Genomic DNA, 123,229 nt, shown 5'->3' with positions numbered 1-123,229 from the left:
TCGATCGATCGATCGATCGATCTATCTATCTATCTATCTATCTATCTATCTATCTATCTATCTATCTATCTATCTATCTATCTATCTATCTATCTATCTATCTATCTATCTATCTATCTACCTACCTACCTACCTACCTACCTACCTACCTACCTATCTATCTATCTATCTATCTATCTATCTATCTATCTATCTATCTATCTATCTATCTATCTATCATTAATTTTAAAATAATTGTGCTGCCAAGTCAATTCTGACTTACGGTGACCTTTCTTACTCCCACATTATAAAGCTGGTCTCACTGGAAAGTATCTTGTTGTCGAAATGTGGAGAGGAAGGGCAAGCACATAAACATTTTTCCCAGCCTCTTTCACGACCGATCTTGCGACCAGCACCAAAATGGACTTGATACAGGAAGGCTGTCAGAGCCAGGTGGAGATGCGTACCTTGTTTCATTTCTGCTCCAGCTTTCAGCAACAGCATATTGGCCACTGTCTCTTGCAGCTAAATGTAAGATCAAATCAGAACTGGATGAACTCTTTAAATATTTCTCCTGTACATAACAGATACTGCTCACTGCTGGGCCAATGTTTTGAGGGGGGGGGAGAAGAGAGAACCTCATGAATAATGCAGCATCTGGAGCTTTTTATTGGCCGTGTAGCAACCACAGATCATTACCCTACCTCCCTCTGCTTTGTGGGGGTGGGCCATTAGAGCCCGAGGCAGCTATTGCTCTCGTCTTCTCTGTTTATTAACCCTGAGCCTGAGTGGGCTTCAATTCCCTTAAGCGCACGGCATGTTGTATTTTACTGGAAAGAAAAAGGCGTTTAATGGGTAGTGATAGTTAAACTCTGCCATTAGCTTGGAGCTGAAAGTGCTATAAAATAATGACTGGCCTAATCAATGGGGTTTAGGTTAAAAGTTGCCTTTACTTTTGAAGGAATGGTCATTAAAAGAAATCTACTCATGAGCAACTGCCAGTACCTTGTACAATATGGTTAATTTGGAGAATGGGAAGCTGTATCTCTGTCACAAAATGGCTATCTTCCTATGTTTATGTAGTTTGTTGAACTGTGTGTGTACCACAAGAAAGCAAAGTAGTGTGGCACAGGAATCAAATTACCAGTGGAGTCAAATTTTCACTCAGAAGACCTTTGTGTCTTCTGTGGAGATGTACTACTTACCTCTTATCTGCTGAGGGCAAGTCCTTTTGAGGTGATTGGCTCACTCTCAGGGAAGGCTGATGAAGCACAGTGACGCAATGCTTGAGTCATGGCTCTGTATGGGCTGCCCCTTCTCCACGTCAACACACATTTCAACAGCTGCTTCTGCAATTTTATCTGTAATAGCCCACATTTCACCCAGAGTATATGGATCATAAACCAGGTGTGAACAGGAGTAGATTAGCATGGAAGTTCCTAAAGTTAAAACAATAAAAAAAAAATCAACAACACAGAAATAGCAAAAATATTAGTAATGCTTTCCCCTTTCCATTAAAACTGTACAGTTGAGTATAGGCAGGCCCCATGGGACTTTTTGTTTTTTTACCATTTAAATTGGTATCACTTAAACTCAGTGTCTTGATGAATTCTAGTACTGTATTCATTCTTTTAAAAATCCCCAAAATTTAGAAAATTGTCTGGGAGAAGGAAAAGCTGACGTTCAAGTAACAGGTCTCTTCAGCATGCAGATGGCATTGTGAGGTTATTTAGATACTGCTGCAAAAAAGCTTCTTTAATGTTTCTGTTATTTGAGGCCAAAGTCAGTGAAGCCATAAGGTAGCCCACCATATAAGGACACCATAGGCCAGGAGTCTCAAACTCAATTTACCTGGGGCCCACTGGAGGCAGAGGCTGGGTGAGGCTGGGCCGCATCAGATTTTCCACAAGAAAAGTTTTGTTTAAAACATTCCAATCTTCTCAAATCTCTTAATTTTTTTAACACAAAATAAGATGAAAAAATAAATAAACAAATTAAGAATTAATAAGAAAATAAATCAATAAATTGGTTAATAATAATAATAATAATAATAATAATAATAATAATAATAATAATAATAATAATAATAATAATAATAATAATAATAATAATAATAATAATAATAATAATAATAATAATAATAATAATAATTTTCTAGTGAGTGACTATATGTGGTTTCTTCAGTCTTCTATATCTGCTGTATTCAGATTCATATGTCTGCATTAACAGTTCTTTAACCTTTAATATTCTAAATAAGAATTTTCCTGAGCATGAATGGAACACTGAAGAACATGAACTGTTCTTCTGAACATGGCTTCTCTTGCCTACTCCTCGCTGTTAGAGACCTGGCAGCGCTTCCTCTTGCACAGCCGAGCCACATTAGGCTTGAGAGAGGAAGCAGTTGAGACCCTCAGTTTGGCGCCACCGGGGCTTCTGCTTTTAGGCCTCTCTCCCCCTCCCTGCTCTTCATGGGTCACCTGGCGAGGCTGCTGTTGCTGTCGCCTCATCCTCTCTGCACTTCTCTTTCCCCCAACCTGCCGCTCCTCCACTCCCTGTGCACACACACACACCTAGCAGCTGCATGCTCCCCTTCTGCAATGCTGACCCCGTCAGCAGAGTAATCTCTTCCCCCCCTACCCAAGGGCTAATGGGGCTTCTTGATTCTCACTCTGGCAAGATGCCGTGGTCCTGCCCAGTGTGGCTCAAGGAGACGGGGAGAAGGGGAGCGCTCATGAGAAGGCTGTTCTCTTGGCAGCACCCCCTCCCGTGGTGCATCTGTGCAGGGAGTGGAGCAGTGCCAGGCGGGAGGAAGGAGAAGCGCAGAGAGGAGGAGGCGACAGCAGCAGCAGCCTCGCCAGGTGATCCACGAGGAGCGGGGGGGGGAGAGAGAGAGAGACCTAAAAGCAGAAGCCCCGGTGGCGCCAAACCCCTGAGGGGGAAGACTGCCAAGCAGAGAGAGGGCTCCCCTTCTGGACGTGTAGGTGCTTCGGGGGGTAGGCGGGACCCAGGCCCTATGAGACTGTGAGGAAGCCGCACGGTCACCAAGTAGGTGCTGCCACCACTGCTAATGCTCCTTAAACTTCCACATTAAGGCGGGGCCACAAACTATCACCCCACAGGCCGCAATTGGCCCCCGGGCCGCATGTTTGAGACCCCTGCCGTAGGCAGTTTCAAGCATTGCAGCATTTGTTCAAAAATAATTATGAAATAACACACTTTCTCAGCAGAAGTCGATCTCACTCTCTGGTTCTTGCTCTGGGAATATGATGAACTTTCTACTCTCCCATATAAGATAGGGAAAGCAAACACGCAGATTACTCAGATGCCAAGCATCATCATAGAGGTACATATCCTATAATACACCTGCAATATGAGAAACATGTGGCTGTCCGGATCTTGGTGAATAGCAAGATGCCCCTAGCATGACCAGTGGCATGGGATCACGAGAGGTACACTACATTGTCTCAAGGGTCACATGTTCCCCATCTCAGAGCTAATACAAGTCCTCTACCATATGCAGAAATTAAATTTTCATCCTTATGTAAGTATTAGAGCCAGTATTCTGATTTCACCTGTTCAGGCACTCCTACAAGCCATTTCTTGAGTCCCTGCCCAAACCACTGCACAGGACTCATTAAGATTTCATTAGCATTTCTTGTGCTGGTGATGCTAGATCTTCCACTAGTGTTCATACAACTGCTAGTACATTAATGCCATGTCTTGGATTTCTTTGTACAAGATGAACACAGGACACACAACCTACAAATATTGTTCACAGTGAAAATAAAATAAAATAGAAAAAAAGTGATGCACAGAATTCCCAGTTGTGAAATGTTCTAATTTCAAATCAGGACAAACCAATACATAAAAGGCATGTTCCAGCACAGGTACAATCACAGGACTTTGAGATAGACTTTGACAATAAATAGATAAATTGGCAACATTGGAAATTCAAGACATAGTGGAACAAAGACCATGTTCTGTTGAACAACAGTGTGTGATATAAAAAGCTCTTCTCTCTGAAAACCAAACAGGCCTCTGGTTATAGGCATAACCCAGTGGCTTGCATTTTGATGTCTATAGTACTATCAAGAGAAATGTAACTATACGTTTGTGCCCAGATTAAGAGAATAGTAAACTAGTTGTGAAACATTATAGTAAGAACTTTCAACATATCTACACTTGTAAAGACATGTGGACAAGAAAGTAAAAAAAAATCCTGATTAGCTGATGGTAAGTAACAATATTTGCTATATAGGACGTATCCCGCCACCCATTCTTTAATCTGTTTTTCTTCCATTTTATTTCACCTTTCTTCATAGTGTAATGTATTCTCCAACTAAAAGTTAGCTACAAGTTGGCAGCCCTTGAAAATCAGAGTAACCAATACATCTGGTAGAAAAAAGCAATAAAACATCATGTCATATCGGTTCAGGTTTTCTGTAATAAGTTAGGGGTTAGGCATCCTTCAGTCTCGAAAGACTATGGTGTCGTGCTCTGTATGGAGGACTTGGAACAGCGTCTAGTGTGGCTGAAGAGGCCAATTCGAGAGTGGCAATCTCTTCCACACTGAAGACAAATCCAATCTGTCCCCTGTCCAGCTCCCTGGTTTTGCTGCTTTTGTGACTTCCTCTTTGCCTCGGCCTGCTGGACAAGGGTCTCTTCAAATTGGGAGAGGCTGTGAAGCACTGCCTGCCTCCAGGCTGAACGGTCAGATGTCAGGGTTTCCCATCTGTTGAGGTCTATTCCTAAGGCCTTCAGATCCCGCTTGCAGATATCCTTGTATCGCAGCTGTGGTCTCCCTCTGGGGCGATTTCCCTGCACTAATTCTCCATACAGGAGATCCTTTGGAATCCGACCATCAGCCATTCTCACGACGTGCCCAAGCCAACGTAGACGTCGCTGTTTCAGTAATGTACAGATGCTGAATATTCCAGCTCGTTCTAGGACTACTCTGTTTGGAACTTTGTCCTGCCAGGTGATGCAAAAATCCGTCGGATTTTTGTAATAAGTAACTGTCATTTAATAAGTAACTGTCATTTATATGTAAAGTTTCACATGGAAGACATCCGACAGCGTTTTCAATTTTCTTCAGAGTGAAATTTGTTTCAGGAACAGAAGCATGTTTGATAACTTCTGCCTTTGTACTGTATCTATGTTGTTCAAATTTCCTACTTCTTTTTAATTCATAGCAAAAAAGGGAGAGAATAAAAGCATGAATTGGCTGCTTTTAAATAATACATGCCATCTGGCCTCTGCCATTGGCCTAACTCTTTCCATTTATAGATTTTTAACAGTTTATGAAAGCAGAGTGCATGGTCAAGTCTTCCCCAGGTCTTACGCACAACCCTTCAGAGGTTTCCTGCCCTTCCCACTAGATCCTTCCACTAAACCCTAAATCTCCAGCCAGATTCATAGAAATCTTTGTTGTGTTTCTGTCATGTTTTGGGGGGTGCGGTGAAGAAAAGAGCAGTAGGATGTGACTGTGTGTTCAGGTATACATGCATGTTCCTCAATATCCAAGCTTTTTAACGCTGGAAATGTTGTGCACTTCGTTATTACATTATTTGTGAATCTGCTTGAGTCTGTTTGCTCCAAAGAGCTCTAAGCAATATTGGGAACTATTCTCTCTCCCACTAAAGACTGCTGCTTGTCCTAACTTACAGTTCTCAAGAATTGTTGGCAGTTTTAAATTTTTGGATAAATTCCTCTAGCTGTGCAGCAGATATACAGGAATTCACAGAGCAGAATGGCTTCAGGTTACCCAGAGGAACCCCCTCCCTTCTCATCAACTGGCACTTACAGCCTCAGTAACTCACTTTGAAATGTTAGTAGGAGGAAGAATAAAAATGTTTCACTTACAATTGAACATTTCAAACAGCAAACTGACAAACATGTCTGCTTTCAGCAAAAGATTTCAACAGACTACTGCTTCCAACAGTCTCTAAAGAGAGAGAGAAATCATCAGAGAAGTGGGGTTCTCTGTGAATCCAGGGGCAGGAGGGAAAAATTGGTTAGTGCTGGATAAGTTGACAGTACCTCCCACCCAAGCCCACTAAAGGCAGCTTGTGCAACTGCAAAAAAAAAAACTCCAACAGGAATCACTGAAGCACCACAAGCAAATGGGCTTGCAAGCATGGGTGTCCAAGGATTGCTCAAAGACAGTCAAAATATATACCCAACAAAGGGCAACTCATGACCCCCTCTCCAAAATGTGAGGCAAGATCTTGCCAATGACATACTGTGCCTGGGCCTGAGCACTCATTCTGACCTTTGGCTAGAGCTGGGAAATAACACATCAGGTTTAACCTTTTGGTGCTAGAATGGCTATCTTAGTGGAGAATACATTACACTATGAAGAAAGGTGAAATAAAACTGAAATGAAACAGATGAAAGAATAGGTGGCGGGGGTGTGTCCTATATGGTTAATAGAAAACAAGAGGAAGGCATCTAACTTTAACAGAACAATGTGGTTGAGAAATGCTATTTAGGAGCATTATTCTCTAAAATATGTTATTTAGAAACATGTTATTTAGAAGCATTATTCTGTAGATGTATCTGTTGGCTCATCCCTGTGTAATGCAAAAATAGCAATTTTAATGTCAATATGTTAAACAGGCATGATATTTCCAAACTCTACTTCTGGTGCCAAAGGAATGCTATTTCTTCCAGTTCACTCATGAGACTTGTTCATCCCGAATTGGTCCAGAAAGAAATAATACAACGTGACAAGGAAACTGCGAGTGACAGGTACTAGGTAATTAGAAACTGAATCATGTTAGTGTTCTAGAGGTGTGATCACTGTGGATCTTTGTGACTGAGCCCTTTTACACACTTTCAAAAGGGAGACAAGCAAGTGTGACTGGGAGATGAAGCTATGCCCTTCTGTTTACTATTCAGGCACTTTGTCCATGTTTTCCTCATAAAATTCCACAGGTTGGTGGGTGGAATGGTTCAGCTGATGGTTATATCTTCCCTTCCAATATGGATATATGTTTATTTTATTTTAATAAACAAGTGTTCTGGAGGTTTTTCATACTCTAAAGAGGCATTGATTCATAGGCACTAGTGGGGATTGAACCCACAACCTCCTGTTGTTTTTTTAAGTACATTTGCCTACTCAGCATCTGGAGGTTGGATCTTTGATAATGGGAAGGCCTGTCTCAATCAATGAAAAATTTTGTTGTTGTTGTTTAGTCGTTAAGTCGTGTCCGACTCTTCGTGACCCCATGGACCAGAGCACGCCAGGCCTTCCTGTCTTCCGCTGCCTCCCAGAGTTTGGTCCAATTCATGTTGGTAGCTTCGGTGACACTGTCCAGCCATCTCATCCTCTGTCGTCCCCTTCTCCTCTTGCCCTCACACTTTCCTAACATCAGGGTCTTTTCCAGGGAGTCTTCTCTTCTCATGAGATGGCCTATGAAAAGCTACTGCTTCCTTTTTCCCAATCTAAAAAGAGGAACTGGCAAAAGTTCATGAATCAGATTGGCCTTAAATCTAAATCATGAGATTAGAAACCTCACACAAGGCCTCTACACCACTGATGAAAAGGAGGAAACTGCTTCTGGGAAGATCTGGTTCCCTTCTCTACACATAGTTGTTCAGGAACGCAGTTTACTGGGAAAAGCTTGCCATGACACTGTTTTCAATTCCTTTTATTTGGTTTCTTTGGAACTATTGCTTTATTTAAAATACTTTCATATTTTATCAGTTTTTAAAATAATTAAAAAGGAAGGGTGAGAAAGAGAACATAATCTTATTCTACTGTCCCCATTTTCTTCAAATATATATATATAACCCTGAGGTTTAAACTATTTTGAAATGACAAACAAAGGGCAACATATGATATGATTGATATGATATATTCTATTCTAAGTCCAGTTGCCATGATTCAACTTCCAGATAACCACACCTGGATGACTGAGAATCTTCACAGAGATTCACAGGGTGAGAAAGAGAACATAATCTCATTCTACTATAACCATATTCTTATATATATATATCATATCATATCATATCTTGTCCTTTGTCATTTCAAAATAGTTTAAACCTCAGGGTTCAACCAGGCATTTATAAAAATGACAAAATATAAGTCCCCAAAAGTCTGAACTCAGAGTTCTGGACGCAAAGCACAGCTGTTATAAGGTCTTTCTGCAGTATACAACTCAAGCAACAAACCATGAAGCTTAGCAGCTTTCTTGTCAGCTCTCCTTTTGCCTAGGAAGGGAGACGAGCCTTGTGTCCAGCCAAGCTTTTTGGTCAAAAACTCTTCACATAAGATGAGAGAGGTCCTAAGATTGAATCCCAGGCGAACCTGCTTTGCTGGATTGTTGAGGAAAGTGAGTTCAGACCTTAACATGGCACACAGCAGGCACCACTGAGAGTGTTGGTGTGCTGGATACTTACACAGGGCAGCCTGGCTACAGTACTGCCATCATCTCCTGTCTTCTTTTGCATAAGCAAGAGGATGAACTGCCACCAGAAAAGCCAACAGCCAGAATCCTATTGTAATTTTATTCTGGAGTAAGTGAAATAATGTCGGTTTCACATTGGTGAATTGCAGTAAATTAACAAGGTGTTGATCATGCATTACTTCCAAAATTTGATTGACTCTGAGGTTTAATCTCAAAAGGATTCTGGCCACTGCCTTCCTTTTCCCAACCTAAAAAAAAAGAGGGGGGAGGGATGCATTTTGTACCAGCTGAAACTTCAGCTCATATAACTTGGAATCTCACATCTATGCCACTAATGCAATAGAAACACCCTGTTGGGCATTGTTGCCTTCTGCTGCTACACTATGAGAGCTACTGTATCTCAGAGCTATTTCAACAATATGCAGTCAAAACAGGAAACCATTACCTCAGCAAATGTTCCTTCACGTTTGGCCCAAAAAGAGGGGAGAGGCATTCTTTTCAGTCAAGTTGGTTTATTTAGGGGTCAAACTGTTTGTTACAGATGGCATGTCATTGGAAGAGTGAACTCCTGAAATGCGGGAAAATACTGTATCTGACTGCCCCAGTAGGAGCTTGTCATAGCTCCCATGGCTTGCAATTGGTATGCTTTGTTTTGTGATGGGCCAGTGGCTTTGTTTACATAACAATCTTCCAGAACCATCTCTCTGGAATATGAGATTTCAGCTTGTAATGACGCACCATCTACAGTGTTTGGTTCAATAATTGGGATCTTGGATCTGAGAAAAACTGGTTTCAAATCTCAAACAACTTCTGCTATGTATTCTCAAAGGCTTTCACAGCCGTGATCCGATGGTTGCCTGAAAAACCTACAACAACCAGCTTCTGCTTCCTCAGCTTTTTGGGAAGTCAAGTCTATCTCAAAGCACTTCTTTTCCGCTGATGGTACCACAGAAGACCTGGTGATTGCAGATTCCTGAACCCTTATCTTGAGATAGGTGGGCAGCTTCCAAAAATCCAGGGTGTCCTATGCCCCCAGGGAATGGAAGAAGAATCAATAAGTTCTGCCCCAGCCAGGAATTGAATTCTGCTCAAGACTGGAAATCTTGCATAATGTCACATCACCACTTAGTGCACCAACATATCCCCATGCAGGAAGCTCTGGACCAAAGCAACATGCACTTCAAAACAAGGATTTGCTTTGCTGGGAAAAAAGGGATCCGCAGATCTGCCACAGAAAGAAAGGTCCTACTGAGATTTGAACTCGGATCGCTGGATTCAAGAGTCCAGAGTGCTGGCCATTACACCACGGGATCGGCTGCAAAACTTTTTCTGTATTATGCATTCAGTGTCAGAAACTATGGATTTGGCACATACTGTATTCCACAAACTTATTGTTTGTCCAGGAAAAGAAATGCCCTTTTTTGGGATCCATTTGCTGTTTCCATGAGAAAGAAAAGCCTTAGAAACTCACGGCAGTGCTGCTACCATCACTGCTGCCATCACCGCCATCGGGTGCTGTCAAAGGTGCTGCAGACTGAGGGCTGAAAGGGGCCGGTAGGTTTGAGCACTTCCAAAAAGGGGTATGAGCAGGCAGCACCAGAGTTGACCCAGATTTTGGAGTGAAATTACCTTTGGGGTCTGTAACTCTCTAATAGCCAGTATGGACTAGCACACTGGTTCTTAACTCAGACCTGGATTCAAATCCCTATTCAGCGATGGAATCTAACTGGAGGTAGAACCACTCTCTAAGTATCTCACATACTTTGAAAACCCCATTAGGTCTCCAATATTCCATTTCTGGGCAAGGCATTGGAGTGTGTGTGGATGAAATTGATTCTCTAGATCTAAATTAAATGTGGCTTCAGGCCTAATCATTGGATGGAGACAGCTTTGGCTACCTTTGTGGATAACCCACACCAGGAACTGGAGAGAAGAAGCATGTCTATGTTAGTTTTTCTGGATCTCTCAGTGGCTTTCAATTTCATTGACCATGGCATCCCTTTGGGCCTCTGAAATGGATCTTGGAGGTCATGTTTGTTGAGTAGTTCTAATTGACCATGAGCTGCTTTGAGTTCCATAAAAAACAAGTAAATAAAAAGGAAAGAAGTAGCTGGCAATAGTACTGGTGTTGGGGTTTGTGTGGAGCCAGCACTGCTTCTCTTCCTTGGATTTTCACAGTGCACAGCGTCTACTCACTTGAGGAGGAGAAACATACAAAGCAAGAGCTAATTCCACTCGGTAAGGCCCTATAATTTAGAAGTGATTGGCAAACTCACCCTTTGCTCCTAGTGGTAGGGTACGGACAGGGTCTTTGAACCCAAGAAATTATGGTATCTAGTCCCAGCAGAGTTTTCTACTCTGGGTTTGTGTACCCTGCACTACTAGAGTCTTCTGCCTAGAAAAAAGAGCCACCTTCACATGAGGGTCAACTTCACATATATTTGCATCCAAATGGAGTTCTGTTGGGAGGGACCTGCTGTTTAATTATCTGAACTCAAAGTTAATGATCAAATACAAAAAGGACACCCATGCTTATTCTACTAGAGAGGTGTTTCAAATCAGGAGACTACTTCTAGTTTTTAACAGAGAAATTTTATTTTATTTTTTTCTTAATGTCACATAACCATGTCCATTACATATTTAAAAAGAACAACAGGAGTATTACGGCATAGCACACAGTCCAGTGTCAGCAAAGCTTTCTGTCTTTTCCTTCATTCATACTGGCCATACACCTGAGAAGAGTATTATAGCAAGTTCTCAGAGTGTCAAACACCTTGCATTTTGGGGATAGTGATATACACATTATTACACACAGAGACTAGAAAAGTTGTTTAAGAGATACATATAACTAACATTTCCCTTTTCTATAGCGAACACCTTGGGGATTTACTGTGGTAAGTGGAACCTGAGCCTAAAATCAAGTCAAACGATGCAGGAAGTGCAGCAGAATTCCTGAGTGAATCAGAACATGTTGCATGAAAATACAAGTGAGGTGCTGTGTAAACTCTCCCATTATGTTCATTTCAAATGTGCATCCTACAACTTGCTAGCATCCAGATGCACTGAACTTCAATACCCATCATCCTCACCCAGCAGCCATGTTGTCCAATACATCTGGACCCATGGGGAAAGCTTTCTAAGGTCAAGCTTTTGGTGGGGTGGGAGCTGTGTAAACCCGAAGCAGACACACAGTGCTGACAGATTGGCACTTGCGGTGTTATCACAAACATGTCCCCATTTGTACCATTTATTCCACTGAAAGAAAATAAATAGGAAATAAGACTGCAGAAAATGTGTACAACAAATACAGAGTATGATTTCCAAAGGAGGTGGCTGTCTGTTTGTTGCAACAGAAAAAGAAATGGTATTCTGTGGCATCTTATAGGCCTACAATAAAAATTCATAACATATAGTCTACTTATATGTTACAGTCCACATCATCAGGTGCAGCATGGTGTGTTATCCAACATTTTAGGGCTGTTATGCTATCCTTGCAAGTGGGAACAGAAGCAAAATATTTTTTACTAAAGTCTAAACTTTTTTTCAATAGAAAAAGGGAAAGTGGCATAAATCATTTGGGGCATTAACTACCCAGAGAACCATTTGCAACAGGATAGTAAAAATTCCACAAGTCAAAACAAGGGAATGTCAGAAGTCATTTCCCCTCCATTTCCATATGTTTGTTTTATTTGAAAAACACCAGAGTCCACTGGGGAAAAAAACCTAATCCATTAACATTGACTGGGACATAAACAGCACTCCAGTGGGGTGGGGGGAAGAACCCAATAGCTTTCCTGAGGTATTTTTTGCCTAGCAACTTTTTGGTTTTCAGATGGAAAGCTTGGTATGATTTTTCAAGCCAGTTTCCCTGGATCAGTTCACTTTGAAACAAGGCTGCCCTGACACATTGCAATTGACTTCAAGAAGTTCCATAGGCTGTGGCATAAAACAATACATACAATCAAGTTTTCAGTTGTTTGTTGACAGGAGTCTTTTTAAAAAAACACACCCAGGTACCACTTCTGTATGGGGGGGGGAGACCTTGCACATCCAAAGTACCTTTAAGAGCTGTTCAGCAACGGCAGGGACTGCCTTGGAAAATGATAGACTCTCCTGCGTTGGAGGGGTGGGGTTTTTTTGTCTTTGTTTTTTGGCTCTCTGTCAGCGTGTGTTAGTTGCAAGTATCCTACACTGCCAGTAGACTGGATGAGATAATGTTTAGGAACTGCCGAATAGCTCAGTGGTTCAGGTCTCTGGCTGTGGAGCAAGAGGTTGGGAGTTCAATTCTCTACTGTGCCTCTCATCGGGACTGGACTCCACAAGGACCTTTCCAGCTCTGCAGTTCTAAGATTACTATTATTAGGAATGTCTTCAAAAGTTATGATTCTAGTATTACTATATTCAGACACTAATCAATATTGCAACCAGGGCTGAGCAGTTTGGGGCTCTGCATGACCTCAACTGACCCCCATCAGCAAGCAAGACTTGTGAGAATTCCTGGCCAACCTAGGAATGTCCGGACAGCTTATGGCGGCTTTTTCGGCAACCTTTCATCTTACATTTTTGTTTTTCAAAATAAGGGGACTGGCCAGGCACTCACACAGTTGCAGATACTTGTTTTAAAGTAAATATGCAGAGATAGGCAGAAGGTAACTCTGTTTTATTTCTTTCATGAAAGTTCTATGGTTTAGGTGAGCAGACAGCAGGGCAGCACATATAACCTCTCAAAATCTGGGCTGGCTGAGGAATGGTGGTCCAAAGAGGCAAGATTTCAGAGCCATGCTCCAAACCCAGCCTTGCACATGCTGTGTTAGAAGCAATGGCTGATGGGGTGGGTGGGACAAGGCAGGGCAGGGCAGCAAGAGCTTACTTTGGGATGAACTTTGCCCTTCCACACCATGAGCATCTTAGTGGCATGTTAGACTACAGGGTGAGGGAACCTCTGTCTATCATAGGAGAGAGACGACTGACCTTTCCAGCATTTTTATGCTTGTGGATAATGTATAACCGAACCCCAGAATATTCCAGGTGACACCAAGACTATTTCCTCCTCCTCCTCCACAGCAATCAGAAGAGAGAGAGGGAGTAAATCTTTTGTAACTCCCACCTCTTGAGGAGGGGAATGCAATTTCTCTTTTGAGAGGCTTCTCGCATGGTAATGTGAGTTGTGTTCTTGGGAGCAGGCTGATGTATTGGTCAAACAGCCAGTGTGACAGTTCAAAGCTACCTCCACACTTGACTGCAGCAATAATAACCTAAATTTCAAACCTGACTTATTTGCCCCTAGCTTTGATCTTATCAGGGAGCTTTGAAACCAGCCAAGGTTTCCAATAACTTTTAGGTGTATGCCACCCTGAAGCGGTCCCTAATTACAGGAGTTCTTGAAGCACAAGTAAAAGTTATTCCTTTCTGCAATAAATCCCATGTTTTCAAAAGGAAACTACACAAAGTCATCTAAAGTACTTCCATCCAAGAACTAATTAAAATCAGTGGGCACGGGCAGATTGGTAGCTAAATAATTACATCTTCCTGTGTGAGGAAATGTGTCTGACACTAATTTTAAGGACATTATTATAAAAATAAGAACCACTGATCTAATTGGGTTCAAAGATTTGGGCTGTTTTGCTCTCCAAAAAATAAATGTGCACAGACATGTATGTACTATATTTTTGGTCAAGGTAAAAAATAGTATTAAAAATAAATACAGTAAATAAAGGAAACTGCTTGCAAAATGCATGTCTTAGGCAAAATTGCATACAAAACCGCAGAGAGGCAAAAGCAAATGGATGGAAATTTCATGCAGACTTTTTGGGTGGGGGAGGGGGAGAATAAGAATTGCAAAATAATATAGGGAAAAGGACAGAACAAACAGAATACTGGCAGAATGAGAAACTGACAGAAACCAAGTTCCTCCCTCTGCAAGAGACATAGCTGACAACTGACAAACCTGAGAATAATGTTGTAATGTTCTGTCCCGTGGAGTACAAACAGATTGATTGTAAACTTTTCCATAGAAAAATGTCTAAGTCTGGAGGAGTTCACCTGAGATTTCACCCTTGTATTATATAGTTTATGAAGGAAAGAACAGAATTTTAGACAAAAACAAAAGAGGTACACTATCTTTAATAACTAGGCAAGATAAACTAATACTAACTAAAGTTTTTTAAAGCTCAACGTGATTGGAAAGCTGCAATTTGCAGTGCTAATTTTCTGTTGCTTAATAAAATACTGAGATTCTTGGGGGGGGGGCAGTGGCTACAAAAGGTGTATGCTTTACCCACCCCTGCTGCATAGCATTTTCTCACAATTAAATTTAGGTCTCAAGACCAAAAAACCCAGCACTTTTTCTATACAGTGCAGAAAAAATGAAGAATGTATGTTTAGTAAAAGGATATTTAATTATGATTCCTGAATGTAGACATTGTATTTTCCCCCAAAAGACAAGTTAGAAGCAAGGCTGATTTGATTGTGTGCAATACATGCAAACAAAACAAAAAAAAAGAAACAAACAAAGAAAAAAACCCTCCAAGAAATGATGTGGTTGATCACAAAGAAACTCACACGCTAGTTGTAGTGCATGCTCCCCATCTTGTGGTGATTCTAGGAAGCACAAAGCAATCACACTTCTACTGGCTGTAGCTTCTTCTGCCCTTTCTGATAAGCCTTTTAGATGACAATGAGACCCTTTAATTCAGCACATCTATAGGGTTCCTGGCAAGAGCTTATACCTTTAAACAAAAGTCAGAGCCTTGCTTAAAGTACACAGTAATGCAAATGTCTCAGATCAAATAAGCTCTCAGCAAGGCAAACAAATACAAGACCACATGAAGCTTTGATTTCCCTATTTCAAAATAGTTTGTAGAAAGCATGCCCAAATTAACTTTTCTGATACGCAAACAAAGAACCTAAATTGAATCTAAACAGCCTGGTGGCACCTGAAAGACTAACAAGTTATGGCATAAGTTTTCATGGGCTTATCAGGTGTGTTAGAGAGGCCATGGTTCATGAAACATTATGCAAAAGCAAGCCAGTTCACCTTAAATTCACAATAAAATCCTGTATTGTGCTTGCTGCAACAAACAGAACTGCATCTGTGGAACTTACAACAAACAAACAGTAACTCTCAGAAGCCTACTCAAAGAAAAAGAACATTAAAACATTTCCCCAATGAATCATGACAGAAGGAACATTATAGGATTATCATTTAGGAAGAATGATGGAATATTTGATACATTCAATTGTGGGTGGACCCACAGATAGCTTCAGAGTCTCTCTAGTATTAAGACACTTTATGGGTTGTATGAGTGACATTCTTATAAACAGTCAAATGAACCTATGCAATATCTATTAAAGGCAATAGATGCTAAAGGCACATATTCATTGGGTTCCAAAAATAAAGCGCACTGGGTTTTTCTTTTAGTCATGTTGGTAACACTGCTGCAGACACTGTGAAGAACAGAAATGAACACTTTTGAAAGATGCAATCCACTCTCCACTAATTTAGTCATGAACATATGAAGAAGTCAGAGATTTGGACTCCGATAAATTCCTTTTTATACATCAAAATGGTGACCATGGAACCAGGACTAGGAGATGGTATGAAATCTTGCACAGTTGGACTAGCAAACACATAGAGAGCCATTTCCTTTAATCTGAGATATTCATGTCACTCTGAGCTTGCAGAGTATATGCCGAGAAAGAGAAAGAACACACAGTTCTGACACTTGAAGGTAAAGCCACACACTCTGTGCCTTAACAAGGCTTTGGGTCCATTTGTTTCACGTGGTGCCCAAAAGATTGCCAAAACCTGGGTGTGTGACCCATTTGCACCAAGGGACCTGCCTCTCATGGCAAATGGAGGAACTGATGCACAAGGCACAGGATCCGCAGCATGCAAGTGCCCCACCAGTAACACACAAGCTATATTTAAGAGTTCTGAAAACAGGCTGACTATACATGCTGGGGAGTTGAGGAGTGTGCTAGGCCCCTCACGTCTACCTTCTCTTTACTAGTGCTGTTTGTCTTCTCTTTCCAAGCAATTTGGAAGATCTGACTTTCCAGTATTCCAAACTGTGAGAAAAGCCTCCAAAGACAGTCAAGTCTTTTTCTCTTCCTTGCAGAGGGCAGTGCTTTTGAAGAAGAGCACAGAGCTAGCCAGCTGCTCGCACCCACCATTGTAGTTTATTCATTGTGCTTCCATGGCACCTAAACAGAGCTACAGGATTGTTGTTGTTGTTTAGTCGTTTAGTTGTGCCCGACTCTTCATGACCCCGTGGACCAGAGCACGCCAGGCCCTCCTGTCTTCCACTGCCTCCCGGAGTTGGGTCAAATTCATCTTGGTTGCTTCAATGACACTGTCCAACCATCTCATCCTTTGCCGTCCCCTTCTCCTCTTGCCTTCACACTTTCTCAACATCAGGGTCTTTTCCAAGGAGTCTTCTCTTCTCATGAGATGGCCAAAGTACTGGAGCCTCAGCTTCAGGATCTGTCCTTCCAGTGAGCACTCAGGGTTGATTTCCTTCAGAATGGATAGGTTTGTTCTCCTTGCAGTCCAGGGGACTCTCAAGAGCCTCCTCCAGCACCACAATTCAAAAGCATCAATTTAAGAGCTACAGGATACACTTGTATTAAGTGGAGTCCTGTTTGTTCTCCACAAAGGAGGGAAATTCAGAAGCACTCACAGGTTGTTTGGATAAAAACAGCTGCATCCAGTTCCTTGGAGAGAGGCATCAGGGACCCAAACATAGACACAAATCTGAGTGACCACACAGTCCATTCAGGACCAGAAACCACTCTTGTATGTCCCTCCGCACCTAAATCAAGTACTAATACATCTGATCAGATGGTTAAGACTTTGCAACATGGCATGTTAAAATGCTTGCATTAAAAAGTATATGCTATTCAAGTGATAAATAGTTTAAAATAAGTTTGTATAAAAATAAACGGATCCACTCTCTCAAGTTAAAGGCACATACAGTTGGCCTTTTGAAAGCCCTTTAAAGCAGAAAAGATACACTGCTAAAGCCACTTACAGCACAGTCCTACACTACTTACAGCATGACTGCTACTCAGACTTAAACCCAATGGGACTTACAGCCAGGTAAGCATGTGTGACTTGGGCAGAATGATTTCTTTGGTTTAAGAGAACAGCACATTGGTTTGCAATGCAGCCCTTCCATGGCATGGACCTTCAATGCCCAACCATGAGCCCCCCCCCAATTCTTATGATTTCCTTGTTGAGTCTTCCATGTATAACATACAAATGTTTCTAACGTGTCTTCCTATGATGATCGGGGAAAAGCCCAGCACCTTTTTGGCGCCTCCCAGAACTTTTGAATCTGGAACAAAACAAAAATGAGGGACGGGATAGAAGAAGAAAAAGTTAGAGCAAAACACTTATGCAACCATAATTGGTTCTGTTTCAACACATAATATTCCACACACAAAATCTTGCCAAATTTGCCCAAGAATTACTCTGTTCCCGTCTTCCCCAACCTTAGGTTCTCCAGATGTGCTGAACTATAATTCCCATAACCTTTACCCAGTACATTGGATGCAGATTACGAGATTTGTTGAACATCTCTTTAGGGCACCAGGTTGGGGAAGGCTGCTGTAGACATCAGCTTGTAAATTTAAGTAACAAAGAGGGGTAACCATTCATAGAGATGATTTTTTTACTCACCAATTGTGCCATGGATTATTTTTTGCACAAACTGAATATTCGTGTGAAAAGTCACATCTACTATTTAACACTCAGTGAAACAGAAATGAACTCTAGATTACCAAATCAGTTGTGGTTACTAAATTCTCAAACACAAATTTTCATGGCTTTTAGTATCTTTCCCACTGATCTTACTTTTTACTTTAAACATTTCAAATTTTTCTTTCTTTCTTTCTTTTTTTCTTTTTCTTTTTCCTATCATGAACTACATTGCTATTTGGTTTTTTTTTTTACTTTATTTTTTTTTTTTTACTCAATTTTTTATTGTTAGCCACCCAGAGTAGACTTCGGTCTAGATGGGAGGGGTATAAATTAAATAAATAAATAAATAAAAACTGACTCATTTTTAATATTTGTTGCTGTTGTTTATTTGTTAAGTCGTGTCCGACTCTTTGTGACCCCATGGACCAGAGTACATCAGGCCCTCCTGTCTTCTGTCTTCCACTGCCTCCTGGATTTTTAATATTACCAAACACATGAGGAAAAACAATTCCTAAAATTGCTGAAGTATGAAACACTAGCAGTAATTACAAAGTACACAGGAAGAGTATGTCAGTAACTCTAAACTCTCCCGAGAGGCGATCAACCTACAATAATGTCATCTGATTAAGACATGATTTGGCTTGATACCTGTCAGGGGGAATTATTCGGCATCAAGAAAAGCCACTTTGGAATAAGAAGCCTTCTCAAGAATAGGTGGTCTTCTTGAAGGAGAGCTAATCCTACAAGGGTGAGCAGTGGGCCAAATCCTACAGCTGAGTTCCTTTTCGAGCTGGCCAAAGGCTTGCATTGAGCTCTAGCTGTGGTTCCAGTTAACTCAGCTAGTTAAACCTTATTCTGGGGCTAAAACTTTTGCTGAAAACAATCCTTTCAAACAATTCTTTCTCCAGACCTTGTATGTCATGAGCCTTGACTGTCTGCTGATTTTGGGCTGCTTGACTACACATGTCGGTCTCTTTCCATTTCGTTTCTGGTACAGTTGGACCAGCTTGATTCTGGATTGTTTTTGCACTGTGCCTTCCTATAGGATTCCATTTGCTAGATCTCTGTGCTACATTTACCCCAATTCTGGACTCCCCTGGGTGGGCTTATTTTATGCTTTAGCTTGCCAAGACTTGGAGGGGAGTGTCTCTTGCTGAGAGCAACATTTTTTTTCTATGATCATTCATGTGTCTGAGCAGTAGAATTCTTCCTCACCCAGTTTATATTTCCAACCTCCAGATGGCCTACAAAGAACTTGTTAGCCTTACCAAAATGTGTAACCGCGGGTTATGTGACTGGTTTAGTATAGATCCTTGTCCCCTGAGACATCCCTTCTTGATCCCTGTACTAGAACGCTTCCAAAACATGTCAATTAAACATGGCTACCTGCTTTAAAGAAACATTTAGAAAGAAAGATTGCAGAGTAATACCTGGGTTCCAGTACATGAACAATGCAAGTCCAGCAGCAACACTGAAGCAAGCAAGAAAGAATGTTGGATCTAAAGAAGAAAAGACAAATTAGCTACTTATTAAAAACAGCTGAGAAAAAAAAAGGTTACATGTTCAAATTAATGAATCAGTGGCTGTTATTCTTATTCCCATGCATGACTATGCTAATTTGAAATTAAATAGAATAACTATACTTGCTCTGTGCTTCATGTACTGTAATAAAGGACCACAATTTCTCAGAGCAAATATTTTGAATTAGTTATCATCATTACAATTGTGGATGTCTTTATTCCTCACAGCTTGCTAATCTTGTGCTTCGACCTTCCTATAAGCTTGCAAGAGAAAATGGAAACTGTCCTGCAGTTTTTGATCCTTCATCCCTGTCAAACAGATCTGGATTGTCGCTGCTTGTTTGAAGGTCATATTACACAGACAATCAGATAAATATTGCTAGAAATGCCATTTATACAAACACATACACACACACACACGCACGCACGCACGCACGCACGCACGCACGCGCGCGCGCACACACACACACACACACGTATAGACAGAGAATCCAAAGCCTTGTTCATGCGTTATTTGTGGACTAATGGCCAGGGTCCACTTGCCAGTCCTAAAACCTACTCTCCACATATTCAAATGAATCCCCAGAATGGTGTCTTGGTGTGCGCATCTCCCTGCATGCAGGCTCTTGCACATATAATCCAGCACCTCTTTTTCTAGAGTTCTGTGTAATGTGTACAAGAACTTCTGTCTGAGTGTACACGTGCAGGTTCCATGAAAACAGTAACCTTGAACCCATTATGGCCAGGGCTGGTCCCCACATGGGCATGTCTTAACACAAAGCTCGTGGCTCTTAGAACCAAAAGGGAAGCAGCAGTGTGGCTTTCAGGTGATGATTGCTCCTTTAATAATGTGCTGTATAACACAGCATTGACGGGGACAGGCTGCCTGGATTCCTTTCTTGCTTTGTGGCATTAAATGTGCCAAGAGGAGAGCACCTGAGCGTGTGAGGGAGGGCAAAGCTCAGCTGAGTGGATTAGGCACCTTAAATATCATTTGCAGAGTTGCTTGAAACATATCCTACACACGTATTTGAAATGCCATATGCTCTGCAAACAAACCTCAGCAGCTGCACAGAGAATAACCATGGATTTAAAAAAAAAAAACAACCAGAAAATTGCTCCTTAAAAGTGAGAAAGCTATTTAAAAACTATGCCAAATGTTCACATAGCCCAGTATATGTATAGTTTATTATCCCAAATGTTGTTTGAGACTTGATCATGCCAGGTCCCTTGATATACTATCCTGGGCATATTAGTACTGGCACACTCTTACACAGAACTTATTAATTGGCTGATCTCTCTTCAACCGCTATAGAAAATTGGATTTTATCACATCTTAGAATCTGTTTGAACAACTTAGAAATTACTACTGGGGAAGAAATAAAATCTTGCTTATAAGTCTAGTCCATAGCAAATCAATTTAAAATTAACGTCATATAAATAAATTGCAGTAACATACATTTTTCTTCCTTGTTAACCTTACTTAGCTGATATTGATTTAGCCGACAACATTTTATGCATGTTATTTACCCCTGTCATTTAGCATATATTTCTCCTTCTCAGGGTTTATCCCTGTGGGATCTGAGGTTTCTAGAAACAAAAGCAACACACCAAGAGTTAGTGTTGTATTCAGTCCAAGACAATTCTGAAGCAAATCATGCAAAGCTGAGGGAAATTACCAATTGTCAAAGTGTAATAATAAACCGAAAGAGTCCACAAATCCTCCTTTTCCATGCCAGTGCTCAAAGCAGGAAAGAAAGTTGGACTTCTGATTCCTTCCGCTCAATTATTAACCAATCATTCTCTCCCTCCAGGAACCTTCTAAAAATGGTAGCTAAGAAAGCTATCACAAATCATAGGTATCCTTGTTGCTTCCACCACGTAGCTATGGCCTATTCACAGCTTTATTAATAAGGAAATGGGAAACAAAATGCAAAATATAGCTGAACCTTCTAAATCCAGCTGAATTGCAAGATAAACTGTATATATAACACCAGAACATGCCTAATCATGTCAATATGAGAAAGAGGCAATACAGTAAACGAAAGCATATAATCTAGTGGTTATAAAACATTCTGTATTCTGGGAGGTCATTGCATGTTGGCCTGTCTGCCAAAGAGCTCCTGTACATCTCCTGTGGAACCAAGCCAGTACATGGCTACGGACAGTAAGGGCAGAGTAATGCTGGAAGGCCACCCTTGTCATATATGGATTCTGTGGGGCCTGTTAGGATTTGTGCGAGTCAGAACATCATCAGCATACTCCTGTGCCTGGGCATTGTTAAGGAGAGTCCAGTAATGGTGAAGAATGTTGTCTTTCAAGAAAGATTGTCCACTGATTTTCTCATCAGGCAACCCCTAGTCAGCTTGTGAGGAATCACAAGGCTCCATGAACTCAGTCAACACACCACTGACATAATTAGTTCCGCTGACAGGTGAGAAAAAACAATGGGAACAGTGATGGGTTTAAAGAAATGTGCAGGCCACAGACCTATGAGGCCAAATTACAGAATAAGTCAATGCTAAACAAATAGTGGTTGCCTTCCACAGCTAGTCCCCTCCCCTCCTTTTTGACCTCTACCCAGTTCACCACTTAGGTCATTTTCCAACATACACTCTCATCGTGGAGTCTACCTGCAGAACCCTCTAAATCAGTGGTCCCCAACCTTGGGCCTCCAGATGTTCTTGCACTTCAACTCCCAGAAATCCTGGCCAGCAGAGGTGGTGGTGAAGGCTTCTGGGAGCTGTAGTCTAAGAACATCTGGAGGCACAAGGTTGGGGACCACTGCTCTAAATCCATCTCTCAGCAGAACCACTGGAGTGCTGCCCCCCTGCCTAGTTACATGGGAAAAGGGGATCTCCCTTTCTGAAAATGCTGCGGGAAGGACTCTTTCCCTTTGAACAGGGAGCAGTCGTGGGGGGTGCACGTTCATTTCCAGGACAAATATTAATTCACTTGCCAGAGGGTAGAAGCCTATTTTCTTTCTACTTTCAGCAAACTCATGCACAATGTCAGACCCTGCATATATACAATCTGAGGCAATGCAAATCAGTTGTTGAAAATATATGACAGGAAACATGTCTGGGGTGGGATGAACCTGTATATACTTCATGTTCTCTTAACAGTAACAATTTTCATGGCACCATATCATAATATTTTGGTTTGAACAAGGCTGGAATGGGCTGTTCGTGCATTTCTTGAGCTTGTATTCAAAGGCTAGCTCATTCCCACTTCTTCCTCCCACAACCGCACTGCTAATTTTACCATGCAGGGTTTCAAATCCATGTTCAACAAGGTCAGTATGGGTTTTAAACACTACTAAGGATAAAAACAGGCAGGAGAGGAAGAGGGAGGGCATTAAAGGGGATGTAACTAATAAGGGAAAGATTCAGCTTATCCTTTACTACTGCTTCTTCTTGGGTCCAGATTCACTCTCCCTCTCATCTGTAAGGCACTCTGGAACCAAAAGGGAGTCCTTGGAATTTCAATCCGTGCTGCTGCTCTGGAACAAGCAGCTCATCTCAACATGCAAAGATACTGTTGTTCAACACAAATGGCAAAAAGCCAACTGCTTATATTTAGAACAAAGTTCCTTCAGCTTTAAAATCCAAAGTTATATATGGTTGACTGATCCTTTTGCCTTCTCATTTAATCATTCTGAGCCAAAGCTACAGATGGAATTTGTTAACTTTTGTGTTCTTACAAAGGCTAAAGAAAAGACACTTTCCTGTAATACATAGTTATAAAACACTGAAAAAAAGAGTTCTGGGAAGTATGTAGCCAGGATTTTGAAATCTCTCACATACACTCCAGCTCTTTCAGCAACACGGAATTTGAACAATGGCTATCATGGAAGGAGGACATTCATTAGCCACTGTTTATGGCCTTCCATATATTGATTTAAAGATTCATATTGGCGGATATCATCCAGACTATTAAATATTTTAATAGGCCTCCCATGCTAAACATGTTCCCAGTTTTTCAATTAATCTTTTCTGTGACACAGCAAAATATAATAAATGAAAGCAAGCAAGTATTTTACTGTCACCGGCATCAAAACCAGGTGATCCATTTGTCCAAGTACAACTTTATTCATTACACAAATTCCACATATGACTACCCAGTACATTCCACAGAGTTGATGGGATTTATCCCTGGGCAAGTAAGGAGTTTATGCATGCCAATGGTGAGTACCTCCCACAGCGTTCAATGGGGCTTGCTCCCAAGTAAATATTAACAGGACTGGAGCACCACAACACCACCCATATTCCATTAATTAAAAAAGGCCAGCATCAATAACAACTAACAAGGGCAACTCAATCTCCAGCATTCCGTGCACTCGCTAGTAATACTTGTCTGACAACCTATGGCCTCCAGATACTTTTTTTTTTTGCCAATACCCCCCCCCCTCCGGGCTTTGAAATTACTGTTTGAAAGTAATTTGTTCCATTACTTGTTTTCCTGGGGAAAGCATGACTCATTCTGTTACATATCCTCCACAGAACCTGTGTGGCCATTCTGGCTGAGGGATTCTGAGAGCGGCAGTACCGAAAGGTGATTTCCCCCCCCCCCAAGCTCTGCAGAATAACCCCAGAATGTTATCATTCCCTAGGTAGCTATACAAACCCCATATGTTCCTTGTCTCTACCACTGTGGTGGTTATTTCCATGAAATATATCACAAAGTGCACAAATAAGAAGCAGGGACTTTTCTATTGTCCTGCTAGCAGTTCAAAACAAACAACTTGACATGACTTTGTGTTGTTTCAGTTAAGAGGAATGAAAGAAGTCTGTGTGTGATTCAGTTGAAAGAGAAGATTGTGTCCCCCAAACCAACAGAACTGAGATGACACCTACAGTGAGACAAATATGCTGCCAGGACCAAACCTTCTCAAATTATATGAACAGCCCACCCATAAATCATCTCTGCTACCTGTAGTGTGTTTATTGGAACAATATTACCTTGAAACCAGAGTGTATTTTCCTCTCAGTATCCACAAATAGCACATTGTGAAAAGAGAACCGTGACTAATACTGATGTTCCTTCCTTGGGCCGCAACTCTAAAGGACCCTGGCTGAGAAGCTTATCTCTGACTTCATCTTAAGTACTGTCAGGTTTATCCAGGGAGGCCCCGTTGCAATCAGGATTTGAAACTGGCTTGCAAACCCTGGTCAGGAAGAAACCTTCCATCTAAGAGAAGGAAAACTCTGATTTCAAACCCCCACTGAGGCACCACCATCACTGTCCATGCCAGGAGGGAATAGGCCAGGTAGGTGGAACTCATTCAGTCCTGGAAGGCAGCCCGTCTAGGTGAAGGAAAACTCTGACTTCAAACCTCCACTGCCTTGTGGCTATATCCACTCATGGAAAAAGCTTCAGGAGTTAACCTCAAGGCAAAATCCGGAGCCGGAGTCCCAGAGGCAGTTCCTGTCATTCTGTCAACTCCTGCGACGTCGCTGAAACCAGTTGCGTTGGCTCTTGCCTTTCCATTGGACTATTCCAGTGACGTGGAGAGGGGGGCTTTGTTTGTTGGGTAACAGCCTATCCTACACATTATTTTACCCAGGCCCTGGAGAGGACACTCCAGCTTCACGTACAGCGTCAAAACACTAGATGCTGTTCCAAGTTCTCCATACAGAGCACGTTACCATAGTCTCTCAAGACTGAAGGATGCCTATGAGGGGTAGAAATTTGCATTTAATAGCAGAGTGGCTATAGAAAAAGTGTATGTGATGCTACAGCCCACCTCCAGTTTTTCATTCGCACTAAGAGACTGGGGTATTTGTGTTCAACTATTTTGCTCAAAACTTAAACATTGCTGTCATTTCAAAAATATTGAAGTCCATCTCACCACCAGCTAGCACATCTGTCCTACTTGTTGCTATGATGTACTAGTTTGTAACTGCACAAGCATAAACTGAATAGTACACACTGGCTCTATTCGGATCTAATGCTCAGTGCTTAAAACCTAAAATCTACCAGCTTAGATTACATATCTATGTATGAAGGGGTCCTCTCTTTGAGCCAACCCTAATACAGTACTAGATTAAGTACATCATAGTTAAAATCCTCTTGTGCAGGTATGCAAAAGTTGTAACTTTTAGTGGCAAATTACCATAAATTATGAAATCTCTGTAGGCACTATCTGTTGTATTTCTAGTATCCATGTTTTACTGAATAACTCAGCTAGTAATTAAGCCTCAGCATGTGTATATGAGAGAAATTTGTTATTTCCTTCTTCTTCCATCAGGTCCGAATCTCCTTCTCTTCCTGTGTTGTTCACTCTTTAATCAGCAACAATTTTCTCCTGTGAGTTACCCCATTCCCCTTCCACAAGCGATCGAAGGGGAATAGGTGAATAGAGGATTAGTTGAATAAGCAAATGTTATTTCCCCCTAAAAGAAATATTAGCAGAGGCAGAACTATGACTCTCAGAAATAGCAGAACGTTTTTTTATGGAAGAAAAGTTTGCTATTAAATTTTAATATATCATCTACTCAGAACCAAATGTGGACTCAAAACAGCCACATTCCGATCCTTTGTTATACAGCGAATGATCTGGGAAGTCAACAAGAAACACTAGATATCTTTCTCTGGTTAAGCCTGCCTGGCTTTTAAAGCTCCTAAATAAAACACCATAAACATCTGCAAAGTGCCAAAAGCTGTCAGATTATTCGTTATCAAATTGGTACAGGATGCAATGGCAACAAATGCAAATAATCATTTGGCTGCCCATTCACTAAAATGCCTTTTGGTGTTTCTATGAAACAACTCCTAAGAAGTTTGATTTTATTTTGCAGAGTGGTGAATCCACTCTGGGTTTTACTCAGAACTTTACAAGAGTACTTAAAGGTGCTCATACTCCTAGCCCCCAAATAGGCTCAGCCTCCTTGATAGGACCTGTAAAGTCCTGACTACAACCTGAAGCAGATCCACTGATGTCATGGAATCAGAATCAACAGCCTCCCTAGAGTCAGAAGATATGAAGAGGCAGAGCTGACAGGAGACTGACGGGAAAAAAGCTACTAGCACTTCAACTTACTTAGGACTCTCCTGCTTGGCAAGTTGTTATACAGCTGTTCAGCATTGATCTGCAAAGCACGGTAAAACTCTTGACACGGTTTGTCGCCTTTCTTCTGCAAGTGGGCTATGAGATTTGACAACCGGCTATGAAGAGAAGCTTTGGGATTTCGAAACTGCAGGACAAAAGCACTGGTTAGAGAGAAGCCAAAAACTGGATTTCAGCACTGCAAATATAATGTCAAAGCCATCTTTTCCTACTTTTATGCCACATGAAAGACCACAAAGCTAGCTTTATAGTTTATTTAAGCATGCTTGATTCTGTATGAAGTTGCTTTTCATTTTTTAACTGACATGTTAGTAATCTGTTGTCTGGCTGGGATCAGCATATGCAGTACAGAAAATTCAAGGACCAGTGGTCCTCATCAGTAAACAGCCACATACATAGCAACACTGCGGGGGGGGGGGGGGGAGAGAGAGAGAGACAAATAGAGACGGGGAGGGGGGGACAGAGTTGTCCCACTGATGCTCTACATTAGGGACAAACTATAATAAATGCAGGTACCCAAAGCAGCTTAAGAAACGGTATACATTTAAAATCTGCTTTTCCTCACTGATCAGCCACCTCCAGAGTTCCAAAGAGCTGGTCCTTTTTAATTATTACACTTCTGTTCATTTATTACATTTTAATCCCACCTTTACACCAAAAAAGCAGTCACAGCAGCTACCAAGCATAACTAAAAACAAAAATTAATTAAATAATAAAGCCATTCAAATTATTGCAGCCATCGCATTTACTGTGCATGCCCTCCATATTTGAATTCACTACCAGAGATGGAATATGTTTATCAACAACGGTGTTTATTAAACAGGAGTTTACTTGTAAAGCAGGAACATTGCTAAGTGGTACATAAAACCTTTCTTCTGAACTTGAACCAAACACAGTTTTTTTTATTGATCCCCTTACTTTCACCCCCTATTTTTGTTGAACCATCCCTTGTTCCTCCATTACCTGGAAGGCCCACTTGAGAGACAGGGGTATCGCAATAGCGATGGGCTTATGCTTGGCTGCTTAAAAGGGGGAGCTATCCCTCCTTCTCGCTCCTCATAGAGGCTTGGGGGGCGGGGTTGACAGGCTGTCTCCTGAGAACTGGGCCAGGCTGAAGGATTTTGTGTTGAAGGTATTCTCACAGCGCCTTCCTCTTCTCTCACCTCTCTTTCTCATCCCAGAAGGAGGGCTTATGACCAACACAGTCTTTCTGCCTCAGCCTTGGGAACTCTTAACATGACCAGCTCCCCAGTCCAAGAAGTCATTCCATTCCACACACTCCCAGTTCTCTCAAAGATCTGTTACCTTCAATACTTTAACTTCAGCCTGACAAGCTTCAACTTCCATTTTTTTTAGCATTCCTCTTCTGTCTCTCCTCTCCTCTCATCCCTCCTTCTCTGGATCCTCCTTTCCTTTTATCTTCTTATCCTGTCCCCTTCCTTAAGGAATTCTTCTTCTCCCTCTACCTCTTTCCCTGAATTTTATATTTTTCTATGTTGATGTACAGGTTCATGCACATAATATTGAGGTTATAGTTAGTTAGTTAGTTAGTTAGTTAGTTAGTTAGTTAGTTAGTTAGTTAGTTAGTTAGTTAGTTAGTTAGTTAGTTAGTTAGTTAGTTAGTTTATTTATTTATTTATTTATTTATTTAATTTTTACCCCGCCCCTCTAGACCATGTCTACTCGGGGTGGCTTACAAAATAAAACAGAACAGTATAAAAATATATAAAATCATAAAATTACAATTACAATTTCAATTTAAAACAATTAATTTAAAGAGAGGATTACCAAGATGGAATAGCAAAGAAAAGAAAAAAGGAGAAAGACTTAATTGACTAGAGGGAAGGCCTGCTTGAATAACCAAGTTTTAAACTGGCTTTTAAAAATACCCAGTGAGGGTGCCAGCTGAATTTCTGTTGGAAGTTAAATGTTGTGTTGCATGTTTGTATATTATTGATTTTATTGAAAATTATTGTTGTTGTTGTTATCATCACCATCACCCTGTGCTTTGTTCAACACAGCTCCTCCTATATCTACTGGGGAGCTAGAGGTGGGAAAATATTCCATGGCCATTGGGAGGTGAGATGGTCCACTGGCAGGAGCCAGAATGCCCTTGCTCTCACCCTCACAGTCTTTAAAAGCCTTTAGAGATACATTTCAAATAGTGTGCATAGGTCCCGATTCCCAAGGTATTTATGTTTGCATAAAGATTATTAAAATTTCCTATGATTAAGTATACACACAGTTAGGATACCCTCATGATTCATATAACACTTCTAATGGACCCATATATTATGCTGTTTCCCTACTATCAGCTTTTGATTCTCACAGGATCCCAAGTTCATAACTCCAGTTTGCCAGCTGGCAGAAGAAGAGGGAATTATGTGGAAAGAGAGTGCGGTGAAAAGGTTAAAGGAAAAGTTAAAGATTCCCCTTGACATTTAGTCCTGTCGTGTCTGACTCTAGGGCACGGTGCTCATCCCCATTTCCAAGCTGTAGAGCCAGCGTTTGTCCAAAGATAGTTTTCATGGTCATGTGGCCAGCGCGACTAGACATGGAACACCGTTACCTTCCCACCGAGGTGGTACCTATTTATCTACTCACATGTTTGCATGCTTTCAAACTGCTAGGTTGGCAGGAGCTGGGACAAGCAACAGGAGCTCACTCCGTTGCATGGATTTGATCTTATGACTGCTGGTCTTCTGACCTTGCAGCACAGAGGCTTCTGCGGTTTAACCCGCAGCACCACCACCACGTCCTGAGTTAATGGTTAAAGTGTTGGATAAAAACTGTCATTTCTCAGCCATGAAGCTCACTGGCAGACTTTGGTTCTCACAAAGCATTGAACAGGATAAAATAGTAGGGAGAGTCAAATACCTTTCAAATACATGAGAGGGGAGAAGTTAATAAGGTTAAACTCTGTGTCCATTGTTCCAATAAGATGGGGGGGCAGGGGAAAAAGCTGTTAATCAACCATAATCCTGTTATCACTGTCCTAACTGTTCATTTATTTATTTATTTTTCATTAACACAATCCTTCATGCCAAAGAAAAAAATAGTATGTGTCTGGAAATGCAAGATTCTTTCAACTACCTTTTCAGCTTCTTTATTGCTGAGAATTTGGGGGTAAACTCTGTTTAGCTGAAGAATAATTTTGTCAACCACCTGCTCACTTAGTCTGTTGTTGCTTGTTAAAAAAGCTGTGTCCTGCCGTAAACGATCACAGTATGTCAGATCTACAAAACAGAAGCAACACATTAAAAACAGATTATCACAAAGCAAGATTTTGAGATATGTACTGAATAATTCACTTTCAGTACAGAATATTTTACACTAGGATGTGGCATCAGACACTTTATAAGAACACCTTAAAGCAAGCCTCCTTAGAGTAGCAGACATTCATGAAATAATAATAGTATCAATGCTAACAAATGCTAAGAATCTGTACAATGTATTTCATGGATTCAAAGCACTTTACACACACACACACACACACACACACACACACACACACACACACACACACACACACACACACACACACACACGTTCTTAATTAAAAGGACAAGAAACAAGGAGTCTAAGGTGACCTGTTGCAGTTTTCTTAGAAAGCAAAGATATATCTGCTAGTCAGCCCTCATCCAAATGAGAAAAAAATACACCTGGGCAAAAGTGGCAAGCATAAAAAAAATCACACCGCACAACTTCAAACAATGTCGGTAACTTCATTTTTCATCAAGTGTCCATACTATTTTCAATCTTTAAAATAATAATTTAAATTGATTTTTTTGCAATACTTTTTTGCAATCTGCTGTTCTACAGATTCAAATTTATTTCCAGCAGGCAGTTTCCATTTGTCCCATAAAATGCTGCAAACCCCCACACACACACTTTTTGCAGCACAACTGTACTCTGTGATGCTGGTGTAACATTTGACATTTTGGAGTACAAATAAAAATCTGTTGATATTTCAGTAGTAAGGTCTAGAACCCCAAAGGGAATAACTGGGATTGACCCTCAAGCCTAGATCTCTCTTCTTCGGATGCTTATGAAATCCTGGCTACTTTGGGAAATGAAAAACTGAATGCAAAGCAGGGCCTGAGAGACAGAGGGTGGTGTACACAAGGAGAAGTCTGTTGATTTTCTATGTATATTTAACAGAAGGTTCAAACTGCTTCCACCTCCAGCTTTGGACAAAATCCTCTTTTCTAGAATTGGAACACTTTTACATTTTCTACACTACCTTTGAATTCTGTCCCTTAAAAGGGAAACTGTGCTCCAATCTAACCTCAGACCAATTTCATATCCTACTTTTATTGCTGCATTGGCAGCCATGGGACTATTTTCTCCACAGTGCCTCAAAATATAAATGCCTGCAATAAAGGAATGGCCATTTTGCTGTTAAGCTTTCATTGCCTTCACATCCCACATCCCTTTCTTTTTAATAATGTGATCTTCAACAGAACTGAAAAAAGTATTCATAAAAGCCTCCTAGTGCAATAAGTAATAGCTCTTTAGGAGCCTGATTCATTCCCATTAAAAAAATAAATGCTGGCGCCTGAAACTGCTCAAATTTTTGCAGTTCTACAGATTCAAGTGGATTTCCAGCAGGCAGTTTCCATTTGCCCCATAAATTGAGTGGTTCTATAACTCCATGTTGTCTCAACCCATCTTGATAAAATTAATATACATATACTGTATGCTCTAATTCTTTGCTGGCTGGGACACAAGATAGTCTCCCCCACCACCCACCACCCACCACCCCAAAAAACAGGGTAAAAAGGAAGAATGAAGAAGGTAGGAGCCAGGGCAAACTTTAGGTTTTGAACAAACCACTAAGAATTGACAATCCTGGATGAGAAGAAACAGAATACAAGACGTAGTGATGCATTTAGCCTGTGGATGCAAGAGGATTGCAGCTATTTCACTGCAGGATAATTCCTACAAATAAATCTAGTCTCCAGAGGAGTAAATGTAGTTGCTTCAAGTTCTGGTGTATCCGTCTTCTGCTAGTTCATTTTACTGTCAAAACCTCAAATATAAGCTCTTCAGAGCAGAAATCTGCTTTTCCCCCTTTCCTAACATCAGTGGAAAGCGCCATAAATGAACTTAACCACATCGGACCACACCCCACTACTATATCCTTCTGGAAATTCCCAATGTTACTTTTATGCATTTGAGAGCAACGCCCGTGTTTGAGGAAGGCTCTTTCCTTCTGCTCTGAATTCCTCACACGTATTTGTTGCATGTGGCAAACTACGTATCAATTCTGTAATTTCTTCCATGGCTGTGATTAGGCAAGTCCCATGGGGATTTTTTTTTAAAGATTTTTTTCCTAGGGACAGTGAAACCCTACCATCCCTTTTGAAAGTAAACCCCTCCCCTTTCCAGAAAGACCTGCTGTTTAAGAAACCTGAGGCCACTCTTAAATGTGTTGAAGTTCACGGAGGATTATGTACTGTGAAGTGAGATACCCCCACCCACCCACCCTGACTTAATAGACCCTGCTATGACTTCAGTCTGATCAAACCCTGATAAGCATAATAGGAAGGTGCAAATAATATTAGTGTTTGACTACTGCCCATGGGTGTGGTCTTGTCCATGCTTAAAAGGGGCTTATCTTAAGTGTGGTTTATTTGAGCAATCCTTTTGTCCACACAGAAGATCATGCTATAGGTCCTCTCCTCCCATGTTGCAGGTTCATACAGAGCAAGGTTTAGCTGGTTTACTCATGAGTAAGGAGGCAGCAGTAAGAACATCCAAGGACAGCTGCAGTGTGACGGGAAATTGTTGGAGTGAAGGTAGCTTTTTTTTAAAAAAAAATGTGTCACAATATTTGTCTCCACAGTTAATGCTGCACACAGGTCCATTTTGGTGTGGGCACAAGGTATACAATTTTACCAAAAAGAATACACATCCCGCTGCTGTGCCAGAAAAGTGTGTGACAAAAGGGCAGGATGGATCGATCTAAGTGGAAATATGTCTGGACGGCATCATTGGGTTCAAACCAAACCATACCAGCAGTGATTCAGATATAATCCAGCGTGAACAACCTCTGAGACAGCTCTTGGATGTTCTAGTCCTAGATGTAAGCGGTCTCCTCAGAAGACACGCAGTTAAACTGTGGAAATTTCAGCCACAAGATGCAGGGATGGCTACTAACCAGCCAAATGAATGGAAATTCAGTGATTCCTGATCGTGGAATACATAGACCTCCTCACATTTCAGCCACAGTCTGCCTTTGCATACCAGTTTCTAGTGGCAATGAGCGGCAGGACACTTTTGCACTTATGTCTTGCTTGTGAGTTTTCCACCATCAACGGACTAGCCATGGTGCAAAACGAATAGGTGACTAGAGCAGCCGTTGCTCTGATCCAGGAGGGCTTTTAAAAATCCTCAACTTATTTATCCCTGCCAAAGCTCTGAAGCTAAGCGTATACCCCAGAGAGCACAGTGGGACCTCTTCCTGAAAGATGGTGCTGCAAAGGGGCCAGCAAACGAAGGAAGTTCAGGCGGTCTTTCATTCCGTTTGCTGTCTCAGCATCTCCTGCTCCAAAGTCATAGATGCTGCCTACAATAGCATACTGGCAATGAAGAGACAGGGTGCATCAATTCACACTCTCCAAATTAGCATCTCAGGAAGCCGGCGCTGTGCCTACGAGGGCAGGCTTTCTAAATTGTGCCTCCCAACAACTTCTATCATTATCTAAAGCTTTGTGCTGACCCATTTTAAAATCCCGTGCTTTGTGCAGCAAAGATAATTATGCAATGTAAGCATCTCTGGGATTTAAGATAAGATTCCTTTTTTTATTTTCTTCAGTAAATAGCAAATGTGAAGCAACATTATGCACAGGATGGGAAAGCCCCCCCCCCCCGGCAGTACATATACTGCTGTACATTCAGGCAAATCAAAACCCTGACAAGCATAATTAAAAAGCATTCATTTTATCCCAACAAAAAGCTGGAACTGGCATGGCTGCTTGTGGAAAACATATAATGAAAATCATGCATTACAATAAAGAATATTAGGATCTGATCCAATTAATGTTTATAGAAGCAATGGGATGCCTATAACTCCCATCAGTCCTAGCCAGCACAGTAAATGGTGAGGACTGATGGGATTTGTAGTTGAACATCTGGAGGGAATGTTGCCCAGCTCTTATATATAGAATGATCTCTTTTTTTTTTTTGAGGGGTCCATTCATTTTGGATGCTTCAGCTGATACTTGATGACATCAGCATCTGCTCCTTCACATTTCATACACTAGTGCTAACATTTATCTTTGTCTCCCAAAAATGTTTTCCTGAATATCCTGCCAACACGTCAATTTGAATATGGTCCAGATAAAGCTTCTATATTGTTATAGTTTATACCATCCCTCCTCTGAAGCAATCTACTATCTGTGGGTTTTATTCTCCTCAAACATGATGTAGCAGGTTAGGCTTGGAGAGGGTAGGCGGCCCAAATGGAGCAAAAGGACATAACACAAACTGGAATGACTCTCCCCAATCCTGATCTGTTGCTCTGATCTGGACATAACCTTGACCATCAAGATGTTCTGCACCTTCTGAGGAAATTAGCAAGGAATCATTCCCTCAAGTCTGTGAAGAGCTAAAAGGAGTTGGATGGGAGAAAGAATGCACCTTCTAATTAACGAGCCAGGATTCTACGGTGTGAAGTTGTTATCTGTAGCCTTGGAAATGTGGGGGTGAGGTGTTGTGAAAGGCAAAGCCTCCTTGAATTCACATGGTATGCAAATTGGTCACAGCTGTGTTATCTGACCACTATTCATGCAGAAATTGCCAGTTAGTTAGGAAAGAGACAGTATCAGACTGGCTGAAAGGGTTGAGCCATTGAGAGAGGGGGTGATGGGATATATGGTGAGTCAGAAGAATGTTTAAATTAAGCAGTTCTTGAGTTCATGTTAACTTGAATATGTAATCCCAAACTGTTACTCTGCTGAAACCATGGTACATTGAAAGTCTAGAACTAGATAGCTAGCTTTCTTATTTTTTGAGGGGCTGAATCCTAACTGCCTAAGTCTCTGAGCGAGTTTTGTTTTGCCTTCACCATGGAATTACCCAATTTCATCATTCTTTTAGAATCTTTGAGTTTTTAAATCTATACATGCTTTTGAAATTATTTCAGTAAAATAAAAACATTTTACGGTTGCATTCTCACTCAGGCAGAAGGTGCCTTATATTCAGAACTTTTGTTAGTAACTTGTGGGTTCCTAGTATTTTCTACTATGCAAGGTTAGTTTGTAGCCACAAGCAACAACCTGAAAGTTTTTGTCTCTCCCTAGAGCCCATTGGCTCCAGGGTGTTGGAGAAAAAAGGGGTCTCAAAGGAAACTTTCCCAATCACTAGTGCAGTGAACCCACCTGGCAAGCACCCACACCCAGTAAAGTGTGGTTGAGTGGTCAGTGGGTCCTCTTTGTGGTGGCCCTGATCTTCAGACTTCATTCCCCAGAAGCTACAGCCAGCATGGTTAACGATAAGGGACTGAGGATGTTGTAATTAATAGGAACTGTAATGTGAAGAATCTGGAGATAAAAATGCTCCCTGTTTAATGGCAGCAGAAAAGAAACTACAAAGGATAAGAGGCTGTTCCCATAAGCTAAACCTTTGCACAATATGTATCATTTTCAGATTTTCAGAAAATACAATACTTTCTTAAATGAATCCCTTCTGAACATGCAGTGCACTACACACTCAGAACACAGCTTGAAAATTACCATCTTAATATTTTTCACCAGAGTCACCCCATTCCCATGCAAATGTGTCTCTCCCAACTCCACAGAAAGAGGTCTGAGGATACAGATTACTTCTGCCCAAAGTGGGGTTTGCTACTGCCATTGTGACAATCAAGATAATTAGCAATTAACGCTGCACGTCCAAATGGAATATTTCTAAACCATGTTCTACTATTTGTATTGTTATCATCTGAATGGGACAGATCTGTGTAACAGCCCATGTTAGTCGCGAGACATAAATATTTCATCAGCTTCACTAATGGTCATCCGCTTTCTAAAAAAACTTTGACCACTGTTCTGCCTATGTCAATATTAACAAAATAATTTTTAAAAGCCTATTACCTATTAAGTCATTCCTTTATGAAGCAGTGACTATAGTAGATAATAGACTCTGAAATCACTAGTTGCTAAAATGAATGAAGCCTTATATTGGACTGCACAGTCGAAATAGATATGTAAAGCAGGCTAGAGCTGTTGCAGTGAAAAAGAGAGAAAGGATTTATCAATGCATTGCCATTTTATTACATTCAGAGGGCACATTTCCTTTCAAAAGAAATACTGTGGGAAGAAATCTATGCAGATCTTACTGTTTAGTGGAACAGAGATGCATCACTATTTAGTTTCATGTACAGTCCCAGGAAAGTTTATAGAGCAAATGGTTTACTTAGAGAGTGTGGTATCTACAAGTACTATGCTTTTAATGTTGGTTTGGAAGTTCAAGATTATGCAGGATGCAACAACAAAACTACTCAGTGGACCTTCCTACCACAAACATATGATTCCTACACTGCAAGATCTGCCCTATTTGCCAATTAGTTATCAAGTCAAGTTCAAGGTGTTACTGTATTATACAAGACCAATGAGAGCCTAGCACCAGGTTATCTAAGGGACCATCTTCTTCTGTGTGGGTTGCTCCAATCTTTCACCTCTGAGGATCCTGCGAATACTGTAGCAAACAGATGTCCATCTGGCTGCAATGCAAAAGAGGGCCTTCTTTGTTGTGGCATCTGCCATATGGAATTATCTCCTCGGTGAGGCCAAGCATTTTACTAGTGCACAGTGTGTCCACAAATAAGCAAAGACATGCCTTCCCTTGACTGTTTTTCCAGCTGGTTTTGCTGATTATAATCAGAACCATTTTACCATTCCTTTATTGATTGGAAATGTTTGTAAGTCGGAGCACCATTATATATGGAACATTTGCATAGTTAACAATCCTCTGCAAAGTGCACCAAAATGCACATACAGATATGTTGCTCATAGAATCATAGAATCATGAAGTTGGAAGGGGTCTATAAGGTTATGAGACCAACCTCTTGCTCAGTGCCAGAATACAAATCAAAGGATATCTAAAGGATGTCTAAATTTCAATCTAAAGGATGTCTAAATTTTTCTTGAATGCTTCCAATGATGGAGCACTGTTTAAACATACATATACAAATGTGTTATGTAAGCATATACGTTCACATGTACATTTTTATGTTTGGTATCCATGCTGCCAGAAGTAACAAACTTAAGAAACTGGCTGGGTCAGACTGTCATGCACACCCACAAACAATAAGAACAACAGCTTTGTCCCTGGGCTACTCCATAGCAGGATATGCTAGTCCCATATGGTACAAATCAGTACATTCCAAACTGGATGTAGCTCTTAATGAATCATACAAGCTTATTACTGGCTGCCTGAAACCTACCACATCAAATAAAGTCAATTATTTGGCTGGCATTGGTTCTCCAGAAGTATGTTGAGAAGTGCTAGCAAATAATGAATGAAATAATTTATTGTATTCTCGAAGGCTTTCACGGCTTGGATCCGATGGTTGTAGGTTTCTCGGATTGTTTGGCCATGTCCTGTAGGTTTTTCTTCCTAACGTTTCACCAGTCTCTGTGGCCAGCATCTTCAGATGGCAGGAGTTAGAACTCTGTCTGTGTTCTGCTGTTGTGTGTGGGATAGTTGACTATTTGTAGCTGTGGGATCAGCTTTTCGCCCTTTTCAGGAGATTGGGTGATTATGGTCTTCAGGAGTGTATACCAGATACCTTGCAGTTGTGGCCAGGTATAGATTGGGACCACAAAATGCAGCATCCACCCAGAATCAAAGAACATGAAAGACACTGCAGACTAAAATAACCAGAAAAATCAGCAGTAGCTGAACACTCCCTGAAACAAGCTGGACATCAAATCCTATTTCAAAACACAGAAGTACTGGACAACAGCAGCAATCATTATGATTGCACAGGGAAGCCACTGAAATCCACAAACATCAGCACAGCTTCAACAAAAAAGAAGAAAGTCTAAAACTCAACAAAGCCTGGCTCCTAGCACTGAAAAATTCAGCCTGCAAAAAGGTCAACAAAGTCTTATCCAGCCACAAGGACCAGTGAGCACTACACACAAAAGACTAGCTAACGACATCCATCAATCACAGTGACAGATCATCTCTTCCCCTTATCACAATAGACCCATAACAAAAAACACCCTGATCATCATAATCACCAAATCTCTGAAAAGGACAAAAAACCTGATCCCACAGCTACAAATAGTTAACTATCCCACACACTACAACAGAACACAGACAGAGTTCTGACTCCTGTCCTCTGAAGATGCTAGCCACAGAGACTGGTGAAACATTAGGAAGAAAAACCTCCAGAACATGGCCAAACAGCCCGAAAAACCTACAACAACCCAATAATTTATTATTTAATTTATTTAAAATACTTCTACCCTGCCTTTTTCCTGAAGAAGGTGGCTTAAAAAATACGGTCATGCAGCACCAAGCGTATCCACTTCATGAGCACTACCCCCCTAGATGACAGCTAAAATCGAGGAAAGGTTTTCTGCACACATCTCAAGCTCTAAATATGAAACCAGAAGAGGCTAGGCTAAGCCTATGGAGAGGAAAAACAACACACTTTGCCAAATGGACGAATGCTGAAGAGTGCCTCCCACCTGGAAAAGATTCTAGCTGGACCATTTGGAAGTTTAGACTTTGAAGTGAAGCAGGCTGGACAAAGAACACTCAAGTAAAATAGGGCTACTTGGATACAGGACAAATTTTCTGTGACTGTGGAGAAATTCAACCAATGCAGCACTTATGTGTATGCAACTTATGCCCCATCATGTGTACAAAAGAAGATTTAGCAAAGAGCTGAGATATCACTATTGAAGTAGCCCACTTCTGATCAAAAACAGTCTAATTATCATTTTCATTTGTTTTTAATTTTACCCGTATTTCATATACATCCATACTTTTACACTGTGCAATGCTCTTATACAAATAAAGGAAGAAGAATGGTTAATGGAACACTTATCCAAAAAGGAATTGCATCCCCACAGATTAGGCTGCCAAGCAATTGGGCAGTATGGAAAACTATAAAGCAAGTATTTTAGTGTTCTGCACAACAAGTAAAGCTAACAAAGCAAAAGGTTCATCACTTCGGCCTTCCGGCAATTCACAAAATGACAGAACATTATTCTCCCCACTAAGCAGGCAATTATAATACTAACAATTCTTGCTGAATGACCGGGTCATTATGATAACTGCAGATGGTTTAAGTGCTCCTTCCCCACCCACTTCACTCATTCAATTCTTAGAAAGGATCAAACAAATCCATAGTTTGTTGTAGACTCTGCAGGCATAATTATGAATTTGATTGCTGCTGGCAGAAAAGCATAAGCTTGTATCATTATACCAGCATCATTACATAAAAGAAATAAGTTAGAAAGCCATTCAGATCAGGGTTTTCTGCAGATATTGATTTGAGAGGAAAGGGTCTTTTCCCCCCCTTTTCTTTGTTTTGCATCATTTCTGACCCTTGATGGCACACACAATTGTGCAAGAGGCATATATACATATTTCCTCAGTCTTTATGATCACTAAACAGTAGACACTGGGGACAAGGCTGGTAGACTTCTCTGAGCATCCAACCGACCACCACTGGAGAAAGAGTGCTGCCTGGCTTAAACTGACATGTGGTCTGATCCAGCATACGCAGCCCTTATTTTCATGAAATAAGACACAGAGGCCCCCAAGCCAAGAAGAAATGTGAAGCTACTTCGCCTTAGAAACTAGAATGGAATGATCTGACAATCTTACTCTTTGGATTAGCCATTAACATTGGGCTTCTAATGTGTTTCAAATTCCAGCTGCTGGGGTTGACCGACAAAGTTCTGAGACCACTGGGGGCCAACATTATTTGTAACCCTGCCATCCCTTGAACAGGCTTGGTCAGAATCTGAGATCTTCAACAGAGTCCTCATACCCAGAAGGGCTGTTGAACAAAAGTAGCACAATTGTACCTACATAACCAGTAGGGGAAGGAGAGAAAGGGGGGAGAGAGAGAGAGAGTCAGGTGAGATTGGGCATCTTGACCTCTCTTCTGCTTTCTTTAAGTAACCACGCTTAGATTGCCCCCTTTTGCTTGTGATAGATAGCACGTCATGAGACTCCACCTCTATGATAACCATCAGCACACCTTTACATCTGCAAGCTATCTCTAAGGACTTCTCTACTCAAGTCTAGATCTGCTTTGTTACATCCTTTGGTTCTCCTGTTTAGATTTCCTAGAGCATTAAGTACCAGCAACAAATTCCTTATCATTTAGACAAGTTATTGTGGTCATAACGACCAGATAGGCGGGATATAAACAGAATGAATGAATGAATGAATGAATGAATGAATGAATGAATGAATGAATGAATGAATGAATGAATGAATGAAATAAGTTACTTTTCCTTGCCTGTTGCATTCTGCTAACCTAAATAATTCATTTTCTCTTAACGAATATACAAGCTAGGGCTTTTGCTGCAGCAGCAACTCAGTTGTGGCAGTTGTGTGGAACAGGTCTTGAAATAATGTGTTTAGTATATTTTATGGTGCACCACTTGAGGGCAGCCTGCTGGGCTGAAAAGCAATTACTGTAACAGATATGTGCAATACCCAGGTAGTGCCTGGGCAAAGGAAGAGAGCCAGAACAGAAACAATTCTAGCTTCTGATACCTATATGCAAGAAGCTGGCCCTTCCTGACCTAGCATCCTCCAGACTCCAATCCCCATCATTCGCAACCCATGTGAGGTTGGGGAGGGCTGCTGTAACCCCACCAACCCCCTTGAAGCCATTACATGAAGTTATCATAGCTTGCAGAACGAGTCACCGTGGCATGCAGTTTGAAGTCAGGGGTCCTTTCACTGCATCACCAGTAACTTCCTTCAGGTATTAGGGAGGAAATAACTATTCCCATCTGACACTCTGCTATCCAACAAGCAAACTAAGCATGCAGCGTATACACCCCAGGGAACAATTTCTGGCCAACCTACATTGACTCCTTTGGCCTTCCTAATCAGAGGCCTTTGCCCTGCTTTAATGACAGACATCTCTCCTCAGAGATACAGTGCAAGACCGGAGGATTGCTGCACGTCAAGAAACAGCTGGCAAATGCTGATAAGTTTTCGTCTCTAAAGATTTGGAATTGAAGTGATGGCCTCTAAGTGAAAGGCTGCAGGTCAGGAAACCAGCCACATGAATCACCTAGGATTTCACTCAAGAAAGAGCAGCTCCGAAAACCAGCGGTTAAAAATAAAGGCTATAAATGAGTAGCGGCATCCATTTCCACACAGGAAAGAACCTGTTCTTTAGCTAGGCCTGAGAATGCTCATTTTCAGCACATACTTTGAATCCTCTCACCAGCATGGCTTGGTAGCCATGCTGGTGAGTTGTAATCCAAAAAAGTAACTTTTCCAAACTCTGTCTTCCGGAGAACATTTAAAAGCACCTGATGCTGATACTATAATTTGTTGCCTTGTGCTTCCTTAACTTTTGTTATAATCTTCACTGGAGTGTTAAAATAAATGTTCCTATTTGAAGCATCTGCCTGTCCTTGCATCAGCAACTCAAATACCTCCGCTATTTTTGGAAAAGTAATTCAGATATAGGCCATTAAATTAACTAGGTTGCTCTATCAGTATTGCTTAGGACAGATATTGAAGATTAGGCAAACATCATTTAGAATTTCATGCATGCACCATCCAGCGATCTTTCAGGGCTATCTCTCAAGATTGCTAGATGGTTCTTCAGGCTAACTCTGAAGAACAAGATTCTCCCCATCCCACAATTACTGAATTGCTTGTCTCCATCAACCACGAATCCAAGGATGACTCACAACCTAAAAATAAGCTGCTTGCCCATAAGGATCTAAATAACAGGTCTGGTTAAGACTTAGTTTTAGTCTTCAGATTCCAAAATGACTCAAACATTCCACTTCTAGGCTTCAAAATCAGTAGACTTTAAGAAGTTTGAAACCAGACTTTCAAATGGACCTTAAAGCAGAGGGTGGACAACCTGTGGCTCAGATATTCTTGCACTGCCACATGCCTCATTCAGAGCCAAGGAAGTCAGTGATGAGGAATGCTGGGAGATGCAGTCCTCTCAGTAACATGTAGTTAGTTGCCCCCTCCTAGAGTAAACAAAGAAGTCACCATCAATTTTCTTCTAGTCGGGACATCATTGATCTTGTTCTGGAGGAAGAGCAATGCTGGCATAATCAGGAGCTGCAATGCAGTCTCCTTGCACATATTCCAGTAGCACTAGAAGGATCTACGTTGGCTTGAGCATGTCAAGAGAATGGCTGACGGTTGGATTCCAAAATATCTCCTGTATGGAGAATTAGTGCAGGGAAATCACCCCAGAGGGAGACCACAGCTTCGATACAAGGACATCTGCAAGCGGGATCTGAAGGCCTTAGGAATGGACCTCAACAGATGGGAAACCTTGACATCTGAGTGTTCAGCCTGGAGGCAGGTGGTGCAGCATGGCCTCTCCCAATTTGAAGAGACACTTGTCCAGCAGGCCAAGGCAAAGAGGCAGTCCCGAAAGCAGCGAAATCAGGGAACTGGACAGGGGACAGATTGTATTTGTCTTCAGTGTGGAAGGGATTGTCAGTCTCATATTTGCCTTCTCAGCCACACCAGAAACTGCTCCAAGACCCCTATTCAGAGCATGTTACCATAGTCTCTCAAGAGTGAAGGATGCCTACACGAAGAAGGATCTATGTTGCAGTAGCTCTCATAACATCAGTGTAGAATAGTCAGGGCACAAAGTCTACCAGATGAAGGGCTGAAGAAAAGTAAATACCTGCCTCTCAACATCTCTGCTTGCCTTGCTCTGCCTAGATTTGCAGGCAGCTGGATAGATGATGTTGTCACTAACCTCTCCAGCCTGTTGCTATCAAACTAGCTACAGCCCACCCATCATTAGAAGCTGAGATCACTTAGCATTTCAGAGATGGGACTGAGTTTTGTGATTGAGCAAGTCCTTGAATGCCCTTCATAACAAGACAATCTTCAACATGCTCTTAAAGGATGGGAGGGAGGACGCCTGATGTGCTTCTACTAGGAGTCCATTCCTTAAGGATGGGCCACAGGTGAGAAGGCACGATTTCTAGTGACAAGTGTAACAGAGAGTAAAAGGAACTAATGAGAGATGATGGCAGAGTTAATATTCTGGCTGGACAACACATCACCATCACCTCAGTGTGGTATAGTGGACAGAGTGACAGACTAGGACTCAGGAGACCCGGGTCTGAGTTGCCACGTGGATAAAGAAAGTCATGGTATGGCACTGTTAAACCCCTTCTTAAATATCTCACTTACATTGAAAGTTCTATTAGGTCGCTATAAGTTAGATGACGTCACATACGTCTCCCAGTACTTTTTGTTCCAACACCACTACACTATGGATGCAGATACTAAGAGAAGGGAAATATGTGTTTACTAGAGATGAGGGACCTAAGTGTGCAAAAAGATGGGGATTTGTTCTGCTTTGGGAATGGGCTAGCTCACTACTTTTCCCAGTGACCACATGATGTATGCGTAATTGCGAACCAGCCAGTCCTTCATTTTTAACCCTGGAGAAGGGCTACTGTTTCCTTTGGTAAAAGGGTAGGACGACTCTGTTCTGGTTCAGTTCTGGCATGTGTAACTGCAGATGGGAGGGCCATCACTTTCAGCTTAGCCACAGAAGGATCTAAGCAGATGCAGTACTGTATTAGCAAATCGAAGGCTTCCTTCAGTTCCCCTCACAGAACGCGGGGGGGGGGGGAATCAGAAGAGGATGCAACTTCTTTTCTGAAGTTGCTGTAAAGTTTAGTTTATTCAAATTTTGTTTTAGTTTATTCAAAATAAAATTTGAATAAACTAAACTTTAGAGCAACTTCAGTTATGCACAACTATTAGTCAGATATAAAGACAAACATATGCTGACGTTGATCCTTAGGAAGGGCGCTAATACAAATCGAGTAAAGGTCGAGAGCGAAAGACCTCCTTTAGAGCTTCTTAGGGCAAGATCATTTTGTGGCGATGCCGAAGCAATTAGTATTTACATATACAAAGTCCCTCCCAGCAGTATCTACCAAAAATATTACACTGCACGTCGTAGACTCGATTTCCAGTGCTGATGACTCACACACGCGGACTGGCTGACTCAGTGCCGAACAAACATACCGAGGACAAGGCTGCTCAGTCCAAAACACAGAAGGGGGGGCACTTGGGGAGGAGCGCTCACTGAAAGCAGCGGGGCATGCCCAGGATTCCTGCCTTGCACACCTGCAAACGTTCGCACTTCCCGAGGGGATAAGTCCCTCCTCAACTTGCTTCCACGAAAACACGTGCAAGGACAAAAAGGATGCCCAATGCACCTTTGCTGCCCTACGCACCCTATAGGACTAAGCCCCATTAAACTGAGCGAGAGCGAAAGGGCAGAATCGGACCGCACTCCAAGCAACGCCAAACCCACCCCACTGCAAGTACTGTACACAAAAAGCCCCGGAATCGGCAAGCAAACAGCCCGTCTCGGCTCCAACGTAAGGACTTTGGAGCGTCCCAACTGCCCGGCGGGGCCCTGCTCTCGGCGCCCCCTGCAGCCAAGACTTGGTGCGGCCCGCCATCCCTTTCCCTCCTTCAGTCCCGCTGGGAGAGGAGCGTACTAACCTGGCATAATGGCGGCAGGCGGGGAGGAGGAAAGCGGGCGGGGGATCCTTGGGGGAATTTCCTTCCGCGGCCGCGACTGCTGGGCCCGCCCCTGCCAGCTCAGAGGGCGGCACGTCTTGCTCTCCGGCTGGCGGAGCAAGTGGAAAGCGCGGGCCCGGCCAGGAGCGGCAAGTCCGAGAGGAAACGGGGCCGGAGCAAGCGCTCCGCGGAGAGGCTTTTCTCGTTCAGCTGGCCCCAAAGGCTCGCACAGGCCGCCTTCGTACGTTGTCCGGGGAGGCGATTAAGCAGCCTCGGCACTCGCAAGCTTATTAGGGTGATTGATAGACTGCTTTTTCTCCGGGGAGCCCAAGGCAGCGTGGAGGGCTCGCCTTCCTACTTTTTTTTTAAAGTTACAATGTTTTTTACCCCACGTTTCTCCTTAAGAAAGGAAAGCTTACATCATTCGAGGACAGTATTTAAAGCTAGATACAGTAAGTATACAAATATTTAAAAAGGCTCAAACCAATGCGGCACTAAAAGACGGTAAAAAAATGCAACACCCAAAACACGTTCAAAGCAGGAAAGCACAACTGTCCATTTAAACCCCCACTCAGGCAGCCAGTCACTCACTCACTCACTCACTCAGGGAAAGCTTGCCTGAAGAGACAGGTTTTTTCTCTTGTCTGCAGAAGAACAGCAAAGATGGAGCCAGTTGGGCCTCCTGTGGTAGGGAGTTCCAGGGTCTGGGTCAGAGAAGGCCCTCTCTTGTGCCCCCCACCATGTGCACAATAGCCCTGTGAGGGTGGTCAAGCTGAAAAATTGTGATTGCTGGGCTAGGGTCACCAGTAAATTTCATGGCCAAGTGGGGTTTTGAACCCAAGTCTCCTCCAAGACATTGTAAGCACTGTTTTGAATTCACAAAAAAAGCATGTTTTTCCTAGTACAAATCTCTACATGCCAAAGCAACCTCTAGGGGCTAAGCCAAGCTTCCCCTCCTTAGAGGAGCAGCGACATCTGTATGTAGGTAACACACTCAGCAGTTCTGAAGCACTTTTTACATAATACCGTGATTGTGAGGGAGAACGAGGAAGACCTGTACATGCAGTGTCACTCCACATGTGCAGTCTTAGGATGTGAATCACTCTTCGTTCCTCTATCCATGTGTGAGGTGCAATGGAATCATTCTGTTCTTTCCCAAATGGTTGTTGAGCACAAATGATCCCTCACGTCGCATAGTTTTTGTGTGTGAATTTATCTTCCATCTTCTGATCCCCAGTACCATACTATCTCAAGCTACCTTGGGGTAGCCATATTTTTGAAGCCATGTAGCAACAGAAGATGACCTTGCCTCGTGAGAACATTGCTTAGGAGATCTGTGTACACTGACTCAAATGTTTCCTGTTGAGATGTAAGCCATTGTGAGCCTGTGTGGCATAATAGTTGTCACTGTTGGACTGGGACTTTGGAGATCCAGGTTCAAATCCTTACTAAGCTCTCAAGCTCACTTGGGTATCCTTAGGCCAGTTGCTTGTTCTCTTATCCCTACCTACCCCCATCAGCTTGTTGTAGGAAGATAAAGTAGGAAGGAGGAGAGTTATGATGTCTTGAGTTCATTGGAATAAAGATAGGAAAAGCAATAAATAATAGGGACTTCATACAGACTCAGAGTGCCCACAATTACATCCGGATCTGATGAAAAAGACCTGGATAGGGTATCACATGTACTCAAAATTGATAGGCAGTTCTCTTTTTTAGCTCCGTATGAATGTGACACAGAGGCTATACATTTCCTAGTAGTTTTAAGGTTCTGTTGGAAGTATTTGTGATTATCAAAGTTTTGAAATAATTAGTAACTAGTTGCTATTTATCTGTAATTCCTTTTTCCATCACCAATACATGGATAGCACTCAGCTCTATCTCTCCTTCCATCCTTCTGTTGTGGATGCTGTTCCATCCCTTGAGCGCTGCCTAGATGCGGTGCTGGGATGGATGAGGGACAACAGATTGAGGCTGAACCCGGACAAGATGGAAATCCTGAGGGTGGGGCCCTAGTGTCTGTGGTCTGGGTGCCTTCCTATCTTTTTTGGGGGGGTTACTCTTTCCATTAAGGATGAGGTTCGTAGCTTGGGCATGCTTTTGGACCTATCTCTATCAATGATATTTCAGATAGCATCTGTAGTCTGATCTGCTTATTTCCACCTAAAGCGGATTACCCAGCTACGTCCCTACCATGACACCGGGTCCCTCAACATGCTAGTCCATGCGCTGGTAGTCTCAAGATTAGACTACTGTAATGCCCTGCGGTTTAGCCCGCAGCGTGGTGGCACTGCGGGCTAAACCGCAGAAGCCTGTGCTGCAGGGTCAGAAGACCAGCAGTCGTAAGATCGAATCCACGCGACGGAGTGAGCTCCCTTCGCTTGTCCCAGCTCCCGCCAACCTAGCAGTTCGAAAGCATGCAAATGCAAGTAGATAAATAGGGACCACCTTGGTGGGAAGGTAGCAGCGTTCCGTGTCTAAGTCGCACTGGCCATGTGACCACGGAAGATTGTCTTCAGACAAAATGCTGGCTCTATGGCTTGGAAATGGGGATGAGCACTGCCCCCTAGAGTCGAACACGACTGGACAAAAAATTGTCAAGGGGAAACTTTACCTTTTACCTTTAATGCCCTCTTTGTGGGGGTTACCCTTGGGACTGCTGTGGAGACTGCAACGGGTCCAGAGTGCGGCGGCCAGACTTCTGAGTGGGGTTAGAAAATACCACCATATCTCCCCCCACCCTGGCCGCCTTACACTTACCTGTTCGCTTCCATTCCAGTTTCAGGGTGATGGTACTAACCTATAAGACTTTAAATGGTTTGGGACCTTGATATTTGGCTGAGCACTTCCTTCCAGTTAGGTCTGCCCATCCTAGAAGATCATCGCAGGCAGGGCGGCTGAGAGTTCTGACCCTGAGAGACGCCCAGCAAACAAACACTAGAAATTGGGCCTTCTCGGTGGTAGCGCCACAATTATGGAACTCTCTCCCACCCAAAGTCCACCTGACACCTTCACTGGGCATATTCAGAAAGCAACTAAAAATCTGGCTTTTTAGACAGGCCTTCCCTGAACAAACTATACTCTGATACAATAGTGTCCAATAATATAACTTCTATCATACTGCCATGCTCCATGTTTTTATTTTTTTAATGCTTTTAATTGTATTTATTATATTATAAATTTATTGTCACTACACTTTATGATTTTTTATTTTCGCCCCTATGTATTGTTACTATTTGCTATTTTGTTACTTTGTTGTTATTTGTTGTAAACCTCCGAAAGTGGCCTTGGCTGCCAGATGGGTGGTGTGTGTGTGTGTGTGTGTGTGTGTGTGTGTTTGTACTCTCTCTCTCTCTCTCTCACACACACACACACACACACACACACAAATAAATAAATAAATAAATAAATAAATGTTATAGCTGCATTACTCTATCTGTCTACCCTGTTTTCCCGAAAATAAGACCTAACCTGAAACTATGTATGATTTTTTCAGGATGCCCTACCCCAAAAATAAGCCCCAGTTAAGTGAAACTCCACCCTCCACCACTGTACAGCATTGAGCAGCAACCAGAAGAAGATGACATGACTGTATTTGAATACATGTAGATTGTACATGAGGAAAAAAACATCCCCTGAAAATAAGCCATAATGTGTTGTTTGGAACAAACATTAATATAAGATCCTGTCTTATTTGGGGGGAAGATGTATAGTAGATGTCTATAGGACTGCACTACATTTCCATGAGAAACTATAGCTAGTTTGCTTCTTCCAATGTACCTTCTCATCTATGAACCAAAAGGTTATGCAATTTGGAAAGTACATTTGTATGCATTTTTGACAATATAGATGTTATGACTTTTATCTAATGTGGTTTATCTGTTTTTAATCTTTTGAGAAGTTTGTAAGCCACCATAAGCATTATTTTTAATGGAATAGCAAGGTATAAATGTACTTTTGTAAACACCCATTAATATTTGGTCATCTTCAGTTTTCCAGGTGTGTCCTCTGGACAAACCAGCAAAATCTGCCATCTGTGGATAGTTTGATCAGAGAAAAATCCTTTCAAGCTATAGACAACCTGAGAAACTACTAGCCATCTGGCCATGTTTGCAGAGGATGATGGCAACCATAGTTCAACCCCATGGAGAAGGCTGAGCTAGGCCAACCCATGATAACGTGCTACTGTTCCGAGAGGTCCCAGCAGCTCATCTGGAATCTGATTTGATGTAAACAACACTCAGGGTATTTGTATGAGCAAGTTTTTCAGCCAGGATGTACAGGGCCTCTGTACATGTATGGCCTCCTGTAAGAACACAATGTGCTTTTGCAGGTGGCTATGTGTGATTGAGAGATCAAGCAGTGCAAATGAGACTCAGCCAGTATGATATTAGCATACAAAAAACTGATATCAGGCAGGTAATTATCAACCCATGTATTGTTATGTATCAGTTTTATCATAGTTCTTTGGTGTATATCCCCAATCTGTGTACTTACTACATTGATATCCTGGCATTCCTTCAAAACAGTTCAGTGCAAAATATGATCTGTTGCTTATAATCACAACAAGCCTGTGGAGTAGGTTGGGTTGAGAAAGTACTGCTTACTCATAGTACCACAGTTAGCCATAAGGACTAGAGATGGGATATTTGTATTCATATCCCTGGGAATGTGAATACAAATATCAGCACCACAGGTGCCTGCGAAATCCACTCCCTCCCCCACAAACCAGATTAGGCATCCTTCAGTCTTGAGAAACTATGGTAACATGCTCCGAATAGAGGTCTTGGAACATCATCTAGTGTGGCTGAGAAGGCCAATTCGAGAGTGACCATCCCTTCCACACTGAAGACAAATCCAATCTGTCCCCTGCCCAGCTCCCTGATTTTGCTGGTTTTGGGACTGCCTCTTTGCCTTGGCCTGCTGGACAAGTGTCTCTTCAAAATGGGAGAGGCCATGATGCACCGCCTGTCTCCAGGCTGAATGCTCGGATGTCAAGGTTTCCCATTTGTTGAGGTCCATTCCTGAGCCCTCAGATCCCTTGAGCTTCTAGATATCCTTGTATCGCAGCTGTGGTCTCCCTCTGGGATGCTTTCCCTGCACTAATTCTCCATACAGGAGATCTTTTGGAATCCGACCACCAGCCATTCTCATGACAGCAGGTCCAATTAATGGTTGCCATGCGGCCCACATGGCTGGCATTGTTCCTGTTACACCAATCATGGAAGTAGCCCAGCCAGTGCTTCCGCACCTCCCTGCACATCCAACTGCTCAGCAACTGAGCAAGGAGACTCATCATCTAGACTCATCATCTTGCCTCCTCACCGGGCTGGTTGGCTGCACAGGCAGGCAGGGAACAATGCCAGCCACGTGCACTACATGGTGACCAGTAATTGGACCTGTCAGTTGAGGGGGAGGGACTGGATATCCCAGATGCCTGTAGTGCCGATATTCATATCCCCAGAGATACAAATACACATATCCCATGTCTAATCAAGACCAAGTAGTTATTTCAGAGTACTCCCAGTCCAAACAAGGTCAAATCATTACATTTCATTTTGTTGAGCCACCGTAATAATTAATGGGTCTTTCCTTGAGGGCAGATTTCCATCTGCCCTCAAGGAGACACTCATTAGGCCCATCAGGAAGAAACCAAGTTTGGCGGCGGACGAGATTGGCAATTACAGGCCCGTCGCCAATGTTTCTTTCCTAAGTAAGGTGGTGGAGAGGGTGGTGGCCGATCAGCTTCAAGCGCACCTGGATGAAACAGATGCCCTGGATCCATTTCAGTCGGGCTTCAGGCCGCGCCATGGCACAGAAACGGCATTGGTCGCCCTGTGTGATAACCTACTGAGGGAGGCTGACAGGGGCAAAGTGTCCCTGCTGGTCCTCCTCGACATCTCAGCAGCCTTTGATACCATTGACCACGGTATCCTCCTGGGGAGGTTCTCCGAGTTGGGAATTGGTGGCCTCGCATTGGCTTGGCTCCATTCCTTCTTGGAGGACCGCCCCCAGAGAGTGCAGCTTGGGGAGAGCGTCTCGGCCCCGTGGAATCTCAATTGTGGGGTCCCACAGGGGTCGATCATCTCCCCAATGCTGTTTAACATCTATATGAGGCCGCTGGGTGGGGTCATCAGGGGGTGTGGAGCCCGGTGTCATCAGTATGCCGATGATACTCAGCTCTACATCTCCTTTCCACCTACCGCAGGAGAAGCCGTTCTGTCCCTTCAGCGCTGCCTGGGGACCGTACTGCAATGGATGCAGGAGAACGGGCTGAGGCTGAACCCGGACAAGACGGAGGTACTAAGGGTGGGTGCCCCCACAGTCGGGAACTTGGGAAACTCCCTCTCTTTTGGGGGGGTGACCCTTCCCGCTAAGGATGGGGTCCGTAGCTTGGGAATCCATCTTGACCCGGCGCTCACTATGGAATTCCAGGTGACGTCGGTGGTCCGAACCGCCTTTTACCATCTCAGGCGGGTGGCCCAGCTGCGGCCCTATCTTGATGTTGGGGCGCTCACCACTTTGGTGCACGCGCTCGTAATCTCAAGATTAGACTACTGTAATGCGCTCTACGTGGGGCTACCTTTGAGGCTGCTGCGGAAACTTCAGGTGGTGCAGAACGCGGCGGCCAGACTCCTTAGTGGGGTGAGAAAATTCCAACATATCTCGCCCACTCTGGCCGCATTGCACTGGCTGCCCATCCGATTCCGCATCGACTTCAAGGTGTTGATGCTCACGTACAAAGCCCTAAACGGTTTAGGGCCTCGATATTTGGCGGAACGCCTTCTACCACCAAGTTCTACCCGTGTCACTCGCGCGAGCCAGGAGGTGAGGTTGAGGAGCCTAACGCCGAGGGAGGCCCGGAAGGAGAAGACAAGAAATCGGGCCTTCTCGGGGGTGGCTCCTCGCCTCTGGAACAACCTTCCCCCGGACATTCGCGCGGCCCCCTCGCTGGGTATTTTTAAAAAGCAATTAAAGACAATGATGTTTCGGCAGGCCTTCCCCCCCCCACCCCCCCTTAGCTAATCCTGATTTTCCTTTTTTCTTTTTCTTAGTTTATAATTTCATGGTTGAAAGTTTTCTTCTTTGTAAATTCGTTTTTAGTTATTGTTGTACCCCTGTTGTGAGCCGCCTAGAGTGGTCTATTGACTAGATAGGCGGGATATAAATAAAATAAATAATAATAATAATAATTCTTCAGAGTGTAATTGATGTCTTCTGGGAAGGGTTGCGTAGCTGCAGTAAATTTTCTTGAAACAGTAAAGGATGACTCGGCTAAGAGTGGGCAACCGGAACGTCTAGGGCAGTGGTGTCGAACTGTGGCCCTCCAGATGTTCTTGGCCTTCAACTCCCAGAAATCCTGGCCAGCAGAGGTGGTGGTGAAGGCTTCTGGGAGTTGAAGTCCAAGAAGATCTGGAGGGCCACAGTTCGACACCACTGGTCTAGGACCTGTGGAAGAACGCAATACTGTTGCAGCTCCCTTGCACTGGCTACATTGTTTTCAAATAAAGGGAATGCAAGACTTGAATTTTACATCGTCAGAGAGGCAGTGCAGTTTTGTATTAAATATGTGATCGCCCTCATGGATAGTCACAGTTCAACTAGCGTCTGTCATCACTAAAATAAGATTGGTAACTGCTAGATTACTAATTGGGGCTGGTCTCAAGGATGACATAACACCCGTCCACCCCCCATTACAGCAGCTCCACTGGCTGCCGACCTGTTTCCAGCACAACTCAACGAGCTGGTTCTAACCTATACAGGCTAAACAGTTTGGATCCAGGCTATCTCAAGGACCACATCTCCCCTTTCAGGAGAGGCCTTTCTCTCAGTCCCACAGGTTCATTTGGTGGGGGCACACTGTTGTTGCTGTCAGACTGGAACTTCCTCCCACAGGAGGCTAGGCTGGCCCTATCTTTACTCTCCTTTTACAAGCAGCCAAAGATTTTTCTCTCCAGGCAAACTTTCCCTTAATGACTGGCTGCCTAAGTGGCATGTTTAAATAGATGGTTGTGCCTTCCTGCTTTCAATGTGTTTTTAATATTGCTTTTGTTTACCATTTCTCAGAGCGGTATCTGTTTGATCCTTTTTAGTATATGTATACTTGCTGTTTTTAGCTTTAAATATTGCCTTTTGATGATGTAAGCTGCCTTGGGCCCAGAGAAAGGTGGAATAAAAATATTTTAAATAAATAAGAGAACAGCCCCTTACCTAGTTTTAGTTGTGACTGTTTCTTAACATACAGGAAAATGTTGCATACAGAGTTTACAGGCAAGGGACAGGATTCCAAGGAGTGATTCAAGAGTAAACCTTAAGGTCACTGACTATGTGAACAATGCAAGGTTTATTATTTGAAAATGAAGATCATCCTTTGTTGTAGTGCTGAAAACAAATACCCCTCTGTCAAACCAAGCCAAGCACGTGATTTTACAGATGTTCTTGGATTAGCATGGCAGGGCCTTGTGCTGTCCCTCTGCTGGGTTCTTAGTGGCATGAATGTGTCAGCAGAGATGTGGAAAAGTGGTGAGAAGTATGGACATGGGCATGATGCAATCATTTCGGAGTCATAGTCAACCTCTGCAAATGTTTTAAACTGAGGTGGGGGTGAGCTAGTACAGCTTAAGGATATAATAGTTCTCCCATTCTGCCACTCCGTCTGGGAACAATACTTTAGAGAGGCAAACAATTAAAAACACCCAAGAGCCTCTGTTCCATAGCAAATGCTGAAAATAATTAAAATAGCAAAAGATTACAGTATGTGGTTTCTTTTCCTAGTGAATACTTCAAAAGTAAGGTTGTTAATATGGAGCAGCAACCATGAATTAGCAATATTGTTTGTATTTGTATTTGTCTTGCACCTTTGTTTAAGCTGTGGTATTATTTAGGGTCTTGTTCTTTACTTTCTTTCCTTTTTTGTTGATATGGAGTGGAAGGCCTGCTTGCCCAGCGAGGGGCCTTTTAACATCCTGGTGATCACAGGTAGAGGGAGATACCGCGTTGGCACAGTCCCTATTCGTGTCAGAAGAACAACAAACAGATGTTTGAAGGCTGTCTGTTGTTCTGAGACTGTGACCAACCCTCAGTATCGAGGTGGCCAGCCCAGCCAGCCTTCCACTCTAACTCTGGTGCTGTTGAATCCGGACAAGACGGAAGTTCTGAGGGTGGGCGCCCCTGGGGTTGGTGACCTGGGTGGTTCTCGCACATTTGGGGAGGTGACCCTGGCGGCTAAGAGTGGGGTTCGCAGCCTGGGGGTACATCTGGACCTGATGCTCACCATGGAAACCCAGGTGGCATCGGTAGTTCGCACCGCCTTTTCCCACCTCTGGCGGATTGCCAGGCTGCATCCCTACCTTGATACGGGGGCACTCACTACCTTGGTAATCTCGTAATCTCGAGATTAGACCACTGTAACGCGCTCTACGTGGGGCTGCCTTTGAAGCTGATGAGGAAACTTTAGGTGGTTCAGAATGCAGCGGCCAGTCTCCTTACCAGAGTGAGAAAACACCAACATATTTCTCCTGTTCTGGCCAAGCTGCATTGGCTGCCCATCCATTTCCGCATTGACTTCAAAGTTCTAATGCTCACCTATAAGGCCCTAAACGGTTTAGGACCTCGATACCTGGTGGAGCGCCTGCTCCCACCAAGATCTACTCGGATCACCCGCGTGAGTCAGGAGGTGGGATTGAGGAACCTGATGCCGAGGGAGGCCCGGAGGGAAAAGACACGAAGCCGGGCCTTCTCGGTGGTAGCTCCTTGCCTTTGGAACAACCTCCCTCCGGAGATTCGCGAGGCCCCTATGCTGGGTACTTTCAAACACCAGCTGAAGACATGGTTGTACACCCAGGCCTTCCCTCCTGTCAACTTCTGATTTCTTTTGCTTTGCTATTTATTATTTATTATATTCCTGCACTATTTGTTAGTGTTGTATGCTAATGCTTTATGTTTTTAATTCTTTATGACATATTGTAAGCCGCCCAGAGTGGTAGAATATACCAGATGGGTGGGATATAAATCGAACAAACAAACAAACAAACAACTAAATAAATAATATATGAAACAGCCTCAGTATCCAAACCAGTAGACACAGGGATCTTAAATGACTGCCACATCTAAGGACTTCCTTTCACAGACAGAAATTCTTTCCTTTCACAGACAGAAGTGCTAATGGCAAGAGAAAATATTCCCTTTTTTTCCTTGTTGCCTTCAGTCCTTTGAAAGGAATGGGAAGGGGAAGAACACCACGGATTGAAGTAATTCTGAAAATCCTTCTATGGCCACCCCTTTCCAGCCCCCATGGTGTCAGCTGCAGGAACCATTCTGGAAAAATTGTGTCTGTTGTTTACTGGCAAATCTGTAACTGTCACTGTGCAAAGTTTCACCAAACAGCGTATTGTTTCATTTCATGTCATGGATATATATATTTTATAAATTATTGTATATTGTGTAAAAGAATCCAAAGCATGAGAGCTTTATACTGACAGATAAGTCCCCAAATCAGATTATTTTCCATTGAAAAGTAGTGGGAGATCATATGGTTACTCTCTCTCTCTCATCATCATCACAATATGGATAAATGTCTTTGTTGATTATTGTAAACAGGAAGCGTGAAAGATACTAGCAACAGGAATGCAAGACCGAGTCACAAAAATAGCCTCTTAGGATGAATCAAGCTAGCTGGCACTCCCTCTAAACACACACACACACACACACACACACAAACAAGCCATTCACAGCTTGTTATTTACACATTACTTTTAACATGTTGCTTTAAAAATAACATGTCTCTGAGAAGTTCTGTTTCTGAACATTTATGTATCCTGCAGGAAAAGAACACGGCACTTACATTTTCTGAAGAGCATGGTCCGTGGGATAGGCAGCTTTTCCTGCTATGGTTGGAAGAACCCCATGCAATCTGGCAAGCTGGAAAATTGTCCCCTTGAAGAGCTGTTAGGAAGGAAGCTTAGCGAGGAGCTTATGGGAAAGTGAAAGCAAACTCTCACTGCCAATTGAAAGGCTTCCACCAGCAGAGGTTTTCTCTTGTGCCCTTGAGATATAAGCCAAACGCCCTGCCCACTCTATTCACAAGGGGGGAGAATAGAAGTCATTGCCACTCCCATTGTATTTATGTGTCCTTCAGTCTGAAGGAGTGGGACCTCGGCAATCCTTTCAAATCATTTCAGTGATCCTGTTGAGTGTGTACATAGTTCTTTCTGTTGTTGTTTTCCCATAGTGGTCAAATCTCTGCTCCACCACAGCATAAATGTTCAAAATGGGCATGACTTCAGTTTTCTCAATCAAATATTGTTATGCCCAGAATGAGATTTTGACCACCTGCCAAAAATGTGATTTTTTAAAAAGTTGAGGTACTCAGTATTTTGAAATATTTCAGTCTTTCTAAGGCATGAGCACATTCAGATTAAGAGCATGGCTGCAATGTTTAATTGGTTAAATCAGATATATAATTGAGTTTTCAAACTTTTAACCAACCAAAGATGCGGCTTAATGAATAACTGAGCTGCAGTTTTAAAAAAATAAAAATCACGTATTTTTAGTACAAATGCTTAATAAAATTACAGATAACAAAGACCATGTTTTTTTTAAAAAAATTATTCTTTTCTCTCCCATTGCAGGAAATTCTCTTCTAAGGATAACTGTTTCGTTTCTTTGGATTTTGCTTAATAAAGGAAGCCACAATCTTTAGTTTGCAAGACCTAAAGGGGACTGTTAATGACACTGCCCTTTGAAGGTAATTAATTTATAAGGTGGCTATTAATTTAGCAGTGACTTTGCAACACATAATAAGAAGTGTTGGAAAATGGAATGGATAACCCATTATTGCCACCAAAGACTATAACTGCTTAGTGTGGGATTTTACACATCAACCCTGCTTTTACTTTCAAAGATTAGAATTGCCCATGCACTGACACCTTGTGCCCGCTTGCAGACCCATGACTGGCAAATTTGATGCTTGGGAGAGCTAGCACCCGCTCTGCCCTAATGCTACCCATTCCCCAAGAAAACAGAGAGAATGTTTATGAGAAAGAAAGAAAGAAAGAAAGAAAGAAAGAAAGAAAGAAAGAAAGAAAGAAAGAAAGAAAGAAAGAAAGAAAGAAAGAAAGAAAGAGAGAGAGAGGTTGTCCTCCACTTTCCTATCATTCATTAAAAGATTGACCTCCAGATTTCAGTGCCTTCTAAATTTTGGTGCCCTACCACAAAACACCATAACACTTTAGTTATGGCTCTGCCTGCTCGGATATGTTGGAGATTTTAAAACCTCATATGTTGCGTTTAGTTTGTTTGACTGGGAGGAACATTTTGAAGTAACTATCCAGCATTAATCAGCCATTTCTCTCCTGTTTCAGAATTCAAAGAGAGCCCTGCTTATCTGCTGAATATTTTATTTCCCTCTCTTTTGTCTGTTGAAGTCAGTTACCTTGGTGTTATCTGTTCCCAACTGTAAGTAATGTCTCAGAGTGAGTTACTGAGACTGTAAGTGCCAGTTTATGAGAAAGGGTGGACTGTCTGAGGAACTTGAAGCTATTCTCCTCTGTAAGTCTCTATGCTTCTGCTATATATAAAAAAGGAGAATTTAAACAAAAACTTCAGAACTTTGCAACATGATATCTGTCAGGTATCCTATAAAATACGGTAGGCTATATTTACCAGTCTTCAATGGTTTCTGTTTATGGAGGTTTTCAGTTTAATCTGCAGTTATACTGAGTTCTTTGATTGATAACTGTATCCACAACATTTTAGGTTTGATTATTGTTTTGAATTTATTTTTTCTTTATTTTGCATAAACTGCCCATAAAATTTATGTTATGGAAGGGAGGGCAATTTGTCTTTTAAACTATTCAATAATTCACCTCAGCAAAGGTTCTGTGAGATACCAGGAATGGAAGTTTGCCTTATTACATGAACCATGTAGTAACCAGGATAGCACATGTCCATTTGACAATTTTTCTTAATAATAAAAAACTTTATTGTAATTTTTTAAAATCATTGTAGAAAAATACATTTTAATTCTTCCTGATACGTATATAAAAAGAGGGGATAAAATAAATTTGAAGTCATGTGTTCCAGTTCTTCTGGCTATGAGTTCTCATGCAGAAAAAAAACACCTGTTAAGAACTGATATACAGAAACGTACCAAACAGTTTCTTGTTGTTTTCTTGATGTGATCACTGTTCTTAGCTAACTGCAGAAATGGTGGTTTGCTGTAAAGTATCAGTATACTTTATTAGACTGAAAACAAACTGAATCATTTTTCCAATAACATTTTCAGATCTGTTAATTTTGTAGCTATACTCTTGACATTTACTGTTGCAGATACATAGGAATCATCCAGTCATTTATTTCTATGCAATCTTTAAGGCACATTCACAAGGTTTATGTCTTCATGGTTTGCCGTAGTCCCACAAATCCTTAACGGCATTTCTGAGGTTCTTTACCCAGGTAAATGTGCATCCAATGTCCCAAGTGTATCCTTTTCATGACCATAGACCTCTACAACGTGTATTGTGCTGATAGTATGCAAGGCAATACTGTGCCCGGGTACTAACTGTTTACTATGTGCATTGCTGGTTTGTGCTAATTTGCTTTGTAAATCATGTTCTGCACAGCAGCCAGCTCCTGTAATATCTCCAGTCCATTCTTCATGAAAGCTGTAAAACAAAACAAAAATACCTCTTTTTTATATTTAGGAAAAACTATAGCCTTATTTTCTTTCAGCCACTCCATTACTTTTTTAAAAAATACTGAGAATAAAAGCTAGCACAGCACATAAGAAAGTAGAATTCACAATGAATATTGCTGCTTTACTTGTTTTTAGTATAAAGAACCAAAGCTTGGACTGGGTGGCATAAGATGTAAAAGAAAGGAGAAGTAGTAGTAGGATAAAAAAAATGTTGAAGTAAGAAGACCCTTAACATCATGGGCTCTAATTCCCAGTAATAATGTAAAGCTGAACCACCTTCAGCAATTCTAGGGAAAAAACAGAGGGTAATAATGAAACAGGTTTGATTTGTGCTAATGTGGGTTGTCCAAGGGAAGATCATTAACTGATATAATAAGTTTAGAGAAGGAGTATGCACCTGATTCTCTATGGGAAATTAATTCCGTCCTGACACTGGTAAGGAAATAATTGGCTGCCAGATGAATGAGAGAGCCACATGCCTTGCAATCTGTATTTGCTGATTTCTGGGTTTATGGAAGTCTCTTGAAGATGTCAGTTGAGACTTGTGCTGTTGAATAGCCTACTGGAGAGATAATTTGGGCTCCTGGAGAAAATTAGCATAGCTATGGCTAACTGTGTTACTGGAAGACAAGCTGTCATTGGAGTGTAATTTAACCCCTTTTCTATGTTCACACTGATTTTTTTTTTAATGAGAGGAAAATTCCACATAATCCACAGCCTGCAAAATCCTTTCTTATGTTTGAACACATCCACACCAACTTTATTGCTAGGTCACATGTCAATGCTCTTTCAGTGGGGTTGGGTGGGAAGAATTCTTTAACTTTCCACGACGTTGCTCCTGCAAGTAGATTCGTGATATGTCAGCACAATAAGACATTGCAACCGTTCCTAGTAAAATGTCTATTCAGTTATCTCACCATAGACTTAATCACCACGGGTTCCTTTACACCCTATCAGCTTCTTTATATGTTCATTTGCAACCTTTCTACTTGTTCTATTTATATTCTATGAAATGTTTCCCAGGCAGAAATGTTCTCTGTTTCAGCACAAACTTGTGTGAAAACTGAAAACATCGAGGCATGCTGTGAATGCTGACTGATGGCATATGTTTCCATTTAGATCTAGGAAAAGAATTGTATTAATATATTCTTGACTTTTTTGTTATTGTTATTCATATTTATAGCCCATCTTTCCACCTCTGAGATGAAAGTCGTCCCCAAAACACACACTTTATACTGTGAGGTAGCTTAGGGTGAAGGACACAGTGTCTGAAGATCTCTCAGTGAGTTTTGTGGCTCATGTCCTTGTCCAGTGCTCTAAAAGCTGTACAACGCTACAACATTTGTTTCACTCCTTTATGGCAGGAAATTTGATGCCTCATGAAAAGTGACTTATTTTAGTCTCGCTCTTGCTCTCTTCAAACAAAATACAAGGTAAACACAAGATCAAATGTAATGCAATGTAATTGACAAGCCCACAAGTTCCGCTAACCATATTTAGACAGGATCTTTGTAGCAGCAGGATGTCAGAGATGAAGCAATTTCTCAGAAGACTCATCCACCTTCTTCTTAAATTAGCTTAGCATAGCAAAAATAGGAGATCAATACGTTTCAACAGAAAGTACATTGGAACAGTGCAGGTTCCTTTGCAGCACCAGAAGAACACATTGTAAAATGGACAGTTTAAAAGCATGTACTCAGATAAGCTGCAGAAAAATCAAAGGGTAAAGATTTTTCTAATCAAGTACTGGAAACTCACATCTAATATAAAATGTCATTGATTTACAGTCTTTCATTTACACGCATCAGTTTCCAAGGCAGCAGTTGGGGAGACCTGGACCTAGGAAAGTCACAGGTAACATTTCACTAAACACTATGTGTTGCCAAAGGCAACATGTTCATGTCCCATATAGAATGCAATTTCCTTCCGGTAGTGATACGAGTGGTTAGAAGTCAAAAGTCAAACTGAAATAGCAGGAAAGGAGGAAAAGCATCAGGATTAGAAAAACCACTTGAGTGGGAAGTTGTGGTTGTTTGGTATGTTTCTACATTATTGCCACATCCTGAGTAATGTATAAAGATTATGTTCCTTTTCAGGATCCGTCAAGGGCCAATATGGAGGGAGCATTACTCCTTCCTTAGGCTGGAAAAAGTCTGCCCTGCTGGGATGAAATTATTCACATAGATGTTATGATGTCTGATATACAGACTTCCCCCACCTCTTGGTGAAGTTGTTGCATGTTTAAATTCAAAAGATACCTCTCACCTCTTATTTACTAAATCCAGGTGGAAAAATAACTTGAAGGGTTATTTGATAGCTGTAAGGCAGAAGATGCATAAAGAGGGTTTTCATTTCCAAGGTCTCTGACAGGAGGCAATCTTAACATTAAAGCAAAACCCTCTCAGACAGAAGCCATAAACAATGAAGTTCTGTGCTCCTCACTCAGAGTTTGCTTTCTAGCTGGTGTAATTGATCCCAGAGTGATACTGTTCTTTGAAGCATTATACTAGAGTTGCAGCATGTGGAGTCTTTTTTTCTAGTCTAAAAGGCAAGAGGAGGGCAGGCACTCTTAGGATGATAGAATGGAATTTGGGGGGGCGGGTCCTATAAGACCATCAAGTCTTAACTCTCCGTTCTATGCAGGAATCCAAAACCATTCCAGTTCCAGGATCCAGTATTAATGAGCCAAGCATCCCCCCACCTTGTAACAGTACATTTGGGATTTTTATATGTAGAACTTTGCACTAACCCCTTTTAAATTTCATTCTGTTGTTTTCAGCTCAGTGCTTGAACATATCAAGATCTTTTTCAACTTTTTTTCTGTCTTCCAGGGTATTAGCCACTCCTCCCAATCTTGTGTCATCCTCAAATTTGATCAGCATTTCCTGCAACCCCTCATCCAAGTCATGAATTAAAATGTTGAAGAGCACAGGGACCAAGACTCAGCCTTGTGTTATCCCACTTGGTACCTCCTCTCAGTTTGAATAGAAGCCATTGATAAACACTCTGAGTAAGATTTTGTAACCAATTATGTATCCGCATAATAGTTGTTCTATCCAAGCCACACCTAGTTAGCTTGCTAATCAGAATATCATGGGGCACTTTGTGAAATGCTTTGCTGAAGTCAAGATATATTATATTTACAGCACTCCCACTGTCTACCAGGTAAATGGCGGGGGAAGACACCCTTATATCCAGACGGTTAAATACTGTTCTCAGAATATGGCTAAATACTGAGTAAATAACACCAAGGATTTGCACTAAATGACCCAATACATTCTAAGTGGATCAAATAAGAAGGACTTGATTCAATATACAGTACTGTACTTAATATAAGTAATTGTCCCCATAGGCCTAAAAGCTGCAGTTTGAGGTGCAGGAAAGGACATATCCCCATACAATTTATTTCCATCATTTATGCATGTAACAATGACATCCACCTCCAATTTTTTACTAGCTTTCTACAGAAACATCTGTCTCTAGGAACAGTGTTTAATTATCAAAAATGCCAGGTTAAACCCTTCACATGCCCCAGGAAATTTAGTTACTCTCCAACTCAGTTTTCTACAGTCACACAGTATGAAGATGCAAATCAAGAGTAAGTTGGATCATCTAGCATGTTCTGAGACTTCCTTCCAAGTAAGTGCCCATAGAATGGATGACAGTCTTAGTTGCTCCTATCCTTTACTTCTGGATACATGAGCTACAAGAAGACTGTCTTTTTTATGCACTAGATCATTTTAAGTATACCTTTAATTTGTGGTTCCTGAGAGAACTACACAGCAGATCTGGTCTAATTTTGCCAGACCCTTTGAGGCAGGACCCCGCTCTCCCTACACTCATCTTTGAGGGGTCTTTACCCAATCCCGACAGTCTCCTGTTCCAGGATCCTGGCTGCCTACAGCTTTGATCTCAGTTGGCATGTGCACATCTATTAATGGAAAGAGTGAAGATACACAAACTTCAAGGCAATCACTTTAATACTCCTGTGCCATATTCCTTGTGAGGAGAGATAATAATGTTAATGGAACTTATAATAAGAAAATTGCATATTATAAGTATGTGTCACAGTTTCCTGACTGATCTTGGAAATGGCTTTGCAAGGGAATGTCATCTGATATAGGGGCAGATGCAAATCTTCTCTTGTTTTTAAAACACGCATCATTTCTGTTGCCAACAATCCTGCTATTATAGAAGCACAATAGCATCTTTATGAAAAGCTCTATATACAATAAAGAATACTTGCAAGAGGATAGAATTACAACAAGCAGAATTACACTGGACTAAATATAACTTCATAAACATGCATTTTTAATTTTTATTTTTTGTTAAAAGGATTTGCAAAGACTTCAACCAGATTCACATGAATAATATCATGGCAGAAAGTGATGATCACTTGCTGTTCCATATCGAATGGGAAGGGTTTAATTGGATTCGTTTCTGAAATCAAAAAGGAGAAACGGTGGCAAATAATGTACACATATATTTGCGTGTGGATGCACCCATGCATGCTCACATACAAATGCATACACAATTTAAAAGCTGGCTGGATAGCTCAGTGAGTTAGAGACCTGACTCTGTAGATAGAATTCCTGCATGGAGAAAGACAGACACCCCCTATGAGTTGTAAGTTGCAGCTGTCGCCTATCTTCTCCAAGCTGGAAAGGGGAAGAAGAAGAAGAAAGCCTGGCAGTTCCCAACCAAAGCATTGGTCAAAAAATCTCCATTTACTGCTTCAGCAGGGGCCCTGCTAACAGCAGGAAGTGTGGTCATGCTTCTTGATGTCATCCAGCTTGGGTGGGTGGTGTGTCCAAACCCCTATCCTTACTCCTTTACTCCCACTTTTCTTTGGAATGGACATCATGTGGCATGGAATGCTCAAGTGGAAGTACCCTAGCAATGCTAGAGTGTACACCACAGTCTTTTGCACGGACATGAAAAAAGGAGGCATGTGTGGCCAGGTACCCTTGTTTTCTCCCAAAATGGTTCAAGTACAGCTGGTGGAGAGACATGAGTATCCTTTCCTTTCTCCTAAGTACAGCAACTGTCAACAATAACATCTGAGCCTCAACTTTGAATCGTTTTTCACCTTGAAAAACAGAAACGTGTCTTTATTATCTTGCTTTATATCCTAAAATATCCTCTCTCGCTTGAATAGAAAACATTCCTCACAATCAAAGAGAATTGGATGGGCCCATCAAAAATGTTTGGTTGCTTTCTAATCGCTTTCCTGCGATCTTGTATGTTTGGGGAATATGTTGTGACATTATCAGTTGGAGTTTCTATTTTGGCAAAAAAAAAAAAAAAAAAACACAACTTATCTCCACTGACAAACCATCACTGTATTGCCACTAGATAAATAAGAAGTCCCCATCTTGAATGAAGCAGAGGGGCCAGAGGAATGGTACATCAGCTGTTAAACTGATGCCTAATGTGATATTTGAAAGGAGTCACAGAAATGTACTTCCATGGCGAGGCCTGTAGGAAGAATTTCTACTACAGTTTCCTGGCCACAGTCATATATCAACACGTCACTCAGCTGGAACAGGGCCTATCTTTTGGGCTGTCATGGGCTTACTTCCAATCCAGCGCTCTATCTGGAAGGCCTCTTATCTTTTTGGGTGATGTAGACCTACTACCCGTTCAGCTCCATATATGGCACTCCCAAAGAACTACACCTCCTGCAAAGACCTAAGCCTCCAAGGAACCACTAGGGACATTTGCATTTTGTATACGAAGTAGGCCAAAGACAGTCTGGAAGGTAGGTTCTGTTCAAGATGAGAGAAATATAAATGTGTGTAGGGGTGTCTCAATGGGCAGGAACTCCCAGAATTCTGTCTGAATAATTCTTGAAGAATTCTGGGATTTAAAGTCCAAACAACAACAACAACAACAACAACAACAACAACATACTTCTAAAGGCTACTGTAATACTAATTGGCTTCAGGAATACCTGTGGCCAAGCTATTGTGGGAGTAGCCACTGAAGGAATCACTTGTACTGTCCTTTTCACAATGCCTTGGCCTCAGGGATCCCCAAAGACAGGATGGGTCATGACATGGAGCAGACATGATAGGGAGATGGACAGGTGGTTAACTGGCCATTTAATGAATAAAGGTGCAAATGGTGATCACCCAGTTGACAGTAATTGGGCCACCACCCCAACTACTCTGCTGTCTTGCTTTCGTCACTGGCCAAATTGGCCAGAGGAGGCTCTTGAGAGTCCCCAGGACTTCAAGGAGAACAAAGCTATCTGTTCTTAAGGAAATCAACTCAGAGTGCTTGCTGGAAGGACAGATCCTGAAGCTGAGGCTCCAATACTTTGGCCATCTCATGAGAAGAGAAGACTCCATGGAAAAGACCCTAATGCTGGGAAAGTGTGAAGGCAAGAGGAGAAGGGGACGACTGAGGATGAGATGGCTGGACATTGTCACTGAAGCAACCAACATGAATTTGACCCAAATCCGGGAGGCAGTGGAAGACAGGAGGGCCTGGTGTGCTCTGGTCCAAGGGGTCATGAAGAGTCGGACACGACTAAACGACTAAACAACAACAAGGACAAAGGCACAAGGGTAGTTAGTAGCAGTAAGATCAGATTTAAAGGGCATTCGAGAACAGAATAACCCTTTGACATTTCAGAAGAGCCATGCTATCTAGCATCTCAGTTCTTCAGAGGCAGTGTATAAAAATATCCTGCAAATACTTTGGTGGGAGCGCACCAATTAGCAACCTTACAAAAAAGGATTTTTCACAGTAATATGTGCCAGCTACAGTTAACGGGCAAGGGAAGTGAGAGCCTCTCACACTCTGTCAAATCCATGAGCTTCTTATCTTTCACCCACCAATTAGTTCAGCTAACCGCTCACATTTTCCTTTTAGCATTTCAGCTAGCAAAAATAGCTACAAACTGAAAATCCTCCTCATTTGCCTTCCCAAAGCGGGGTGACATGCAGTTTTATTTTTTGAAAATAACTAAATTTGTGATTAATCTTGATCTTATTGTATTTATTATGTTATGGTTTGTTTATTTTGTTTGATCATTTATTTTGATACCATCTCCTTTGATACCATTGACCACAGTATCTTCCTGGGGAGGCTCTCCGAGCTGGGAAATGGTGACCTGGCTCTTGCCTGGCTCCGTTCCTTCTTGGAGGACTGTCCCTAGAAAGTGGAGATTGGAGAGAGTTTCTTGGCCCCGTGGAGCCTCAATTGTGGGGTTCCCGAGGGCTCGATTATCTCTCCAATGCTGTTGATTTTATTGTTTTTAAATTTGTAAACTGCCCAGAGTAGACCTTTGGTCTAGATAGGTGGGATAGAAATCCAATAAATAAATGCAGTAAGTATATAAAAATAAATAAAATAAAGCACTTTTTTAGAAAACAAGCTCAGTGGGTTAGAGCACATGGCCACAGGACACATGAGTTTAAATCTACACTGTGCGTTGTTAGGACATGAGCCAGCTGAGAACATTTGGATTATGAGTATGGGTTTACATGACCTGCGTAGCTCCTGGGTGGTGCTAGAAGAAGTGACTGGCAAACCACTTCTGCGTATTTTGTATAGAGAAAACTCTGTGTAGGCTGCAATAAGTTGAAATTAACTTGATAGGATATTATTGATATTATTATTATTATTATTATTATTATTATTATTATTATTATTATTATTATTATTATTATTATTATTATTATTATTATTATTGTTGTTGTTGTTGTTGTTGTTGTTGTTGTTGTTGTTGTTGTTTATTTATTTATTTATTTATTTATTTATTTATTTATTTATTTAAAATACCAGACACACAGTCAATCAAAACTATAAAAACATTGACTGGTATTATATAATAAATACAAATTTTAGCCAAAACCCTAAGTATCTGTTAAATATCAGTGCAGTATGCATGCTGTTCCTAATATTGCTGTTTTTTTTTTTTTTGGTAGCTCTGATGGTGATATTTGTGAGATTTGCCATTGCTTATAATACTGTGTGATGATGATGATGATTCTGCCAGTGAGTTATGCCTTCACTTGAAAAGGGGAGAGGGGTTGGACTACAAAATTCTGGGGATTATATTGTAAAGCAGTGGCATTTGGAAGCTCTGGTTACATTCATGAGCCAAACTAACATTCTCCACTTTTCATCAGCACAAGAAGCTGCTTTATACCAAACCGGGCTGTTTCTCCATCTTGGTCCCTTTCATCAAACTGACAACAACTCTGTCTTAGAGTGGAGTTGGCTGACTTCCAGAGGTGCATGGGCAGCCTGCCCAATCCCAACCTCAGAGGACCAGACGGACCCACTGTTGTGCATCCCGTTTTTTAACAGTCAAAAAGCCCTCTTGTGCCCTCTACTGGCCACGGGGGGGTCTGCAAAGGGTTACACTGTTTTAGACCTGGGAAGGGACCTTTTAATGAAAACTAGTTGTGACTGGATTGGTAGTTATGTCTGGTTTTAAATCTAAAGTTCCTAGCTCCAGGAGGGAACAAAAACAGGGCAAACCTATTCAAGTGCTCTCTTAAAAATTGCCAGGGACTTTTCCCCCATTTTTTAAAAAAATTATACAAATGGGAAGGAAAGCAGGTGGGCACATTTTGCCTATCCTTCTTGTACAGGTAGAAGTTTTTGTCATCACTTCACCTGCTTGCCTTACCCTTTAAAATGAGGACGCCTGGGGGCTGGACCTCAGGGTCTCTGTATACACGTGCTCTTCCAGTCCGTTATGGTTTCAGCTTATAGAAAGTTAATTGAAAAGGCTGCTACAGTATTTCTCCTGAGGAAACGGGACATGGGAAATGGTTCAGTCACCACCAACAGCCATTCCAGCAGGCTGCAGCAGAAAGAGATGAGATGGCAGAAAGGGCCATGATCATAGAATTATAGAATAACGGGGTTGGAAGGGGCCTATAAGGCCATCAAGGCCAATCCCCTGCTCAATACAACTGAAATCTGGCTTTATGTAACTTGAGCCCATTGTTGTGTGCCCTGCACTCTAAGTTGATCAAGAACAAGTCTTACCCGTCTTTTGTACGACAGCCTTTCAAGTATTTGAAAAATGCTATCATATCTTCTTTTCTCAAGGCTAAACATGGCCAACTCTTTCAGTCTTTCTTCATAGGGCTTGGTTTCCAGCCCCCTGATCATCCTCGTTGCCCTCCTTTGAACTACTCAAAATGAGACCTAACCAGTGCTGAATAGAGGAGAACGAACTAGCACTCGTCAGCTCTACAAGTGCTTACTTTCTCCTCTCCCTTCTGTCCCATCCCTTTCTTGTGTTTTGTGTCTTTTTAAAATGTAACTTGTTAGCTGGGAGTGTCTTTTATTGATTCTTTGTAATCTGCTCTGGGAATCTTTCTGCTGAAGAGTGGAATAAAGCTGTGGTAAATAAAATTAATAAATCCCTTTCCTGCAGCACTGCAAATCAAATCCAAACTGCACACTTTCTCTATCTGCTTTAATTGAAGGAACAGAAATCACTCCCAGTCATGATCGCATTAGGCTTGGCCCTGGGGAAAATATATTTCATTACTGGTAGATTTGAACTGCCAGGCATTATCTTCTTGTTTTTGTTAATATTTGCTTTGTCTGCAAGGGAGGAAAATGGAATCATATGGCTTCACAAAATAATGGAAAGAACAGCAGCATCCTGACAATGAGCAAGGAACAGGTCTATCCATTGATCAGGGAGCATGAGGGTGGTCACGCAGAGAGTTCAACATTCAGTGTTGGTACCTTTCTTCTTGTCAAGACAGGAAGCACAGCTCTGCTGGCTGGGAGATTATGGGACTTGCAGCCTGATCCATATGGAGGGCAAATAATTAAGGAAGGCTGGTCCAGAGCACACGGCTCTTTTGCACAATGGTCCAAGCTCTCAGTAGCATGACAAGGGAGTGAAACTAAGAAAAGATTGTTAACAGGAGGACAATAACCTTGTAAACAATGGGCCCCAAGATGACTCTCCATTTGATGCTTCCAAAATATGTGTACATTGTTTAATATACTACATGGCTTCTTCAGCTTCTTCTTCTTCTTTCAGCTCCTCTTCATTACCTTGTGTGAGCAGCCTCATGTGAGAATGGGATAATGAAAAAAATGTATTGCCTCATGTGATTTTGAGATAATGAAAAAAATTGTCTAATTCATATATTCTTCTATTGTACAATAATGGTTACCATACTTTAGACATAGCATGAGAAGCTATCAGGTGACCGTCGTAGTCTGTTGAATAAAAATTTATGCCATAAACAGTAACCTAGCACGTATAAAACTAGTTTTTGTTTTTCATAAGCTTTTGTGTGCGTGCCTAAGCATGCTTTTTTTTTTTTTGATGAATGAAGCGGTCCTGTCTCTAGGCAGAGTATAAAGCTGTTGGCTTTTTTAATTGCTTGAACAGTTTTGAACTGTTTTAAGTTGTCCTTACCAGCAGTTAAAAACTAGATCTTTAAGAGACAAAAGGAAGTGATTAATTCCATCACAATGGAGGTCATTAGGGCCTGACTGGGTGACAAAGATGCAGATGATTAGATTGGGGTGTGTGTGTGTGTGTGTGTGTGTGTGTGTGTGTGTGTGTGTGTGTGTGTGTGTGTGTGTGTGTGTGTGTGTGTGTGTGTGTGTGTGTGTGTGTGTGTGTGTGTGTGTGTGTGTGTGTGTGTGTGTGTGTGTGTGTGTGTGTGTGTGTGTGTGTGTGTAAAAAAACGACACAGGAAGCCATAAGCCATTATCCTAGGTAGCGAGTATTCAACCTTCTGATTTACTCTTGCTCAGAAGTCTCCATTTGGAATCTGTCTCTGAAGTTTCTTTGTTCCTGCATGCTGCCCTTTCATATGTCCCCAGAAAGATTAGGACCACACACACCAGAAAGACCACTGTTAATGACCGTTAATGACCCATGACAAGGGGTGCTGAAGGACTGCAGAAGTGGGATTATCCCTCAACCCTAGTCTTTTGTCCTTTTCAGGAGTTTATTCAGACCAGGGGAAAGTGAAACCAATGTGGAGGATATATCAGGGATCTCCTACCAACCCTCCTCAGACTGAAGAAGCTGCTTGGATAAGTATCAAAATGTTTCAACCTAACAAGAAAGAAGTCCAGTAGCCATGACTCAACTTCCAGATAATCACACCTGGATGACTGAAAATCTTCAGATAGTTTTTTTTGTCAGCTTCGAAATTCATTGGGAAAACTGCCATACAGATCCTCATGCAAGAATTTCTACTATTACTACTTTAGTACTACTAGATAAAGTCAGATTTGTATAAACTTGTGTTTGGCACTTTTGGCTCGATGGATCCAAGGACCAGCTACAGATATTTTGCTGCCAGTGACAGACCAGAAAATGGCATCCCTCACCTCTTTCTTCCTTGCATGAAGGTCTTCCTAGGGCACTTTCCAGACAATTGGCTCTCTCGGCAGTCCAGAATATTAAGCAGCTGGTTTTTCTTTCAGCTATGGCAACTTTTACTACTACATTCCTCTCCCACTCCTGAAAGAACAGAATTAAAGAGACTTGCCCACTGAACAGCCAGCCTACCATATATTGGCCCATCTATAGTTCTAATTGGGGCTGGAGTTTAGATGTGCTTTCTGTAGGAGCACTGCATGAAATTTTTAAAAAATATCTATTCTGAGACGGTATATATTAAATTAAACCAGCAAATCACTATATGTAGGCAAAGCCTGAAGGGACAACACTGGAAATGATGAAAAGGTTTCATTTTGCAACATGGTTTTTTGTACTGAAAACAGAACATTTAGTGATCATTGGAATGACAGGGAGATTTTACCACCCAGCAGGATGGAACCTGCACTTTTAAAGCTTATATTTCCGAGAAGGGGAATAGGTTTGTGTGAAGAGCAGAGTTTTCAGTCACTCACCAGCGTCCCACGTTTTTAAATTACATGTTTCTTTACAGACAGATGGCATTGCAAGAAAAGCAACATAAATACAGTCTTGCAGCTATCTTACCTGCAGAAGCCTTGGTTGTCATATGCCATCTTGCTTCTGGCACCAAGTGCCAGTTTATTCTCGGATGTTTTATTATTGTTGTTATTTCTCCCTTTAAAACCAAAGTAGGCTGCTTGCATGTTTTCTAGCTCTTCAGTTCTCAGCTGGTACCACAGCTGCATATCCCTGCAAACAGAAACACTAGTTTTATCTGCGGCAGATATTTTCTATGTATTTCCACATGTGGTTGACATGAAACACACCTCAGATTTGGAATGGCAGAGTATCTCACACACACACCCAAAGTCAGATATGCAATTTAATCTCCAACCCATCCCACCCCAAGTCTTTTACAGAATGCAGACATCCTATAATGAAAATAGAAGCACTGCAGTGTGAAGGGACCCCTTATATTCAGTGAATTAAAGGTGAGGGAGGAATGATGTATCCCCCATCTCTCCTGCTGAACTTCACACATTCACCTGACTTAGTACAAACTGAAATTTGTGTACATGCAAGTTGTACATAGTTTAGACTTCTTCAATTTGGTCAGAAACTCCATAAAAGCAGAATTTCCAAATGCATGCAAAGAGTCCTTGTGCCTCAGTTTGTACACGTACAGACTCTCTTTACACTTTCAAAGGAGTGTTTGGAAGGTGGAACTAGAGATAGTGTGTCAGGCTTGAAAAGTAGTTTTAAGAGTGAATATAATGAAATGTTGAAGTCTCTCCTATCCCTGAGCAGCCCCAGAGCATCATCCCACCATTGCTCATTCTATCCATCCTTCATAAAAGCAGCAGTACCCTCTCTCTCTGCTTTCCAAGCTTTGCTGCAGAATGCGGACCAATTTCTCTCATCTTTAGGCAGAAGAGCCTGGCTGGACGGGGCCACAGGCCCACTGATCCGAGGGTCATGTTCCCCACAGTGCCAAGTAATTGCGTATGAGAAACATGCAAAGAGGACATTAAGGCAACACCTCTCCCCGGTATTGTTTCATAGCAGTGCATATCCAAAGACTCTGAAGTGAGCCTGCAGTCCTGGCAACTGGTAGCTCCTCGGCATTCTCTAGTGTCTCCCCCCCCCCATTTTATTACCTTTTTAAAAAACGGGTGCCAGGCATCTACCAAAATAATAATTTCACACACACCCAGACTTTTTGAGGCAATTGCCACCTGATTTAAAAAGTGGAGGTGTGGAGGTGCCAAAGTTGGGGGAGGGGTTGCATTTGGGATGGGGGGGGGGCCTGCATGGTATCCATGGCAATTCATTGAGTACTTCATCTCATTATAGTAAATTGGACTGGGCAACAGTTGTGTGCCCTTTCAACACCTCTGTTGTTGCTGTTGTTTATTTCAGAAGGACCTCTTGAACTCTTAGCAGAGGGATGGGAGCAACGTCACTATCTTTTTGCCTTCCTGAGCTGTTTCAGGCCTAAGTGAGAGAGTCCCCCCCCAAAAAAGGGGACATGGACAGAAATCACCTCTGGATGGGGGGAGGGGACACCTTTGGCCTAAAACAGAACAGAAAAGACACGACAAAATTGCCACCAAAGAGGGCAAGAAGGGGCTCTGGGGTCAAATACAAGTACAGTGTATTGGTTAATGCAGGAGATTGGTAGTATGGAGCCACCCGGGGAGTTCCAGTGACTGCTGTTAGCCATAGGCTGTGCTTTCCCTTCCTGTACTATATGCTTACAAAAGCAACTTGTAATTTGAGGGAGTCCAATATAGATTGCAAGATATATAAAGGAGAAAAGACAGGTGTCAAAAGTATTGTGTCACTAATATTTCAGCTGAGAAATAAAGTCTAATCTTCCTGATCTGCTCGCCTGGATAACATTTTTAACACCATCTATCCTGTTACCACTGGCTGTTTCCAGCTGAAAAAACGATCTCAGACCATTTCGTGGCTTCCCTCCCTCTGTGTAGAGATGTTAAAATCTGCTTGTTGAATCAGGGCCCTGTTCTTAAGCAGTGCAATGCCTAAGGTGGAAAATGCAAGGAATGCTCTCCCACTGCAGGGCCCTCACTTGTATTTGGAGAATTTAACATTGTTTAACTGTGCTCTTAGCACTCAAGATTTAATCTTTAACAGAAGGACAGATTTTGTCCTTGAAAATTACCAAGGCAGGAGGGAAAAAAAAATACAAATCTTGTTGCTTCTGTTTAAAAATATGCAGAGGAATTCTCCAGAGTGAAGACAGAGGTAGGGAAACCTGGTGAGGTTCCCATCAGCAGGGCACAAGGAGAAAATATATTTTTTTTGTCCCGTCACTTCATTTCAGGAGCTTTTTAAAAAAAGAAAAACACAATTCTCTGTCCTATGAGTTCTAATAAGACAGAAATACACCACACTAGCTGCAAGCATAGTTCCCCATGTACCCATTCTGGAATGCAGTGGCACATACTTTTGTACCTCCACAGCATTTTCCCAGCTTGCTCCTGGAATGCCACAAGGATCCCTATTGTTTGCTTTCTGGCCAAATCCGGACAGATCTCAGCATCACGTACGCCTTTTTTCTGCAGCCTCATGGAAAAGACCTTCAAATCTGGATCTTCTTCTACAAGAGCAGAATTTCTTTTCTTACCTCATAAAAGGGTACAAAAAAAAGTCCTGTGACCCACAAGATGGACCTAAGGTATCCCTAAGACAACAAGTCATTGGAACCTCTCCTATAGGTACTTCATGTTCTTGAATTGTGAAGTCTGGCTGTCACAGAAGAACCACAGTGGAAACAGAAATTCTGGAATAACGATTGTGAAGTACTGGTCTAGAAGTAGTGGTGACAACAGTACTGCCATGAAAACTTTAATGGCTTTAATTATATTGATCACTTAACTCTCATCAGGAACTTTTTGCAAGTTTAAAAGTTAGCTTAGGCATTTGATGTCATGTGCCAAGTCACGCAACTCAACATGCAACATCAAATGCCTACACTAACTTCTTAAACTTGCAGGAATCCGCCAACAAGATTTATATCAATTGTGTTATTCCTGTGTTAAAACTCTATAGGATTTTGGTCACAGGCATATAGGCAGCTGCCTTATATTGGGTCAGATCATTAGTCTATTTAGTTTAGTACTGAGAATTCCGATTGGCAGTGGCTCTCCAGTTTTTTAGGCAGGATTCATTCCTAATCCTAATCCTACCTTGCTGATCGGTTACGTTCCCTGTTGGTCTCCCATCAAAAAATTAGCTTGGTCTGACCCTGCTTAGCTTCCAAAATGAAATGATAGTATGGATAGTATGCACCATCATACTAAATTAACCTTTACCAGTGATAGTCAAATGCAGGTCACACTGCTCCTTCAAAAATTCCACAGAGAGAGAAGCTACACAGACACATAGATATCACTTGGATATTGAGCAGGAAATCATGGAATGAGGACTCTGCCTGCTCCCACGTATTTCTTTGAATCCTCTCACACAAAGGCAAATAAAGAGATAGCAAGCATGGAGGACAATGGGAACTCTTGAAACTAGTACGTCCACAACCATATGGGAAATAAATACACAGCAAAAGACAGAGCAAAGTAGAGGCAAAGCAACAATGTTCCATGTTATAGCGGACATTTCAAATACTTTTATTCACTTTTTAAATATCAATTTGTATCCTAAAACTATTTCAGTACAAACAACAACATTAAAGGTGAAATCCTCACTAGCCAAGATGGCTGAGGGTTGGCTGAGTTGACCCTTAAGCCAGCTAAGGCTGTGCTGAATTGAAACCCCTTCCAGCCTAGGGATGTTAAAAATTACTGAAGACTAACCTAACCCTGGCTTAGCTTTGTGCAGCCATGACTCTGTGCTAAGGAACGGAGGGCAGCCATAACTCAGCTCCTCCCCTGTTCTTCTTCCTCTTGTCTGCTCCTTTTAATGGCTCTTCTTCTCAGCCCATAGGACAGCTGCATAGACAGATCTAGCTGGGCCATCAGATCTGAGATGAGCCTTATAGGGCTCTGCCAGCCCAATGGTGGTTCTGCTAGCACAAGGGGGCCCTGCCCATTCCAAACTCACTCCTTCCAGAGTATCTTTCCATTTGTATTGCACTATAAATCCTCGAGCAATAACAAGGGGAGGACAAGACACCGTGTGCACATTTGTTGGCAATCTGATAACAAAGCCAATCAATCTGCAGCAGAGTTACAATCTGTTGTAAGGTCCAGGTGAATTGATTACAGGATACTTATCCTGGTATTGAAATGATACTAAGATGGGCATCACATCTCAAGATAGGATGCCAAAGAGTTCATTTCAAAAAATGGAGAACCACAAAGGTGGAGTATTGCCTTCATGAGTTGGAGACAATGTACCTCCTCTCCCTTATATTAAGACCTGCCTTATCACCATAAAACGTCCCGTTTGCATGGCTTTTGAAAATGGACCTACCTTTGAGCTCTTCTTCTCTCACTTTTCTTGACACATTTGATAAGACAGCAGGTCAAGAAAGCCATAGACATCAGCAGAATAATGGCGCAGCTCACAATGGAGGCAATCACTGCCACTTTAAATCCAAAGGTTTCATATTTGGATATGGCTGGAATAAGGCAAAGACAAATTGGCATCTGCATTGTTATATGTCTTTGTCACTCTCCTGCTAATAAATCCCTCCTTTGAGTTAAAGCATCGGCCGTCAAAGAGGTTTGGCTTAATTTCAACCTGGGAACATCTTAGACGAGACAACTGCGAAGTGCTCTGTTTCTAAGGGAGCGATGCAGTCCTCCAAAAGTGGCAAGTGACACAGCAACACACAAGACCTGCTGCAGGGGGAAAAGTGGGGCAGGGACCCTCTCAACACATGACAAACCTGTGGTACAGAACTGATGTCAGGGGTTGGCATGGCCTCGGAATTGGCTAAGCCCCATGTTTCTATAGAGCTGACTGGATAGCTGAGTGGTTTAGGTACAGGGTGGGAGTTCGATTCCCCACTGTGCCTCCTAGGAGAAGAGCCAGCCTGTGTGGCCTTGGACAAGCTGCACAGCCCCAGGGTGCCCCCCCAGGAGGAAGGGAATGGTGAACCCCTTCTAAGTATTCTGTCCCTGAGAAACTCTTTAAAAAAAAAGGGTTGCCGTAAGTTGGAATGGCACATGCTTATTATTATATGTTTCCACAGAGGGTCTGCTGCCAGTCTTAACGCACCACGACTCCCCTCCCTGCTGGAGTTGCTTGTTGCCCAACTTCTCTGAGCAAGATAACTAGATACTTAAATAAAAATAAAGTGAACAAGTGTTATATTTTTATATTGTTATTATATGTGTTGGAAGCCGCCCAGAGTAGTCAGCTGACTAGATGGGCGGGGTACAAATGCAATAAATAAATAAACAAGAAGAAAAGGGAGGAAGGGAAGGGGAAGACAACACCCCTATATGACCTTGTGTTTTCTCTCTAGGAGGTGGTGCAGATTAGATCCAGAGGGACAGAGCCTGGAAATGTTTAGACTACAATTCCTAGAACTCACGGGTTCTAGGAATTGTAGGTTGGCCACGGGTTGGGGGATTCTGGGAGCTATAGTCCGAGCCAGCAAATGGCCAAGCTCTGGTCCAAAGAAGGAGAAGTAAACGAATGGGCAGCAGCAATCATCATGACACAGGTGGAGACAGAAATGTAGGGCCACCCTGAGAATCTGTTTTGCTTAAGAGACCTTCCCACCACACACCAAAAATGCTCCAAACTAACGTCTAGCCTAAATAGAATGACAGATTACCCAGGATGTACTTTGCACTGTTCAGTGCTTGACTGCCTCCTTATTTCTGTGGGAGTAGAACAAGGAGGACCATGAGAGGATCCATAAGCCCAGGGCCTAAAATTCCCCAGCTTGTATCACTGTGGGTGAGAAATGGTTACTGCATAAACACACCGGCTAGCATGGCCACTGGCCAGGGAGTCTTAGAGATTCTGAAGAGTTATCATCCTCCAAAAAAAAGGCTTCCCCCCCCCCCACATTCTTCTTTCAGGGAATGAGCAGCTAGAGTTGGTGAAATGAAAAGGTGAAACAGAAGAGACTGTGATCTCTTTTGAAGTATTTCAATAACTGGGTGCCAAGACCTTGACGCTGAACTGGATTATGTAGGTAATGTTTTATTAAGATACCTCTTAATAAAACATAACCTTCATGATGTTTCATTCCAAAGTTGGAGTACTGCTACACAGAAGGCTTTGCCTCATCTCACCATGTGAAGTATTTCTTCTTCTATTCAGTTCCAAAGATGGTCATGAATTCTCTAGAGTGTCTGTTGCACCTTAACCTGTGCACACCTCAGTGGTTCATACAACCAAACAAACCCGAATGGAATGGGGAAGCTGCTCATTCTTTAGTCATTTTAAAATTAGATGAGGATCTACTTCAAAGGCATTAGAGATTAATGGTATTATCAATATGTCACATGCTGAAATCCAAAGCCTTTAAGCGTTCTCCTCCAGTTCAGTTATTATCATTGGTGCAATAAATCAGAAAAGGCACAGAGTGAAAAGGAGCTGATATCATTGCCACTCAAGTCCTATTTGTCAATATGATAGCTGCTTTTCTTTGCTATCCACGGGTGACAGCCTAATTGCGTTTTAACAAACTCTCCATGTTCTTAAGAGATGAGCATTTTTTTTCAAAATCTTAACATCATGGCCCAAATCCAACTGCTTGTTCCAGCTAGAGTCTACACACGGAATCAATAAGTTTTATGTAAATAAACACTAGCCATTCAGCAGTTGTTTTGGTGGATTTACTGTAGTCAGGATGAGTGATTCAACTCAAGCCAAAACCATTGCTGTAGCTCTTCAGATACTCATGGACAGAATCCATTTGATCCCTCACTCTAGGCTAAGGTGGCTAGAAATGATGGGAGTCATAGTCTACATCCGGAGGGCCTCACATTCCCCAGCCTTGCATTTAATAAATAAGGGAGCAATTCACAGGTACAGGATACAAAAGAAACTGACTTATTTCTCTGATCTGCAGCCCTGCATGAAAATATACAGAACATATTATAGAGTTACAATTTCTGCCCAGCATTTCTGCCCAAAAGCATTTATTTGGTGGCAACCAATGATGTCAGAATATGACTAGAGATATGTCGGAATAATTATGCCCCAAAGCTATTCTTGCATCCCTCACCACCAGGTTTCCTAGAATAATGGATCATCCAATTATGGCTCCCTGTTCTTTGTCTATATTTCAGGAAAAGTACAGTGAAGAACTACTCAGTTTGTCAAGGGATACCTACGCTTACATGCAGGGATGTCTCCTGTCCACTGAGCACCGTAGCCCTTCCAAATGCACGTGATGACTCCTTGTCCAAGCAACTGGTGTTCTGCAGAACATCGAAACGTTATTACTGTGCCGACGGCGGTGCCATTGCCATGAATGATATGGGATGTGCCAAGGTGAGGTGGAAATATTTGTCTGCATTGTCCTGTTAAAAGAAGAGGGAAGCAGCTCATATAATGATGGAACAACATCTGTTGCACTGCAGTGGAATGGGAAGGAACACAGGCTGTGATCCTGTAATTGTTGATTTCCCCCAAGGTTTTTAGAATCATGGATTTCTAGATTGGTGGAAACCACGGGCAGAACTTCTGTACATAGAGGCAGTTCTCCTCTGAAGATAATCGTCCTCTGTGTATACAGGTTATTGAAAATGATAGCAGATCTAGGGGGCTTAGCCCCAAGCCTCTTCATGTATAACGCCGACATGTAAGAACAATGTTGGAACAGAGCAACAGTTGTTAAAATTTGAGCCTAATAAATTGAAAAAGAGAGAATTTGCTATCATTTAAATCCCTATGTAAACAAGTATGACATAATCCTGCTGGATCCTTTGAAAACCAAATATTTGTTTTCCCTTTTCAGGCAGACTTAGGCTACCTTCTGAACTTCTGTTCCCAATGGGGGTCAATTGTATTGGCCTATTTTACAGAAACAGGATAAAGATTATACTGATAATGCATATGGAGTGCATATGGAGTGTTTTACGTGCTTGAAATTGCCATATAACTGCTAAGTACTACCATTAGAAGATCAGAGATGAGAGTGAAGATTTCCAGAGCATGAATACATGCCACAAAACGCAAATTGACTCACTGCATTGTAAGCACAGAAGTTCCCACTGCAGACAACCCCAAAGAGATCAGTGTTGTCTCTGTTTCCTTTATCTCCTGCAGATACCAAAGCCAACTGCATCCAAGTAAAGGATGGCTTTCTTCCTGCAAGTATGTTCAAACTCAAACTAGAGTTGAAATCTGCACTTTGGTATATCTTAATACTAAAAAGGAACCATTAATGCTTTTTATGGGGTGATTAAGTGTACAACAAAGCAATACAGATACTCGCATGACATTTCTTACACTTTTTGAAAACTCATATGTGTGTGTTATATGCCATCAAGACACAGCTGACTCATACCGTACTTACTGTATTTTTTGCACCATAAGACTCACTTTTTCCCCACAAAACAGGGGTGTGGAAAGTCTGTGCGTCTTATGGAGCGAAGAAAACAGATTATATTTTCCTGTTTTCTTCTCCTAAAAAATTGGTGCGTCTTATGGAAAGGTGCGTCTTATGGAGCGAAAAATACGGTATCCTAAAAGAGTTGTCAAAGTCATTGATATATTTAAAGAGTGATTTTACCAGTGCCAGGCCCTTCCCTGTGAATTTCCATAGTCAAGTAAGGATTTGAGCCCAGGTCTCTTGGGTCCCAGCCCACCACTCTGTCCACTACACCACACTGGGGTTTAGAATACTACAATCTTCATAAGACTACAATTCTATACACATTTTCCTGGCAGTAAGCACCACTGAAGACAGACAGATATGCTTCTGCATTAAGATGCATAGTAAAGGTAGATAAAAACACTACAGGGACACCAAATCTTTCGTTTCAAAGGATCCAGCAGGATTGTGGCATACCTGTTTACATGGAAATTTAAATGATACCAAATTCTGGCTTTTTCAGTTTATTAGGTTCATATTTTAACAACTGCTGCCCTGTTTCATAATTCTTCTTACATGTAGGCGCTATATATGAGGTGGCCTGGGGCTGAGCACCCTAGATCTGCTATCAACGGATAGCAGAGACCCTTTTCTGAAGACAACTGTTCTCCATATAAAGGAGAGAAGGGGAATGAAGAAAAAGGGAGTGAAACTAGTGCACTTGCTCCCATTTCTCCTCCTTGTGTGTGTTAGAAGAAAACGGCACAGACCTAATAGCTCAACACATTTCAATTGCTAAAATAATATCTTCAACACCAGCAAAACATACATTGTCTAGGGAAGCATTACTTAGTGGCAGAAACAACAAGTGTAAAGGCATAAAGATTTTCATGTCCCTGTTTAATCAGAAGAGGATGCTCATCGATAACATTGATCTAAACATTGCAGTGCATCTAAAATGAAAGCCCTGTGCGAAATGTTCTCTCCCATTACCACTGCTATGCAAGCACAACACAACAAGCAGACACAGGATACCATGCCCCACTATTTGCTCACTCCTCTAACTTCACTGATCAGCTCTGTGGCAGCAATATCAGTTGGAGATCCCCAGGAGGGAATCCAACAGCACAGGGAATTTGTGTTTCAACTGCTATGGAAAATCTAGTCCATAAGGTTGATCAATAGGTAAAAAAAAATCCCCAATTTCTGAAAGGCAGCTTTGATGGAACGGGATCCCATTAAGGCTGTGATATACAAGAGAGACCAAATGCAAACTATATGTATCACACCAGGTGCCACAAGGGCTGCTAGAACGTGGCTGTATGGATTTCCTCCAGGTCAGATCTGTACCCAAGGGAGAGTCCTTATTCATAAGTTTGGTTGTGCCACTGATCGTACTCGCAAGATATGCAACATACAATGAAAGAAACACAAGTAATGAATGTATAGCAATTTGAATAAACGGAGACATGCAGTCAGTCCAAAGCGAGAATGGAGCAGGGTGGATGGACAGAGGGACAGAATGACAGGAGCACCTCTTATGCATTATCAAACAAGAGGAGGAGGAGGAGGAGGAGGAGGAAGAGAGGGCTACATCTGACTCTCAAAAAAGAGTACCGTAAATATTTCGGGGGGGGGAGACATTCAGATTGGCATAAAATTGTTCATGCTAATATTTATGTAGACATGTGAATTTAGAAATAATTGTTATAACTTAAATAGAAATGCAATAAATCTCATAGTAGCAAGGGAGGCTGGGATGTGATGACCTGTCTGCCTGCTCAATCTGCCGTCCAGATGGTCACTGTTGACAGGGAACTTCAAGGCCCCTGCTATCCTTTTTTTAATCTAGGGTCAATCTAGGCTCGGATCAGAGAGTCTTGCAAATAGAGGATGCTTTCAAATAGAAAACTATCTTCTGACAACCGGCCAGCTAGGGAAATGCAGGGCACATGTCCACTGTATGGGTGCCTGTGCTTCCCCCACCCCCTTACGTCTGCAAACAACATATCACAACAGGGAAATAAATTTCAGTAACATGATGCGGGTGAATTACGAAGTTTGATTTTCTCTGTGTTGCCTCTTGCCTGCAACCGTATAGTGATAAATCCGAACTTGAGGCAGAGAGATCAGGGAGGTGTCTACGTTGAAGACAAAGCTGATCGATTACAAATCCAGGCTCTGTTAGCAGTTTAAATTCAGAGGGACTGGGGGAACCAGACAGTGCCCCAAAACTGACATGTTAATCAGAAAGCACTTCCTGTAAGGAAACCTCAAGGCAGAGCAGGTGGGGAACAGAAAAGAAGGGCACCAGACCCTTTTGATTACAGCACCTGATTTTATCAGGACCACCCAATCCCAGTGTTTTGGAACAGGAATGTTTCAGTGTTTATGAATGCTCTTGCTAGGTTATTTTTGCCAGAGAAGAAATGTTAAAACCAACTGTGCACTAGCTATGACACCTGGGAAAGTACAGCACTCGGCACCTACTTGAGCAACACTGCACATTCTTCTGCCTTTACCACATGGCCTACATCCATCATCCACACAACCCATCTTATGGTAGTTTCTGTAACCTTGTTTCCAAATGAGCAGAAAACACACTGAAAGCTTTCAACTCTTCATATACTTTTGATGAATTTGTCCAATTTTTGCCTAGGGACACCTTTATGAAATATTTAATTGTCACACGAATTATCAAAATATCCATAAAAGGTAGGAAAGAAAAGTGAATTCTCCCTTGCTCCATTTTGAAGATTCATTTCCAAATAATACATCCCACAAACTTCTGAGATTTTCTAGTTTCTTAACTGGGGTCCTTTTCATGCTGCCTATCAGGGACTCCCAATTTTGGGGGCCCCATTGTTTGTGGACTCCCCTACTCTCTCTGAAGACTGTTGGGAGTGTTAGGTGGGGGTGGCTGAGAGCTTGGTGCAGCATCTTTGGGAACCACCGTTGTGTGTCACAGCAATTATTCACCACTAGAACAAAAGAAAGCACATGGGGGGGGGGAATACTTTTTGGACAAAAAACTCCCTGAATCGAAAAACTAAAATAAAATTGCAAAGTTGACTTGGGCAGCTTCAGAGAGCCCATCCCGATGGGTGTGTGCCTCAGAGTGCTGTGAGTAGGAATGACACCCTCCATGCATCTGGAATTACTCATTCAAGGGTCTATACTTGTTTTCCTTTCCCTTGAATATAACTGTTTTTTTTTTTAGTTAAGCTTCCGAATGACACATGCTCTCCCTTCCTCCTAGCTTTCCCATCCTCTGTTCTGTGTGCACCATTGTTTCTTTCCCTCTCTTTCTTGCCCAATTTGGCAGTGGAAACTTCAATTCTGTACATGCCTGCAGAATGGTGTATTTCTTCGTAACAAACTTCCTACAAAGTCTGAATAAGACCTTAGAGCTATGTATTTTTTTTTCTTGTATGGAAGAAAGGAATCCTGTTTATTTTGATCCTACCAGGCATGAAGTAGAGGGTGAAAGGCAGTGGTGCTGGGGAGTAAGCTCCCTATTCCCCCAACCAGTTAGAGAACACTCCCACAGCTGACATTGCAATTGATGTCAAGGAAGTTCTAACTGTACATGCCCCGAAATTCGGGATTCTCCAAAAGAAAGGAAGAGACAGAGAAAATAGATCTGGAATTCGTAGAATAATTCAAAGTCTTGAGCTTGTATGCTTTTCTTGAGCCTGTTACATACAGCACTGATGTTACCTGTCTGTCATGGGTTTGGAGGGAAAGTTCCATCCTATGGGGAGTGGAAGGCGGGACATCAGGAGGAGGGGCTGTGCTGTATATATATGTGAAGCCTGTGTGGTAAAGTTTAGGAGACGCTGGGATGTGACGAAGCAGCAGCTGGGAAGAAGAAGCTGGTGTGGGAGTCTGTGTGTCAGACAGGGTACTACTGTGTGTCAGAGTACCAACCTGATAGGTTCAGGTGTCTGTTGGTTAGCCAAAACTGATAGGTTCAGGGTCTGTGCTTCAAGTTAAGGGTTCTGTGTGAACCAAACTGTATGCATGTATGAATGAGACTAAGCCACGTTACTATATCTTATTCACCTAATCATTTTATTTTCCCTGTGTGTTGTATTTAAATAAACCTTATTCTTTTATTTGTTTAAAAATCCATCCCTGGTCTGTGTGACTTCTTATAGGGAATGGTTGGTGGCAGCTTAGTTAACGTGTGGCAGATCCCAGTAGGTCTGGGTTTGTCACATTGATTGGTGTCCAGCGTGTGGGATACGACTGGTCCAGTTGTCCAGCGGTCCAGCAAAGCCTTGGCAAGTGTGCCCAGAGCAAGGGGGGTCTAGTCAGGGACAATCTGAGAGCGCGTAGGTAATCTTCTAGGTGTGCCTCACGGGGGGGTGCACTAGTAGAAGAACGTGTAACCTCAGATTGGGGGCTAGATTAGGGAGCTCTGAGGCAGCCTGTTTTGGCGGGAAAAAGCTGAGGCAAAACTGTGAAATAGCAGTGAGCTAGCTTGTCTGCTGAGAGGCCTAGCAGAGGGGGGTAGACTCTAGCTCGCAACTGTTGCAAGTTAGTGCTGAAAGGACAGCAGCAATCTATAGGGAAAGCTGGTTCTGAGGCAAAAGAGAAAAAAAAGTGGTCGTTTTATTTTGAGGCTTGACTTTTTAAAGCAGCTTGTTCTGAGGGGGGATTATGCCCTTGACTCGAAGCCAAATGGCAGAAATGGGTGAAGTGAAAGACCCCCAGGTAGACCAAGGTTCTGAGGATGAATTTGGCTCAGTGCAGGGTGACAGCACAGGAGAACAGAACCCAGAACTCAGGAAAATACTCCTAGCCCAACAGCATGAACTGAGGGTGAGGGAAATGGAAGAAAGATTGGAGAGAGAGAAAATGGCGTTTGAATTAGAGAGAGAGAGAGAGAGAATGGAGAGAGAAGAAAGAATGGAGAGAGAGAAAATTGCTCTGGAAAAAGAAAGGATGGCGTTTGAATTAAGGAAATTGGAAATGATGAACCAGAACAATAATAACAATAGGGATTCTGAGGGAGGCCAATTGTCTAAAGCTGACCTGAAGAAATTCCCTGTGTACCACAAGGGAGATTGTCCTGAGGTGTTCTTTTCCTTAGTGGAAAGAGCGTTTGTGGACTTCTCAGTGAGGGAAACTGAGAAGATGACCATCATGCGATCTTTAATCAGTGGTAGCCTGGCTGAGGTTTATTCAGAGATGCCACAGGAACTGATGAGAGATTTTGCAGAGTTTAAAAAACTGGTGTTTGCAAGACATGGGATAAATGCGGAACAGCTGAGGCAAAGATTCAGGTCCCTCACAAAGAAACCAGAGCAGACTTTTACCCAAGTGGGGGCTCAATTGGTGAGGCTGCTAGAGAAGTGGCTATCTCAGGAGGGGACAGAGACCTTTCAGCAGCTTAAAGATTTGATAGCGCTGGAACAGTTCTATTCAGTCCTGCATGGGGAACTGAAATTCCAGGTGAGGGAAAGGAAACCTAGATCTGTGGCCGAAGCAGCAGAGATCGCAGATTTTATTTACCAGATAAGAAAGCCCTTAGGTGAGGAGAAATCTGTAGGAAAACCCAAAGAAACCTACAGCAAGTACTCTCAGGGACCAGGGAAAAGCCAGCAAGGGGGAGGGGCCCATGGTGAAGGGAAGCCCTCAGACATGAAACCGAGACCTCAGATTTTGGAGGGAAAACCAAAACAAGATGAGAGAGAATCAAAATACACCAGAAAATGTTATTTCTGTCAGGGAAAGGGCCATCTAATCTCAGAGTGTGAGAAATTAAAGCAGCTAAAAGGAATTGTGCCTCAGGATTCGAGTGGAACCAAGCCAAAAGCTGTGTTCTGTGTCCAGAAAGAGCAAGGCTCATTGTCACTGAGGGAGCCTGTTGCCATGGCTACTCAATCTGGAACAGCTACATCTGCTGATCAGGCTGAGGAAAATGGTCCTCTTGTAGAGGTCAGGCGCTGCCTACTGGTGAGAACAGATTCTCAGTTGTTTGAGACAGCAGGGGTGGACGTAGGAATACTTGGCCATCAGTATCGGGGCTGCGGGACACTTGTTCCCAGGTGACCCTGTGCCATCCAGATATTATTCCTAGGGAATATGTAATCCCAAATGAGAGCATGAAGGTGGCAGGGATTGAGGGGCAGGTAATCTCACTGCCAGTCGCGGAGGTACCTGTCAACTTTCAAGGCTGGAGGGGAGTTTGGCGGCTAGCGATTTCATCGACTCTGCCAGCAGCCGTGCTCGTGGGAAATGACCTGGCTGAACATGTGAAACGGGTGCTAGTGATTACACGTTCACAAGCCACCACGGGGACAGTTCAGGGGGGTAATGATGAGCCAGAGACGGAAGCAGGTGGGGGGAGTTCAGAAGCTGTGGTGGAAACCTTAACCACAGACAGCAGATTTGGACAGGAGCAAAAGGCAGACGCCACTCTCCAAAAGTGTTTTGAACAGGTGACTGACGCCCAGCTAACACCTGAAACCCCAGTGAGATTTCTGGAGAAAAAGGGGATTTTGTATAGAGAGACCCTGAGGAATATCTCAAAAGGGGGAGATGGGATCAGGAGTCAGCTGGTGGTACCTGAAAAGTATCGCCCCATGATCTTACAAAGGGGGCACTCTGACATGTTTGCTGCACACTTAGGGGTGAACAAAACACAGCAGAGAATCACACAGAATTTTTACTGGCCTGACATAGGGAAGCAGATCAGGGAGTTCTGTAAACAATGTGATGTGTGTCAAAGGCAGGGGAATAGCCGCGACAGGACCAAAGCAAAGTTGTGCCCTTTGCCTGTGATTGACACTCCGTTCAAATGCATAGGGGTGGATATTGTGGGACCTTTGCCCAAGGCCACAAAGAGGGGGAACAGGTTCATTCTCACAATTGTGGACCATGCCACGAGGTACCCTGAAGCCATACCCTTGACTAACATTGAAACTAACACAGTGGCAGATGCCTTGGTGGGGTATATGTCCAGGATGGGATTTGCCTCAGAAATAATCACAGATTTGGGAGCATCATTCACATCAAAGCTCATGAAACGCTTATGGCAAATCTGTGGAATTAAGCTCAAGGAAACCACTGCCTATCATCCTGAAAGTAATGGGTTAACTGAGAAGTTCAATGGGACTCTAATGCGAATGATTAGGGCTTACTTGGCAGAGAATCCAAACAATTGGGACCAGAAGCTGCAATCCCTTTTGTTTGCTTATCGATCAGTGCCACAAGCCAGTACCGGGTTCAGTCCATTTGAACTTTTATTTGGGAGAAGGGTGAAAGGGCCCCTTGATTTGATCAAACAAAATTGGGAGCAGATCACCCAGGATGACCCACAAGACGTTGTGACATATATAGACTCTTTAAGGAAGGACCTAAAGAGAAACCTAGAGCTAGCAGCAGAGACCCTGCAAGCTCAAAAGGTCAGAAAGAAAGATTGGGATGACCAGGAAGGCAGGGAGAGGCACTTTGACCCAGGGGAGGAAGTGCTGTGGCCTGGGCCCTGCAGAGAGAGCAAACTGCAGCTGGGTATCCCAGAAAGAAAATACTTAGGTCACATGGTAGGGGGAGGAGTGATAAAACCCCTGGAGGCCAAAATAGAAGCTGTTCGTGATTGGCCCAGACCCAACACCAAGAAAAAAGTCAAATCATTTCTTGGGTTGGTGGGCTACTACAGAAAGTTCATCCCGAGGTTTAGCGAGATTGCGGCTCCGCTGACCGATCTGACGAGGAAGAAGACTGATGACCGCATCCCGTGGACCAGCGACTGTGAGGAGGCGTTCCAGAGGTTGAAGCAGGCGCTAATCAACTATCCAGTGCTGCGTGCTCCAGACTTCGACCGGGAGTTCATCATCTACACCGATGCGTCTAACAGCGGGGTAGGAGCAGTTCTGTGCCAGGAGGATGAGAATGGTGACCAGCATCCAGTGTCCTACCTGAGTAGGAAACTCCAGAAAGGTGAGAGACATTTGGCAACCGTGGAGAAGGAGTGTTTGGCCATAGTCTACGCGATCCAGAAGGCCAAGCCTTACATCTGGGGAAGACATTTTGTTCTGTGCACTGACCATTCACCATTGCAATGGTTAAAGACAATGAAAACCCACAATAGCAAACTTATGAGGTGGGCTTTAAACCTACAGGACTATGACTTTGAAGTGAAGGTGGTCAGAGGGTCAGTGAACTGTGTTGCTGACGCCTTGTCAAGAAGACCTGAAGAATGAAGACGGCGAAAGAAACATGGACTATGTATATATTTTGGTGAACAAAAAGTTAAATGTACCTGTTTTTTGAACTTGGTTTGTATGAATAAAGGTAAATTGATGTAATGTATATGGTAAATGTTTAAATGCCTAATTGCTATGGTTAACTTAGAATGTAAGTATAAGTAAGTATGATATGGTATGTATAACTGTTGTTGTGTGTTTTATCCAGGTTGTTTTTTGGGAAAAAGCACCTTAGCTTTCCCCCTACAAAACAACTTATAAAGAGGGGAGGTGTTACATACAGCACTGATGTTACCTGTCTGTCATGGGTTTGGAGGGAAAGTTCCATCCTATGGGGAGTGGAAGGCGGGACATCAGGAGGAGGGGCTGTGCTGTATATATATGTGAAGCCTGTGTGGTAAAGTTTAGGAGACGCTGGGATGTGACGAAGCAGCAGCTGGGAAGAAGAAGCTGGTGTGGGAGTCTGTGTGTCAGACAGGGTACTACTGTGTGTCAGAGTACCAACCTGATAGGTTCAGGTGTCTGTTGGTTAGCCAGAACTGATAGGTTCAGGGTCTGTGCTTCAAGTTAAGGGTTCTGTGTGAACCAAACTGTATGCATGTATGAATGAGACTAAGCCACGTTACTATATCTTATTCACCTAATCATTTTATTTTCCCTGTGTGTTGTATTTAAATAAACCTTATTCTTTTATTTGTTTAAAAATCCATCCCTGGTCTGTGTGACTTCTTATAGGGAATGGTTGGTGGCAGCTTAGTTGACGTGTGGCAGATCCCAGTAGGTCTGGGTTTGTCACAGAGCCATGTATTTTCAAACTTTCTCCTTACTTAAGAGCTTCATGGTGCAATGATTAAACTGCTGTACTGCAGCTAAAACTGTGTTCACAGCCCGGGGTTCAATCCCAGGTAGCTGGTTCAAGGTTGACTCAGCCTTCTATCCTTCCAAGGTTGGTAAAATGAGTACCCAGCTCATGGGTGTGTGTGTAATGTGTAGCTTGCATAATTCACTTGTAAACTGCACAAAGAGTACTTGAAGTGCTATGGGGTTATATATAAGCAGCACACTTTGCTTACTTGCCTGTGTACTCTCCTCTTGGCGTGCCATTCTCATCTTAATAAGCTTTATGTTGTTGCCACTTGTAACTTTCATTACCATCCAGGATGTATTTCCAAAAACTGAATATCAGAGTTCCAACCACTATTCAGATGTCTGCCACAAATGGAGTCCAGGTATTCGGCTTTCTGATTTATAACCTTACATTTATCCTAGATCAGATCCAGTTATTTCTTTGCTGAGATTTTTCTTTAAAAACTCTGTTTCAGACTGTCCCTATATAGACAAGAATGATTCCTATTTTTTTTTTAGCCACTAGCAAATCATCATTCCAATTTTATACCTATTTGGAGAAATTCCTTCCCAGTTTTTGTGCAGGTGGGTTACAATCGCTATCATTTTTCAAAATTCACTTCCTTCTCCAGGGTCTCTGGAAGTGAAACTTCTGTGTAGATGGATTTAAAAAAAACATACCTCATTTTCAGAGCACAAGATAGGTTAGTGTATATGCACACATGCACATTGTACCTTCCCCATCCCAATACATCTTCCATATAGAGACAGAATATTTTCCTGTGTTCTCATTGGTGGAAGAGAAGGCAAAGGGCCCTTTTGCTGCCTGAGGCAAAGCAGAAGATGACCCCACACCTCCTGCTCAGTCCACATACAGAAGGGAGCTGGACTGACAGTTGACTGTTACTTCAATGTGGGTGACAGGGTAGCATATTCTGTTACGTCCTTGATATCCGGTTAGCTGAAGGTGAGGAGGCAGTCAACCAAAATTCCCTCTAGACCAGTAGCCAACAACTAGAGTCATAGTCCTGTATTTTGCTCTTGGTATCAACCTCAAAGTGTATTCTCGAAGGCTTTCATGGGCAGGAGCCAATGACTGCTGTAGGTTTTTAAGTTTGGCGAAACATTAGGAAGAACAACCTTCAGAACACGGCCAAACAGCCCGAAAAGCCTACAGCAACCATCAACCTCAAAGTGTTGCTCTACTGTAGTTCCCACCTTAATTGTGTGCCATCAATTTAATTCCAACTTTTGATGACATTTTCCAGGGTTTTCTAGGCAGAGAATACACACAGGTTGTTTGTCATTCCCTTCTTCTCAGGGTTCCCTGGGACTGTGGAGCTTGCCCAAGGCGACACAGGCTGACTCTACTCACAGGACGCACAATGGGAAGTCAAGCTCCCAACCTCTGGTTCTACAGCCAGATACCTAAACCACTGAGCTATCCAGAAGTTCCCATCATTCCTCATTAATGACTATGTGAACTATGTCTCATACGAGGAGTTGCAATCCAATGACATGTGAAAGATCACATCTTGCTGATCCTTCATTTAGCCAAAAAAATGAAAGTGGGAGTAGCTAGAAGGCCACTTCCACTTATTATTAGTTGAGCTGTTAAATGGCACATGGGGTGGTCAGTGGCTTATATAACAGGAGGACTGTCACTTTTTGAAATGTTTAAGAGGTACAATTTTTGCCACACCAGGAAGGGAACAGGAGAGGGCTAGAGGGAGGGGGAGATCACAAAAAGCCTTGGGAAAGAGGCTCCAGCAGCCTGAGGAACCTGATCTTCAGGGTTCCAGAAAACATTTAGTTTTAGATCAGAGCAGAAACTCTGGGGATTAAACCCCAGACCTTTCTGTACACAAAGCATACACTCCGCACAGAGCTATTCGTTGGAAGCGGTCCTCCCAGGACTTAAGTCTTTTCACATATGATGCCAACATTTATGTGGAAAGGTTGAGGATTGGCCCTCAGAGTTTCTGGATGTACCCGACCACTAAGCAACAGCCTCCAAATACAGCAGTGACCTTGGCTTGACTACGGCGAGTAAACAAAAGAAAACCAGAGGCACGCTGCTCCGTGAAAAGTACTAATTGCATGTACTACTCATTTAAACCCATTGACATTGCATCGAGCCCTGTCGTGGACCTCTGTCCATGAGCATGGGTATGCATTTGTGTGTGCAAACCTGATAGTTTGAAATGACATTTCAAGCAACCAATGAAGTGGGATGTAGTTCAGGAAAGCACATGTCGCGATTAACATGTTAGCCTCCAGTATGTCATGGGGCAGTACTATATTGACAAAGAGACCCTACTGGTTCTAACGCGTAAGGGTAGGATTTCCCTGCAAGGACAATGTTAGGGCAGGAATGGAGGCTGGGAAGATTTCAGAGGGGATCCAAGAGACCAGAGCATTGTCAGCATGACTTTATTTTTTTGGATTTAAGGTTCCCCCTCCCATGTCTGTGGCTCCCCAGGCAACCTTAGAAACTGGGAGTGGGACAGGAAGCTTTAACTTAAATTTTGAAAATTTTTAATTTTAAATTTTAAAAAAATATTAAAATTTTAAAAAGATTAAGCTCACCAAGCGATGATACCATCACCATTTACATGGCACAGTTGCACTCTCTGGTTTTAAGCCAATAGAAACAGAATAATTATTTCTATATGAAATCCCTTTCCTTTCTCCTTTACTGCTTCTTGCCCTCTCTAAAAAGCCTGTCATAGAGAGTTCAGGACACACATGACCACAAAGTAGCTCATGGTTGCTATATAGTCAAGGCTGCTACCCTATTTAGTGAAGTAAGGAAACCCTAAAAAGTTCTTCATAGTGTATATCCTAGGATGGTGTATAACACAGCTTAGAACAATGCAATCATCGAAGGTAAAAAAAAGTCAATTAGAAATAATTTAAAAGAATGTAATTAGCACAGCACACAAATAAAACTGCAATTAAAACAGCAAAGGAATAGCTTCACTGCAAGTGATTTAAAATACCGCCCCCTCCAAGCAAAACAGAAAAACAGAATTAAATAGCAATCACGTAAATAGGATTAAAATGCCTTGGAGAAAACATAATGTCTAATATCTAAAGAATAAATAAGAGGTCAGTCTCCTTTGGAAGGGTCTTACATATTCAGAGAACGCCCCTTCTTACTTGCCCATAGCATTCTGCAAAAGGCCTCGGTGAAATATTATGTATTTATTTAACTTGGTTGTTGTGGGTTTTTCGGGCTCTTTGGCCATGTTCTGAAGGTTGTTCTTCCTAACGTTTCGCCAGTCTCTGTGGCCGGCATTTATTTATTTATTTATTTATTTATTTGATTTATATCCCGCCCATCTGATACATCTATACCACTCTGAGCGGCTAACAACAATATTAATACAATTATAGCAACATAAAATAAAAATATCGATTAACAAACATAACGTAAATCATAAATAACAGATAAAGGAGCAAAATAAATTAAATTAAATTAAATGCTGGCAGGAGGGAAGGCCTTAACATAAAGCCATGTTTTTAGCTGAGTTTTAAATGTGCCCAGGGTAGGGGCCGCGCGAATCTCAGGAGGGAGATTGTTCCAAAGACGGGGAGCCACCGCCGAGAAGGCCCGGTTTCGTGTCTTCTCCCTTCGGGCCTCCCTCGGCGTCAGGCTCCTCAGCCTCACCTCCTGGCTCGCGCGGGTGATCCGGGTAGAACTTGGTGGGTGAAGGCGTTCCGCCAAATATCGAGGTCCCAAACCGTATAGGGCCTTATATGTAAGCATTAAAACTTTGAAGTCGATACGGAAACGGATGGGCAGCCAATGCAGTCTAGCCAGGATGGGAGAGATGTGATGGTATTTCCTCCCTCCTGTAAGGAGTCTGGCCGCTGCGTTCTGCACCATCTGAAGTTTCCGTATCAGCCTCAAAGGTAGCCCCACGTAGAGCGCGTTGCAGTGGTCTAATCTTGAGATTACAAGCGCATGCACTAAGGTAGTGAGAGCCCCCGTGTCGAGGTAGGGCCGCAGCCTGGCAATCCGCCAAAGATGGAAAAAGGCGGAGCGGACCACCGACGCCACCTGTGTTTCCATGGTAAGCGTCGGGTCCAGGTGTATGCCCAAGCTGCAGACCCCACTCACCGGAGTCAGGGTCGCCCCCCCCCAAACGAGAGAGAGTCGACCAAGCCACCAACCACGGGGGGCCCCACCCTCAGGACTTCCGTCTTGTCCGGGTTCAGCCTCAGGCCATTCTCCTGCATCCATTCCAGTACGGTCCCCAGGCAGCGCTGGAGGGACAGGACGGCATCACCTGCAGTTGGTAAAAAGGAGATGTAGAGCTGGGTGTCGTCAGCATACTGGTGACACGATGCTCCACACCCCCTGATGACCCCAGCTAGCGGCCTCATGTAGATGTTAAATAGCATTGGGGAGATAATCGACCCCTGTGGAACCCCACAATTGGAGCTCCACGGGGCCGAGACACTCTCCCCAAGCTGAACTCTCTGGGGACGATCCTCCAAGAAGGAGCGGAGCCAGGCTAACGCCAGGCCACCGATTCCTAACTCAGAGAGTCTCCCCAGGAGGATACCGTGATCGACGGTATCAAAGGCTGCTGAAATATCGAGGAGGACCAACAGAGACGTTTTGCCCCTGTCAGCCTCCCTCAGCAGGTCATCATACAGGGCGACCAATGCCGTCTCTGTACCGTGGCGCGGCCTGAAGCCTGACTGGAATGGATCCAGGGCATCTGTTTCATCCAGGAGAGCCTGAAGCTGGTCTGCCACCACCTTCTCCACTACTTTGCTCATGAAAGAAATATTGGCGACGGGCCTATAATTGCCAATTTCGTCCGCCGCCAAGTTGAGTTTCTTTCGTATGGGCCTAATGAGTGTCTCCTTGAGGGCAGGCGGAAACCTGCCCTCCAGGAAAGACCCATTTATTATTGCTGTGGCCCATTCAGTTGTTTTCGGCCTGGCTGCTTTGATTAGCCAGGCCGGGCAAGGGTCCAAGGAGGAGGTGGTGGCCCGACAGCGGTCAAGCACCTTGGCCACAGAATCAGGCGTTACCGGCTGAAAAGAATCGAAAATAACCGGGCAAGACGGAGCGCTGGACATCTCAGCTCGATTCACTGCATTCAAAAAGGGAGAGAGCTCCCGGCAGATGGCCTCCACTTTAGATTTAAAAAATGCTGCAAATTGGTCCGGAGAAAAACTAGGGGGAGGCCCATCTCCCGGACCAACTCCGGATAGGTCGCGCACTATACGGAAAAGCTCCGCCTGCTGGTTGGACGCTTCGCTTATCCGGTTAGCGAAGTATGATCTACATGCAGCCTTCACCTTATTCAGGTAAAGGTTAGTTGCGACCTTGACAGCTATCCAATTGTTATCCGTCGGATTCTTCCTCCATCTACGCTCTAGCCTTCTCCTTATTCGCTTCATCGCCCGGAGCTCCTGGTTGAACCAGGGCGCCGGACGAGTTCTGCGCCGGAGGGCGTTTGGGCGCGATCGTGTCTACTGCCCTGGTGGCAGCGGTAGACCAGCTGTCCACCAGGACGTCGACAGGAGCACTAGCCAGTTCAGCCGTAATCCCTCTCATGATCTTTAACATCTTACTTTTCTCTCAGAATTAAGACCCAACACACTATATATAACAGTTTAAAACTAATTCAGGACTCCCATATGTGCAGGGGAGCAGTTCTAAGCCTCCTCCACCACAGATGCTGAAAAACATGGATTATAGCAAATTTGATTATAATAGCGTTTACTATACATAGCATGGTCTCTGCCTCCCTCTAGTGGCCAGGTCTGGCAATGACATTGTAGAAATATATTTCTCTAGTGAACACTATTCTAGCAGGATCTCTGGCTCCGTCTAGTGCCCAGTTCTGGTAACTTCTTTGATTGAAATATATATTGGGGGGGATTTTCCTTTTACTATTTTCAATATTTTCAGACTGTGGATAAGTGAATCAGTGGATACTGATAGCACAGATAATGGAATCCTATGGTGCAACAAAATTGCAAACATTACAACAGAACTTAATTCAATTATATAATTAAATTGCAGTTAAAATTATTTAAAATCATTCAATTAAAATTTGTAATAATTTACTTTAAAACAATGAAAACATCAACTGAGATCTTACAATCAGAGGTTCTCACCCTTGCTTAAATGAAAAGGTTGTCACATGCTGCCAGGAGAAGAGTAGATCAGGGGCAAATCTAGCCCTTTTGGCAAGGAGTTCCACAGCCTGGACATGGCTACTATGAATCCTTTTTCTCAAGATTACAGATATGTTTAGGTATGTTCCATATGGGAGGAAGTAGTATTTAAACTACTTATGCTCCAGAACAGGAAAGTGGCTAAGAATCCAAACAAACTCCTTTCACTGAACTAGAAGGCCACTTCCACTTATTATTATTTATGCTGGTAAATGGTATGTGGGGTGGGAACTAACACTAATTAGTAAACACTAATGAGATGTGAAGCTAGCTAGTTGACACAACAGCGGCTGTAGTATGCCAAACGATTGTATATTCAAAACCATCTTCAAGGGCAGCTCAATAATCAATACATTACAGAAGTCTAAACAGGATGTTACCACAGCATAGACCAGCAAGGCCAGACTATTCCTGTTGAAGAGAGGTAAAAGCTGGTATAGGTGTGCAAGTTCATAGAAAATATTTGGTGATACTAAAGACTCCTGAGTCTCCTATGACAAAGCTGGATCAAGATGTGCTGCCAAACTGCAAACCAGACCTTTCAGAGGAACTGCTAACACCACCTGCAAGGATTGAATCCTTTTGTTCCAGATTAGGAGCTAATCCAAGTGCCTCCATTTCATGAGGATCACGTTTCAGATTTAGCCCAGTATGGAGTGGGAATGAAGGTTTAATACACTACAGAGTGGAAACGATGGCCCTTCTTTCAGTTCTATCATCTTCACTTGACTTAAACCTGGTGCAGACAGAAGCCCTGTATGATCTGTAATAGGTCACCAAGAATTTCTGGCTCTGTAGTGTTTAACAAGAGATACAATTAGAAAATACCCCTCTCTTGGGGTTTTGAAAAAGAACAGTAGGGAAAATGAGGAGGAGATGTTTGTGCATAAGGATGTGTGAACCTGGTACTGACCACAAATTCCCAAGCTAGGCGGAGGCATTCGGTTCCTGAGTTCCTGGTGTACGTCCACGTGCCTGAAATACTGCTTTCAAAATGTCACCCGTCAGTGGTGATTCCTAGGGTTCTAAAGCAATACAAAATATCTCTCAGGGACCTGAACTTGGCCATCATTGCTCCATGTCCTCCATTTGGGGACATGGGGGGGGGGGAAGAGCTGCATGGCATCAGGCACGGATTATGCCTCACTTCGGATCCCCAGATCATCTCATTTGGCAGTATTCAATATGTTAGAAACAGTTTCACCGTCAAAGTGTCTAGGCTCTTCGTGAAGGGATTCTTTGCACCGTCTTTTATGCTACTTTCTGAGGAGGAGAAAATTTGTTCCAGGCGCTGCATTTACAACCAAGCCAGATTTGATTGAATAAATTGCGGGCCTCTCGTGTGGATCAGCAAGAATTTTTGCCCTTATTTTCTTTCCCTCAAAATAAAAATCTGAGAAGAGCCAATTTAAAGCTATAGCCTGTTTAAAGATGATGAAGAAATGGACTGTGCAATGCACGGTTCACAGGCCGCACACACAGAGGGCCCTGAGCCAACGTTGGCAATATTTCCAATGCCCCAAGAATGATTTGTGTGAAAAATTTGGCCATTAAATCTCCACCGTGCAATCTGCCTGCGAAACCCAGTGGTGCAGCTTGCTGCCAAGAAGCACGGCTGCCTGTGGTTTCTTGACCCCAATTAAGCAGAGAAGGTTTCATTTCCATTAAACCAGTATAATTATACTGCTAAGAATCTCACTTCCAGTGGACTGTCTGTCTTTCTTTATATATTTCTCTATGGTTCAGGACTGTTGACCCATCAAAGAACCACAGAGCTGCACTTTTGTGCTGGTGCTGCTAAACTGCAATCCGTAAAGCCTTGGTAAAGCACAACTAATATAATAATGCATAAAGTAACTGATTGCTGAATTGTGTGTGTTTTTTTAATGAAAACAATTATATTTACAGAATGACTATGGGTTATACAGAATGAATAATATTTACTGAAATAATTTTTTTTCCAAAATTGCACATTGTCAAATCTCAATTAATTAGCCCACTAATTAGCCACTCTGGCCAAGCCACCTTTCCCTTTGGCCATGGGAAAGGGGGTGCCCCTTCACCAGACAGTGGGCCTGTTTGAAAGACGGGCCCCTTTTCTCTGCTAAAGTTGCTTGTTCGAGGCCTACAGCAACACACTTGTCAACAGAAAAACTGAAATGAACCGCCTGAGGTAAACACCGGGTTGATTTAATTAAAGGATATCCACACATGAAAGGTGTTATATTTTAACTGTTATTTTCTAGTTAAAAATAGGCAGCAATGGAGGTTGCCAGAACAATTATCCTGATTAGCACAGCATCTGCACATTTAAATCACTCATAGACGGGACGTACGTAAATCTGGCTCTGCTTCTGTTCTTTTGTAATTAACACATCACTGAGTTTTCCTCCTTTGCCACTGGGGACAATTTCATCCTGTTTGCGATATACATTTCACCCTGACATATCCTATGGATATGCTTGCACAGGCTAATACAACTACTTTGAAAACTTTTTATGTGCTCACTGCAAATATAAAGAAGAAAAACAGAGTATTCGCTGAACCACATAATTTCTGTAACATGAACACTTCTTTCTTTTCATGGTCATTTAAGAGCATGTTATCAGGGCATCTGATATATGAGTTGAATATGTTATCTCCCTAAGTAATAGCCCAGCCCTATGTCATGTTGTATCATAGCTCTGTGCATATTACTAAATATTGGATTGAATCCAGACACAGAGCAGAACTATTATAGTTAGTGAAACTTCTGTCATTCCTAATGTATATTCCCTTGATTCCAGTGCAGTATGCGGTGGCATAATTGCTATGCAGGAGATGGAGGAGAACTTTGCACATGGCAGACTGCAGCCTTTGCACAACAGCCCTTCAGAGCAGGCCTTTGGGGAGGTCTAGTCTGTAGATCACCTACAGATTAGCCTCAAATGCATAGGATGGCGGAAGGCCGCACTGATATACTAACACCACATGCAGTGGTTAATTCCTGTCATTCAGAACCTAGCTGTTCACCCAGACACAGTATTCAGGCCTACCCATGCTATATGATAAGTCAGTTAGGTTTTACTTGGTCTCTGTCAACAGAATATACAAAAGATATTTAATTCCATGCAGTAATATTGGTTCTGATCATCAGTGTTTTATTTCCTATTAACATTCTTTTTTAAATCCTGAAGCTGTTGCCTTGGTCAAGGCCAACCAGTGGGAAGCGGGGAGGTTTCTCTTCGTGTAGTAACAAGTAAGGTCATTTTGTTCCCTTTTTGGTCAATTCTTGCATACAATGAATAACAGAATGTGAAATATGTAACCAAAATGGAGGAAAGAATATGTACAAATTAAAAGGGATCTCAACAAATTACTTGTTTTTTAAGCGTCTACCCAATGATGAGACTACCTAATAATTTCTCCATCTGAGTGAGATAAAAGTATTGGTTTTTAAACATCCCCCTCCTGATCTTCCTGGGATGATAGATTCCTTACTCTGCAAAAGCCATGTGAAATCTGTAATTTCTGCCAAAAATTTCTAAAAAATACACAAAAACCAGTAACACTATGATCTTAATTAGAGACGACCAAAGAGAGCTCAGGCCTATGGCTCAGCACGGCAGTGCATGTTTCGCATGCAAAATATCCCAGGTCTTTTCCCAGCTCCCAACATTTAAAAGGACCAAGTGGTGGGTATCCTAAATGACCTTATGCCTGAGATCCTGGCAGACTGCTATCAGAGCAGATAATAGCCAGCTAAATGTGCAGAGAAAGCACCCTGACTCAACAGAGGTATGTGGATTTGTGTTTGTGATTCAAAAAAGCACTTATAGCTGCCTAGGGAATTCTGGAAGTTGGAGTCCAAAAACATCAAATCTGCACACCTTTATGAAGGCTTCTATGCTTCTAATCTCATGAAAATCTTCACTGACACACTGACATGGATCTGTACATGGGTCTGTGTGTGCATGTGGGCATGTGCATTTGTGCAGAAGGGCGGATGGGCAGGAGTGTTTGTGTGTGCAGGGGGCAGGAGTGCATGTGGGTGGATGAGAGTCCCTGTTGTCACATTCCCAGGGGTTACAACAGCAGAGTCCGATAAGCCAGTACTATGTCAGAAATTCAGAGAATGCAGAGCCGATATCCAAATACCAAAGCCAACTCACACAACATAGTCCAGGGTCAGAGTCCAAAGCCAAGGGTCCAGAGAACAAGGTACAAGATAGTCAGGAGTGTGGATGTAAGCCAGAGGTTGGACTTGTTGCTTCCACGGACTTTCAGCCGTCTCAGAGCTGTTTATATAGTAAAACAGTCCTTGAACTGCTGGAAGCCTTTTCATCCTGTCAGAACTCAGGGCTAGTTGATTGGATGTTTCTGCGGGGAGCCTTCAAGCGATCCTCAAACCTTTTCGTCATAAGTCTTCCCCTCAGCCTGGCCTTCAGCCTATCTACTGGGGGAGGACAATCTGGAGGCAATTCAGCTGTTTGTGTTTCTAATCACTCAGCCTTCTCCTCAGCTACAGTTAACCCCTCAGGTTCCGGATCTTCGGCTGCACTCATGACACCTGTGTGTGTGTATGTGGGTGGGCGAGAGTGCATGCGTGAGAGTGGGCAGGAGTGCATGTGTGTGTTCCTTTGGCCCTCAAAAATATTGCAAATATATTATGTGGCCCTCTGTGTGAAAAATTTGGAGATCCCTTCTCTAGAAGCTCTAACTAGTGGAAACAAACTGGGAGCACATTTGGTTCAACTGTAGTTATTATTTTCTACTATCTTCATAAATAACTTCTCATTTGTTAAATGTCCACAGCTAACCATGGTACTTTCGCAGACAAAAAAGTACCTGGCATCTATATTTTCTAATGGAAGCAGCAATGAAAAGAAGAGTTAACGTTTCCAAGCTCATAGTAATACTGGCACAGTATATGGGAATAATGCTGAAATGATGTTTAACATGCCCAGCTATCATAAATGAGCCCTATGAAAATGAGCAACAGTCAAACACAAGCAGGGAGGGGGGGGAACAAAAAACAAAACCCCCAGCAATCCCTTTTTTCATTTATAAGACATCTTTAACTTTCTCATAAAAATTATGATGTTACACTCCCTCTAAATATCTTGCTGATGTGTGAATTGAATCTCAGTAGAGAAACAATGCTTTTAATAATAAATCTATCATTAGGTGTGGGCTTGTGTGCCTAGCATGTAAGAGTGACAGAAATTTTTCACAATAGTTACATATGTTTTTTGAGTAAAAAGTTGAATGCTGTATAGTATATGACATAAGGTTACTGGTAAATGGCACTTTTATTATGTTTAAATACGTTATTTAATTCTGTAAGAAGCCATCAGCTAGCAAATAACAAAGCAAGATACAATCTGAGCTATAATGTATTAAGTTCTTTTTATTCTCACTAATTTTGATGAAAGATTTAAGCAGATGAAATTATTCCCACCTAAACATTAGAATTAGTGCTTAACATTAGCTATTGTTTGACCACCTTTTATTGTTGATGACTAATAAATCCACAGCTTGATACTGTGCATATTTACTAAGAAATAAATCCCACTGCATAATGTGAATAACAGAATGTGGAGTTCCATGGGCTCCATTACAAAACATAATCCTCCAAGGGGAAAAAAGAAGAAAAAACACCACGCACCATCAATAAAATGTCACAGTTATGTTGATCGGGCATGGCTGCAATCAATTTAGTTACCTGGGATTAAACTGTACCAAACTAAGTGGTGCTTACTTCTAACGGCACAGGTTCAATTTGTAAAACAGACAAGAGTTTAAACAAAAATCTTCAGCCAGCTAAAATGAAAATGTTAGCTTTTAATCCAAAATGCAAACACTATTGCAAAGAACTGTTATAACTCATATAGCTACTTTAGGAAAGTCTATATAAAGGAAAAGATAAACCAGTCTCTGCTTAATTACTTCCCCTCTTTTTTCTGACTTTCTCTGCATGCTCCTCTACCAGAGAGAAAGCAATAAATCTCATCATCACCTCATTCACTTGTCAGAGACAGGAAGGTGGTGCTGTGTCAATTACCTAGGCAATATGACTGATGTCTTGCTTGCAAAGTTCCCAAGATCCAGACCACAACTCTGCTAATGCTCAATTATTGGAGGGCCTCAGCACTTTACGTATATTCTCCTTAGAAGCAACCCACCAAGGTCTGTCACCATAATGGCATGAGGCCTCCCCTAAAAAAGTCCCAGAGCTGCACTCCCCTGTTTTCCCTCCCACTATGCCACTGTACGTAAAAGCTACATAAAGATCAACACCGAAATTGCAGAAATGTAAGAAACTACACTTTAACAAGCAAGATGACAGATCTGTTGGGATCAAGGTGGACAAAGTGTATGTTGGTCACAGGTAGTTCCCAAAGTCATTGTTGTGGTTTTTGGGGAGACCACAAAAGCCGTGTTGTTGTTGTTGTTGTTGTTGTTGTTGTTGGTGTTATTAGTAGTATTAGTAGTATTAGTAGTATTAGTATTAGTATTAGTATTAGTATTAGTATTAGTATTAGTAGTATTAGTATTAGTATTAGTAGTAGTAGTAGTAGTATTTATTTTATTTATTTATTCCATTTATACCCCGCCTATCTGGTCAATTACGACCACTCTAGGCAGCTAGAGTAGTAGTTGTTTTATTTATATGCCACATTTCTCCCAACAAGAGACCCAAAGCGACTCACAACATTAAAATTCACACAATATAAAAACACAAGAAGTATTAAAAGATAAATTGAATACTACACAACTTAAAATACAATTAAAAAATTAAAACATAAAAAAATTAAAATTATCTATTAAAATCGGGTTCAGGGATTCAGTTATGATTGTTAAAAGCCTGCCTGAAGAGATGGGTCTTTAGCTTTTTTCGGAAGGATAACAGGGAAGTGGCCATCCTGATCTCCCGAGGGAGAGTGTTCCATAGCCTGGGAGCTGCCCCAGAGAAGGCCCTCTCCTGTCTCCCCATCAGCTGTGCTTGTGCTGGCAATGGGACCGAGAGGAGGGTCTCCTCTGCTGATCTTAATTGCCGAGAAGGCGCATATAGGGAGGTACGGTCCTTCAGGTAGCCTGGACCCAAGCTGTATAGGGCTTTATAGGTAATGACCAGCACTTTGAATTGGGCCCGGAAACGGACTGGTAGCCAGTACAGTTCTTGTAACAGGTAGCTGGCCCCAGTCAGTAGTCTGGCTGCAGAGTTTTGCACCCACTGAAGTTTCTGAACCATCTTCAAAGGCAGCCCCACATAGAACATGTTACAGTACAGTAATATAAATGGGATGCAACTAAGGCATGTGTCACTGTAGCCAGATCCAGTATCTCAAGCAACTGGCACAGCTGGCACACCAGCTTTAGCTGTGCAAATGCACTCCTGGCCACCGCTGAGACCTGGGCATCCAAGCTTAGGGATGAATCCAGGAGTACACCCAAGCTGCGGACCTGAGTTTTCAGAGGGAGTGTAACCCCATCCAGCACATGGAGTATCCCTATTCCCTCATCTGCCTTCCGACTAATCAGGAGCACCTCTGTTGTGTCTGGATTAAGTTTCAGTTTGTTTGCCCTCATCTAGTCCATTACTAATGCCAGACACTGGTTCAGAGTTAAGATAGCTTCCCTGTAAGAACCAACAGGGACACACACTCCCTGTCCAGTTCCCGGTGTAGGTCATCCACCAAGGCAGCCAAAGCTTTCTCTGTTCCATAGCCAGGCCTGAAACCTTTACAGAGGCCATCAAGTCACTTCCAACTTATGGTAGCAGCGTGAATTAGTGACCTCCAGAAAGGTTGTGTCAATAACAGTACTGTTTGGTTCTTACAAACTCAAGACTATGGCTACCTTCCACTTTCCACAGTATTATTACCTTTTCCAATCCATCTTAAAGTCTTGTGATGTGGCTAAACTATGATAAATGCAGTTCAGTCATGGTTATGTCCAGAAAGAGTTCAGGCTTGATTTGATCTAGCATCCACTTACTCATATTTTCTGGGGGTCCATGATACACCTTTAAAATGAACCATTTTTCTTTCTCTTTCAGCTTTATTACTGTCCAGCTTTCACACCCATGAATAGTAATTGGGAATACAGTGCCATGGATGATCTTTATGATCGCCTCCAGTGAAAAATCTTTATACTGAAGGATCTTCTCTAGTTCTATCATTGCTATCCTTCCAAGTCTCAGTCTCCTTCTGATTTCTTGGCTGCAGTCTTCATTCAGATACATTCATTCATACAGAACATTTTTAACAATTTCAGTTTCTTTATTGCCTTAGTGAGTCCTGTGAACAATTCTCCAAAGTTGCCCATTCCTGGCCTAGTTTATCACCCAAGATTTCAGACAGAAGTGTTTTTGAACTTTTAGATTAGGCATTCTTCAGTATCGAGAGACTATAGAAACGTGGTCTGAATGGAGGACTTGGAACAGCGTCTAGTGTGGCTAAGAAGGTCAATTCGGGAGTGACAATCCCTTCCATACTGAAGACAAATACAATCTGTTCCCTGCCCAGCTCCCTGATTTTGCTGGTTTCAGGACTGCCTCTTTGACTGGGCCTGCTGAACGAGTGTCTCTTCAAAATGGGAGAGGCCGTGATGCAACGCCTGCCTCCAGGCTGAATGCTCAGATGTCAGGTTTTCCCATCTGTTGAGGTCCATTCCTAAGGCCTTCAGATCCTGCTTGCAGATATCCTTGTACCGCAGCTGTGGTCTCCCTCTGGAGTAATTTCCCTGCACTAATTCTCCATACAGGAGATCTTTTGGAATCCAGCCATCAGCCATTCTCATGACATGCCTGAGCCAATGTAGACTTGTGTTTTCTTCAAACTGATTGTTAGTCCAAAGTCTTGGCAAGCCTTACTAAAATGATTATGAGTTGTTGGAGGTCTTCAGCAGAGTGAGCAACAACAGCTGCATTATCGGCAAAGAGGAAGTCTTGCATGCATTTCAGCTGGACTTTGATCTTCGCTCTCAATCTAGAGAGAGTAAAGAGCTTTCCATCTGATCTAGTCCAGAGATAGTTACCCACAAGAGATACAACCCCTAGATTTTCTGTATCCAAAGTATCTACTCTACCATTGCCCTTTCTTTGCCATCTCTGACTGTCATGGTGAGACTATTCCTTTTATCTCCAATACTTGCACTTTAACTGTTTTTTTGTATGATAATCTGCTTAACTCACTATTAATATCCCAATTCATTGTGTTCCTGCTTGCTATAATGCCATAGTTCATTGTTTGTTTCTAGTTTTTGTAACTCATAAGACACTTTGTGTCCCATATTGACAGAAACATTGGGGCCCAAATCTAATCTTAATTTCCAGCCACCAGATCATAATTTGGCAGCAGGGTTGGGCCACCTTTGAGCATCTAGACAATTTGGCTCACAAAACAGAAAATGTGTATGGAGCAGGCTGCCCATGTGCCCACTCTTTTTTCATGGAGAGATTGCAATCATAAGGTATCCAGCATTACAAAATAAAGTATAGTTTGTTTGGATAATCTATTCAGTATGCACCACCAGTTTGGTCTAAAAGAGATATGATTCAAAATGATATTTTTTAAAAATAAAAATAAAAAATCCCTTTTCTCACTGTTTTGGCAGGACATCAAAACAGCTTGTCATATTAATCCATTTTTGCTCTCTTGCAAGGGACTTTATTTTGTTATGACAGTTCTGTGGTTAAACTAAACCTCATCTACAGAAAAAAAGGAAAGGGAAGGTATGTAGGATGAGCAGTGTATTATTCATATCAAATGGACTTTCTGCCTCTCAGAAATACAAATAATAAATGGAAATATTTATCAATTCCTTCAGATCAGTTACAGCCATCCAGCAATAAGAAACTCTGGATGTAAGATATGTCCTGCTTCACAAACATGAGAAGAAGATCAGAAACTGTTGTCTTGAACACACATGGTCTGCTGCTACACCAAAATGTAGCATTCTCGCTGGTTTTGACAGATCATTGGACCTGTAATTCTCAGGCTGTAAAAGAGGTATTTTGTGAAAACAAAGGAAAATCCCTCTCTCAGCACATCAGCTCTCTCTTTGTGGGAAGCATGCAATGAATCTCACAAGGGAAGGTTCAAAGGAATCATTTTTATGGAGTTTTTTTCTTTCTTTCAACTTTTTAATCGCACGTATTTTGTTGTATGCTTCCCACATTATTTCCAAGATGTAGCCAGAGAATCCCACAATAGCAACACAGCTATGATGTTAGAAGCCAACCAGCAAACCAATGGGTCTTGCAAACCAATAGAAAGATCTCTAAGGCTTGGGGGGGATTAGCTCCAACAGCCTTCAGGGGCTAGTTTGTTTTTTATTTTGGTTTGGTTTTTGTTATTGTTGTTGCTGTTGCTCCCAGAGCCCTCCTGGACCTACCCAGATTGCTAACAAACAAACAAAAAAGCAATGAAAAGAAAAAGAAAGAAAAACTGAAGCTAGAAATGATAAAAATCCATTTCTCGTCTTGACAATGAAGTTGGTTTCTGATGCAAAGCACTGAGTGTGGGGTGCATTGAAAGGGTGAATTGTTACTCTTAGAGGTCTCTGGAGTTGGCAGTACCTGTTTTTCCTTTTTTGGTGGGCAAGTCTGGTTCTTTGTGGGTTTTTTTGGCTAGGGCAGAAGAATTGTATGAGGCCAGGAGATATAAATACTACCCGGTGATAGTGACCATCCTGATCTCTGTCACAGAATCATTGGTATCTAGATCAAGAGTTCCACCACTAGGGAGACTATTCAACTTCCTATACTAATACAGTAATGAGAAAAATAGTAGAAACCTAGAAGGAAGTCATTTTGCACTACCTGTCAGTCGCTCGAAAAACAAGCAATAGCCCTGTCTATTCTTCCGCATGAATGACAGTAATCTGCTCCGTTCTGTTTTATGGAGCATGAGATACAAAAACCAGCTCTGGGCTTATGAATAAGGACTTCCTCTCCCTCTTACACAAACAGGGACGTTGTACTGAACCGTGTGTGTGTTTGTGTATGTGTGTGTGTGTACGCGTGCATGAATATGTAGATTTATTATGACATTTACACTCTACCCCTTCCTCCACATTGTTCAGGGCCGTGCACATCGTTCCTCCTCTCACTCGCACTGTCTTTCTTCACAAGAGTCTTGTGAGGCGGGTTAGGCAGAAACATGCCTGCTGCAAGATGGTGCATTCAGTCCTTTCAAAAGGAAAGGAAAAGACCGGCACTAGCACTCTTCACCATATGTGCCTATGTTGTGTGAAAGCAATTTTTTGCTTAGTCCCTCACTCGGCATTCAGATCCAACATGTATAGAGTGGACAGGACGATGGCCAACATGGCGGAGCTTTTGCGGCTGTGTTCCCACCCTTGCACCTACATGCAGTCTCTGTCCATGCAATCATTGTGTGAATCATATGCAATTAAGCCAGGTTTCTGCTTTTTTTTTTTTGTGGGGCACCGTATACAATTAAGCAGCTTCCATCCCACTTTCCATCTGCAGAGTGTGTTTTTATATCCCATTCAGGACGGACAATTAAGCTCGGCCAGCAGTATTAATCTGCAAGCATAAATAATTAAACCAGATGATAACTTCCATGGAGGATCGTGTATAATTATAACAGGATCCAAAATAAGATGGAAAGCAGCCGCGGAGAAAGTCTTAAGACTGGAGCTAATCACGTTATCTACATGTGCAGTGTCACAAACATGCAATGCCACTGTTTTGCAAGTCAGAAATATCCCTCAAAATAAATGAGGAGATTTCACAGATCCTAGAAATGATTAAAATGAAGGATCCAAGCTTTCGCTCTCTTGAATGTAGGGAATTATGGGAGGGAGGCAGGTATCAAGAGCAGGTTAAGCTTGTTTATCACTGTAATGAAGAGAAAGCCAAAGTGAAACGCTGCAGATTAGTTCTAACAGACTTACTCCTGTCTGGATTTGCTATAGGAAAGCAGAGCCGCCCCTGACCTGTTCAGTCAGAGAGGCACATCAGCTTAGGAAAAAAAGAGAGACAAAATAGAATCTGATTTGATTACTTGCTTGGTACAAATTCAAAATTCATGTTTAATATCAAAGACAGTTAATTTCACCAAGGGAGGGTGAAATCAAAGGATGAGAATGCCCTTTAAGGTGCTTCTCACAGTCAGCACTCAAGCTGTCATGCCGGGCTATTCCCTTTTGTCTGTACAGTACATGCAAACAGCGCCAGTGGTCCTGGGCACGTACCTTTGCCGACCCTTTGCTAGGCTGGTTCACACAGGAATGTTGATCGTCTGTTGACTGCTGCATTCCATATATGCACGGGCCATGACACAAAAAGCAGAGCCACAACTAGGAACATATCAAAAGGTTCCCAACATCTCAGCCACAGCACTTAAAAAATGAAGTCAGATCAGCCACTAAACTTTAGTTGGAACTGTTCTGATTTGGCTGGTATTGATCACTTCGTGATAACAATATTAAGATATGGCTTGTACAGTGGTGCCTCCACTTATGACCATAATCCATTCCAGAAAATGGACGTAACCTGAAATGGTCGCAAGTTCATGCACCATTTCCCATAGGAATGCATTGAAATGCAATTAATCCATTCCGGTTGAAGAAAAAAACAAATGAACAAATCACTGCAAGACTCATGGGAAACATGATTAATCCCTTCCGGCCAAAGGGGGGGGGGAGAGAAAAGCAATCAAGCATGCAAGACCCATCAGAAATGCATATAAAACAAATGGAGCAGATCGGAAGTGCACCGAGAGCAAAGGGGGCAGGTCGGAAATGCAAAGAAAACAAAGGAAAAAGCAACAGAAGCATGCAGGACCCATCGGAAATGGGGAAAAATCCCAAAAAGCAAGCAAACTCCCCAAGAGCCATCGGAAATGGGGGGAAAAGGCAAAACAAACAAACCCCCCAACACCCATTGGAAATGGGGAAAAACCCCTCAAAAAGCAACCAACCCCCCCCAAGATCCATCACAAATGGGGAAAAAACTCTAAAAAGCAACAAAAAGCCCCAAGACCCATAGGAAATTGGGGGGGGGGGACAAACCAAAAACCAAACAAACCCCCCATCACATTACAGAAACACACCTCCCAGCTCAAAACCACGCTGCAAAAACACCCAGAACAGTTTTTAAAAAGCAGAAAACAGCACCTTACCTTACAAGGCAGCCCGAAGCCTCCCTGCAAACACACACACACACACACACACACACACTCAGAAGCAGAAGGAGGCAGTCCCAAGCCTCCGATGACAACGCACACTCTCTTAACTACTGGGGCAAAAGAGCTACAAAGAAGTAGCCTCATCGCCACCTACAGTTAGCAGTTTAAATTTCCCACCTTTTTCCCCTGCCTTTTTCTGTTCGTAAGTGGACACTCTGATTGCAAGCAGAAGCAAAATTTTGTGGCCGGAGCTGGTTGTAACTCAAAATGGTCGTAAGTAGGGACGTTCATAAGTCGCACCACTGTACATATATGAAGGTTCTCTGAGCATTCTTCAAGCAGTAGGAAAGATTATGGAATTGGTCCTCTGTTGATTTTTTAAAAACCTGATCTAGGTTTTAAAATTATCTCCAGCTTTGCTGATGAAGACTATCTAGTTTTTCCCTAATTTCCATTGATAAAGGAGACACAGGTCTTTGCCCAGGAAAGAAGCCATCCTGAGTATATATTTAGATTTTATTTTCACTTTTTAAATTGGCAATTCAGTTTTTCTAGCTTTTATACTTATAGGATCCCTAGAAAGAGACATGCAAAACATTCACACTCTTTGAAAAGCACCCCTGAGAACTGCTTTGTTTTTGGGTAAGAAGAGGTTAACGGATAAAAAAAGGGATCAGCTTCTAGGATTTTCCTTTACAGTACTTGCTGTCACTTTGTGAATGGTCGTGAGCGGAAGAGCGGAAGAGAGTTATCCTGTAGACAATTGGTCCCCAACCGTTTTGACACCACAGACCAGTTTAGCATGTGTGCATGGGGGGTGGGAGTTACATTTGTGCATGTGGGGGGCATGTGTGGGGCATGCACGTGTGGGGGTATCCGTACATGCATGCAGGGAACATGTGTGCATCCATGCCTGGGGTGTGTGTGTGCATGCGTCCGTGCATGTGTGCAGGGGTGTGTGTGTGCGTCCATGCATTGGGGGGGCGGGAGATCTGTCTCTGCGGTCTGGTCCTGCCAAGGCCACAGACCAGAACCGGTACGCAGACTGGTGGGTTGGAGACCCCTGCTGTAGACCATATTGACTGGTGCCATAGTTGCCAACATTCAGACTGCCCTTTGCTATGTAAAGCTTGGCATCCTTTTTCCTGCTGGGAACGCAGGCACAATGTTATGCAGCAATATTGGTCCATTTCCTGGCTTTTTGAATCATGGGTACAGAAGTATAATATCCCGCATTCATAAACTGGAGTTTTTTTCATGAATCTGCTTCTTAAGACTAAATTTACAACAAGATATGCTAAATATTTCCCCACAGAAAAGCAGAAAATGTGTTTTTCAGCTAAAGAGACAATTATTTTGTACATATTCTACCTCTCTTCTGAATGTTGCATATAACACATTTGTCCTATGAAAATTTATACATTCAAAAAAATGATGTAAGGTATATAGTTGTGAAATCTATGGCTGATGAAAAGCACCAACATGATGACAAGATGGACAATTTAGACAGCAGAAAAGATCCCCAGCTTCTGGACCACGACGGCAGAGTCCCCTCTTAAATCACTGGCCTAAATCTAGCCAGTGGGTGTCCATGAGTCCAACGGAATTTTCTTCCCCTTCTTTCTGCCACCACAGATCTACCACCAAAGCCTGCTCCAGAGCTTTTCTCTGTCCTCATGACCCCATTTTAAATGTGCAAACTGGCCTGCAGGCAAAGATAGAAGCAACTCCATCAGCAAAACAACTCAATTGGATCTTAGCCCATTCAAATAAGCCTTCTTTGCTATGAATAATATCCTGCCATGGTTAGGACAGATCTGCAAACCTTTTATACTAGCATGGTAAATCTAGAAAAATCAACTGTGTGCTCTTTCTTAGAAGGCAAATGTAATACGAAAAAAAGAAAAAGAAAAAAAGCAGTAGTGCAACCCATTCATGCAAAGAAAGTTCTGGGTTTGGAAGCCCCTGTACTGGATCAATAGAAAGTTGCAAATAAGGTGAATTTGTAAGATCTCCAGAATTATTCAGCAGGCAAAGATGGTATAAACCTTTGTCACTTCCATCTCACGTGGAATCTAAAACTCCTTTCTGCTTTGTTGGCAGCCATGAACCATAGGCATCATCACATCTGGCCCATTTTTTTATTATTATTTACACAAACATTTTAGGTTATCTTTGTTTAGAGCTAGCCTTCTCTGTAACTTTTTAGTAACCCAGTAAAGGTAATCCCCCACCCAGGAAACAAAAAGGAGAACAGAAAACAATGTTGAACCTACAGAAATATCACGAATTTTCAGAATCCCTGAAGAACCTATCCAGAAAACAGGCTTTATTGCTGAGCTTGAGCAGCATTAATTACAAATATTATATTAACCAGTTCATTCACTCTATTTCCTTATTGTCTTCCATGTCATTAATAGCTGATGTGTAAGTAAAAGAATGTGAATAAAGAGCAGAAGGCTATGTTTACAGAGAGGCTCCAGAAAAGCCCTGAAGGAGTGCGGAAGTGTATCCTCTCACACCTTGTCTGGCTTTTTTAGGTCTTTTCAAATAACAACTCCAAGACAAGTCACTGATTCATTCAGCCCTTGAACAAAAGGAGGCTGAAATTATAAGCTGGATCTCACAGATGCCTCTCTCCTATTGCGAGCCCTTCCCCTGTTTCATGGTGAGGAGATGTGAGTACCATTGTGCTATCTGTCTGGACTGGAACCACTGCGGAACCATACTTATCTTGAGGAAAGGAAAGCAGAGGGCCAAGGTCTGCTGTCTCTAGAGGGTCCTTGAAAACTCCTGATCATTATGGGTTTCGCTCTCCAATTTCTGCAGATACAGATTGTCTTAAATGTAAGGCAACATCTGGATGGAGTATTGGACTACCTGGCCACAGTACTATGTTAGTGGCCCAGGATATCCAGGTCATCCTGTGCCTCAAGTTGAACTGCCAGGAGATCCCTTCATTATAAAAGACAACTTCCAGGTGTTGTTTTTCATGGGAATATCACGAGAAAAAACAGGAACATAAAGGGAAGGTTATATCGTGTACACATGTGAAAGGGAACAAAGAGGACAGTGTGTGCTTGGTTTGTTGGGTTGCTTGTGAGGGAGACAAAAGTGCTGAATTTTGAGAAGAGGCTCTGGAAAATAATCGCATCTGCCTCTCTGGTGACAGGACGTGAAGGGCAATAATGCTGGCTGTTCTGTGGGAGTGATCATCAGTGCCTCTACTCATGCTCAGCTTATCTTTGTAAAAATGAACACAAACATTACCCAAACCTATACGTTTCGTGACCTCCTTCCAAAGCAAATTGGTACTTTAGCGAGTGATGAGTCCAAGGAACTTCTCACTGTCTAACAAAATGAGGTGAGTGTATAACATAACAGAATGTCCATTACCACAACCTTGCAGTAGGCTACACATCCAAATGGATAACAATTCCTTTTCAGGCAATTTCATTCATTTGTTCATTCGCTGGCAATCTGAAGCTTCCCCATCACACAGAAATAAGGAAGAATGCTATAAACCTCCTCAGTGCTTGACATCAAAGGAAGAGCTGTTTCCTCAGAACACACTCGAAAAACCTGGCAGGAAGAGTGTGACTGCACTCTCTACGCTAGAGCCGAGAAGACATGGCCCTCGTGTTCTTCCCCGGCCATTTCCGTACCTTTCCCCAGGCCCCTGCCCCTGCAGAACCTGTGACTGGAGTGGCAGAAGAAAACATCCATTTTCCTCCCCATAAACCTTGTTTATACAGTCAATCATTCTCCTGGAAGCACAACTTCGCTTGTAAACAAGGCATGGGGAGGGGAGGATACACTCCTTCTTTTGAAGAGGGGGAAAAACACATCATTTCCCACTGCTCTTATGGCAAATTTGGCAGCAGGAGGGTTCCCCTAACCACTTGAAAGCTATCTCTTCTTTCTTTCCATCAGGACAATTAATGGTGCCATTAATTGGCCAAGGGAAGGGTTCCTGCTATTGTATACTTCTCTTCACATTATTTCATCAGTGCAGGTAAAATAATTATTAAGCCACACGCAATTTATTGTACGTGTCACTTGATACGTTCAATACAGTTACCCTGCCAGTATTCTTTTCTGATAATCCAGATGAGTTCAGGAAGACAAGTCAACCTTGAACAGACAGTTCTTAGTCTACGACTCCCTTGGTGGTCCATTACTGTACCATAAATAGGCAAGTAAACCCCACAGTATCAAGCTTTATGCGAGCAAAGTGGATTACATTTCTAATAGCATGGCAACAAAACATACTTCTGAAAAGAAGCTAGTAGAAGACCAGCATGGTTAGGGAAGCTCCTCTGAGGGAGACACTGTAGACCCAGAGGGGAAACGGCACAGAGATCCTGTGGCACCTTGAAGACTAGCAAGCTTTATTTGCCAGATGAATTTGGCGACAGGCGTCCCCGCCCCACCGCCTTCTTAGACACAAAAAAGCAGGGCTACAGCCCTGAAAAGCTTCTGCCCATAGGCAATGTCTTGGGCATTTAAGGTGCCACAAGACTCTTTGTTGTTTCTGCTGAGACAGACTAATATGGAAATATTTAACAGGGAAATGTAGGCTCCTGTCACTTACATGGCGTCTATAAAGACAGAACTGCTTGCTCCGTTCTCCATATTTACCATGACAGCAAAAATTACTTTGAAACACAGCATTTACATTTTGAATAGGTACTTAATGGATTTTTCCTGAATCTATATTAGTGTGTGTTTATGTGCGTATGTGTGAGTGAACCTTTAGAGGAAATGGAATTGTGGCTCTGTAGAAATGTATACCTGACAACCATACTTTACAACTTCTAAGTAATCAGCAGCATTTTCCTAACTAAATTATGTCGATCTTGCCCTCTTCTTCTTCCATAGCCTTTCATCTGCGCAGTCTTGACAGTTTTTCAATACAATTATACTAACACAAATGAACCTTTCCATCCATCCGTTACAAAAGGCAGCCACTAAAAAGCCATTATGAAATAATAAGTGGAACTAGCAATAAAATGTTGCAGTGTCAAGGGTTCCTGTTCGCTGTTCATCAGCCACACTCCGTGACCCTCTGTTCTATTTCTCCCTCCCTCCTGTTCTCTTCCCCCCCCCCCAAAAAAAAGACACTCAGCACGGCACAGCTGATGACGGTGCTCAGTTCTTGTTAGAGAAGGACGAACACGAGTGCCCACCAGATCACGACAACATTTTGGACTTCTGCAGTGATTTCTCTGGGTAGCTCTCCTTTTGATCGTTGGAGACTTTTAAGAACAGCTTTGCTGGTTGAGCCAGGAATAAAACCTATCTGGAGAATTTCCTTCATTTTCTTTCATTAGCTTGTTTGTCCTTTCTTATCAATACTGTCAGCTCTCCACATGCACTGGGCAGACAGAGTCCTCACTGGGTTGTTTTGGAAGGCCCATTCACATAGTATTACACACACACAGACACAGACACACAGACAGACACAGACACAGACACAGACACAGACACACACACACACACACACATTTTTAAAACATACTTTTGCACAACTCTGGGCTGCTATCACCCTCAGGTGTGTGAGTGACAAAGTTTTGTCCAGAACCTAGAGAAATTACTGTTGTGTTTTTCAAGACTAAAACTCCCCCTATATTGTCTTGGCAGTTCAGGTCCCCACGCACCTGCCCAAAATTACTTTTTACCAATGACTGCTTTTGACTGTGTATGTAAAGGATGGAGTCATTTGCAAAAGATTTCCTTCAACTCGGGCTCTGAAAATATTGAGACAGGTTGTTGATAAAAATGAAAAGCGGGGAAAAAGACCAGCAGGCTTTCCTCTGTCCTTTACCCTTTGGTTCTAATGCAGAAAAAAAACTAAAGAGAGAGAGAAAGCTCATTTTATCCTCTGTACACCAAATATCTCCACAGGTCTTCCCTCCAAGCTACCAACTGTCTTCTAAAGTGCCATGAGCCCTCCATTTTAACTAATGGGTACAGGAAATAAACTTTATTGTTGTGAGGAGTGGATGACTTCTCATGAGAGCTACGCCACAGTGTCAGTTTTGTTTTCTCCTAAACATAAAGGAACTCGTCACTGATTTCCGATAGATACCTATTGTCCTATTTTCTGCACCACAGTGTATTTAGAAGCACATCCCACTAATGAACTGGGCAACTGGGCAACTGGCCTTGCCAGCACCTCCTCGCGCTGCATGAGGCCAGCTTATTGCATGACCCTGGCTGACATCACTTCCCTCTTTACAATAAGAATTCTTGTAAGAATACAGTAAGAAAAATGTGCCATACAGCAGCAGCGGACAACTTTATAGCACAGCTTTACTTTCTTTCAAAAGAAGTACATTCAGTTCTGTTCCAAGGAGGCAAAATCAGCAAGTCAGAGCAGGTCCCTCCTTTCTCCCCCCCCATCTGGACCCGTTAAAGCACATCAGGCGGCATCTGTTCGAGGCACCGATGGACTTAGTTACAAAGTTAACTTGGGTCCAAAATCCACAGGACACCCTGGAAACATGGATGCTTTTTACACCCTTTGATTTATTATTTATTATTTGCAGCTATATATACTTCAGCATGCTCAAGATACACTACACGGATCTGCTCTCCTGCACTTTATCAGACGTTAAGAGAGAGAAAGGGACCGTGACTGCACCAAGGTTACTGGTGAGTTTTATGAGACTCGCAAAGGGGGAGTTTTCACAATGCATGCAACTAAATATCTATATTTTAATCCCTCCAGCTATGAAATAGTTCTGAGATTATTTTTTTAAAAAAAAAACAGAATCATCCAGTAGGTGAAAGTGACCGTAACCTCTTGAAGCAGTCCACTAGCAGATTTTTAAAAACCTCCTGATAGGCACCACATATTAGTTGGTGATCAGGGGTAACTCTCCCAAACCCATTCTTAACTGGAATTAAGTTCCACATAATGAAGGAGAAATTCATCCAGATCCCGTTTATTTCAGTGCAAGTAAAAACATAACCTGATGATACCCAGTGTGGTGTAGTGGATAAAGGCATGGACTAGGACTCAGGTAAGCCTGGGTCCAAATCCCTGCTCAGCCACAAGAACTCACTGAGGGAGTGGAACTGGTAAAACCACTCCTTAAATATTTCATTTATCCTGAAAGCCCTTCAGGATCACTACAAGGCAGTTCTGACTTGATGGCAGAGAACAACAACAAAAAAATATAAGCGAATGCTGTCCTTTCAACATTGGCAGGGTCTCCCAGCCTTTTAATATTGACTTTCAAACAGTGGTAGGGGCTCCCATTTTAACTGAAACAATGGGTAATGCTCTTTTCTTCTTGTAATTCATGTTAAGAATGGGTGCGGTACAGTGGATAAAGTACTGGACTAGGATTCCAGAGACGTGGGTTTCAAATACCTGCTCAGCTATGAAAGGGGATCGGCGCTGTTAAACCACTCTTTAAACATATCCCCTACCTCAAAAACCTTGTTAGGGTTTCCATACATCAGAAGTGGCTTGACAGAACATAACGAATCATGACACACACACACACCCATGCTGCTCCCATTGTGCATAAGGATCATGTACCAACATCCCCCCCCCCCGGGCTGGGCTTGGTGTGGGAGAGATTTACATTAAGAAAATAGTGGGGGGGGGGAGGGTTGCTCACTTTAGAGGAAAAGCAATACCACTTGGAAATCCAGTGACAGCTCCCTCACGCTGTATAAGTGTATTTTTGTCATAAAGTACGGAAGAGGAGCCAGCTGCACTCCTGAATTTTTATTTTTTGGACTCCAACTCTCCTCATCCTTGACCACTAGATGGGCTGGGTTGGCAGACAGGAGATGGTGTCAAACAGCATCTGGGGGAGGGGGCACAGGTTCCATACTTCTGCTCTACAGTGAGCTTCTTTAAATCATAGCTTAAATTTACAACTCATTATCTTTTGAGAAAATTCAGAACTTGTGTCGTTTCTGAGCAAGATAAGGAACAGCACAAGCAGACCTTTGTCGTCTTCTTTTTTAATCAAGTGTATGAAAAGGGATGCTGCTCCCTGCAATTCAATGGGAGTCCGGTTGAGGAAGAAAGTCAGAAGGGGGTGGCTGTGAGACCACTTGAGGCTGGTGTGATTTTATAGAGAAAGCTCTCTCTCTCGCTCTCCCTCGCACACCCATGGATATTTCGGTGCAGGGAAATACTTTCCATCATTTGGAAAGCACAAAGAAATTACTACACATGATTTACCTGGGAACCAGGCGCCTCGAGGAGATTTCACTCACCACAGACACACAGGCCACGAGGCGCGCCATCCAGACCCTGAGCAAACTCCAAGCGGCTTAACTTCAGGGGAGTGACTTTACTGACCTGACCGGGCCGCCCGTGACCTCGGGCCCATCTGCCTGGCGAGGATGGCGGCAAATAAGACGCGGGGAAAGCGACCTCTTGGTCGAAGGGCTTTCCCCACCTCGGGCATCTCGTTGGGCCTTTTCAGGGGAGAGGGCAGGGACGGAACTGGGGGCCTCCGTCATTCGAGTCATATACCAAGTGGGTCGCTGATCTAATGCTCCTCTCCATGAGGAGTGAGGGGGAGGTGGGGGGGGCGACAGGGCTCCGCTCCGCTCAGTCCCAGAACGGCTTTCACCGTCCACCTCGCAACAGAACCAGTCATAACCTGAACGAGAGTGCCTCGGGGCATCTGCAGAGCGTCCCTCTTCACTACTCTGTGTGTGTGTGTGTGTGTGTGTGTGTGTGTGTGTGTGTGTGTGTGTGTGTGAGTGAGTGAGTGAGTGAGTGTGAGAGAGACAGAGAGAGAATGTGTGTGTATCTCTCTCTGCACCTGCCAACACCATCCCACGCACCCAACCTGCCGGGGCTTATCTGGCTCCGGCAGATCAAGAGGTCCCGTCCTCCCCCCCCCCCCACCTCTCTTCTGGTCTCAGGCCGCCGATCCTCCCGCTCCCCTTGCCCCCCTTTGCTCCCCCACCCCCGCCACTCCGGGCGGCTGCCTCCTCCTCCTCACCTGTGTAGTTACTCCGTCCGCTGCCGGCCTCCTCGCCGATCACCACCGTCCGGGACACGTCGAGGATCGAAGCGGTGGCCGTCTGCATGGCTCCTTCTCGGACAGCCCCTTCCCGTCGTCCCGCGGCGACCTTTGGAGCGCCTAGCCCAGAGGGGTTGCTTAGCCTCGCTCGCCGACGCCTCTTCCCGCCTGGCCTCGGTCTCCCTCTCCGGCGGCGGAGCGATCGCGGAGCTTCCACCGAGCCTCCCTCCTGGCACGCAGCGAAGCCCGAAAACGGACGTCGCCTCCCGCCGCCGCCGCCACCTCGAGAATGGGATTTCTTCTGGAGAGGACCCGATCCTGCCCAGGCAGGCAGGCAGTCTGCCTCCCTCGCCTCGCCTCGCCTCGCCTGCCCGCGGTTCTCCCCTCTCCCAATGAGCGGCTTCCCCGCCGCCTCCACGGCACCGGCGTCTAGCTAGGAGGGAAGGAAGGACCAGAGGGAAGGACGGAGGCAGGAGTGAGCGAGCGAGCCAGCGAGCGCGGGGCTGCTGAGCACCTGGCGCCCCCGCCCTCCCCCTGCCCGCCTCCTCTTCTCCTTCCGACGATTAGACCAGCAGAGGCAGACCTGAGAGGCGGACGCGAAGACGGGGGTGGGTGGGTGGGGGTGAGGGGTTGCAGGGGGAGGATAAGAGGAGATGAAGAAGAAGAAGATCGGCTCGTCTGGTTACGCCTCCCTCCCCGCCTTCCCCCAGTTCGACCGCATGCTCAGGGAGCGGAGATCCGCCTTGCGACCCGCGCCCGAGAAAGAAGTTGCGCTCAGCCCGGTGGCTGGTCCTGTCCGATCTTCCTGCCCTGAACAGTTGCAGGGCGTCGGGCCCGCGGACCAAGATTATCCAAACAGCGGCGTTGAGGGAGGGCCGAACATGCAGGGGCTCCTTGTAGGCAGCTCCCCTCCCCCAGAAGAGTTCAAAACCAAGCCAGGAGATGGTTCCTCATCATCCAATGAGGAAGTGGTCTTTTGTAAAGTTAATGGCTTTCTATATCCCATTTAAGACGAAAACACCTTCAAAACTTTATTCTGGGTGTTGCAACAAGGATAACTTGCAACAATATACTGATCTGGGGAAGAACCATTAATCTCCCAGCTGCTGGGATAACTGTATAGCCTGAGGAAGGTGTGGCGACGTTGTGGTCCCTGTTACTCAAGGAATCCCAGAGCTTCGACCCTTTAAACCCTTAACTCCAATACACCTCAGTGCCAGAAGGTTCTTTGTGATCTGTCTGGCACACGCGTGCACGCAGAGAGATTTAAGTGATTTTCAAAGAATAAGAGGGTTACCTTTCATCAAACTAAAAGTGACGGGTGGCCCCCTTTGAGGGGTTAGTTCTGCCTCTGACAGTTTGAGGTCCCCCTAAGCCTGTCTTCTTGTTGGGGGTATGGCATGTGGCCCCTCTCCGCATTTGTCTTGTGACGGTCGACCACTGGATGCAGGTTTCGAGATCCCTTAGCACAGCTTGTTCCCAAGACAGCCTGTTTTTTCAGACAACGGTTGGCCATCCTTTTTGCACAAGGAAGCCTTTTGGGGGTAGGGGGGTGACCCCTCTATCTCCCCTAAGTTTTGCAAAGTGTTTTTGAAGCCCCACAATGCACCCCATTCCTTTTGAGAAATGCTCTTTTTGTGAAAACAAGTACAGACAACTTGGATGTTTTACATTTTAGAGAATGTGCTTTAAAAAATGGGTGCTGTGGATCATCTGCACACGTTCATGTTTAAGGCAGTTAGAATTTCTGAAGAAAAAACAAGGGCGGGGGGGTGCTTGGATGAGTGACTGGGTGGAAATTTACCTGTGCAGACAGAGTTTCTGAAGCAAAACAGTGTGTGGAGGTATATTTCTGCATTTTTTTTAAAAAAAGGTCTAGTAAAACCCAGCACTTTAAAACATTATTGCAAGCTGTTTCCTTGAAAAATAGAATTTAAAAAAGTCCTTTCCTTTATGTGAATATTCATGGAATGGGGGAGCAAGCTTTTCAGTAAATTGTGTTTCCAGACCTTTGCATTCAAGCCAAATATATATATTCTATGTATATATAGAACTTGCTGGGCTCCAAAAGCCCGTGGGAACATCAGGTCGAGAAGGTGTCAGAAAATGAGGAAGTCAAAATCTTGTGGGATTTCCGGTTCCAAACACCTTGAACATAACACACCAGATATAATAGTAGCAGAACAAAGAAATCATTGATATTGCAATTCCAGGGGATGCCAGAGTTGAAAATAAAGAATTGGTAAAACTAACAAATACTCCCTGGAAAAGACCCTGATTTTTCCAGCTGATCGTTGGGTTTCTAAAATGGCTACTCTGTGTTTTCTGGACCCATGCTTACCAGGGCAGCCATTTTTACAGCTGATTGGCGCATGGAAAATGGCTTCCCTATGGGTGATCTTCGCTGGACAACCATGCATTCCAATGGGGAATTGTTTTTTGCATGATGACGATTTCGCTTAACAGCAATTTCAGCGGAATGGATTATCGTCGTCATGCAGGGCACCACCGTATCTGTTATATAATAGCAGTCAATGTTTTTATAATTTTGACTGTGTCTGGTGTTTTTGAACAACCACAACAACATTAGAAGGGCAGAGCTGAAAGAGAGCCTTTGGAACATAGAGTCCCCGCCCCCCGTGAGAGAGCCATGGGGTGGCTGGAATTAAATTCACATCCTATGTATTTCACAAATTCTGTGAAAAGTTGTATTTATTCCATGTTCTAAAATAAAATAATGATTATTTTTCTCTCTCTGCTTCTTGTACAGTGAATAAAAAATGGGGGGAGTTGTGTTTTCTGAAGGAAACCTACAAATAAGCATTTTTTAAAAAGAAAACCACAGGTTGGGTTTTATTTCTGTGAGAATGAAAATTACAGTGTTGTATAAAAACTACAGCTTAGAGAAAAGTGATTATTTGAAAAATGAAAATGAAATATACCTTAATAACCCCCTCTTTCTTTTCTGCAGTTCTGGATTTTGTTCTAAAATTTGGAAGGCAGTGTGTGTTTATCTGCACAGAGTTTCTGAAGGAAAGTGGCAGGTGTGTGTGTGTATCTCTACCTTTAAAGAAATAAGCCTCATAAAAACCAACAGTTTAGTTGAAAAACAGAATTTAAAAAAATCCATTCCTCAATAAAAGTATTCATGCAGCAGGGGGAGGACTTTTAAGGAAGATTCTGTTCCCAGACATTTGCATTGAAAAAGAATATGAAAATAAGTTTGCTAACTATTCTGTGACTGCCCCATAGACTTCCAAAACACAATTTCTTGCACAATGCTGTATTTGAAAATAAAATTTTAAAACTATGGAAACATAGTTTCTTTGGGTCTATGGCGGGTTTTTTTGGAAGAAATGATACAGAGACACTGAAGTCTCTGTTCGAAGGGATTTGTGGGTGTGGGTATGTTTGCATGCGTTTTTAAAAATGCTGAATAAAACAGACTTCTAAAATGTAGTTTCTTACACAATTCTGAATTTTAAAAATAAAAATGAAGGAGGGGGGGGAGTTTGTGGGTGGCTGGTAACAGAAGATGAGCAGAAGAGGTCACTGTAGATAGGGAGATGGGGAAGATGCACCAATGAGTAGTCTCAATTTAAAATAAATAAAGGTGTTATCCCAAATTAAGCAATAACAGGGGGCTGCATAAATAGAGCTGACATACTGTACAGCCAGTCTTACACAGTGCCCGGTCTTGGATTTATGACTGTATGGATCCTGCTTCTAAACCCATCAATTCCTGTGGAAAAAGCAAGAGAAGAAGAAAACTCTTGATCCCGAGAGAGAAATGGGTATATCATCATGACTGTTTTGATGCTATGTTTTTTGAAATGTAATCTTGCTAATGTCAATACGTGGTCTTCCTTCCTTTTTCGTGTGATACAGTCTCTTTGTTCGCAATTTACTCTACTACACACCGGAGAGTGATCAGTATCACAATCAGCATTCTGGTAACCGTGTGTGATTGTAATGCTAGGAGGGCTAGAACGTCTAGTGAGGATCAAATCGAGCTGATGCCAATGCTTAGATCTTGGATGTCTCCAAGAAACTCTGTGTTGAAACTTTGTATTGAAGAACGTGTTGGTGATGCAAAGAGCATAATAACAGCAAAATTCCAGCAAGCGTTGACCATTTTCATTCATCTTTCCAATGCCAAAACAGCCTAGATAAGTGGGCCAAGAACTGTGGTCAGCACCAAGTCTAGCGTTAAAGTCTCCAAGAATGAACAGTGGCTCTCTCTCAGGGACTTTTTTGATAGTAGCTGCCAGATCGTTGTAAAATTTGTCTTTCACTTCTTTTGCGGATGACAGTGTTGGTGCATATGTGCTAATGAGGGTGATTGGTCCCGCTGATGAGTGGAGCTGCAGAGACAGGATTCTTTCACTCCCTATGGTAGGTGGAACAATAGATCTCAGCAGAGTATTTCTGACTGCAAAGCCAACACCAACACCATATTCCCTGGTCTCATTTGATGGTTTTCCCTGCCAGAAGAATGTGAAGTTTTTTCCTTGACAGATCCCGAATCTGGCAATCTCGTCTCTTGCAAGGCAACAATGTCCATCTGCAGTCTACTCAGTTCCATGTCAATGACAGCTGTCTTGTGCACATCGTCTATTTCTTGCAGGTCGTCAGAAAAGCCGTAGTCAGAAAAGCCAGGGGTCATTGTCTGTACATTCCAGGTGCCCAACTTTAGGGCAGGAGTTTTCTTACGATTGTTGCATGGTGCACAGTTATCGATCTGCTTGTCGGGTTTCACCCTAAACCCCACGCACCCTGTGAGGTTAACAGACTGTGGCGAGGTAGCATCTTACTGGCTGGGGGCTGCCCAGCTTAAGGCAGGCGGTATCTACCTAGTGAGGTGCAATGACCTCTCTAAGATGCAGAAATTTTGCTAAGCAAGTTAAAGCAACATAAAAGTTGCTTTATATATGGAATGACAAAGGTACATTTTTGTATCGGGGAGAGGTCTTATTGGCTCTAACATTCTAGATCTGGTCAAAGGGGTCACACAATCCAGTATTATTTCTGCTAGAAAACTTGAAAACATCTCCTCTTCCTCCTCTAAAGACTATTGCTGTTACCTGTTGCAAGAAACAATTCAAGAGACTAGAATGGTTATGTGTAGAAGACCTTCCTGCTACATCTTTGATAGAAATAGTCAAAGAACCAGAATGGCTTACTTTCTAAAATATAGTATAAAATTGAGATGTATGCATCAAATAACTTTGTCTTTGTTTTATTTTATGCGCAGAATTACAGATGCATTTTACAAAAAGGGAGACATGTCTGAACATATTGAAATATGTTGTGGGGTGGTGAGATTTTTTATTTTTTTCTGTCCTTGACAAAGCCTACAACCATGCAATCATTTCTGGAAACATCTTCCAAGTACAACTTTAAAATTTGATCAAACCTTAGCCCTTGTGTTCTGTTCTGTAAAAACAGCACACAGTGATAGCTGCCTGTCACTGTTAAAGGATGCTGTAGGACTCTCTGGGAACATAACCTCTTCACTCTGACACAATAAAAAGTATGTGATGACTTCAGTAATGAGTGGGTTTTCTGGCAGTAATCTGTAGGAATTGAAAAATTTTCCAGATCTATTAGGTGGAAAAAGATATGGCCAGCCAGTGTTCACTAGGCAAAGTGTGAGGATATGAGTTCACCACTATTCTTGCAGGTCTTTTGATAATAAGGTTCCTTGGTAACAGATTCCAGGGGTAGTCACCTAGAAAGCTTTTGTGTCGATATAATAAATTTAATATCCACATCGTGTTAATCTTCACATGTAATCAAAGAGGACATTTCTGCTGTGATTAATTTCAATCACATCATGAAATACCCCATATTTGCCCTGAGATTTCCTGTTTTGGTCAGAGAATAGTGATCAGAGCAGCTGTGATCAGGAGTTAAGTCAAGGGCATATAAAGTATACCCCTGGATAAATTGGCCATGGTTGATTAAAAGGGAACAGTCCTTCATTTGGTTGTTGTGGGTTTTTCGGGCTAGTTGGCCATGTTCTGAAAGTTGTTCTTCCTAATGTTTCACCAGTCTCTGTGGCCGGCATCTTCAGAGGACAGCACTCTGTGCTCTGGTGTAGCTGGATTGGGAGTGCAGTATTTATGGCTGTGAGATAGGCTTTTGTCTTTTTCTGTAGATGGGTGATTAGTGTGTCTTGTTGTGGGTGTATTGTTGTGATAAGGAGAAGAGATTATCTGTCACTGTGGTTGATGGGTGTCATTAGCTGGTCCTTTATGTGTAGTGATCCCCTGTCCTTGTGGATGGGTAGAGTTCATTGACCTTTTGCACACTGTATTTTTGAGAGCTGGCAGCCAACTTTTGTTGAGCTTCACACTTTCCTCTTTTTTGTTGAAGTTCTGCTGGTGCTTGTGGATTTCAATGGCTTCCCTGTGCAGTCTGATGTAATGATTGCTGTTGTTGTCCAGTATTTCAGTATTTTGAAATAGAATTTCATGTCCAGTTTGTTTTAGGGCATGTTCAGCTACTGCAGATTTTTCTGGTTGTTTTAGTCTGCAGTGTCTCTCATGTTCTTTGATTCTGGTGTGGATGCTTCATTTTGTGGTTCCAATATATACCTGGCCACAGCTGCAAGGTATCCGGTATACTCCTGCAGTGGTGAGGGGGTCCCTTCTGTCCTTTGCTGACCGTAACATTTGTTGTATTTTTGTGGTGGGCTTGAATACTGTTTGTAGGTTGTGTTTTTTTCAAAAGTTTCCCCATGCGGTCCGTGACCCCTTTGATGTATGGCAGAAATACTTTATTTGTGGGTGGCTGTTTTTATTCTTCAGTTCGGTGTTGTTTTCTTGGTTTGATGGCTCTTGTGATTTCATTTTTGGAGTAGCCATTTGCCTGTAGGGCCCTTCATTTCTTTCCCTGTCACTTGTACCAGCTGCACATACTCTCCCACACAATTTCTGTTTGTATAATCGGGTTTTAGGGGTTTAGATGGAACTTGAACCCCATTGACATACAAGGCTACAAAATTAACATGGCAGTGCTGGAAACTGGAAGGGTTTCTGGTGTATTCTCCACTTAAAGCAGTATTATCAACAAATCCTATGACTAACTACTTAGGCAGCTGTCCCAAGAAGAGATTTTCTTGATTGCACAGTAGGCTACCAGCCGGTATACTAAACACTTCCATCCCCACACGTTCAATTGGGTATTTGGCATCAGAGGTCAGAAGGGTGTCCTAGACCAGTGGTCCCCAATCTTGGGCCTTCAGATGTTCTTGGACTTCAACTCCCAGAAATCCTGGCCAGCAGAGATGGTGGTGAAGGCTTCTGGGAGTTGTAGT

The 123,229-nt window shown here is 42.7% G+C and overlaps 2 protein-coding genes and 1 long non-coding RNA gene across 7 annotated transcripts; 1 reads left to right on the top strand and 2 right to left on the bottom strand.

Annotated features, from left to right (window-relative positions):
* Positions 1–10,964: 10,964 nt before the first annotated feature.
* CARD19 (caspase recruitment domain family member 19) lies at positions 10,965–56,071 on the bottom strand. 4 transcript variants are annotated; one of them, XM_020803780.3, is made up of 6 exons: positions 55,280–56,071; positions 29,776–29,918; positions 26,656–26,809; positions 21,144–21,203; positions 19,524–19,592; positions 10,965–17,728 (listed from the first exon to the last, which is right to left on the bottom strand). In XM_020803780.3, exons 1-6 carry the CDS (start codon positions 55,293–55,295, stop codon positions 17,613–17,615), a joined length of 558 nt encoding a protein of 185 aa, XP_020659439.2. In that variant the 5' UTR covers positions 55,296–56,071; the 3' UTR covers positions 10,965–17,612. The 4 variants fall into 4 exon arrangements, with proteins under 4 accessions (XP_020659439.2, XP_020659449.2, XP_072845753.1 ...); XM_020803790.3 differs by lacking the exon at positions 55,280–56,071 and adding an exon at positions 44,422–44,549; XM_072989652.2 differs by lacking the exon at positions 21,144–21,203.
* Positions 44,656–61,093, top strand: LOC140704381 (uncharacterized). The gene is made up of 4 exons (XR_013541696.1): positions 44,656–44,891; positions 56,067–56,182; positions 56,799–56,892; positions 60,964–61,093. It is a non-coding gene; the product is annotated as an uncharacterized LOC140704381 (long non-coding RNA).
* SUSD3 (sushi domain containing 3) lies at positions 57,395–116,478 on the bottom strand. 2 transcript variants are annotated; one of them, XM_072989650.2, is made up of 5 exons: positions 115,888–116,469; positions 77,288–77,476; positions 74,460–74,607; positions 70,092–70,256; positions 57,395–58,100 (listed from the first exon to the last, which is right to left on the bottom strand). In XM_072989650.2, exons 1-5 carry the CDS (start codon positions 115,973–115,975, stop codon positions 57,884–57,886), a joined length of 807 nt encoding a protein of 268 aa, XP_072845751.2. In that variant the 5' UTR covers positions 115,976–116,469; the 3' UTR covers positions 57,395–57,883. The 2 variants fall into 2 exon arrangements, with proteins under 2 accessions (XP_072845751.2, XP_072845752.2); XM_072989651.2 differs by lacking the exon at positions 57,395–58,100 and adding an exon at positions 62,423–62,572 and having other exon boundaries at positions 115,888–116,478.
* Between the last annotated feature and the right edge of the window lie 6,751 nt (positions 116,479–123,229).

This window comes from Pogona vitticeps, chromosome 2 (assembly GCF_051106095.1).
Source record: "Pogona vitticeps strain Pit_001003342236 chromosome 2, PviZW2.1, whole genome shotgun sequence".
Taxonomy (NCBI): Eukaryota; Metazoa; Chordata; class Lepidosauria; order Squamata; family Agamidae; genus Pogona; species Pogona vitticeps.
Note: the sequence above shows the minus strand (reverse complement) of the source record. Positions and strands in the feature narration are given on the sequence as shown.

Bases quoted from the DNA above. Each gene is read 5' to 3' on its own strand.
- CARD19 (XM_020803780.3), bottom strand. The intron at 26,810-29,775 runs GTAGTTGAAAGA...TTTGTCCTGCAG, and splicing joins GCAATAAAGAAGCTGAAAAG to TTTCGAAATCCCAAAGCTTC. The intron at 19,593-21,143 runs GTAAATAACATG...TTTCTTCTTTAG, and splicing joins ATATATGCTAAATGACAGGG to ATCCAACATTCTTTCTTGCT.
- SUSD3 (XM_072989650.2), bottom strand. From the start codon at position 115,975: ATGCAGACGGCCACCGCTTCGATCCTCGACGTGTCCCGGACGGTGGTG. The intron at 74,608-77,287 runs GTAGGTATCCCT...GCCTTATTCCAG, and splicing joins AGACATCCCTGCATGTAAGC to CCATATCCAAATATGAAACC. The intron at 70,257-74,459 runs GTAGGTCCATTT...TTCTGTTTGCAG, and splicing joins GAGAGAAGAAGAGCTCAAAG to GGATATGCAGCTGTGGTACC.